At 38.0% G+C, this 144179-nt stretch overlaps 2 pseudogenes; one reads left to right on the top strand and one right to left on the bottom strand.

Annotated features, from left to right (window-relative positions):
- The first annotated feature begins 23087 nt into the window (after positions 1 to 23087).
- LOC100358000 (mitotic spindle assembly checkpoint protein MAD2A-like) lies at positions 23088 to 24563 on the top strand (annotated as a pseudogene).
- A 9056-nt stretch (positions 24564 to 33619) lies between these two features.
- Positions 33620 to 141750, bottom strand: LOC100358259 (serine/arginine repetitive matrix protein 1 pseudogene; annotated as a pseudogene).
- Between the last annotated feature and the right edge of the window lie 2429 nt (positions 141751 to 144179).

The following is a 144179-nucleotide window of genomic DNA, read 5'->3' as shown; positions in this document are numbered from 1 at the left end:
CTGCTTTTTCTAGGGTAGTACTCAGCTTTTCTGTGGCTACAGACTTTTTCCTGTGTCTCTCTATGCTTCTGCCATTGCAGCCATAGTCCATTCCCCACCATGATGGGGAGGTGGGGTGCCAGCTGATGCTCAACATTTCTGCAACACCAGGCTCCCATATCCATAACACTGTTGCATCCCCTGGTCGGCTTATTCAGCCCTGTGCCCAGCAACAGGCAGAGGCCAGCCCATTGCACCTGAATAGCTGAATAGTATTGTGACATAGGGTGGAGAACATACCATAAACCCGGGTGCTTGATTCCTGGGGCTTTAAGGGGGCTATGCCATGGATATCATTGCATGCAGGGGTCAGTTGGGACTGTGGAGGGTGAAACATCTGTCCCTGATGATGCCCACAAATGCCTCCAAAGGTCTGTAACCTACTAGAAAGAATTGTGGACCAGCCCGAGGTGGTTGCCCTAGTTCAGGGCCTTGCATCCCTCACAAGTAGTCAGAAACTTTTCTTGTAGCAGAGTTCTTTTTACCTTTATCTTGTTCTTTGGTCCCTTTCCTGCGTGTTGGAGCTCCTTTGCTTGTTTCTTCATTAGGGCCCTCTGAGTCAAGGTATCTGGTTGCAACTCCCACACTTTGTAGCTGCTGCTTCATTCCTCCCACCACTTCCTCAGAAGAGTGGGGTGGAGTTCATGGCCCTGGGTGAGAGCTCATTACAGCTACTGTCAGTGTTGCTGTCTTTTTCCATTTTATTTTCTTCTTGAGGTGCATTGGAAGCTCTGCTTTTCTCAAATTTCTGTCTGAAACTCAACATTATCCTCTGCCCCAAAGGCAGTGAGAAGGGCCTATCCCACAGCATCAGTTGTTGTCTGGGCAGCCTTCTAATTTTTTTTTTTGGGGGGGGGCTCCTCTAAGGCAATCATTTGACCAAAGTTGGCTCTCATCCTGCAACAATTTGGCATTGTTTCCTGCCCACAAGGCAGTTAGGAAGACCCAATGGCACCCCCTGCCACTATCTGGGCCTCTCCCTGCTCAGACGTCTTTCCAAGCCTAGGCGATGCTTTCTCCACACTGGTAGATGAGACCTTTACTCCAGCCCATTCTTGAGGAGGATGGGGAATCTCCAGCACACAAGGCTGGAGCTACCAAGTATCACATATTGTGGCTATCCAACCCCAAATTCCACCCTCTGACTCCAAATTGGCCTGAAAGGAATCCTATCAACAATGCCAAAATTGTATACCTTGGACTTAGGGTCCAAAACAAGCAGATGTATATTTTGACAGGTCAGAGAACAATTCAGAGCCATTTGTGGGTTTTTATCTCCTATACTCTCAGTGGCAGTGAGAAATTCACAAGGAAGAGCCATTTGCCACCCATGGTGTTGGGGCCATGGGAGATAGTCTCCTTTGTGTCCATGGCAGCAGTCGAACACACACACAGAGACAAATACATACAGCCATACATAGCCACATAACAGTCGTATCCACCAACACCCATATCCACGTGGCCACATCTATCCACAAACAGCCACATCTTATATGCTTATGTGGGGTTACAGACAACAGTGGCTTAGCATTGAACCATTACCTAACAGGGTTGTGGGCAGCTAGCCAACCAGGTAGGCCTGTCAGTTACCATGACACCAATCATCCTAAAAACACAGAGACAGTGAAAGAGCTGGCAGTGTGAAGTGTTGGACAGGTTAATGGGCACTTAAGTCAGTTGGAAGGCAGTTAAGTCAGTTAAACGCATTTAGTTTTCCCAAACCTAAGGACTGTAATCTCTGCCTTCTGGTTAGCTGTTATTCTGCTCCTCCTCTGATTCGTTAAATCAGATTTGATTTTCAGAAAGGCACCAGAGAGAGCTGCCTTGTATATAAAAAGGGCAAATACCCATAGGTTTCGCTCATTGTCCCTCTCCACATGAGAATTATTATTCAATGTGAGACAAAACCAAGATCATGCTTGTCCTCCTGAAATAATAGGAGAGCACAGATATAAGGAGGCAAGGGCAAGTGTGGGAACTTGAAACCTCAGCTTCCCGAGTTCATCTCCTTAACAGAACAGCAAATTCCAGTTGGAATCCCAGGATCTTCAGCTTTTTCTCTGTAATTCAGAGTCCAAGTTCCTCCTGGATTTTCCCTCCCTATGCTGTAGCCTGAAAATTTTCATAGAGAAATAAACTGGGGTAATCAACAGGCTCATATTGTTCCATTTTCTCAGTGGTCACTTTGCTTCATTATCTGCTATCCTGTGCTTTGAAAACCATTGCTTCATATTTTTTTTTAGATTTTTTTGTATTATCAGGCCCGAAAATAAATCTGTATGTTGTTACTCCATCTTGGCCATTAGATCAATTTCTTGTTTAGGAGCAGGGCAAGCTACGCACTGAAACTCTTGAAGTATATCACAGTATATGATCCACATGTAGAACATTCCACTCTGGTTCCAGATTTTGATCTTTCTTGTTGTTGTTGTTGAACATTTGGTAGCTTTTTATTTTTCCAAATCAAATTTAAGGTTTAAAATACAGCTTCTAACAGTTAGCCTTTCATTTTTGCCAATCCAACAAAGTATGGGTAAGAGATGGTTATATGGATCTTGAAGATTTTAACAAATTAGTGATTTAGATTAAAGCTTCACAAATCCAGCATTCCACTACAATTCCTTTCCAATTAGATCCCACCTTTATAATCTTACTTAATTACCTCCTAACAGCCCTATCTCCAAATAGAGCTACACTGAGGGTTAGGGATTTAACACAGATATTTATACAACAGCAGGTATGTCCTAAAGGAGTTCATAGAGTTATTGCTGGTTAAGCCTGGTTTGGGTGAAAGGAATAACAGTGTAGTGTGTCAGATGTGGAGACTTTTCCTTCTTCATATTAGTTTGGAATTGTCCGTGCATTTAACTTTTTCTTTTAGATTATATTGCATTACTGAAATTAGAAAATAATATTAGTAGGAGAAGGGAAAAGGAAATAATAAAGACATCTCTTTTGGAAGCAAACTGAATTATGAGTAAGCAGCAGTACTATTAAAAACCAAACAACTGAACTGAAGGCATTTGACTTGTCTATATAAAGTTCCTATAAACATATTATCTGTTGCTGAGTGACAATATCTTCTAATCCTATGTGAATATCAAAAATACTGTGACAGTATCAAAATATATGGTTGAGGGGATTTTGTAGTGGGTTCTAGGTACCCATCACCCATCCATAAAAATCGAGAATATAGTTAAATTTCCATTATGTGAGAAATGGTATCACAGTGTAATTAATCAACATATATGTGATTATGAGCCTGGCTAGATAATTTTCCATAAGATTAAGGATCATTTGCAATTATTTTTTTCTATGTGTTATCCTTTTGGCATCTGTATAGTAAATAAAATTCTAAAAATATTCTGATATTCAACCTGTTATTTCTGAAATACATTCATAAAATAATACAGAACAATTAGAACACACAACATACGAACTACTAGAAGTCAACAAATTTCATGAGTGTAATTTTTCCAATTGCAATCTCACTTGACTAGAACTTAACTTCCAGAAGAATCTACAGGTTCCAGTAATTTTTACTGAGTGATGTTGAGAAGAAAGGAAAACAGTAAATAGAAAATATTATACAATTTTAAATAATTAAAATATGTATTTCTCCTCATTCTAAAAATAAAGGGGTAAAGTTATCAAATTTATAAAAATAATTAATTAAAAGGCATCAAGCAAAATAGGTGATTACAAATGTGTAAACTGTAAGAACAAAGATATCAGTGACTAAGGCATCTTGAGCATGAAGCTAAATGTCAATGAAGCAGGAAGAATACATTATTCTAAGAAGCACGGACTCTGTCTGATGATCAATAGAGCCACACCACACACATTATACTGGGGTAGGACATGGTTTGAATTTTGTTGTATCAGTCACTGTTGATGACGGACAAAATCACAGCTGAGAAAATTGCTGTTGTGCATTGGCCATCGCTGTGTTCTGTTATGCTCTCTGCATCCAGTTCACCTCCATCCCTGAGGTTATCTTCTCTTTCACAGTAGGTAGTATCATAGAAGAGGATTTTATCAACAGCTGGGGGAAGGTGTACAGTAACCATACTTCCGTTAGGTTCTGACAAATCTAGTTTTCCTGTATTTATACTTGTATGCCGAGCTTCTACTATTTACAAGAAATTAACCTAATATTGAAAAATACTTTTAACAATTTTTATAGATATATAAATTAGATGTACTTTAAATATATAACACAATAATCAAGATTTCTCAGAAATATTGCAGACTAGAACAAAATTAAAATTTCCTGTCTCAACCCATATAAATTTAGTGGATAAATTGTTAAAAATCTTTGAATTCATATCGACCTCAAGAAAAGTGAGAGATTTTTTAAGAGATCAAATATGGAGAAGAAATTAAACACACAGGTTTACAGAGATAAGCTAGTACTGTTGCTGTTGACACCCTGGTTGATTAGGGGAATAAGGAAGAAGAGAGAAGAGACTGTAGCATTTAAAAATGGAGAGGCTTGCACTTGAAAGATATATTCAACTGAGAAGGAATTGATGTGGCCCATGTATAGAACTGGGAATACAAAGATAATGAATAAAATGCAAAACCTATGCTGAAAAAAATGGCAATAAAAGTTGTCTGTTTCCATTTAGGATCTAGATTAAGAATGGGAAAAATAAACAGCTCTTTTCCTAAGAATTCATAAATACAGGTTCATTGTCCTGTAGGTTTGAGGCCCAATTCCACTACCTAGATCTTTCCTTTCAAGCCAGTGAATATATGTAAATATTGCTACTGGGATGGTTTTATTGCAGGAACTTTTAAGGTTTACATCCTAAATTATAAAACATAGTGGAAAAAAAAACTACATCTTCAGTCTGTATTTGTAGACTAAATAAATATATAGCAACAAATAACTCAGGACCATTCCACATAGGGTAATTATCAGATATTTATAATGAATTGTGGTCTACAGCCATACCTCTCTGCACGTGCCCGATCTTGTCTGATAACGAATTGTGCTTAAAATTAACAAAGGAAATGAAATCACACACAAAAAAATGCAGATACTAATATCCACAACAAAAATCAGCTGAATTTCAATGAACACCAAAGAGAACTTCTTGAAATGATTGATGCACTTCCAGAAATTAAAAACTCAATTTGTGGGTTACACATAAATTGGCCATAGCTGAATGAAGCATTAGGGTTTTCAAGGCATACTAGAAAAAAGCACCTAAAAGCCACATGTAGATATTTGGAAAAGATGAGAGATTTAAATTCATCATAACAAAATTGTGGAACACCAAAGACACAGAGGAGATCTGAAAAACAACCAGTGATGAATGCCGTATTAATTCTACTTTCCAATAGCATTGGCAGCATCCAGAGGGCGCACTTGCCTACAATGTATACTCTAGGAACAGCTACAGGAAAGCATCAAAGAAAAAACGTAATGACAAGTAGGCAAACCCTAGGTTTGATCACAAATTACCTAGCCTTTCCAACACAGATTACTATAAGCAAAAGCAATCCCTTTATTCATCCCAGTTTACTATTATTGAGTCCTATCACTTTTCTCAATGTGATTGCCAGTTGTGGGCATGCATCAGATACAGTCTTGTGATATACACAGTGCAGAGGGAGTGTAATAGTTTAATAGAATTTAATTTAACTGTCGTGAATTAGTATGTACATATTATATGCACACATATATAAGTTCTTTTAACTTCAGAAATTACATTAATCATTTAGAAGTTCCATTTAATGTTCATTCAAATTCAGTTCTTCTGCTTTTGTTGCAAACATGCTGAGTACTGTTTTGCAGAGTCATGGAATGCCAGACTGACGTTTTTACTTGTTCATTTGTTGATAGGTAGTGTATGCTTCAGCAAAGAAGTTTTGGAACTTGATGTTTAAAAAATATAATGTTGTGGGACCTGTGCTGTGGTGTAGCTGGTAAAGCCGCCACCTGCAGTGCCAGCATCCCATATGCACGCTGTTTCAAGTCCTGGCTGCTCCGCTTCCAATCCAGCTCTCTGCTATGGCCTGGGAAAGCAATAGAAGATGGCCCACGTCCTTGGGCTCCTGAACCCACGTGGGAGACCTGGAAGGGGCTCCTTGCTCCTGGCTTTGGATCTGCATAGCTCAGGCCATTGCAGGCAAATGGGGAGTGAACCAGTGTATGGAAGACTCTCTCTCTCTCTCTCTCTCTCTGCCTCTGCCTCTCTGTAGCTCTGCTTTTCAAATAAATAAATAAATCTTTAAAAAAAATGTTGTATAGGTCATGGAAATGTCTTCTATTTCCTTTCATATTCTAGAATTTCCAGAAAAATTTGGAGATTTTTTTAACTTTTATTTAATGAATATAAATTTCCAAAGTACAGCTTATGGTTTAAAATGGCTTCCCCCCCCATAACTTCCCTCCCACCCGTAACCTTCCCCTTTCCCGCTCCCTCTCCCCTTCCATTCACATCAAGATTCATTTTCAATTACTTTATATACAGAAGATCAGTTTAGCATATATTAAGTAAAGATTTCAACAGTTTGCACCCACGTAGAAACACAAAGTGAAAAATACTGTTTGAGTACTAGTTATAGCACTAAATCACAATGTACAGCACATTAAGGACAGAGATCCTACATGAGGAATAAGTGCACAGTGACTCCTGTTGTTGACTTAACAAATTGACACTCTTGTTTATAAATATTTAGTGAATTCTACCATACATGCTATTCGTCTTCTTGGTAAAGAAATTACTGCATTTCTAGCTTTATATAGAATCATTTTAAACTGTGATTTTCCTTAGGCTTTTTTCAACACAATTACACAAGAAATAAATGTTCACTTTAAAGACATAAAAACTGAAGTTAGGCAAAATGAAACCATCCATAGTCCTGCTACAGAAGATTGCCACTATTAACATTTTATTATGTAAATTTCAAAACATTTTTGACTCATGATCATGCACATAAACACAGACATGGTATATATATATATATGCATAAATGAATTATACATTAACCATATACCTGCATATAATTTTAACCTTTTTACCAATATATCTATTAAATATTTACATATCAGTTACAAATATCATTCTTCATGTTTGCATGATACTTTATTTTATAGGCATGCAGTTTTTTTTGAAAGATTTATTTATTTTATTTGAAAGTCAGAGTTACACAGAAAGAGGAGAGGCAGAGAGAGAGAGAGAGAGAGAGAGTGAGAGGTCTTCTATCCAATGGTTCACTCCCCAGTTGGCTGCAATGGCTGGAGCTGCACCAATCTGAAGCCAGGAGGCAGGAGCTTCTTCCAGGTCTCCCATGAGGCGCAGAGGCCCAAAGACTTGAGCCATCTTCTACTGTTTTCTCAGGCCATACCAGAGACCTGGATCAGAAGTGGAGCAGCCGGTTCTTGAACCTGTGGCCATATGGGATGCCGGCACTTCAGGCCAGGGTGTTAACCCACTGCGCCACAGCGCCGGCCCCAGGTATGTAGTTTTTCTTCAAATGATTACTTTTCTCTATTGTAAGGTACAGTTTCCCTCAGTCTCATAAATGTTTTAAGAAATTTATCTTTTGTACATTATTTTTGAAGTAATCTTATTAATTCTTAAAATATTTCTAAATTGGAAGTTTTTCAGGTTAAATGACATGACCATATATAAATGAATAAAGTTTGAATCTATTTTTTTCAACCCTGTTTTCTTTAAAGTATAAAATTCCCATATTCGCAAGTTTATTTGTAGGATTCTGACACTGTCAAGTCTGTTTCTCAATGGAGTTCTTCCTAGAATATATTTAGTTTGGTACGGTGTACCTTCCAAAAAAAAAAAACCTCCAAATTTTTATGTGTCATTTTTCATTGATTAACAATTGATACTACCTGCTTTTCAAGATTGGCTTATGTTATTATCTAACTACTTCATTTTGTGATTAAAATATATGAGTTTAGCATGTTTTTACCATGTTTCTGTTAGTGAGCTTGTATATAATATAATTTTAAGACTTTTTTCCAAGGAAAATAAAACAAAAAATATGTGACATTTTTTGACTTAGCTGGACTTTACCATCTGTGGAAATTGATTGTTTGCCTGTCTTCTTTTAAACACTTATCATTGTATCAGTTAAACTGGGAGCCTGAAATTCCACTTCCATTTAGAGAGGCTAAAGAATACTGCATCCACTAAGATGAATTTATGTAAAATTTTTAAGAAAGGACAATTTTTGTATTCATTCAGTTAAGCACTTTCTGAAGTGTGCTGTGTTACTTGAATATCATGCCATCCCACCTCCTCTGTCTTTTGTCCTGCACAAGGCAATTATAACCCCAGATTGCTACATGGCCTGGGAGCACCAGGAAGACTGTTAACACCTCGCCTCTTTGGCACAAGATCACACTCAACAGCTTATTAAGATTCAGGCATCAGCACCAATGACTAACGTATAGCGCAGGGCTGGGATTTACTTCCAACTCATTTAATTACAGAAATCAATGAACTCCTGGAGCAGGGCCAGGTGAGAGAAAATGAACCTAGCCCAAGTGACATTTTGTGCTATCAAGATAATTCAGGCAACCCTGCCTAAAGAAGCTATTACAATTGATAAGACTCCAAACTAACAAAATTAGTTAAAAAATTTTTTCTAAAAGATTTCTTTTGGATAAAAAATAAAAAGTAAATGACCTCAGTTTGTAATTATAATAAATTAAATTGCAATAATGTAAAACTTTTTGACTATTACCTACCTAGGTAATACAACAACCCATAAGACACACACACACACACACACACACACAGAGCACAGAAACAACTACCAGTAAGTTTTTGAAGAAGATAGAAGAAAAAAATCCCATAATATAGTGTGGTGATTTAGTGCATTACCTCAATAAGTGTCAATATGTTTTTTTAATTTATTCTAGAATTCATCAATCCAGAAAGATATGAAATTTCACTATATTTCAGAATTTACTATGAAAAGTATTTTAAATATTTGAATGCAAGGTGTTTACAAACAAACTGAAAAAGTACAAAATAGTTCATGATCTCTAAAAAATGAATATGATAGAAGGTAAAGCTCACAGCTATTTAGAAACAACAATGGCATTGTGAATTAGAGTAGTATCACATAGGAAACAGCCTTCATACTAGGTGGAAAAACAGGAAGATAATAGAAAAGTGAAGAGCTTTGGGGACTGGAGATGAATCAGGAAGCAAAATGTAGCTTGCAGAGTTTTCTGATAGCAGCCTTCACTTTAGGAGAAAATAATATAAACAGAAACAGATTTTGCATTCTAACTGACAAGCAACAAGGTACATTACCTGGGGCAAATTAATTAACTGTCACAGGCTGTAGCTTTCTTGTTCATTAAATGGAATGATTATGATTCCCACTTTCTCGGGCTCATGACTCTTCTTAAAAAAAAAAAAATCACTGCTTTAATTTTAAGAAATATAAGCACTTTGAACAAAGTAAGCTGTTATTAAATGTTAAATATTATTACTATTAATATTAGTTATTATCTTCCCTATCTGTATATAAACACTATAGTTAAATTACAACAGATATTTTGTTTATTGCTCAATTACCAGACACTGATCAGTTAATCTCCCTCTCTTCATCCCAGCAATCACAGTGTTTTCTAAAGCAATAGCATTTCTGTAGGTTACTCCTATTATTCAACATGAACTAATTTCCTTGGAGATAAGTGGAAAATGCCCTCCAATAGATAGTGGATGTCTAATAATTACCCAATGGAGCAATATTAACTCATATATTAAAATCTTGATTTTAATTTTTCCCCACTTTGGCTTGCCCCACCTATAGGGCTACCATTTTGTCAGATCATTTTTTTATTAAGTAAAGTGCGTGAGAACATGAATGGAAAAGGAGTGATGTGTCTGTAAATGAACCAGATGTGATTATCTGAAACAAAGACAGCTGCGTTTACACCTATGAGCCTATCCAACATTACAATAACATAAAGTGTATTACTGTTTAATTTGCTTTATTAAACACTTGAAACATTCCTTTCATATTACATCATAAGGTTTTTTTAAACGTTTATTTAGTAAATATAAATTTCCAAAGTACAGTTTATGGATTACAATGGCTTTTTCCCCCCCGTAACTTCCCTCCCACCCGCACACCTCCCATCTCCCGCTCCCTCTCCCATTCCATTCACATCAAGATTCATTTTTAATGATCTTTATATACAGAAGATCAATTTAGTATATATTAAGTAAAGATTTCATCAGTTTGCACCAACACAGAAACGCAAAGTGTAAAACACTGTTTCAGTACTAGTTATAGCATTAATTCACATTGGACAACACATTAAGGACAGAGATCCCACATGAGGAGTAAGTACACAGTGACTCATGTTGTTGACTTAACAATTTGACACTCTTGTTTATGGCGTCAGTAATCACCCTATGCTCTAGTCATGAGTTTCCAAGGCTATGGAAGCCTTTTGAGTTCGCCAACTTTGATCTTATTTAGACAAAGTCATAGTCAAAGTGGAAGTTCTCTCCTCCCATCAGAGAAAGGTACCTCCTTGTTTGTACATCATAAGGTTTTTAACATGTATTTATTAAATGGTGATGCATTCAGAGACTACAATATTATAAATGCCAAATTTAAAGCTGTTGACACAATTTAAAAAATTGACAATATTGCCGGCACTGTGGCGCAGTGGGTTAATGCCCTGGTCTGAAGCACTGGCATCCCATATGGGCACCGGTTTGAGTCCCGGCTGCTCCACTTCCGATCCAGCTCTCTTCTATGACCTATGATAGCAGTAGAAGATGGCCTAAGTCCTTGAGCCCCTGCACCTGTGTGGGAGACCCAGAAGAAGCTCTTGGATCCTGGCTTCGAATCAGCACAGCTCCAGCAGTTGCGGCCAGTTGGGGAGTGAAACAATAGATGGAAGACCTATCTCTCTCTCTCTACCTCTCCTCTCTCTTTGTGTAACTCTGAATTTCAAATAAGTAAATAAATCTTCAAAAAATAGACAATATTGATTTAAATAATTCATTATCTACACCAAATAGAGAAAATGTTATGATTTTGTTAAGTAAATGATAGGCTGGGATCTAATGAGGCTAGGGGTGTAACAGGGATAAAAACACTGACCCAGGAAATCTAATGGTCAAGATGCCTGCATCCCCTCTCAGAATACCTCAGTTTAACTCCTGGGCCCAGCTTTTGACTCTAGCTTTATGCCAAGGTAGAACCTAGAAGGCAGTAGTGACAGCTCAAGTAATTGGCTCCTACAACTCCTGTGAGAGGCCATGGCTGTGATCCCATCTCCTGGATCTGGCCACAGCCTACCTCCAGCTGTTGCAGGCAGTTGGGAGTGAACTAGCAAATGGAAGTTCTCTCTGTTTCTCATTATCAAACAAATCAAATTAAAAACATATACATCAGGATGAAGATTGAAAGTTCATATAAGGAAGAGATGTCTTAGTTCAACCATGAAAGATGCACAGTTAGTCAAAGTAATTGTGTTCAAGGGCTATCATATAAGAACAATAGATTGGGTGGTTTAAACAACAGAAATTCTCAAAGTTCTGTGAATTGTAAATTACTAGAGGAAAACATTGGGGAAACTCCACAAGACATTAGCAGATGATTAGCAATGCTGAGTATTTTTCATATACTTGTTGGTGTTTGTATTTCTTGAGAAATATCTGTTTAAAGATATATGACTTTCACTGTGTTGGGTATGTTTCTTTTATACACTTCTTTTAGTTTTTGTCATGAAGAAACATTGGATTTTATCATAATCATTTTCTGCACCTATTCAGATAATCATGATTTTTGTTCCTCATTTTGTTGACTTTGCTGTATCACACTTATTATTTTGTGTATGTTGAATTATCCTTATATCTCAGGGATTAATCCCACTTGGCCATGGCAAGTCATCTTTAAAATGTGTTGTTTGTTTTGGTTTATCAGTATTTTGATAAGGATTTTTGCATCTATATTTATCAAGAATACTAACTTTTAGCTTTCTTTTCTTGCTGTGTCCTTGTGTGGTGTTGGTATCAAGATAATGCTGGTCTCTTAACATAGATTCAAAGGAGTCCCTTTTCTATTTTTGGAATAGCTTTAAAAGAATTGGCATTAATTTTTTAATGTTTGACAGAATTCAGCAGCGAAACCATTGAATCTCAGTTTGTTCTTTGATAGGAGGTGTTTTATTAATTTAATTTTGCAAACTGCTCTTGATTTTTAGGTATTCCTGTTATTTATGAGTCAGTGTTGTTAAGGTGTATGTATTCAGGAATTTGTCATTTTCTTCTAGGTTATCAACTTTGTTGCTGTATAATTATTCACAATAATCTAACAATCTTTTGTAACTCTGTGTTTTCAGTTGTAGTGTCTCTTTTATCTGTATTATTTATTTGAATCTTCTTTTTTTCCTAATCTAGCTATAGATTTATGAGTTTTATTTATCCTTGCAAAGAACCAGCTACTTTGTTCATTAATTTTTATTTTTTATCTCTATTTTTATTTATTTTTGCTCTGATCTTATTTTTCTTCCCTTCTAGGTAGGAGCTTGATTTATTCTTGCTTTCTTAATCACAAAGACACAGGGATGAGTTTTATATTTAAGGTGTTTCAGCTGTGATATAAGCATTGATTGCAATTAACTTTCTCCTTAGTTCTGTTTTTGCCATATCCCAAGGGTTTTTGGAGATTGTGTTTCCAATTTTATGTAAGAATTTTTAAGAATTCCATCTTAATTTCCTCAAATGGCTCTTCAAGACTAAGTTATTTAATGTTCATGCATTTATGTAGCTTACACTTTTTAATGATTTCTGGTTTATTGTATTGTGGCCAGGAAAATAACCTGATATAATTTCTATTTTATAATTTATTGAAATTTGTTTTATGACCTATCATTTGATCTTTTCTTAGAATGCTCCATGTGATATTGAGAATAATGTGTATTTTTCAGCTGCTGGATAGAACATTCTGTAAAATCTGTAGGTTGAATTGATCTGGGGTGCAATTTAACTCTGTTGTTTCTTTGTTGATGTTTGTACTACATGATCTGTCCATTTCTGAAGATGGACTGTTCAAACCTTCTATTATTCTTGTCTTGGCAATTACTTCTGTTTTTCACTGTATTACTATTTGCTTAATATATTTGGGTGCTCCAATGTATTAGGTGCTTTTATATTTACAACTGCTACTTCTTACTTATATATTAATGTTTGCCTCTTTTACTGATTTTATTTTAAAACCTATTTTATTAAATATAAGTAAGACTACCTTGCCTTTTTATGGAGTTCATTAGCAAGAAATAACTTATTAAATCTTTCTGTGTATATTGTTAGAAGTACAGTATGTTTGTTAGAAGCAACACATAGTTGGATCTTACGTTGTTTCATCAATTCAATTGCTCTTTTTATTTGGGGAATTTAATACAAATTTAATTTATTTTCTGTTAACTATTGATAGGTAAGATCTTAACCATTGTCATTTTAATACTTATATTCTTATTGAAATCCTTTCTTTTCTGCTATCTTACTATTGCTGTCTCTGATTTTTCTCTATTGGTGTGTTTTCATTCCTTGCATATTATTTCTGGTAATTCCGTTATAGATTTTTACTTTGAGGTTGTCACAAGGTTTGTAAAAGCATATTTCATTACAAAGTGCTGTTTTTGAAATAATGGCAACTGATGTTAATTATAAAGCTAGAAAAAGAGACAAAAATTGCCTAATAAAGAACTCCATGCTTATATTCCATTATTCCCCTTGTTTTGAATTTTTGATTTCTCATTTTTATAATGCCCTTCTCTTAGCATAATGAATGTAATCATTGTTGTTTTAATTGATCTTTTAGTATTCACACTAAGATATCATGTATACTATATTAGATATTTTCTTCTTACTCTTTAGCATCTCTTTCTTTCAGTTTGAAAAACTTCCCAGCATTTTGTAAGACAGGTCTGCTTCTGACAAATTATATTAAATTTTGTTCATCCAGTAGTGTCTTTATCTCTCAATTTGAGAATAATAGCTTTTTTGGGTACAGCATTCTAAGTTGGCAACTTTTTTCTTCATTTCTGTAAAAGATTAATCTTATTTCCTTCTGGAATGCTCTGCCAAGAAGTCTACAGTTATGTGAACTGGAACCCTTATGTATATAGTATTTGCTTCTTTTCTCTTGCAGCTATTAGAATGCTCTCTTTGTTTTTACATTTGGAGAGCTTTATCATAGTATGTTTCCAGGTAGATTTGACTGTGTTGAATCTGACTGGTGAACTCTAATCTTCCTATACCTAGATAGCTGTGTCATTCTTTAGGAAAAAGTTTGTGAAGATTAGGAAAACGCTGGGAAATTTTCTATTGCTATTTCTTTGCATATACTTTCTACCTCTCTGGCACTCTCAAGTCCCTTTAGAATATCAATTATTTAGACATTTGCTCTTTTAATGTTCTCTCAAATTTCCTCATTTTCTCCTTTTCTCTTTATTTTTTAATCCTTCAACTGTACATTTTCAGTCTTCCTTCGAGCTTACTGATTCTTTTTTCTATTGGTCTATTATGCTATTCATACCTTCTACTGTGTTTCCTTAAAGCAGTCATTTTAAATTCTTCATCCAAACATTTGATAATTCTAGGTGGTTGCCAAATTCTAGGTGGTTGGTCTCCAGCATCTTATTTTCTTCAATACATGAAGTCACTTTTCCCTAAGATTTCCTTATGCTCCTTATGCTTTTTGGCATGTGATGTTGTTTAATAATTACAAGCTGAATTTGTTTGTTTGTTTGTTTGTTTTTCCAGTTTTTGTAATCTAGCTCTGTGGCCATTCTTCAAAAATTCTAAACCATCTGGTTGTATTGCGACTGTGGGCTCTTCCACCACTGCAGCACTAGGTGGCACTCAAAGTTAAGATTTTCCCCATGTCCACAGCACACTAGCAGTCCCTCAGCAATGACCTGAGTTCAGATTTGCCCTGATATAAACAGCTGGTGTTTCATTCAGACTGAATCGGGTAGGTGTTGAAAAAGAGGTGGTTTGTCCCCACAAGCCCACCAGATCTGGGGCAGACCAAGACACCAAGTCCTGTGTCCACCAGTGCTGCAATACTGGCTCACACATGGAACAAATAGTCCACCCATACCAGATCAGTGTGGGAACAGGAACAAAGCCAGCATGGCTATGATCTGTCTGATACTGAGGTGGGTTCATAGTCCATGGTACTGCAACCAGCCACAGGTGATGTCATCAAAATATAAATTAAATCAACCAGAGGGGCCGGCACCGTGCCGTAGAGGGTAAAGTCACGGCCTGCAGTGCTAACATCCCATGTAGGCACTGGTTCGAGTCCCAGCTGTTCCACTTCCGATTCAGCTCTCTGCTATGGCCTGGGAGAGCAGTAGAGGATGGCCCAAGTCTTTGGGCCCCTGCACCCTGTTGGAGACCTGGAAGAAGCTCCTGGCTCCTGGCTTCGGATGGGTACAACTCCAGCCATTGCAGCCAATTGAGGAGTGAACCAGCGGGTGGAAGACCTCTCTCTCTCTCTCTCTCTGCCTCTCCTCTTTCTGTGTAACTCTGACTTTTAAATATAAATCTTTTTAAAAATATCAACTGGAATTAGGCAATAGGGTAAGTCCAGAGGCTACGTCCATCAGTACCTACCTGAGGACAGGAATCATTAGGATCTTCGGAGTTTTTTTCTTCTTGCCTGACATTGAGTCCCAGGACAAAGACCTATGATTCCTGCTGTCTGTCAAAGGATGAAGGAGGGTGTTAAAGGGTGCCACTTGGCCACTCAGAGTAGCAGTAAGCTAGAACAGAGCAGAATTTCACAGTCATCAGATCCTGAACAGTCTCAGGGGTTCTCACTGGATACCCTTGAGAATGGCAGAGATAAAGCTAGCTGAGTCTGTCCCAAGAGGATGCCAGTTTCTTCTCCAAATTTTGAATCTCTATGAGTATTGGCCAGGGGTTAGAGGCTCTTGAATTTTATCACAGTGGCAGCCCAACTTGGAACTCTTACACAAAGCTTTAAATTCCCTTTCTTACCTTACTCCTGGGTTCTTGCTCTGCTGTCAGTCAGAACTTGGGAGTAATGGCAGTGGAATTTGCCTGGCTGTGGAGGGTCCAAAACCTCAATTTTCAGATATAAGCATGGAGTCAAGGATCATGGTGTCATGTCAGCAATATTTGTTATCATAGTTGGACTGGTATTGGATTTCAGATCTAAGGTCTGGGCTTCTTATCCTAAGCTGGAAGCAAGGTTTCTCTCCATACTGTATTATTTGTTACAGAGGGAGTGGCGACTTGGGCGATGTCTCCTTCCTACTTTCTCTTTTTTCCTATTCTAATACTAACACCAGGCACTATGATTTCCCAATTGGTTTTTGACATTCTAGGGAAGGCAACTTGGAGTACCTGTGTTGCACATTGACCTCTGACTCATGATTCCAGCTCCCTGCTAGTACAGACCCTGGGAGACAGCAGATGGCTCATGTAGTTGAATTCCTGCCATCCATGTGGTAGACCTGCATTGAGTTCCTGGCTCAATATCCAGAATATTTCAGCAACTCATAAAACTAAATTACCAAAAAAAAAAAAAAAATCACCAATCCAGTTAAGAAATTGGGCAAGGAACTTAAGAGACACTCTTCAAAGGAAGAAATACAGATGGCCAATAAATATAGAAAAAAAATTCAATATTGCTATCACAAAAATGCAAATAAAAATCACAGTAAGATATCCCTTCACCTCTGTCAGAACGGCTATTATCCAAAAGACAGAAATGAAGAGATGTTACAAGGATGTGGAGAAAAGGGAGCTCTTACATCCTGTTGATAGGAAAGTAAATTAGTATTGTTACTGGGGAAAAATACTGGGGACATTTCTTAAAAAGTTAGAAATGGAACCATTATACAAATCCATCAATTATACCATTGATACATAACCCCAAAACATGAACTCATTGTGTCAAGGAGATACTGCAGGCGTACACCTTCCGGATAGGTTAACGCCGGCGAGACCTCGGAGACACCAGACGCGTTTATCGGCTTTTCAGCTTCCACTTTATTTTTCAGCAGACTCGGTTTACATGTCGCGAACGCCTGCCGTCTTCGCCTCCTCCAACCCTCTTATATATCCCACCCACCGTCCACCTGTTTATATATGATTCACGGAAAACATGTTACCAACTCAGCAAGAGTAAGTGTGGGAAACATGCAATAACAGGATGCTTAAAGTCAAAACAGGATCTTGCAATTAGCAACGGGCAGGGTGGAAAAAGCCCAGCACTAAACTTCTTGTCGGGAGGGGCACAGCTGGCCAGGCTGTCCCGTTCCCCGACAAGATACCTGTTTTACCATGTTTATATCATCAGTGTTCATAATAGCAAAGATATGGAATCAATTTGCATGCCCATCAACAGTTAAAGAACATGTGAGATACACACACACACACACACACATATACAGCATGCATTTTTATGATGGAATATTATTCAGCTACAAAAAATAAGAATTAAACTCTGTCATTGCAGGAGAATGGATGGAATTGGAAGACAACATATGAAAGAAAAAAAATCAGAAATAAAAAGACAAATAGCTCATGTACTCCCTTATATAAGGAGCTAAAATTCAATCTGGGGCCTGCGCCATGGCTCAATTGGTTAATCCTCTGCCTGTGGCGCCAACATCCCATATGGGCACTGGGTTCTAGTCCCAGTTGCTCCTTTTCCAGTCCAGCTCTCTGCTGTGGCCCGAGAAGGCAGTGGAGGATGGCCCAAGTGCTTGGGTGCCTGTACCAGCATGGGAGACCAGGAAGAAGCACCTGGCTCCTGGCTTCGGATTGGCACAATGCCAGTCATAACGGCCATTTGGGGCGTGAACCAACAGAAGGAAGACCTTTCTCTCTGTCTCTCTCTCTCTCACTAACTAGCTGTCAAATAAAAAAATTCAATCTGGACAGAGAATGTTGATTAGTAAATGCTGGGAGTCATGGAAGGGGTAAAAAGATTTTCAGATGAAAAATAGAGGATGAATATTGTGGTTCATTAACTGTGACAAAGAGACCAATATGAGATGTGCGTAGGGGAATTGGAGCGAGGGGTATATGGGAATTCTTTGTAATACCATCTCATAATTTTTGCTTGTATTTTTAAACCTTTTCTGAAATACAATGCTAAAAAAAAAAAATGTCCAAAGATGTGTGCCTCAACTTGACTGAGCCACAGAGAATACAGATATTTTGTTACATATTATTCCAGGCGTATCTATAAGTATGTCACTGGAAGAAATGAGCATTGACTTTGTAGAACGAATAATGAAGATTTCCCTTCCCAGTCTGCAGAAGCCTCATCCAATCTGCTGAAGACCTGAGTAGAACAAGCATCTGAGTAAAGTCTTTCAGCTTGTTTTTATAAAACTCAAAATTAAAAAAGAAGACTTGCAGCCACAATATGGATATACATTTAGTATTCTAAAGAAACACTTTAACACAAAAGCTGTTAATAGAGACAAAGATATGTACTATGTAATGATTGAGGGATCAATTCAACAGGAAGATGTGGCTATAATAAATATATATGCACTAAATGCCCAGGTGCCTGGCTATTTAAAACAAATGTTAATGGATATAAAGGGAGACATAGAATCCAAAAAATAGTAATGGTGGACTTCAACACATCACTTTCATTAGTGGACATACAAATTAGACAGAAAGTCAACAATGGACATATAAATTAGACAGAAAATCAACAAAAAAACTAACTTACACTATTGACCGAATGGGCCTAACATATCTACAGATATCAAGGATATTGGTCTACAGTTCTCTTTCTCTGTTGTATCTTTTTCTGGTTTAGGAATCAAGGTGATGCTGGCTTCATAGAAAGAATTTGAATCTGTATATGAGAAGCATTAAATTTATACACCTTAAATAATGTAAAGAAAGAAATAAAAGAAACAGTGGAGTCTAGGAAAAACCGGAATGACAGATTTAAAATTCTGAGAGAGAAAAAAAAAAAGCAGATGAGTTCTCTCAACTCAGAATTCTATGTCCAGCAAAAATACCCCTAAAAATGAGTATCAGATATAGATATTTTAGTAAACAGAAGCTGAAAGAACTTATTGTTTGTAGAATTACATTGTAATAAATGCTACAGGAAGTTCTTCAAGCTCAGAGAGTGAGAGAAAGAGAAGCAGACAGAGAATATTGGGACAGCAAAAGAGAGATAATAAGACAAAAGGGGCAATATTTAAACAATGGTAAATCTGGATAAAGAATATGTGGACTTTTTTGACTATTTTAACTAAGTTAAAATTACACAAGAGTAAAACTATTTCTTAGCTCCAAAACAATGTTTATTTAAAAAAAGATTATTAAAATAAGCTAGTCACCTTCTCATCAGATAAAATCGCTAAAAATATCATTGTGTACATCTCTCTATGAACATAATATACATATGTCTGCATTGCATGTGTATTTCATGTTTATAAATGTATTAAAATGGCATTTTTAAAATTGAATTTTAGTAATGTGCTGAATAGTTTTGTGAAATCATGAATATCCTGATTAACTTTATTAAAATGAATTTCAGTAACCAGAAAGCAGTAGTATTTTATATTCTCCCAAAGATAAAAAAAGTGATAATATATTTGGAAACATTTTGAAATTCTTACAATCTCCATGAAAACAAAATTGTGAAGGTTTCCCTTTCTAACTACTGCAAGGAGCTTAATTTTTATTCATTAAAACTAAGATAGAATATTGTTAGCACAGGTTCAACTTTCAGTTTATACAGTCCACTTGGAAATATAGTATTCTATAATTTGATCACTTTTAAAAGTTAGTTCAAATTTTGAACCCTAATAAATATGAGGGTACTTCTAACAGTTTATAGAAAATGGAAGAAAAAAATTAAGAGATTTATTTGGTGCAAACTTTTTTGAAATCCAGGCAGATTTTTAATAATATATTTTTTCATGAATTTTTGATGATCTTTTATTTTTAGATTATCCCCATATTAGTATTAATATATTTATATCAATGCCAACTTGATCTATTCACATCCAGAGAACTTCATTTTTAAAAATTTATTATTATTGTTATTGTTATTTATTTGAATAACAGAGCCACAGAGAGAGACAGATAGAGACACTCCCCAAATGGCTTCAATGACCGGGGCTAGTCCAGGTCAAAGCCAGGAGACAGGAACCTCTTCCAGGTCTCCCACATAGGTGCAGGGACCTAAACAACTGGGTAACCCTCTGCTGCTTTCCCTGACCATCAGTAGAGAGCAGGATAGAAAGTGGAAGAGCCAAGACTTGAATTGGTGCCCATATGGGATACCAGTGCTGCAGGCCAGGGCTTTAACCTGCTGTGTCGCTACATCAGCCGTACTCAAGAAAGTTTTTAAACATGTAGATTCCCAAATAATAATTCTACAGATTGTATGTCACTATGCCTGCATTTTCATAGTTTCTCTATTGATTTATTTTTGTTCCTGTGTATAACCATGTTTTTCTTCCTTTGTGAGTTGACATTTTTTCTTAAAAATTGGACATTTCTCATACTCTTACAAGCTTGGATACCAGATTTTCTCTCTTTTTATATTTGTCAATATTTGCTGTTCATTCTGATAATTTATTATATATTTACTGATTATTCAGTTCTGTGACTGTGTTGTGGCACATTTTCAATATACAGAAAGATACTCAATGACTCTGCCCTAGCCTTCACTTCCTCCTTCCCTTGAACATTGAGGTCAGCAAGAAGTGAGGTCTTCAGATTTTCACATATGTTTCCTGAGTTCCCATCTAACCTTGAACAAATATGTGACCTTTGAGATTCCAATACTATGTTGGAATTTTACCAGTACTTAAAGGTGTTCCATTGCCAAGCAACTCTTCCCATGATTTTTGGTTAGTTTGTTGATTGTTATGTATACCTTCGGGAGCAGTAGCCTAAGACATTAATATACAAATGTTTTTGTTATACTCATGGGAAAGCAGCTTTAGCACCAACACAGTTTCAAGTTAGGTGAAATAATACTAGGCTTTTAAGCTGGTCTTCCAGTAACTATGAGAGGTCAGGTCAAAAATTAGAGTTTTTTTTTTAAATTTTTTTTACAAATGATTCTTTTTTATATTATTTCTGGCAATACAGTCTGGTATTTTTATGGCTATCTTTGAGCTAAGTTCTAGAGGATGGGTTTAAGTTAATTAAAATGCCTCAAAGTTTGCTGTTGCTACCAAAACTATTCCTTTTCTTCTTCTTAAACAAGAATTTCTGCTTTTTTTAAAAATGATAAAATATTTATTTATTTTAGATGGAAAAAAGAGACAAAGAGACAGGAAGTGTGGAGGGGAAAGAGAGAGAGGGAGAGAGATAGAGAGAGAAAAAGAGCTCCTATCAGCTGGTTCACTGTAATCTATTCCCACAATAAATTATGGCAGGGATGGTCCTGGAGTTGTAAATTCAATCCAGGTGCACCAAATGGATGATAAGAACCCAATTATTTCAGCCAACACCACTCTCTCCCAGGGTCTACCTCAGCAGGAAGCTGAAGTCAGCAGCCAGAGTTTAGTACCCAACTCAGGTACTCCAACATGGCATATGTGTACCTTAACCAGCATCTCAACTGCCAGGTCCACAAAGAATCCTCCATAGTTTTTCTTGAGTAAGAGAATCAAGGAAAACATTGTCATAAGTGTTTTCTTAGTTTCCAGAAAAGAATTTATAGTAACAGTTTTTTTTCTACATTTTTTTTTTACTTTTAGGGAAGAAAAATATTTGGAATTCTTTAATTTTTTGTTTCATATCACTATTTTTGCCTAACTGGGAAAAATAAAGGGAAATTACTTCTATGTCTTTTTAAATTTTATTTTATTTATTTGAAAGGCAAAGTTACAGAGCAAGGGGGAGAAGCAGAGAGAGAGAGAAAGAGAGAGAGATTCCATCGGCTGGTTCACTCCTCTCTCAAAAAGCCACTGAGAGCCCAGCTGGCCCAGACTGAGGTTAGGATATCCTGGATATCCATTGGGTATCCCATATGGGTGACAGGGACCCAAGCACTCAGGCCATTTTCTGCTGCCTTCCCAGGCACATTAGCAATGAGCCCGCTCAGAATTGGAGCATCTGGGACTCAAACCAGTGCTCATATGGAATGCATGTATTGCAGGTGGTGACTTCACTTGATGGGCCACAACTCTGGTTCCCTATGTCTTTAATTTTTTTTTATTTTACAGGTAGAGTTATATATGTATATATATATATATATATAGAGAGAGAGAGAGAGAGAGAGAGAGACAGAAAGAAATGTCTTGCTTCCGTTGGTTCACTCCCCAAATGACCGCCATGACAGGCACTGCGCCGATTGGAAGCCAGGAGCCAGGTGCTTCTTCCTGATCTCCCATGTGGGTGCAGGGTCCCAAGCACTTGGGCCATCCTCCATTGCCCTCCCGGGCCACAGCAGAGAGCTGGACTGGAAGAAGAGCAGCTGGGACTAGAACCCAGCACCCATATTGGATGCCAACACCACAGGCAGATTATTAACCAAGTGAGCCACGGTGCTGGCCCCCTATGTCTTATTTCTATAAATAAATTATAATGTATGTGAATTACATGCATGTAATATACACAGTCACTATATATATATATATATATATATATATATATATATGCATGAATATACATAACCATATGCTTGTATCATGCTGTGCCAGGTCAAAACCAGGAGCAAGGAACTCCCTTTAAGTCTTCTATAACTAATCAGGAGCCCAAATACTGAGCCATCTGCTGCTCCTACTCAGGCACATTAGTAGAAAGCTAGATCATAATTTGAGCAGCTAAGACTTGAACTGGCACTCAGATATGGGATACTAGTGTTGCAAATGGAGGCTTCACCTGCTTCACAGTTGCATCAAAGTGCTAGCAGCAACATATGTGTACTTTTTTTAAAAATTGCCCTTCATGGTCATTACATTTGAAATGGGTGGTGGGGTATGGCTGTGGAAGTCACAGCCATCTTGTTCTGTACAACAGAAATGCATGTTTGCAGCAGTGGTCCTGGCCATGGCACAATAGCTGGACAGGGAGCAGGGAATCCCCCTGCACCAGAGTGCTGACACTGTGGCTGAGCTCTTCTCATTTGGCATCAACAGCATTTTCTTTTTTTTTTTTTTTTTTTAAATTAAATATTTATTTTAAAAGGATATTTCAAACCACAATAAAATATAAGATGTATTTCAATAATGTTGGAAATAAACCATTCCTAGCCACTTAGTTCCCTCTTTTTTTTTTTTTATCTTTTATTTAATGAATATAAATTTCCAAAGTACGTCTCATGGGTTACAATGGCTTTCCCCCCCATACCGTCCCTCCCACCCACCACCCTCCCCTTTCCCACTCCCTCTCCCCTTCCATTCACATCAAGATTCATTTTCGATTATCTTAGTATACAGAAGATCAGCTTAGTATACCTTAAGTAAGGATTTCAACAGTTTGTTCCCACACAGAAACATAAAGTGAAAAATAATAGATGATTTTTTTTTTAAATGATGATGAAATCAGATCAGACCTATTGTCATGTTTAATCCCAGTGAGAGTCAAGTTGGGAATTGATAGTTTCTTTTCTTTTTTTTTTTTTTAACAGAAGATCAGTTTAGTGTACATTAAGTAAAGATTTCAACAGTTTGCACCCCCATAGAAACACAAAGTGAAATATACTGTTTGAGTACTCGTTATAGCATTAAGCCTCAGTGTACAGCACATTAAGGACAGAGATCCTACATGAGGAGTAAGTGCACAGTGACTCCTGTTGTTGACTTTACAAATTGACACTCCTGTTTATGGCATCAGTAATCTCCCTATGCACCAGTCATGAGTTTCCAAGGCTATGGAAGCCCCTTGAGTTCTCCGACTCTTATCTTGTTTAGACAAGGTCATAGTCAAAGTGGAGGTTCTCTCCTCCCTTCAGAGAAAGGCACCTCCCTCTTTGAAGACCTATCAACAGCATTTTCTATCAGTGTGGCAAATATCCAGCTGAAACCCTTACGCGAGTGTGGAAATATGGACTCACCTTGCTTGTAACTACTGATCCTAAGCTCATAAAATACTTGAAGAATGTGATGGAACAACTAAGTAATTGGTTAAACAATTGTTCAGTTCAGAAATTGGTGATAGTCATCTCAAATATTGAAAGTGGTGAGATCCTTGAAAGATGGCAATTTGATATCAAATGTGACAAAATTGTGAATGATGACAGTGTTCCCAGAGAAAAGGGTGAGAAAGTTATCCAGGATGAAATCCATTCGGTGATCAGACAGATCATAGCTATTGTGACATTTCTGCCAGTGTTGGAAGTTTCATGCTTATTCGATCTGCTGATTTATTCAAAGATTTTGTTGTTCCTAAAAAATGGAAAGAATCTGGACCACAGTTGATTACCAGCTTGGAATTGGCAATAAAGATGTCCACCTCTGTTCATTTCTTACAACTATCTACAAAGTAAAGAGCATGAGGACCTACAAAATTCTTGTCAATGGCTGATGAAGAAAGGAAGAAAATAATGTAATTTTCAAATGTGGTTTTTCCTGAATCAACTGTAGCTGATAAGTTTTATTTCACTGCTTAAATTTTAGATGGGGAAAACCAATGTTATACTTTAATGAACTCTGCATAATTTGTTCTACTTTGTGGGTATCTGTTTGACTAACCATAATCATTTGACTAACATATTAATTGCACATCATGCAAAAGGAATCAGCAGATTTCATCAGCATTGTAATGCCTGATCTTTCAAGGTAGTAATTGTAGTTAGAAAACCTTTGTCATGAAGCTAAATATTTAAGTAAATCAGACAAATACCTTGACTCAGACAAGTACCTTGACTCAGAGTATAGATAGGGAGATACACATAAAAATAAAATACAGAAAAAGAACTCTGAATATTCAAATTCTTTGTTTAGATCCTGAAAGTAACTAATAATCCCTAAGTAATGAAAACATTGCTTTATTGGATCTTCTTGTTATTTATTTCATTGTATAGTTCTGTATTGAAAAAATTTTTTTTAAGATTTATTTTATTTATTTGAAAGACAGAGTTACAGAAAGAAGCAGAGCCAGAGAGAGAGAGAGACAGGGGTCTTCCATCTGCTGGTTCACTCCTCATATAGCTGATCTGAAGCCCGGAGCCAAGAGTTTCTTCTGGGTCTCCCACAAGGATGCAGGGGCCAAAGGTCTTGAGCCAACTACTACTGTTTTCTCAGGCCATAACAGAGAGCTGGATCAGAAGTGGAGTAGCCAAGACTCGAACCAGCGCCCATATGGGATGCCGGCGCTGCAGACTGGGGATTTAACCCACTGAGCCACTGTGCTGGCCCTGAAAAAGATTTCTAACTATTTTAATCTATGTAGGTTGAGCTCATGAAGCGATGAATATTTCTACTATTTAATTTCCTGTGATACAAAACTTTAAAAAAAATTTTTGTGCTTTATAAAATTGAACCTTATGGGGCCAGCAATTGCCTGCAGGGCTGGCATCCCATATGGGCATCCCAGTTGCTCCACTTCTGATCCAGCTCTTTGCTATGGCTTGGGAAAACAGTAGAAGATGGCCCAAGTGCCTGGACCTCTGCAGCTGCATGGAAGACCTGGAAGAAACTTTTGGCTCCTGGCTTTGGATGCTCTCTGCTGCAGCTGTCACAGCCATTTTGGGAGTGAACCAGTGGATGAAAGACCTCTCTCTCTCTGCCACTGCCTCTGCCTCTCTCTAACTATGCCTCTCAAATAGCCTCAAAAATAAATAAATAAATCTTTTTTAAAAATCAAGTCTTAAGTGAAATGATAAAATAAAGTTATATGTGTATGTTTTTTTTTTTTATTGCCCTTCTTATTTCATAATAGCTTGTGTTGATCTTTTCTTTTATATACGTTGCTCACCTGTCCTTTGGGCAATTGATCCAGTGTTTGAATTACTTTGTACCTATTTTTTTTTATTTTAAGATTTATTTTATTTATTTGAAAGAGTTACAGAAAGAGGTAGAGATAGAGAAGGAGGTCTTCCATCCACTGGTTCACTCCCCAGATGGCTGCAACAGCCAGAGCTGCGCTGATTCAAAGTCAGGAACCAGGAGTCTCTTCTGCATCTCTCACATGGGTGCAGGGGCCCAAGGACTTTAGCCATCTTCTGCCACTTTCCCAGGCCATAGAAGAGAGCTGGATCAGAAGAGGAGCAGCTGGGACTCTAACTGGAGCCCACATGGGATGCCGGCACTTCAGGCCAGAGCTTTAACCCACTGTGCCACAGTGCTGGCCCCTGTACATATTTTCAAAAAGATAAATAAATAAAGTAAAATAAAAATGCTGATGGTTAGAGATTTCTATTTTTTTTTTTTTTGACAGGCAGAGTTAGACAGTGTGAGAGAGAGAGAGAGACAGAGAGAAAGGTCTTCCTTTTTCCATTGGTTCACCCCCCGAATGCCTGCTACTGCCGGCGAGTTGCAGCTGGCACACTGCGCTGATCTGAAGCCAGGATCCAGGTGCTTATCCTGGTCTCCCATGTGGGTGCAGGGCCCAAGCACTTGGGCCATCCTCCACTGCCTTCCCGGGCCACAGCAGAGAACTGGACTGGAAGAGGAACAACCAAGACAGAGCCTGGTGCCCCAACCGGGACTAGAACCTGGGGTACTGGCGCTGCAGGCAGAGGATTATCATAGTGAGCTGTGGCACCGGCCCAGAGATTTCTTATTTCGATGACACGCTGTGTTATTTGATGTTACAGTGTCTTGAGGACAATCATGATTTTGACTTATAAATTTAGTGAACATAGGTTCACTAAATATACCTGGTTTAGTTCAGAGTTCAGGTTTATACCTGTTATCTAGTTGTAGTTGTTAAAGGGATATTTTATCATTCTCAAGATACTGTTAGTTTGGCCCATACATTATATGATAATCCTACATAACATCTCCAAATTCCTAAGTACTATATGGCAGTGAATTTCTAGTGGTGATAGCTTTATTAGTAGTTATAATAGCCAGTGTTTGTGATTGAATGGCTAAGAAAAGCATTTTCTGAAATGTAATGGCATGCTTCTTTTCTTCTTTTTTTAAAGACATATATTTATCTGAAAGTCAAAGTTACACAGAGAGAAAAGGAGAAAAGGAGAGGCAGAGAGAGACAGAGAGAAGTCTTCCATCTGCTGATTCACTCCACAGTTGGCTGTAATGGCCAGAGCTGCACCGATCTGAAGCCAGGAGTCAGGAGATTCTTCCAAGGACTTGGGCCATCTTCTACTGCTTTCTCAGGCCATAGCAGAAAGGTGGGTTGGAAGTGGAACAGCCAGGACTTGAACCAGTGCCCATATAGGATGCCAGCACTGCAGGTGGCAGCTTTACCTGCTATACCACAGTGCTGGCCCCACTGTTTATTTTTCTCAATTATCTATAATGATCGTGTTTCAATTTTCTAATTGGAAATATCGGTGTATGCTTTTTTTAATTACATTAATCTTGAAAGATTTAGACTAAACAAGGTCTCTATGACCATCTGTGAAAAGTGCTATCCTGGTTTCTCTAACAAAATAACATAAAATATCTGGGGTCAACACTGTGGCGCAGCGGGTTAACACCCTGGTCTGAAGTGCCAGCATCCCATATGGGCGCCATATGGGTTGGAGACCTGGCTGCTCCACTTTCAATCCAGCTCTCTGCTATGGCCTGGGAAAGCAGTGGAAGGTGGCCCAAGTCCTTGTGTCCCTGCACCCATGTGGGAGACCTAGAAGAAGCTCCTGATTCCTGGCTCTGGATCGGTGCAGCTCCGGCTGCTGTGGCCATCTGGGGAGTGAACCAACAGAAGGAAGACCTTTCTCTCTGTCTCTCTGTCTGTAACTCTACCTCTCAAATAAATAAATAAAATCATTTAAAAAATGACAATAGACATTTATTTCTCATGATAAGTTGTGAAGGCTTGGAAGTTCAAAACCAAGGCACCAGCAAATTCAGGATCTGGTGAGGGCTTATTTCCTGGATCATAGACAGTCATTCTAGTGATGTCTGTTCATACAGAGACAGGAAGTAACTGTCTTGGGATGCTCAGAGGGACAGTAATACCATTTCAACCTCAGAGCATCACCCATTTCTAAGTACCTTCTCCAAGACCCCTCTCCTAACACTGTTACATCTGGAGGTGTGATTTCAACGCACAATTTTTAAGGGATCTTAAATATTCACTCCATAATTTTTTTTGCATTAAAACATGTCAGTCGATAACTAGATATACATCTGAACTCAAATAAAGTTAGATTTATTTAACTCATAGAAGTAAAAGAGAGCCGGCGCCGCGGCTCACTAGGCTAATCGTCCGCCTTGCGGCGTTGGCACACCGGGTTCTAGTCCCGGTCGGGGCGCCAGATTCTGTCCCGGTTGCCCCTCTTCCAGGCCAGCTCTCTGCTGTGGCCAGGGAGTGCAGTGGAGGATGGCCCAAGTGCTTGGGCCCTGCACCCCATGGGAGACCAGGAGAAGTACCTGGCTCCTGCCATCAGATCAGTGTGGTACGCTGGCCGCAGCACGCCAGCCGCTGCGGCCATTGGAGGGTGAACCAACGGCAAAAAGGAAGACCTTTCTCTCTGTCTCTCTCTCTCACTATCCACTCTGCCTGTCAAAAAAAAAAATTAAAAAAAAAATTAAAAAAAATAAGTAAAAGAGAGTACACATAAGAGGAAGCAAAGAACATACTGATAAATGAGGCTTGAAAGAGACTTATTATGGGAGTTGTACATGTGCAAGGTGATTCTAAACATAGTTTATGGAAAACAGGGTTTGGTTCTGGATTATGTGTGGTCAGAAGGCAGGGGAATTTCTGTGGCTGATTACCTGGGTCGTTTTCTGTTAGAGGTGGGAGGATTAATGTGGACCTAGAGCTATTACTAGTGTAGGAACAATAGTCACATATGTTAGTAAGAAGAGAAAGATATTTAGCTATTTTAGTGGTGAATGGTGTCCTTTCCAGCTAGTTCCATCACAGATTCTCTGTGTCACTGTCATGCTTCTCCAAGGTCTCACAATGGCTTTTTCTGGATGTTGTTTATATTCTGTGAAAGTTTTTGCTCTTGTACACTTTTGTCCATTTTAAATTTGGAACACCCTGGGCTGGCTCTGTTTCTCTCTCTCAACTGCAAGAGATTTCTTCCTTTCTTTTCTTCCTTTTTGTTATGTCTTTACTTTGTTATAGTTTGGAGACTGTTGACTTGGATGTCCAAGGAGGAGCGATGGCATCACATTCTTTATCCCCTAATTACCCTTTGCAGCCAGTGATGTACACTAAGGAGGCCACCCTGTTTTTTGAAGATACTGCTGAAAAATTAGTGCTCAAACATAGTTTTTAAATAAATAATTAAGACTACCTGAGTATGATATTGGCTTTTTTTTTTTTTTTAAATAAGGTGGTCCCTCTAAAATTGCATTAGATTCTTCTGAAGGAATTAACCTGCTCATTTGGAGCCTGAAACACTATTCCTCCCAAAGAAGATTCACAAGTTCTTGTGTGTTATTTCTTGAACCACATAGAGGAGAGGACTGTATATGTTGGCAAGCCTGAATTCTAGCCAGGGAATTGCTTTCAAATACAATGCAATAAGATGATTTGTTTGCCCAGGAGAGGTTCTGGGAGATTGGTAAACTGTTCATTACTCCCCAATTGCCCTAACACTGCCTATATTAGGAGAAATGTGGAAGAGAAGGCTAAGGAAATGTCCTAACCTTGTCTCATTACTCTTGAACAGAAGACTTGACTGCCTTACTGAGATTTTCTGGTGCTTGTGCGTTGGGGTACAGGTAGAAAATGAGAGACAGAAGGACATGGGAAGAAGGGTGCTTTAAGCAACTGTCTCACAGCAAATGACAAAAATGTTCCCATTATTTTTTTATCATGATGGTGGACTGAAATCCAACAAACTTTCAAAAATTTGAGGACCCTCACAGGGTCTTACAGAAAGAAGGCAGGTAATGAACAGAGGCAATTTTTAAAAGTCACAATCAGAGGGGAGCCATGTAGAGCTTACAATTATGTGCTACAGAAAGTTGAACTGTACAAGGTCTGAAATTGCAGGAGGCAAGTATCCAGCTAAGGACTCCAATAATGAATTTCAAAAGACTGTTCTTGCTTCAAAAATGTCAGAGAACAAGAACTGGTTAAATCAAAAAAAAAAAAAAAAAAAAAAAAAAAAAACACACAAAGACCGCAGCAGCTAAAGATGGTAAGGACTATTTGAGTCATTTAAAGATACTGATTTAGGGGACTTTTTTGTTGTATAAAGGAATGAAAATTCCATAAATGTTGGGTTTAGGATTCCAATGAAGATTTACTAAATCAGATAAATGCAAAAACATTTGTCTAGACTGAGATATACCTCAGTGAAGGGCAGCCAGTGAGTGAAGAATCAAAAAAAAAAAATCAAACAGAAAGAACAAAGGATGTTAGTTATCTGTAGAGAGCAACAAAGAACTAAGACAATGACAATGTGTACCTTTTGGAAAGGGTTGATGGCTTGAAATACCTTGAAATAGGCTATCTCAGGAAGAGTACCAAGGGCAAAACTCCAGATTTCCTAATTTTTCAAGAGAAATTTGTGGAGAATTGTTTTCATTATTATACTGAATTCCTCCTTTTGTAATTTTAGCAAAATTTTATTGTAAAGTAAAGACTCAGTAACTCCTGGGTCTGATACACCTGATAGATCAGGCAAGCATCTCAGTAAAGGAATGAGAGCACCATCTGCACTTTCTGAAGTTTTCATGGAAGTGAGTATGTGTTCCCCATTGCTTCTCCTCTCCTCTCTCTTCTGGGAAGTGTGCAAGGGGGATTTCTGGTTGTGAAATTCATCCCAGAACTTCTTAGGAGTCCCCTTGGTGAAAAGCAAATGCTGCTGGCAGGGAGATGGCTGAAATCCATCTAACAGGTTATAAAACAGGAGCAATTACTTTAGGGGTGAAATTATTAGACATGAGCCGGCGCCGTGGCTCACTAGGCTAATCCTCCGCCTTGCCGCGCCGGCACACAGGGTTCTAGTCCCGGTCGGGGCTCCGGATTCTGTCCCGGTTGCCCCTCTTCCAGGTCAGCTCTCTGCTGTGGCCCGGGAGGGCAGTGGATAATGGCTCAAGTGCTTGGGCCCTGCACCCCATGGGAGACCAGGAGAAACACCTGGCTCCTGGCTTCGGATCAGCGTGGTGTGCAGGCCGCAGCGCGCCGGCCAAGGCGGCCATTGTGGCGTGAACCAATGGAAAAAGGAAGACCTTTCTCTCTGTCTCTCTCTCTCACTGTCCACTCTGCCTGTCAAAAAAAAAATAAAAAGAAAGAAATTATTAGACATGATTCCTTAAACAATTTTATTATTACAGATGATTTCTGTTAGTCACCCACATTGCCATTGTTCCCATGGAGTACCAAGTTAGGGAAACTAAACAGGAAGATACACAACAATTCTTCCTGAAAGCCTTGAATTTTATTTTCCGACTCCCCAGCTATTCCTTTCTGCTCTATTTCTCTCATCTCCAGGGAATCTTTCCCAAATGCCTCAAGTACACAGCTACCTGTGAGAAATGGTCCCTCTCTACTTTTAAAATGTGCTTTGGGAAATGCTGTGGAAAAGACATTCACATTGAGGTGTAACTGATCGAAATTTGTGGAAATAGTGTTTCAACAGGTAGAAAAGCTATGTAAGGCTGAAGAGGACAACATTAATGGTGAGTTTCAGATGAACCATTAGGTAGGATCAGTTTGTGGTACCTCTCTGTGAAATCCCACTCGCATTTACATGTCCTCCTGTCTCCTATCACGATTAGTCTGCTCCCTTCCCTGTTCCTCAGAGGCCCATTTTGAATTTGACTGGGCTAAGTGAGCTCAAATAAGGGAGCCCTACAGGCACGTTCACACACTTATATCTTCTCTAGCTGAAAATAAAGTCCCATGAACTGAACAGTGAATGGATACAAAGCATGCCTAGGCACAATTAGGGAAGAGAAAATTAGAAAATTAAGCAAACTGGTAACAGAACTCAGCAAGTCATTACTGATTACTGATATGGTGAAAAGAAACAGGAGGGGAAGAATTGAAAAAGGAAAATGCTAGGAGTGCCATGACTGCTGGGTCTGACAAACATGAATCAATCCAACAAGCCAACTCTTCCACTGATCTGAAACATTCAACTCCAGCATAGAGTGATTTAGCAAAGGGAAAGTTATCCAACTGCACTTGCAGGGTGAGTGGAGCAGAGAGAAGTGTATATTGATAAGGAGAGTCAGATGTTCTAGAAATCACATGAAAGTCCAAAGGCAATCAATGGGCACGTTCTAAATCTAAGGTGGTGGACAAAGACCAGCGCCAGTTCACAATATAGTAACTTGCAGTAACATAGTCCTCTTTGCTTTCTGCTCATTCTTCTGGTTTGAGGAGAAGACTACTTATTCTTGAGCCAAATGGAAGTTCAAGATTCTTTTTGGCAAGAACCATGTTGTGATGAAGCAGACTAAGCCACACCTGATGAAGCCTGCACCCCATATCAGAGTGCTTGCTTGAGTCCCAGCTACTCTGATTCTAAAATGGGTGCCCGAGATGGCAGCCGATGCTGGCCCTCCATGTCCCTAAAGGACCATTTTACCCAGTTCAGTCCCCTACCCTGTATTGTTCCCCACCTTATAACCTACATATTTTTCCAAGTTGGAAAGCCTGAAAAAAACGTGTTAAGAAATAGCTCACTCTGCCTACTGCCCTCCCCTCCCAACCCATAGCCCATGCTAAGCTGTATAAAACTCAGCCTGTTGGAGGGCTGGGCTCTGCCATCTGTTTGGTCTGTGCACATGCCAGCAGTTGGTCACCTCTGCAGATTTATTTTTCTTCTTGAATAGATTTGTTTTGGCTGTGAGTTCTTTTCCTGTCTCCTTCCTCTTTTGCCCCCCTTTTCCTTAAAAATAGATCTGTAAAAAATAAACAAATAAAATTTATTTGGCTTTATTGTACTTGTTGGCCCTGTGATCCTTCAGTGGGGCTATAGACAAATACGCAAGTGACTACATCTCCCCGGTGATGGAGGACAAGGAAAGTCCTTGAACCTCACTGGCAGTAACAATGCATCAGAACACTCAATTCTATGCTATAAATATATCTGAATGTCTATGTACAATCTGCCACCACCATAGAGTTATAATGATGTGTAAGTATAAAATAAGAAACACTGACACACGGGTAATTTACTGTACTTCAGTCTAATAGTTGCTTTCAGAGGCAGTTTAAATAAAACATTTAAGAAGACACTAGAATAGGCTACTTTAAGGAATGGAAGTGGAGAAAAGAGAGTTTTAGGAGAGTTATTACAAAGAAGATGACATCTAGTGTAAACCTCATCATGTTCTCATTTCCTTAGTATGGTAACATTTTTGCTTAAGTTTTTACCATATTTCCCACCTTCTTTTGTTAAAAAGAAAAATATTGGACAAAATCTTTTGAGAAATAATAGACTAAGCAATATTGTAATTGCTATCAAGCTCTTTCATTTTTTTACCAAACAGAAGGAGAATCCATAAGAAATTTAATATGTGTCCCTTTAATTTTCAATCTTTGGCAGGAATTTGTATCAAAAGTGAAGACTTCAATTCTACAAAGACAGAGCCTTTGGGTAAAGTAACTGTGCCTTTGAGAAGGACTGAATGATTACCACAAGTCTGGACATTAGAGACTATGTTTTCTGAAAACAAAGAAAAACACACAAAGTAAATAACTAAAAAGGAAACCTCACAGAGTGTCTCTGAGCTGCTGCTCAGCACGTGTGGTCTGCTTACCTAGTCAAGCATTCCTTGGAACAAGGCCCCTGTTGGTTTTATTTAACAACAGAAGTACTTCTATCCACATGGCACACCTTTAGTGATTGTTGGTTTAAGGCAAATTGAACAAAATCAGCAGGATGAACCGCTCCTAGCTTTGATTCAATTTTAATAAATAAAGGGTTAATATTGAAGATACAAAGCCTTTGAACATCTATAGAGTCTGTATCAAAACTGACATCTGTACATTTTCTTCATTTCTTAAAATACTTCAAAGGGAAAATGCTAATTAACATTAAGAACCTTCTTCATATATTAAGTTTACAAGATAATCATATGATTTATAGAAATGATTTTTCTTTTCAACTGGCTAGTTTTAAAAATATTTTATTTATTTATCTATTTGGAAAGTTAGAGTCGGAGTTACAGAAAGAGACGGAGAAACAGAGAGAGATCTTCCATCCCCTGGTTCAATCCCCCAGATGGCCATAAGCACAATGGCTACGACTGGGCCAAGTGAAAACCAGGAACCAGGAGCTTCATAATGGTCTCCCAAGTGGGTGGCAGGTGTCCAAGTATTCTAGTCATATTCTGCTGCTTTTCCCAGGCCATTAGCAGGGGGATCAATTGGAAGTGGAGCAATCAGGATTCAAAAGGATACCCATATGGGATGACAGTGTTACAGTTGGCAACTTCAGCCACTATGCCACAATGCTGGCCCTTCAACTGGGCTACTTTTTTTCTTTGAAAATATTTTTGCAAAGTTAATTATACCATAATCAAAAGGACCAAGCATATTGAGTACTATCATAATTCAGATCTCTCTGGTTTCTTTGACTGGCTGGAGAAAAAATTTTGTAATGGACTTCTGTGTTTAGGTTAGGTCAACACCAATGATTTCCCTTTCTCAAGGACATTGATTAGTAGCCTTAAATGTGTCCGCAAAATCTTGCCATTAGCATAGAAATGAAAGTGACTGAAGTGTGTAGAGTTTGTTTGTGTTTCCCTCAAAATTCATACATTGGTACTTAACCCCAATGTGATGGTATCAGGAAGTGGAGCTTTTAGCAAGAGATTAAAACACAATGGTGGAGCCCTTTAGAATGGGATTAGCTACCATATAAAAAGGCTGTTTGTCTTTTTATCCTTTAGCCCATTTGAGAACACTGCAACAGGGATCATCTTGGAATCAGGAACCAAACACCAGAACTGCCACTGCTTTGACCCTTGAACTTCACAGTTCCCAGACCTGGAGGTTAAATTTCTGTTCAGTATGCAATCCAAGATATTTTGCTATGGCAGCAAGGACAGATTCAGCCAACTACACTCTGCTCTTAGAACCTTAGAGTTTCTGGGAAATGTGACTCATGCCAATAAATTGTACTTAAATGAAAACTCAAATTTTAAAGAAAGAAAACACAATGAGATGGTTTTATTATAGTCAAGTAGCTCATGTCACACTGATGCTTTTATTAAGATCATCTTATTTCAGAAAAATGTAAGATCTATTACAGCATTCTACTCTAACTATAATTAAGGCATTTTCCTTCCTTTCTTTTTGTATTTTGTCTAACAAAAACCAACTAATGATGTTGTGAATTACCTGTGAGCAGTCTAGTGAATAATTGTGTCTGTATAAGAATTTCAAGAGCCTACAGAAAGGAAATGACTTGAAATGGCAGACCTCAGACCCAACAAAGAAGCTTCCACCCAACTGATACCAAGCTCCATTATCAAGAAACTTCCACCTATCTCAAGTCCTCAATTTCCCAGACATTAATCAGAACAAAGCATGAAAATCTGCTCAATTATCAGTTGACTGAACTCACTGATTTTTTTTTCTAACCAACCCCTGCAGCTACTTTAAAAATTATTTTTGCTGGCTTGATGAGTGACAGAGCACATTTTGGATCAAGAGATCACTCTTTCCACAAGACTACCAGCTTTATGAAATAAACTCCTTCGTCTTCTAAGCTCTTATCTCTAGTGAATTGACTGTCCAGTGTCGAGTAGCAAGGGGCTGATTAATTGTCTAATAATGCTACCTGAAGGTACTGAAGATCATGACCTAATAGTATGAACTCAGAACTCTTCACTGACAGATGCCTTAAACATTCATTAGAACATGCTATGTGTGTAAAGAACGCTAATGGAATCACTGCTGTGTTAATCAACAAACTTGAGTAATTTTCTCCAGGACCCACTACTAAAATTTAATTATTTGTTCTGGACAAGGTTGTAGTATCTGAGTTCATCTGTAGCTGCCACTTTATGTCAAGTCCTCTAATTGAATATTGAATATTGCCCCAAAATTGCTCCCAATTTGCAGGTACATTTTCTATCTTCCAGACGCCATCATTGAAGCTTTGATTTAGTCAGGATCTGGATTATGTGCTGTTGCATATTTCATGGAACATTCCACAATAGTAGACAATCTCACTGGCGGCTCTTGGAAATGACAGCTGTGGGGTTTCTGGGCCAAATGTTGCTTTGCTTGTGAGCCAAGATCTAGAGACTTGGAGCTGGAGGAAGAAGCTGGTTTGTATCAGACTGAGGCTGAGAACACGCTGTAACTCCTGTCATCATGAAAACTTTTCTGTGTCCAAAGTGAACCACCCTGATTTCAATGTATTCACCATTGGTGATGGTCAATGCTGGATAATTAGCAAGTTTCTCTGATGACTTCTCATTTTTAATTTTTCACATTTGCCTGTTTTGTACAACTGCTTTTCTCTAAGATATTCACAATCATTATGATGTTCTCATTTACATCACCAATATTCAGGACCTATCTTTTTACTTTCTATTTTTCTCTTAGATTCCAGTTCAACCAGGTTTATTACAATTATTTGCACTTAAGACAGAAACACGATGCTTAGAATCCAAAGGTAGAAATATGACCAAGAAATGATTATTCACCATATAATGTGTCAGTGGGGAAAATCAACACATTCCTTCATCAACATTATTCTGAATCAAACTAAGAAGCAAAAGAGACTGGCAGCACTAATTCTGGGTAGCATTATGTGCATGAAGGTGGTTTCTTTTGCAAATGTACACAGGACTTCTATGAGCCAGCCTGAACCAAGAGTATTTATTTCAGAACCATACTGTGGAAAGGAGCAGGAGGTGCTCCAGGAATAAGAGGCCTGTTTTTCCTAAGGATAAAGAAGTAACTTCGTAAATGATACAGATACTAGTTTTCCCATAGAGAATCACCTTGTGTTGACCCCAGGGGAAATCAATGTTTTCTGCTACATAGGGAGCTAAGTTTATATGTAAGAGTTCTCACCAGGAAATTGTATACCGAAATTTCTAAACTTGGATAGAAAGACCCACATCCAATTTATTAAAATGGTCTAGAACAATCTACCTCAAAATCCTATGGTCAATTCATCCAGGTTAATTTAAGGTACATTTTGTCTTCTTAAAAGCCAGAAATGTGCTAAAGAACCAAATAACATTTTTTGTAAGGCTGAGTTTTGATAAATACAGGTGAATGTCAAAATAGGGGAAAAATAAAAAAAAAAAATATACTTTCCACACATTGTCACTGTAGCATCATCAAAGGCACCCACCCTTCCTATAAAACTACCATCCTCTTTGAAGGGTTTGGTTTATCCCAAAGTACAAATTTTCTTTCCTGCTTCAGAACATAAAAAGTATAGTTGTTACAGGTGGATTCCGTTAGGGAATTATCAGAGGCCTGGTATCCTATCTGTTAAAGGCACCCTGGAGAAGAAATTATTTTGTTTTTTATTGACATTTTATTGATATAAGTAGAACAGACTTAATAGTTCATAGGTACGATTCTAAGAACATAATGATTCTTACCTCCATTCTTTCTTTCTTTCTTTCTCCCTTTCTTGAGCAGACTCTATTTACGAAGTAGCAGAAGCACATTTCTGTAGAGTTCCACAAAGATTTTCCTTACTTCTCTTGGTCCATAAAAGATTATAAAATGTTATTTAGAAAGGTCGGAGTTTGTGAACTCAAGAGGCTTCCATAGTCTTGGCAGCTCATGACAAGAGCCTTGGGTAATTACTAATGTTATAAATAAGAGTGTCAATTGTTAAATCAACAATGGGAGTCACTGTGTACTTACTCCCCATGTAGGATCTCTGTCCTTAATGTGTTGTACTATGCGAATTGACAGTAAAACTAGTACTCAAACAGTACTTTATACTTTGTGTATCTGTGTGAGTGTAAACTGTTGAAACCTTTACTTAGTATATATTAAGTTGATCTTCTGTATATAAAGATAATTGAAAATGAATCTTGATGAAGAATGTGATGGGAGATGGAGTGAGAGATGAGATGGTTGCAAGTGGGAGGGAGGTTATAGGGAGAAAAGCTGCTATAATCCAAAAGTTGTACTTTCGTGATTTATATTTATTAAATAAAAGTTAAAAATGTTATTTAGAGTATAATTATAAATGTATATATATATTGTTATATATGCATACGAAAACACATTAGATGGTTCATGAACATGCCAGTTATCTGAAACCTGTAATACCCAGAGGCCAGCAATGTGGGGCAGTGGGTTAAGTTGTGGATTATAACACTGGCGTCTCACACTGCAGTGTCAATTTGAGACCGGGGTTCTCCTCTTTCAGTCCAGGTCCAAGCTAACGTACCTGGAAAGGCAGAAGAGGCCCAAGTTCCTTGGCTCCTGCTACCCATGTGGGAGTCCAGGATATAGTTCTTAGCTCCTGGCTTCAGTATGGTTCATACCTGACTATTGCAGCTATTTTGATAAGCAAACCGGTGACTGGAAAATCTGTGTCTCCTGTGTGTCTCTCTCGGATATTCTGCCTTTGAAATAAATAAATAAATCCTAAAAGAAGTCCAAGTTTCCATTCCCAAAATTCTTCTCCATGTATATACACACATACATAAACATAGCTGTAGATTTACACATATTATTTAAATTATAAAACAGTATTAAATAATCATAACATATCTTACTCACATTTATCTCATACATAAGTATGTGTATACTCAAACTAAATTTTTTAATATTCTTTCCTGATATCTCTGATGCTTCTGCTAATATTTTAAAATGAGTTTCTAAACAAATTTGAGCAGTCATTCCCCATTATCTGACTGCTCTATTTTAGAAGTTTTTTAAGCCAGTTTTTTTTTTCATTCCACTCCTTTTCTCAATCTATCCTATAATAAATGCTTTGTACTATCATAGGCTTGCAGTGCTATACACAAGCTAGAATTACGGATGAAATTGGGTGATGCAGAATGATGTGGTGTGATCTGTGCACTCCATCGTGTTGCGCTTTAAAAGAGAGCATCCAGGGATTCCTCCTAGTCTATTCAGACAGGAATACTTGAATAGAAATGTCAAATATACTGATGCTACTGGGGAATATTCTATGAGTGAACCCAGAAGCCAGAAAAGAGAACGCTGGGAGGGAACAGTGGGTGAGGAAGTGGTCCAGCAATTGGATGTGCTCTATTCTTAATATCCTAGACATAATAATAAAAGGAGATCATAACAGAGTTGTGATAGACATTACCAGGATCCCCTTTTCTCTCCTAGTCACTTGGAAATTACCCATGTATCATTTTCCAAAAAAAAAAAAAAATTAGCAAGTTTTGTACATTTCATCATGTCCCTATTTTCAGCCTCTTCGATCATGGAAGCTTAGGTGTCTGGGGTCTCCATCAGAGTGAGTAACAATAATGAGTATTAGGCCCTTCTCCTATCCTCACATGAAGACTTGGCACTGGACATGTAGCACAGATAAAGAATAATTTTCTGTGATTTCTTCCCCCTTGATCCCAGGATTTCCTGTTATCTCAACATAAACTGTCCTAACTGTATGACAAAGATATCTACATAATTTGGATGCCAGCAGTAAGCTCATATTTTTCCCCTTATGTCAAGACTAATGCAGTGTTCTCTATGTTCACCTGGAAGCAAGTTTCCTTATGTACCAGAATTGCATATCCAAACCTGTTCACCAAGACCTGGCAGACCAGAATGTGAAGTGAAGTCGGGGCACAGTGAATCAGCTCAAACAGGTCATGATGAAAACAAGACACAGTCACACTAGAGGAGTCAGTAAGGCTTGAGATTATCATTGGAAGGGCTGCTACTGTCTCCATGAATAGCTCTAGATTATCCTTCAATAAGAATGTCTGTAAAGGACATCTCTTAGAAGAATTGATCTTCTCTAAGGTACATGCCAGTCAAAGTATTTGAAATATCTTTCCATGTGGAATATACTTTGACTTCTTGAAGCCCTCTTTGTCCTTTTCCACTCTCTGAGGTTTTACTTATTTTAGTAAATTTGGCTTCAAGTGCAAACAGAATAGAATTTTGAGAAAACAAATAAATAAAATTTTTCAAAGATTCATTTGAAAGTGTGTGTGTGTGTGTGTGTGTGTGATATGAGAGAGAGAGAGAGAGAGAGATTGTATATCTGTTGATTTACTCCTCAAATGACTGTAACAGCCAAGGCTGGGCCAGGCTGAAATCAGTAGCCCAGAACTCCATCCTGGTGTTCCACTTGGGTGGCAAGGGCCTAATACTTGGGCCACTCAGCTGGTTTCTCAGGCACATTAGCAGCAAACTGGATTATAAGTGTAGCAACAAGGAATTTGAATTTGTAGCAACAAGGAACTTCAACGTGGGACACTGGTGTTATAGGCAGCAGCTTAACTGCCACAAAGATGGTCCCAACAAGAAAGAAAAATACAATTTTCCAACAAGTTTCAGAGAAGGGGGAGACTAATCTTCAGTCAAAATACAGGGGGTCAAATCTCCAAACTGGCAATTTATCTTATATAATTCTGCCTTTAATTAACTAGTATTCCGGGTCAGCCAGGACATTCGTTGACTTAATCCACTTTGTTGCTCATTACTCAGGTAACAAAGTCAGTGGTATTATCAATTTGCAAAGAATCCAGGGAACACTTTTTAGTCAAATTTTGAAAAATTTAAAAGAAGTGCTACAACTTGTCAAAAGTGTTTACGTTCTGAAAATATACCAAATGAACAACTCAATCAAGCATAAAAGCCACCGTAGGACTTTAAATTTTCCCTGTTCTTCTGAGCCTTCTTACATAGTGGTTTTGATTGCCCCCTAAGGATCTATAATTGACAAAAAAAAGCAAACTATGTTTAGAATAATGACTAGAGTAACTAATATGTGATATTATGATTCCATCAAGCTCTCTCTTTAGCTATTAATTGGAAAGGCACCAAAGGATTCAAGTACAAGCAGCTTTGCCTTAACATACTAAAATTTTTAAAGATAAATGATATAGGCTAAACCATCTCCTTGAATGAATTTTCTAATTACCAGCTTTGTGGGACCATTATCTCTGCATCTGAATTTGAGATTCATTATATTGTACATGGAAACACAATGAAGAAATTCTTTAGCATTTTACTCTGGGAATTCTTTTTTTAGCCAACAATTCCTTTCAATAAGGTATCTTTTGTGTTTTACAAAATCCAAGAGATTGGAACTTCCTAGCTTCCACAGACTTGATGATTGCTAGACTAAGCAATCAAACATTCATTCATTCATGGTAATTCTGGGGTGAAATGAATTCTCCATTCTGAATGGCTTAGCCTCAACTCCCCTCAAAAATAACTGAGACAAAAGTTTCTATGCAGAAAGCAAAAATTATGAATGGTGGAATCAAGCAGGAAAACAGAAGTCATTGCAAGAGTACATTGCTGAGTTAGCCACCACTATGAATGGCTGATGCTTTATCCCACAGGATCCAAGAAATCTAAGAAGTATGTCTGAAATTGTTTGAGCCAAAAAGAAAGGAGGAAGCATTTATTCATCATCTCTTCTCCTCTATAATTCTAAAATTACCTTAAGGGATTAACGATGTTGCGCTTTGATGATTTTCGTGCACAAATCCAGAGTGGATTCCTATGGGTGTCTTACCATACAGATTATGAAAACCTCTGGGCAAAGAAACAATAGAATTGAAGAGTTTTTTGAGTTGCAACAGCATGGAGTTTGTTGAAGACCATATGGATTTTATTATTAAAAGAATGAATGAAATACAAGTTAAAGCCAAAAGGATCTGATCCCAAGTACTTGGGACTCTGTACTCACATGGGAGACCTGGGGCACCTGGCTTCATTCTGGCCCAGCCCTGGCCAATGCAATCATTTCGGAAGTTAACCAGCTAATGGAAGATTCTCTCACTCTGTCTCTCCTTCTCTCCTATAACTCTGACATATAAATAAATAAATTTATTTAAAAAAAAAGAATAGTACTAGTGTCACTTTAAGGCCTCTAGCCTCAATGAGAGGAGGGAGATATGTGCAAAGAGAGTCTGCATGTAGGCGGCCTTGCTTTATAACAACCTGCTCTTTTAATATCCAATCCAATCCTGTGAGACTTAACCTTCTCCCATGAGATGAGCATGAATCACTTCTGAATGTATTGTTCCCATGACCTAATTAATTCGCACTAGGCCCCACCTCTTAAGGATTCTTCCACTTTTAAAAAATATTGCAAAGGAACAACTCTGTAGCATATGAGCCTTTGAGGGGCAAACTATATCCAAAACATAAAATCCTGCTCTGAGGAACATTGATTCCTACAACATTCTGTGAATTACTCATTGAAAATGGAGGCAACATGAGATGTCATTGTGAATCTTCTTTCACACTGTTATAAAACTAGAATACTAGCCACTCAGAGTAATTGGAATAAATTAGCAATTTTTGGCTTGGTTTCTACCAGCATGATAAATCCAAAATGTCTAAGTGCTAGTTCTAGCTTAATGTTTAGACTCTTACTGTACCCTCTTATAAAAGAAGAGTTGCCTACTATGAGTATGTATTTCTAATCTAGGAGCACCTCAGTGGCAGAAATCAGAAGTAAGTAACTGAAATGATGATGATAGGGACCAATCATATTCTCAGATGACTGTGTTTATCAAGGGCATAACACTAAATAGAGGATTCCAGGTCCGTAGCATCATCGTTCACTGTCCATTCTGGCCCTAGATCACAACCATCAGCGAGATTTTCAAAGATGCTAGTTTTGCCCACACCAGCACAAAGCTCCCTGTTCGGAGGAAACCTGGGCCTACCCAGACAGCTAAAGCACTGAGAAGTTCTTTCCTTTCAGAAAACTGACTTTTGATAAAATGCTTTTGATAAAATTCCCTCGGCTTATTACTTCCTCAGTAATAGGCCTTGTACTTTCCACATCATCTCCCTTCATTGATCATTTAAAAAGTTATGTCCCAGAATTCTGCTTTACCAGCAGCATTAGCAAGGAGATAGATCAGAAGTGGAGCAGCTGGAATCAAGCTGGTACCAGTATGTGATGCAGGTATTGCAGGCAGTGGTTTAACATGCTATGCCGTATAACTCCAAGACAATAGTCTTAATGACCATAACATTACAAGTAACGCATTAACTTCTGTATTAGTGAGCTTTTTATTAGTCTAATTAAAATACCTGAGAGGAGATTCTTGAGAGGGGAAAGGTACATTTTGGGTTATAATCTGGAGGTTCGCAGATCCGGACGTGGTGGCCTAGTAGTGTGGCATCTGATGGAGGCTGGCAGTGGCAGAGCAATGCAGAGGAATGATCCCATAGTGAGTTAGGAGGCAGAGAGGGAGCTAGGCTGGACTTGACTTACAAAATAAACCCTTTTATGAAATATGCTCTGTAATAAGCTCAAAATGATTTTGCCAGGCCCACAAATATATCAAGTCTCTACATACATTAGCCTTCAGAGTTTAAATATCTGCATGAGTTTGGGGAGCAGGTTCCTATTTAATCTATAACAACCTCTAACCTCACTCCTGGTTCTAATGTTTTTAGCCTGAATTGTAGATGTGAAACAAATATCTAAGAATGGTTATATTACTGAGGAATGTGATTCCAAGAAGAAATAGTAAGAGAAGGAATAAAATTATAAATAAATCAAAATTGTGTAATCATATTGGTCAGTACTAAATTAACCGACTGCTTAGTACAGGGAAATATTCTGAGAAGCTTTCTAAACTATTTCTTAAAGAAGAGAAGGGTAAACTTTGACCTACTACTACCATTCCTCATCGTTGGCACAGATCAACATTTACTTCAAGAGAGAATGGCATTTTTTTTTTGACAGGCAGAGTGGACAGTGAGAGAGAGAGAGACAGAGAGAAAGGTCTTCCTTTGCCATTGGTTCACCCTCCAATGGCCGCCGCAGCCAGCGCGCTGCGGCCGGCGCACCGCGCTGATCTGAAGCCAGGAGCCAGGTACTTATCCTGGTCTCCCATGGGGTGCAGGGCCCAAGCACTTGGGCCATTCTCCACTGCACTCCCTGGCCACAGCAGAGAGCTGGCCTGGAAGAGGGGCAACCGGGACAGAATCCGGCACTCCGACCTGGACTAGAACCCGGTGTGTCAGCGCCGCAAGGCAGAGGATTAGCCTAGTGAGCTGAGGCGCTGGCCTGAGAGAATGGCATTTTTTGTCATTCATGGAAACTGTCTGGCCACACCCCCACTATGAGGGTGGTACCCAGGGTTCTGTATATTACCAAGCCTTCAGGTGATTCTGATGCATGCAAACATTAAAGAGTCACTGATTTTGGTGGGGTTCAGCAAACTAAACTAGATGGCTTCCTACTTTTGTAAATACAATTTTATCATTCATTTGCTGATTGTCTGTGGTTGTTGTCATTACAACAAGATATTGAGTAGATGTTACAGAGAGTTTACAGCTTTCAAAGAGTAATGTATAATATTGTCATTTAGAGAAAAGCTTTGTTGATCCCTGAATAACAAACTCCAGAAAGAGAGAAATAAGGTAGCCAGATGACTATCTACATATCTATCTATCCATAAATCTATCTATCTATCCATTATCTATCTATGAATCACTCAGTGTATCTGTATGTGCCATAGAATTTTAGAGAAAAAGAGAGAAAAGGCAAACTACATGGGGATAAGTCCAACTGAGGCTGGAAGTGTAAGAAGCTGAATAACTGGAAAAGAAGAAAAGAGGACACTTTTGAAAATAGTTTAAGAAAAGGTGGAATCTATGAGGAATAGTAACTAGCTTTGATTCACAGAAATAGCTAATTGATGGTAGAAAGCGGTAAGATGCAGACTGATTCTAGAACTTCCTTATTTTGTATTCCTGTGTAAAGCATCCATGTTTTCCTCATATTTTGTTTTAGGGAAACTCAAAAAATACATACCTGGATTGAACGTCTGGTCATCTACTGAGTAGCTGAGTGATCTTTTGTAAATTACTTCTATGAACTTCATTGATAATAGGAAATATAATTCATCATATGTCTGTCACATATTTGTATACTGAGTTAGGCAAGGATCTTAACTGAAAATAACATGCAATTTTAACTAGTTTTATCAGAAAAGAGATTTAAGGGACATTAACTAGAACATAAAGGTGGTAACATCCATGGAGGTAGAGTTTGTTATGGATTGACATCAGCAAACAGCAAAAGTGCTACAGCTACAGCTGGTGGGCATGGACCCACAGCTGACAGTGATGAAGGTGCTGGCAAGGAATCATATTGCTGCTCTCTCTGGAAACCATGGGTCTCCATAATTGCATTGACAACAACTGGCTCTGTCTGTGGCAGATTTCCTTCAAGGATTCAGTCCCCATGATCTCATGAAACTCATTCAATCAGGAGGGTATAGTTTAAATGATGCTTATCCCATATAAAGGAATCTGGTAAGAGTAAATTTTTTTGGTTTTCATGAAATTTTATTTAAGGTATATAAATCTCATGCATTTCATATATACATATATATGAAATTAGAAATTACATATATGAAATAGAAACAAATATATGAAATTAGAAACATAGTGATACCTGCTCCCTCCTGCCCACACTCCCATCCTAATTCCTCCTCCCTCTCCTATTCCCACTCTCATTTTTACAAAGATCTATTTTCAGTTCACAGGATTAACCCTATGCTGAGTAAAGAGTTCAACAAATAGTATGAAGAAAAAAACACTGTTCCTGAACAGAAGAGACAAGGGCTGTAAATAGTCATCGAATCTTAAAATGTCAATTTCACTTCTTATAAATTACATTTTAAATGTTCATCAGATGTGCATCAAAAACTGATGACTGGATAAAGAAATGATAGTATATATACACATTATGGAACACTACTTAGCAGTAAAAAAAAAATGAAATCCTGTCTTTTGCAATAAAATGGATGCAACTGGAAACCATTATACTTGGAGAAATAAGCCAGTCCCCAAAAGATAAATATGTTTTCCCTGATCTGTGGTAAAGAAAGGTGAATTTTAAATATTATTCTTTGGGCAGGTGTGACTAATGCAGAAAAGTTCCCTAGTTCCAGAGACTGTTTTTGAAGTGATAATCTGAAAATACGGCAAAATCCAGACAAGCCTCATTATCATTCACTTCCTTCCCCCTTCTCATGCCCTTTTAAAAGTTAATAGTGATCACAGAGACTCTTGCCATGAGCTGCCAAAGCTATGGAAGCATTTGTGACCACAAACTCTATCAGTGTTTGGACAAGGCCATAAGCAAAGTGTAAGTTCTCTCTTCTCTTCAGAGAAAAGTACATCCTTCTTTGATGGCCCCTTCTTTCTACTGCAGTCTCATTCACAGAGAGCCTTCATGTAGGATATTAAATTAACAACAGAACTCAATGTGCACTTACTCCTCATTTAGGACCTCTGTCCTTTATGGGAATTAACTACAAAACTTGTTTCAAACAGTGCTTTATACGTTGTGTGTGGGGAGGGGTGAAAACTGTTGAAATATTTACTTAGTATAGAGTTGGTCTTCTGTATATATTGCCGTTGGTTCACCCTCCAATGGCCGCCGCGGCCGGCGCGCTGCGGCCGGCGCACCGCGCTGATCCGATGGCAGGAGCCAGGTACTTATCCTGGTCTCCCATGGGGTGCAGGGCCCAAGCACTTGGGTCATCCTCCACTGCACTCCCTGGCCACAGCAGAGAGCTGGCCTGGAAGGGGGCAACCGGGACAGAATCCGGCGCTCCGACCGGGACTAGAACCCGGTGTGCTGGCACCAAAAGGCGGAGGATTAGCCTAATGAACCACGGCGCCGGCCAGTCTTCTGTATATTAAGTTAAACTAAAAATGAACCTTAACGAAGAATGGGATGGAAGAGGGAGTAGGAGGTGGATGGGAGTGGGGGTGGGAGGGCGGGTATAGGAGGAAGAACCACTATATTCCTAAAGTTGTACCTACGAAATTTTCATTCATTAAACAAAAGCTTTTAAAAAAATATTAATTGATAATACAATTGAATCTCTCATAGGAGTTTCATTGATCCAGGATTATATACTGGTAACACATCATATTTGTCAGCTTCCTTCGCTGCAACTATAGGACATTATGAGAAATAAACACCAATGATATATAGAAGATCAAATTGCACTATAAGTGTTAAGTTTTAAATGTAGTAAGGGATTTTCTCATTCATATCTCCTGCCAAAATATCGCTTAGGAAGGATTTGAGTTCAAAGTTATTGTTGACTTCCTCACTTACCACCTCCTAATGAAGTTTCCTCCCCACTTAAACCCCTCTAAACTTTGGTTGATTTGTTGCAGAGGCATGAATTAATGTGAATTAAGTAACAACTCTGTTAATAAAGACAAACAGGCAGGTATACTGCCCAATAAATCATGTGTACATAGCCCAATATTAATTAAAATCATTTAAGACTTAAACATCCATTTACTCATTGACAAATTGCTCTCAAGAAAATCTGCTAGAAGATTGGGTGACCTGTGTTTTCTTGTGACTTAGATCATGGTCAGCTGACTATGAGATTCTGAACAAATTATCTAACAACCCTGGTACCTATTCTTCCCATCTTTAAAACCAAATAAAATGGTTTTTCTTAGCTTCCAAAGTTTAATCCTATATCATTTAAGAAGATCACATGTATGATCAGCATAGTTTATTTTTATTAAATATAAATTGTATTTTGTTACAAGTAAATAACTTGGGAAATATGAAATACCAAATATGTGGCCTGCTGATGACTGAACAAAAAGCCTAGAAATAATTAAGTAGGTAATTAGGTTAAACTGGTTAGCTGGATGAAAACAGACATCTAAATGTCGTAACTCAGAATAGGATTAACGATGAGCTATTTTGAGAACTGAGTATGGACAGTGTCCTTTTATCATCTGGATTTCACTCTCTATTTCTCAAATAGCTAATAATTTGGCTATATTTTGTATCAGCAGAAGCACGAGTTTAAGATGGGACCTGGCAACTGTTCTATGGATAAGCCTGTAGAAAATGAGAATAATTGGTTCTCCTTTTGCATAGTTTTTCGGCTGGATGAGGTCTTGGTAATTTGGGAAAGTAAGGCTATTGGGTAATTTCAGACTGGAGTTAATCTTTACCCTGTGTTTCTTTAATATGCACTCTCCCTTGCCAAGAACATAGAATCAGCCAGAGGAAAAACAGTCTTTTGGCTTTTTTTATTGTTGTTGTTATTGTACTCTGGGAAGGGCAATATAAATTCTAAGCTTCTGAAAAGCTACTATATGTTTTCTATAATTTTATACATTACTAAGTCATCAGATTGGCTGAAAATATACCCATCTGAGTCAGGCTGAAATATTTTATGCATGAAAGGAAAACACTGGTCCTACTTTTAAATGAAAACACATGCTAACTGATATACTGTTTGAAACATCTGTATTATGGTATTTTAATACAAAATCACAGATTTGGTGGTGTGGTGGCAATTCAGATGATATGACATTATAAGCTGTCTAAAGACTTGTTATCATCAAATTGCAATGTAAGAAGTTATAAGCCCATAAAGTTGTACTTATATTCTACTTGAGTTAACATGTACATGAGTTATCTTCATATAAAATCTATAGTACATAAGGTATGTGTCTTCCATTCTCTCATCAATAAAAGATGCTGGATGGGCACCTTCATCCAAACTAGCACCCTGATACACACGGATATAATTCATCTTTTCTTCTCTTTTCTGGAAGTCATCATTCTCTCTCCTTTTAATAGAGGCACAGAGGCCACCCATGACATCCTTCCATGCTGTCCTTTGTTATTTCCATCACATAAGGAAGAAGTAAAGGCAAGGAAGGGATTTTCAATTAATTTAAAGACTAATGTATGGCTTGGACTATGGTTCGACTTATTTTCCATCCAAGAACTATAACTCGGTGATTGGTCTACTCAGTGTAGAATCCCAGTAAGATAAGCTCTGCAGCTTTCTTCCCTGACTCTCACTTCCAAAAGAAAGCATAAGCCAGGGTGATTTCTCTCTTCAACAGAAAATGTAAGCAGAGATGAAACCAAGCCTGCTCTGCATGGCTTTTATGTGCATGTGGTTTCCAGGGAAACCTTGCTCTGATATTGCTAACTGTTAAGATAGTAACTGATGCCCCCAGCTTCTGGCTTGGAGCACATTAAGAATGTTCATGGCATCAAAGAAACAGGAAGAGAAACTATATATTATAATTTTTATTTTAAACTGAGTTGCATTTTTTAGAAGAGATACATTCAAAATAACTTGTGCAGGGGCCACCGAGAGTGGGAAAGCATGTCTAAAATGTGAGTAGAAGAATAAAAAATGATCCTTTGAGTGAACAAAAAATACATCTCTATGTTAGGGTTGCTTTTCAGACTTCATAAAGGGAAGACAATAAGACAATATGAGGGATCTTCAAAAAGTTCAGGAAAATGTGCATTATAAGAAAACTATTCATAGGCTTCAATAAGTTTTGCCCAAAAAGAAAATTATCTTTTAATTACATTTTTCCATAAAGTTTTTGAAGTTTCATTGCAAACTGTGAGATTAATGTTTCAGTTGCTTACATTTCCCTACATTTCACAGGAGAGGTGAACTGCTGTACATGACCCTGTTAAAGAACCATAGTGTGTGAGACAGCAAAAATATGAACTAATGGAAATGCTTTGCTTCTATCTTTCATTGGCATAAATGTGGATATATGTTAATGATGCTGATTGTGAAATCATAATGATAAAAAAGTTATCCCAAAGAAGGATAGCTCTTTACCTCAATAAAGAATATAATATATTCCTCCCTGAGTTTATGACTGTTTTCTTATCCTTGTTCTGAATTTATTTCCTTTCTATCTCTTCAAAATCCACCCTCAATTTCAGGCCCTCTTCCTATCTCATTACACTAAGTAATGCTTGCTTTGTTTCTCTTCTCAAATTCACCTACAGTTGATACTTAGAAAGGACAACTCTCTAAACTGATTACTACTAAACTACTTGCTAAAATACAACAGCTTCATTGGAGGCAAAAATACTCTAACAGGATAATATTCCTTCGATATAACTAAGCCACAATGTTTTCTGATGTTAACCTTCAACTGTCAGAGTGTTAATTTAAAAATAAGATAATCATGCGGTTATTTTAAAATTTACCATATTTCAGTGAAATTGACATCTTTTCATTTGTTTACTGTTTAAAGCGCTTTTCTTAATTCCTGCTGAACTATGATCTTTTTACTTGCTCAACTCTTTGTTTAGTGGAAAATTAAGACTTTGACTATAATATAAATCAAAAATGTTATCTCAAAAATTTTAAAAAATGAAAAGCTAATCAACTCTTTAAAAAGGCAGGAATGGAATTGTGCCTTCATGTCAGGAAGGCCAAGCCTGAGCTCTACGTGATACCTCCAATGAATGTGGTCAAGAATCACAGCACCACAGGCTCCTACATGGATTAGTGATTTCTCCTCACGTGCAGAAAGTAAACGATAGACAAGAGAACAGCAGTTCCTCCTCTAGCTCAGTTATGCCAGGAGGAAAGTAAGGTTAAATCCCCCCATTATGTGGACTTAGGGATTCAGAGGGAAAGAAAATGCTCATTTTACAACAGTTTTGACATGGACTTATTGCTTCATCCAAGTCTCCTACATAGGTAGCAGGGTCCTAAACACTCGGGCAATCTTCCATTGTTTTTCCAAGGCCATTAGAAGGGACCTGTATCTGAAATGGAACAACCAGGACACAAACCCATGAACTGGCACTTATGTGCGATGTTGGCAACACGGGCAGCATCTTAACCCATTATATCATAATGCAAGCCCCTACTTGAGTGTTTTTAAAGTTGATCATTTCTTATTCTGGAGCTCATTTCAATAATTTATGATTTGAAGTAAAATATTAGATCTGAATTTTCTGGTTTAGACATGTTCTTCATAAACTGAGTAATTGCGATCTTTTATCTCATGCTGTGGAAATGCCAGCCTTTCAATTCCTCCAAGCATCCCAGTACAGATGGTCTCTTATTGCAAGAGCCAACAACTGTCACTTTATTTTACCAATATCTAAGAGACAGGATGATTACATTTACATCAATCATTGTGAATAATAGAGACAGAAATCACTGCAGTTTTGCAAAATAAACGTCTCTCACTTTCCAGAGAAGTGTCGGTGATTTGCAACATTGACTTGTGATAATGCAGGAGTGAGTCATGTGACAACATTCTATTCTGTTGAGTCAGAGGTTGGAAAGAAACAATTTTTAAAGGACAGGCCTAAAGGTGACTCATGACTCCAGAAAACTTCAGTCTTCCTTTGAAGACAAGTCAGTGTGCAAATAAGGATCTGGCAGTTTTACTCAATCATTTAACACTATGATAGTGTCTCCATTTACCAAATGGCTTAAATGAATTGATTGATGGGGGAAAACAGGCAAAATACTTAGTTTCTGGGTGTTTTGACAAACTTCAGTTCCTATATAGTTTGTGGTTTCAACTGAGATGATAGCTACAGGCTGATGTGACATAACTTTTCTATCTTTACAAGTATGTACCTAATCAACAACCTGATATTGGTTATTCCTTCACAAATTTGGGAAACAGACTGATAGAAAAGAGAAAAAAATTATTTACTAACTTGTTTTCCACTCAACAGACATATAGGTTATGCATCCTCACAAATGTTGGTTCCACTTTCTAAGGCCACTTAGTGAGTAACACAAATCTGTATTGTGGATATCTTACTTGCTTCTAATTTCCTGGCATATGGAGATAATTGTTATATGTAAAACAATGTTTTAAAAATAATACACCTAGGGCCAGTGCCGTGGCTCACTTGGCTAATCCTCCGCCTGTGGCACTGGTATTCCATATGGGCGCCAGGTTCTGGTCCCAGCTGCTCCTCTTCCAGTCCAGCTCTCTGCTGTGGCCTGGGCCCTGCATCGCATGGGAGACCAGGAGGAAGCACCTGGCTCCTAGCTTAGGATAGGCACAGCGGGCCAGCTGTAGCAGCCTTTAGGGGGGTGAAAAAACGGAAGGAAGACCTTTCTCTCTATCTCTCTCTCTCTCACTGCCTGTAACTCTACCCGTCAAATAAATAAAATCTTAAAAAAAATACACCTATTTGAATCTTTTATTTTTTGATTTAAAACATATTTCTCAACAATGTATTTATATAAATTAGCATACTGATCATCTCCAAATAGCATCAGACACTGGATAGATGAATTATCTATCCAGTTGTATAAATCATTTGGGCTGATTGAGGGACAGTGATCTTTGTCCCAGCACTCATACATCATTTTTCCAAATGCATATATTCCTTATCAAATTAATTAACAATAGTAATATTGTGCTTTATTTTTGCTTTCTTTGTTTCTTTACCTTGTCATGTAGCGCACCATTTATTTGTTTTGAAGTTATAAGCCAATGGAAAAATACCATTTTCCATCCTATTAAAATTAAGACCTCTGTCAGCAATAAGTTAAAAACAGCTGAACAAAAACACTTCAAACTTGGCAGGTGGCTGGGACTCCTGAGGAATCATGTCACAGCTAAGTTTCAAAGAAATATTTGAAATTAAAGTTTAGAGATTTTTAAAGGTCCCTTCTGAGTCCAAATTTTGGCAGATGTCAAGATTTGAGGAAATCATTTTGGAAGAGAAAAAACTATTTCAACCTTCTTTTCCACCCCTGCCCAGACAGATTAAAGCAAGGTCTGAATCAGCAATGGGGTTGAAAGGCAGAAATCCTACCACAGTAACTTAAGAAGATCTTCATCCCTGCAGTCTAATTATTTAGGTGTTAATGTGGTGTGGTGCAATCAGAATCATCTAGGTAAAGCTTCTAGACACATTTGAATCATTAGTGTACACATTTGGAAAACCCCCTTGTCATCTCTAGAATTCAATTTTTGCATGTTTCCAATGAGGATCATAATAACGGGAACTGGCTTTTAATTGCAATATTTAAAAAGACACTTTGAAAAGGTAAAGGAAATTAAGCCCTTCATACTCTCCCCCTACTCCTAGTCTACCATACAAAATTATTGGAGTATCTCAAGTTTCCTATTTGATTTTGTTAGTATAGACTTGATTTAACTGTTAAGAACATCTAAGATTACATCATTCTCATATGCAGAAGTTGTGACAATGTTTATTCAATGTCATGGAAGTCAGCACTCTAAGATGAATCATTTTTAAAGTTGATAGTGCCAAGATGATGAAATCAGCCATTTTCCAATCTGATTTGGTAATCAGATAATCAACATATGTGACCCAAACAGACTAAATTCTAATCATTTCCATTTTCAACTTTGTCAGTAATTGGAATTTTCAGTAAGATTATGCAATGCAAGCCACATTTTTTTTTTTTTTTTTTTTTTGCAGAGAAGTGTGAGAAAGAAATGAAGTAACAATTAAGGAGTATAAATATTAGGGTAGTATGTATTGACAAAGATAGAATTTAAGTAATTTTTAAGAGAAGTATAATGTTCATTATCAACATATTTTTTATACATAAACTGAACAAGGTATCGCAAAGTATCATGCTACAGAATGAGTTAAGAAACATACTATTTGCATTTTAAAAACTTATATTTCATGGCCTCGCATTGTGGTGCAGCAGATTACACTGCTGTTGCATTACCAGTATCCTATATTGGATCTTAGTTTTCAGTTCCTAATGTTTGCCTGAGATCCAGGTCCCTGGTAATGGACTTGGGAAAGTAATGTAAGATGGCTCAAGTACCCTATCCCCTGTCATCTACTTAGGAGACCTGGATGAGTTCCAGGCTTCTTCCAGTGAACCAGCTGATAGAAGATCAATTCCTTCCTTCCTTCCTTCCTTCCTTCCTTCCTTCCTTCCTTCCTTCCTTCTTTCCTTCCTTTCTTCTTTCCTTCCTTCCTCTCTCTCTCTCTCTCTCATTCAAATAAATAGATAAATAAATAAATCCTGGGGCCCGCACTGTGGCACAGCAGGTTAAAGCCCTGGCCTGAAGCTCTGGCATCCCATATGGGCACCGGTTCTAGTGCCAGCTGCTCCCCTTCCAATCCAGCTCTCTGCTATGGCCTGGAATATCAGTAGAAGATGGGCTAAATTCTTGGGCCCCTGCACCCACGTGGGAGACCTGGAAAAGTTCCTGGCTCCTGGCTTCGGATTAGCGCAGCTCCAGCTGTTGTGGTCATCTGGGGAGTGACCAGCAGATGGAAGACCTCTCTCTATCTCTTCCTTTCTCTGTAACTCTTTCAAATAAATAAAATAAATCTTTAAAAATAAATAGATAAATAAATAAATCTTATAAAAAACTAGAATGCATATATCATAGAACTTATACCACAGAAGATGAGAAAGTATAAGTGGGGTAATTGTTATGTAGCAAGTGAATTGTATACATAACAAAAATAAAGAAGTTCAGAGGACGAAAATAATCATTAGGAGCTGGGCAGTCAGAGACCTCAGGGAAGAGTCTGGCTATGAGTGAGTGAGCCAGCACATTAATGTGTATGTGTATTTTATATCAAAATATTTTATGTATATTTTATATCAAAAACTGCTAGAAAAAAAGTGAGTTTCCTAGGAATTGGGTGGAAGTAGAAAAGTTGGCTAAAGTTTAAAGTAATTCCCATGGCAATTGTGCTGAAATCATCAAAAAGAGAAACAAGTAGACTTTTTTGCAATGTTGAAAGGCAAAGGATCCAAATTAGCACTGGCACCAAAATTAACTAAGTTTAAACTCAAGGCATACAAGTTATTTTACTAAGAAACATACAGAGGGTTTATGATGAATTATTGAGGTAGCAAAATTCTGGCCAGCAGCTTGGAGGGAATGCACAAAAGCAGAGGGAGACTGAGCCAACAATCTGGTAAGATTACAATCCAGTGGGATTATAGAGAAGGAGTTGCACAGACTCCACTCACATAGACTAGAGTCTCATGGATGCCACTGGAATGTGCAGGATCTCATTCTCATCTCATTATATTGGCAATCTACTAATTTCAGCCAATAGTATTTAGAACCTGTAATAAATTGCCAATTATGCTTCCACTTCTACAAGATCTTTGTCTCTCCTCAAACTCAAGATCTGTGTTGGTATTTTGTACATCTAGGAAAATAAAGTTCAGGGCAGAAAAGTGGCTGGCTTTATAAAAATGACTCTCCTGCGTCTATTACTCATTGGTTCTGTATTATCTCTGAAATCCTCAACTGGCATTAGGCAGCAATATGGTAGGGTGGGAGGTGGCTATTTGAAAGATTGCTCCTTAACTGCTGAAGTGCAGTTTAAGTTCATGACCCACTAGAACCTAGAACCATAGCTGGTCCAAAGCAGTGGTTACTGTAAAGTTTTGGATGTTTTGGATCTTACTCCCAAAATTTCATTGTTTCTGCAGGACAGATGTTAATTCTTGGGGTTAATCTCATCAGAAGGACTCAGTTTTATTACTACATTAAAAGACTGTGCTAATTAAACACACATGTAACATACATCCATATTTACAATGAAATGAATGATGGAATTGCTTATAATGAGCAATTAGGACATCCCTAAAATGTCCTCAAAACGATTAACCTTGTCTTTTCCAAACCCTTCCCCACTCAGCTTATTTATACATATCTGTGCTGTCAACATTTTTTTTTTTGTTAGATGCCTGCCAGACAACTGGTAGGATACAATGGAACAGCAATTCTTAGCCCACAGAGCTCAAGAGCCACTTAATCAGTGAAAAGAGTATCCGCAGTGCTATGGTCTGAGATTCCTTTAAAATAGCTACTCCACAATCCAGACCAGCTGCTGAGTGACAAGACTGCATGCATAACCCAGGAGGAAAACAGAAGCTGGCCATTCCTGCTTTCAGATAATGTGCGATTTTAAGCATATTATCCCATTATGTAAGCACAAATTTTAATTCCTTTCATTTTACATTCCATTTATTCTTCACCACCCATCAGATATGTCAGGCAGTATAATATCTGAATTGTACAGGTACAAAAATTGAGGTCAGGGTAATAAGAAATATGCTCTACATTTTATGTTGCCTGTGAGAAAACAGAAAGTTCTACCCAAACCATTTACCTGAGACTTACTCTTTCTTTGTTGAAAGATACTACTTGTTAAGTTGTGCCAATGACATTGGGGATCTAAAATCATTGCTTAGATGCTATGTTAATTTTCAATTATTTCTTTTCACCCAAATCAATAGCACACAGGAATAATTTATATTCCTTACATGGTAAATTTTTTTTTCTTAAAAAAATTTATTTGTTTATTTGAAATTCAGAGTTATACAGAGAGAGAAGGAGAGGCAGAGAGAGAGAAAGGTCTTCCATCCACTGGCTGCTTCACTCCCCAGTTGGCCACAATGGCCAGAGTTGTGCTGATCTGAAGCCAGGAACCAGGAACTTCCTCCGGGTCTTCCCATGCGGGTACAGGGGCCCAAGCACTTGAGCCATCTTCTACTGCTTTCCCAGGCCATAGTAGAGAGCTGGATTGGAAGAGGAGCAGTCGGGACTCGAACTCGCACCCATATGGGATGCCAATACTTCAGGCACGGCTTTACCTGCTACGCCACAGTGCTGGCCCTGGTAAACCATTTTTAGACAAGACATTTTTTCATGTGGATCATTAGGAGGAATATGGCATAGCATTTATAGTTTTGTGGACCTTTCTTTCACCCATAAGAGGTTTTCAATCATCAGGATTTAAATGTTAGTCAAGCCCCAGTGGAAAGAAGGGACCATCAAAAAAGGATGTACTTTTCTCTGAGGGGAGGAGAGAACTTACACTTTGCATACGGCCCTGTCTAAACGGAATTTGTGGACTCAAAAGGCTTCCATTGCCTTAGCAGCTCATATCAAGAGCCTCTGGTGGTCACTGATGCCAAAAATAAGAGTGTTAATTGTTAAGTCAACAACAGGAGTCACTGTGCGCTTACTCCCCATCTTGGACCTCTGTCCTTAATGAGGTGTGCAATGAGAATTATTGGTAATAATTGGTCTTCAAACTGTACTTTATACTTTGTGTGTCTGTGTGGGTGAAAACAGTTGAAATATCTACTTAGTATAGAGTTGGTCTTCTGTATCTAAAGTCAGTTAAAAATGATTCTTAATGGAAAATGGAATGGGAGAGGGAGTAGGAGGTGGGATAGGAGTGGGGGTGGGAGGGCAAGAATGGAGGAAAGAAACACTACATCCTTAAAGGCTGTACATATGAAATCTGTATTCATTAAATAAAACCCTTCAATAAATAAATAAATATTAGTCAAGGCAAGAATCTCTCCAACAGCAATTCCTTAAACCAGTAGATAGAATTGAATAGTGGATAGCAATTTCAGTGAGACTGATTCCTTTTCTCAAGATCTTGCCATTGAGTTATGTTGGTGTCTGTAAGCTGACTAAGGAAAAATATTCAATATGTAGAAAAATATAATTGATCATCTGAACATTGGCTAAATATGAAAAATGGAAATAATTAGCATGATATTACTAAAAATAATTTGTAGAAAAGTTTATTTGAGCCATATTTCAAAGAGTATTCAAGATGTATGTGTATAAGTATCTCACATAATTTGGAGAAAATGATAGGAGTCTTCCATTTGCGAATCTCATGCCTAAATCAATATTTTATCTTTAATGGTTGTCACTCTGACTTATGGAAAACCAAGCAATTCACTTTATACTTAATCACTTTAGTGATCCTTTGTATTATTACATAGAGTATTGAAAGAACATGGAGTAGAATCAGCATGGCCTGGATTTAAATCGTGGTTATCTTAAAGTATTTTAATGTGTACTTGAGCAAGTAGTTAAAACTGACTGACCTTTCTATAGTCTCTGAATATTTTTATCTACTTATCACAGGACATTGGAGTACAGTTTGTGTATAAACTTTGAATAGAACCTGCCATCGTGGACTATGCTTTTGTCTAAGCAGATGTCATGCTATTACTGGTTAGACATTGAGGAAAAAACATTCTTACTTTTATAAAAACTTCTTCAAATGGAAAACTAAAATTCAACTGAAATTTGAAAACTTAAAACATTTTGAATACATGAAAACAGTAGATAAGACTGGCTATTCAGTCTGTTAATTAATATCTCAATTTGCCTTATGCCATTACCTTCTCTGTGATTCAAATATTTTCATTTAAAAATGTGTTATGTAACACATATACCATGGTTTCTCTCATTTTTCCACTTATTTATTTCCCACTAGTTTTCTTCTTAATAAAGATAAATTTAAAATGTCTATGTCAATTATCTAAATGTTGTGTGAATGCAAGCAACTTGTTTGTGTATGTCCTGTCTACAGACATCTCAAAGGCTTTTGGAAAGTGACATATTAAATAAGAATGAATGGATATATGATTATAATAACATAAGGGAGAATATTTAGTTTTGATTCAGATGGAGGTCTTGTGCCAATTCCCATCACCCTCTTAGGAGTTGGAATAACTTGACAAAAAATGGTGGCATTTGTAGGTTTTGAACAACTAAAGAGTGGTGGAATGTACTAGTTCAATTATACGAGGTTGCTCATATCTACGGTTGTTGACAGCTATCACCTTCGATAGCCAATGGATGTTATTTTGCTTTTTATCATTACTCAAATAGTTTTTATGCTTTAAGATATACATTAATTGACATTTATAACAATAGGAATTCATCTCAGATATGAGATTCAGATTCAGCACTGGAGAGGATCAGAAGCAAGAAGGATGAATTCAGATTCAGTTCCTAGAAATTTGGTCTAGGCTTGGGAGAAGGAACAGAATTCCAAGATACACTTATGTATAAAGTTAGGGATATGGAATTTAGTAAAGAAAATGACATTTGAAAAATTCAGTTAAATACGATAACATAACATTTGTGTTTATCTTTCAATGTTACTTGGTGTATAAGCTTTATTTGGTGACTAGAGTATAATATGTATGGATGGAAAGGTGCTGTGCTAGAAGAATACTTTGTTTCATTTTGAATTACAGGCTGAGTTTTTATTATTTAAAGTATAGCTATTCAGTATGTGAGTTCTGAATGTTTACTTTGAGCCAGGCAATCTACTCAGCATATTGTGGAAGATGATATGAGTTCATCTGTATACATCGATTACTTGCTTACAAACAATGAAGAAATACTTTTTGTGTCTTTGTTCAATTATTTTTAAATTATTACAAGTTTAGCTGAGAAATTAGGAAGCAGAAGTCTGCTTCATGCTGCACAATGGAGCAATTTGGGAAACTTATGAAACTTGGGGGTGACCACTTGTGCCTGTTTGTTGCTTGCTCCAACATCTGAATTAACAGCAAAGTCTTGGTCTATGTGTCTTTCCTGCCAATAATATTACATATTTCTCTTTTGCTATAAATGTTAAAAGGGTTTTATCAATGCAAGATTCCCTGAAAAATTATTTGGACATTATTGTTAATTTGTCACAGAATTTAAAAATAATCATTTCAGAGGGACAGTTTCTGGGAGACTCTGATACCACCACATTCACACTGAAAACACCTATGGAAACTGCGTCTACAGCTCCACGCTTGGTGGCAGTGTTCTGCTGCAAATCTGGGAAAAAGGCTTGGCACAGCTTAGCTGGGATTCAGATTTATTGGAAAGCCAGGCTCCATTTGAATGTGCACATTATTCTTATTGAGAGTCATCAATGCTTTGTCAAACTCTACAAATGTCTTTTGAATGACCATGAAAGTAAAAAGACAGTGAAATGTGGGAGCCAAGCCTTAATGCAGTCATAATAATTTTCACCCCCTATATCTGAGTTCCCAAATCATCCAACCACAGAAAGAACATAATTAGCATGCAAAATGCAAAGGAATGATAGCAACCACGGTGTCCTCCTTTGGACTGTGGGTCAGTCTTGTTTATTCTCCTTAGCTAAACTGGCAGGCAGAAGACAGACAATGAGAGATTAGAGACTGCTTCAGATTTTCTTTTAGTCTTTAAAACATGTCACTTGTAGAAGCCTAATCTTTTAGGAGAGTAAGGTTTTCAAGAGGAAAAAAAATAATCTGATAGAAAGAAATCGTCTAAGGCATTTGTAAATTTTTATGTGTTAAGAAGTGTGAGCTTGCTGTCTACAGACTTAACAATGTGTATATCTGCTACATAAATGTACACAAAGACATTTATTTAAGTCATCCAGATATTTATTTCTGGATATGGTTGCTAAAACTGCAACACACAAGCATCCAAATTTCTATCCCAAATGCTGCTCAAGACTGTAGATAATTAAATATTTGTAGTTGCATGGGGGAAACAAAGCAGAATCAATAACAGGCTTTCTAATTAAAAATCTGTACCTATTCATAGTTCTGGCATTTGTTAGTTTCAGATGGAATTGTTGCTGATCAAATTTATTTACTGTTTTACTCAGATGCTGAAGTGCTTAAATTTGGCTGTCATTATTAAGTGAACCACAGCAAGGCACTTTTTCTCAGGTAGGACAAAGGCTACAGAGGAGTCTACAAGATGAGATAACATATTATTATATAGGATCAGGTTAACTTGATTCATATAATCCCTCTTTGATTCACCAAATACAGTGAGTAGAATAATAGGAGTGGCCCCAGGATAGGAGATGTCTTCTTCTTTTTTTTTTTTTTTTTCATGCTATTCTCCACAGTCTCTTTCAACCTCAACCAATCATTTGATTCTTGTGAGTGAATGCTCCCACAAAATGTTATATGAAAGCATACAGAGCAAAATGATAAACACTTCTTTTTTAAGATGTATTTATTTGAAAGTCAGAGTTACACAGAGAGAGAAGGAGAGGCAAAGAGAGAGAGAGAAAGAGAGGTATTCCATCTGCTGTTTCCCTCTCCAGATGGCCACAATGGCTGGAGGCACGCCAATCCAAAGCCAGGAGCCAGGAGCTTCTTCCGGGTCTCCCACATGGGTGCAGTGGCCCAAGGACTTGGGCCATCTTCTACTGCTTTCCCAGGCCATAGCAGAGAGCTGGCTTGGAAGAGGAGCAACTGGGGCTTGAACCGGCGCCCATATGGGATGCTGGCACTGCAGTCGGCAGCTTTACCTGCCCTCTATGCCACAGAGCTGGCCAATAACTACTTCTGAATGTAGAAGTCACAAAATGATTATACTGATGGCTGACATATGTCCCAGGACATATTTACATGTCTCTGTCTCATTCTTTATCTCTTTTTTCTCCTTTTCTTACAATAGCTCTATGGAAAAAAAGAAAGACATTATAATAATTCTTATTTTGCTAATGGAGAAGTGCAAACACCGGGAAGTAACTAATTTATCTTTAAAGACACTGAGGAGGTAAGCACTTACTCTAGTAGTAAGATGCCTGTGTCCCCTAGCAGAGCTCCAGATCCTGACTCTAAAGCAGATCCTGGGAGGCAGCAGATGATGGCTCTAGTACTGGAGTCCCTGTCAGCCACAAGAGGGTTCCTAGCTCCCGGCTTTGATCCTGGCACAGTCCCAGCCATTATGGGCACTGAGAGTGAACCAGGGCCGGCGCCGCGGCTCACTAGGCTAATCCTCCGCTTTGCGGCGCTGGCACACCGGGTTCTAGTCCCGGTCGGGGCGCCGGATTCTGTCCCGGTTGCCCCTCTTCCAGGCCAGCTCTCTGCTGTGGCCAGGGAGTGCAGTGGAGGATGGCCCAAGTGCTTGGGCCCTGCACCCCATGGGAGACCAGGGTAAGTACCTGGCTCCTGCCATCGGATCAGCGCGGTGCGCCGGCTGCAGCACTCCAGCGCGGCCATTGGAGGGTGAACCAACAGCAAAGGAAGACCTTTCTCTCTCTCTCACTGTCCACTCTGCCTGTGGAAAAAAAAAAAAAAAAAAGAGAGAGAGAGAGTGAACAAGGATTTGGGAGCCTATCTATCTGCCTTTCTCAAAAAAGACAGGCAGAAAGAGAGCAAATATTGAAAAACTGGTAAAAGATATGTTCAAGATTTGAATGAAGCCTTACAATATTTTGAACAATATTGTTTGAACACCACAACCATGTGATCTGGTCAGTTGGTTAGAAATTCAACACATCTACTCAACAAAGAAGGACATATCATACAATGTATGTAGGCACGTCTATAAAAAAAAAATAATAGTGTCAGTCTATCATGCCAGCATCTTTAGGATGAGATGATTGAACCTTATTTATACCTACCTTGGTTTCTTAGTTTAGTCGTCACTCAAAAATTGATCCGTAAGTTAGAAAACTTGTAAGCATTGTTCACCATATCTGTATGGTCCTATTTGAAATAATTCAATTCAAGCCAAATTCAAGGGATTTTATAGTTCTTATTTGTGTCTATGAGATAAACATATCATTTCAGGATTTACTTTCATCCAGAATTTACATTGAGACTGAATATACTTACAATTAATATGCAGCATTTTATATTATAGTAGTGTTTCAATGTATTGTTTTCCAATGATTTAATCTAAGTAGAAAAATCAGTTACCATAACTTATTTTGTGACCAAAGAAAATAAAGTCTAATGACTTAACAATGTTTCTAACATAGTTTGTGGGAGGTCCGGGCTAGGATTCAAGTATGTAAAAAAGTTCTCTCACTCTAGTTACCACACAAAGGGGTTTTCCTGTTACCTTCCCAGTCACATCCATACTATGACCAAATACTCAAACAGGGACCTCCCCGACAACAGGTTCTCAAAGCTCACTTTTGGTTAGAAGTCATATATGGAGGGTAAAAAGGTAAAAAGAAAGCCAAGATATTTTGTTGCAGGAACTCTTTTGTTATAAATATATTCATTCAACAAAATCTAAGCAGCGTTCATTGGCCACAGCGGTGTGCTGGGTCCTGCGCTTGGCATTTACAGTTCAAGGTAAATAAGACAAGCTATTTGTTTTTAGTCTGCTTGTATTGCTGCAATCTTTGCCGTTTCCCTCCCTAGTTTCAGAATCCTATGGTTCTTTCCCCTATAGCATTTTTTCATACTTATATATAACTAATTTGTGATAGGAAATTTCATTAATAAAAGAGTAAACTTTTAGGACAAAGGATACTCCCAGGAACTAAACAAGGAGGGCAGTGCACATTCCAGCTATTTCAAAAGCAATCCTTCGTATATCAAACAAGAACAAAGCAATCAAAACCACCAAAAATTCCCACAGATCTAGGCCTGTCTCTAACATTTGTGATGTCCCAGGCCAGAGTACAAGTAGAAGATGGTAACCCAGTCCCTTTCTCTCAGTCCTAGCATTCCTTTATCTCTGGGGAGACTCCACAAACTGGACATACAAAGGATTTTCCTGCCATGGTCTTTCCAATTTCTAAACAATTTAGTATTGGCAGTTTCGCACAGGCAACCTGGATTTCCATGGAGGGACATTCTGAGACCAGTGCCCACGGATAGTCTAGAGGTGGATACAGGGAATTTTGGAAAAGAAGAATGTGCATTGTCTGGAGCAGGGTAGCATGGCCTCAAGAAGCACCTCTTTTTGGCTACAAGGTCTTTTCACACCAAAGAACAAATGATGGTCAGAAAAGGATCCGACGGCAGCCCTCTAGACTTTCATGGTGCAGAAGTCCCATTCTTCAGGTGAAGTTAGTTCAGGAGCTGTTTCTGGTAAAAATTAAAATGAGGCACATTTTTCCCTAGCTTCCTCAAGCATTTCTGGTTTCCACTGTTTTTCTGTTGTTTTTAAATCTGTCCTTCAGGCTTTGAAGAATGCAGAATTGATCCCCTATGACACCTATCTAAGATCGCTCTCTTGAGGAGTTTCTTCATAATCGGTGCTTGCCTTTTTGTCAGTCCTGGGTCGCAATAGGCTACAAATGTTCCATATGTCCATAAACCTTGAGGAAATAGTTTACCTAATAAAAGCAGAACCTTAGATCCCACCCCCGCATCCACTGAATCAAAATCTGCATTTTGGCATGATTATCAGATGATCTGCATGCACACTAAAGTATGAGAGGCATTGATCTAATACACTTGTTCAGTAAAGATATACAAATACTTTTAGTAAATGGATGAAATCCTTTTTCGGACATAAATACCAGGCAATATTTTGTAATTTAAAAAAATATAGCTATTATGACATTTGAAGTTTATTCTTCACCTTACCTTGCACATAATATATATTCCAAAAGTACTTAGTGAACAATTAGACATCTCATTTCAGTAAACTACAGTGAATCACACAATATTGGCCATTTGCTAGCTTGGCTCTTCAGCGAGGCGTGACGGCCCCTGCATTTGTTGGGTTGGTATCACTCTTCATTGCCATGTATCTTTTACCAGAAGGTCTGGAAAGTTACTTGTATTTCTTCCAGGACTCTGTAATAAGTAATAAATGGAGCCTTACAAAAACTGTAGCAGCATAACAGTTGGGTCAGTTTTGTAAAGAAAAATGCACAAGACCAATCTCAATAAATTCTACTTAGTGTAAATATTTATGTATTTTTTTCAAATACAACAATTATTTCACCAGCAAAACATTCCAGATAGAACAGACAAGCACCTTTCTTAAACTTTGGTTTCTTTCCTTTATAAAATCCTGTCCAGATAGTTTTCACACTTTTTAAATATTTTTCAGTTTCTACTTTGCTGTGGATAAGAGTACAGAAGACAAAGCCTCACTAGCATGTTTGTAGTTTATCTCTTTGAACACTAAAACAGTTACATAGCCCTCATTTTGTCCAGCTGTTTTCTACTGGTCAAGTTCATTGGTTCTGAGACTAGCTACTTGTTATGTTTCTTCTTTACCATGGTGGTGCTTGAAGTTGTGTGGCTGAGTGTTAACTAAACATACCTTTATTGTATCTATAGCTGTTTCCATATTTTGCTGTCAGGATAATTTTTATGTTCATCTCTTCTAGATTCTTCTTAAAAGCCAGATTATAGCATTATCTGTCACTTTCCCCTCTTTTTATTTAAGTGGTTTACCTAAAACAGATAATAACTGAAGACAGTCTAATAGTTTTCTAAAATTTATGGTTGTTGAAACAAAGTCAAGATGAAAGAAAAAGGAAAAATATTCATATTGACTGAATTTTTAAAAATCTAGATAATATCCATAGATCAGGGAATGGGGGTCAAAAGGACTTCAAGGGATGTTAATAGTCCAATGTTTCTGAACAATTATTAGAAAATATATGTATCAGACGTTAAAGATAAGGATGAATTGTAAAAATAAACAAGCACATGTATCTGAAATAATAAATAACAATGATAGAAAAAGTTCAGAGAAATAAAAAATGGCAATGAGTATATATGGAGTAAATTTACCAATTAGGAGTCAGAGTTGTGGTATAGCAGGTAAAGCCACTGCCTGCAATGATGGCGTCCCATATGGGAGCTAGCTCATGTATTGACTGTTCCACTTCTGACCCAGCTCTCGGCTAATGGCTTGGGAAAGCAGCAGAGGATGGCCCAAGTGCTTGGGCCCCTGCAGCCATGTAGGAGACCCAGAGGATGCGCCTGGCTCCTGGCTTCAGTCTGGTCCAACCCAGTCTGTTGAAGCCATTTGGGGAGTGACCCAGTGGATGGAAACCCTCTCTCTCTCTCTCTCTCTCTCTGACTTTAAAATAAATAAATTAACTTTAAAAAGAGAGACAATCAACAAGAGTTCCAACTTTAAAAAATAAATACATAACTAAATAAATTTACCAATGAAAAAAGAATAGTGAATTATATTGAATTTTTTTTATATTTTCTTTTTAAAATATGAAAAGGCTTATATTAGAAGGATTAAGTAATAATAATAATATCAAGCAAATACTTTCCAAAATAAAGCTGTCAATATAAAATACGTCACTTTTGGCCGGCACCGCGGCTCACTAGGCTAATCCTCCGCCTGGCGGCGCCAGCACACCGGGTTCTGGTCCCGGTTGGGGCGCCGGATTCTGTCCTGGTTGCCCCTCTTCCAGGCCAGCCCTCTGCTGTGGCCAGGGAGTGCAGTGGAGGATGGCCCAGGTGCTTGGGCCCTGCACTCCATGGGAGACCAGGAGAAGCACCTGGCTCCTGGCTCCTGGCTCCTGCCATCGGATCAGCGCGGTGCGCCGGCCGCAGCGCGCCGGCAGCGGCGGCCATTGGAGGGTGAACCAACGGCAAAAGCAAGACCTTTCTCTCTGTCTCTCTCTCTCACTGTCCACTCTGCCTGTCAAAAAAAAAAAAAAAAAAAAAAACACGTCACTTTTAGGCAGAGGGGATAATTGCTTAATAATGAAAGTTACAATATGGGCTGGTGCTGTGGGGTAGTAAACTAAACCTCCGCCTCTGGCACTGGCATCCCATATGGGTGTCGGTTCATGTCCAGGCTGCTCCTCTTCCAATCTCAGCTCTCTGCTTATTGCCAAGGTATGCAATGGAAGATGGACCAAGTTCTTGTGCCCCTGCACCCTTGAGGGAGAATCAGAAGAAGCTCCTGACTCCTAGCTTTGGATGGCCATTTGGGGAGTAAAGCAGTGGATGGAAGACCTTTTTCTCTGTCTCCCTCCCTCTGTCTGTAACTCTGTCTCTCAAATAAATAAAACAAAATAAAATTTTAAAAATTTACAATGAATTTAGTTATAAACATTTAAACATATGTTCACCTAATACAGTAACCTCAATTATATGAAGCCAATGTGCTGACATTAAAGAGAGAAAGCACAATCCTAAAGAGAGATACCAAATGAATTGGAAAGTTATTTAATATTCAATAGTATGGAAGACTGAAAAAAATGAAATGAACAGACCTTTCTTAAAAACATATATAAATTTTTTCTTCCAACATTAGAGGGTAAAGATTTTCCTCAACACAATGAATTTAACAAAACTTTAAAGTAAATAAAAGCAACAAATTTCTAAAAACAAGGTAATGTAAACAATGATCTCCCCATCATGATGTATATAAATTAGAAATTAATAATTAAAAAATAAATCCAAAATTTCCACATTTCTAAATTAAAATGTATACTGCTAAATAGCTGTGTTACAGAAAAAATAAAATTTTAATTATTCTTAGATATCAAAAGTCAATATAAATGCTCCATATAAAAATTGAAGTTAAAAAAAGAAAAAAATGCAAAAATAAGTGGAAGAAATAAACAATGAAATAAAAGCAGGGGCCAGAGCTGTGGCATAGCAGGTAAAACCACCACCTGTGTTGCTGGCATCACATATGGGTACAGGTTCAAGTTCTGGCTACTCCTCTTCCAATCCAGCTCTTTGTGATTCCCTGGGAAAGCAGTAGAAGATGGTTCAAGTGTGTGGGTCCCTGCACCCACATGGGAGACCCAGAGGAAGCCCCTGGCTGCAGATTGGCACAACTCCAGCTGTTGCAGCCATTTGGGGTGTGAACCAGCAAATGGAAGACGTTTCTTTCTGTTTCTCCCTTTCTCTGCATGTTAGTCTATCTCTCAAGTAAATAAATAATAAAAAATTGAATCTTTAAAACAAAATGAAAGCAGAAGTTAGTCTCGATCAAAAACCAAAAGCAAAGATATAATAGAGAAGGCCCAGAAACCCAAAATTTACTTTTTTAATGAAATTAATTCCATTGACTGGTTAAGAAAAGATTCAAAGAGCAAAGTCACAGCTAAATCATCATATAGCTGAAAGTGAGACATATTACAGATCAACCAGACATTAAAAGGGTATAATAACTACATGCCAATAATTTTGAAAACATTAATTAATAGAATTTCTGGAAAAAATTTATTTTCTTATTTGAAAGATAGATTTACTGAGACAGAGATAGAGGGAAAGAGAGATCTTTCATCCATTGATCCACTCCCCCAGTTGACTACAATGGCAGGTACTGGGCCTCTGAAGCGAGGATGCTAGAACTCCATCTGGATCTTTCCCACATGGTTGGCAGGTATCTGAGAACCCGGGCCATCTTCTGCTGCTTTCCTAGGAGCTGGATTGAAAGTGAAGTAGCCAAGACTAGAACTGGTGCCCACATGAAGGCAGATGTCTCGGGTGGCAGCTTAATCCTCTGTGTGACAACACCAGCCCCAGTGCAACGAAACTTTTAAGAAAGATAGCATTCCAATTTTTGACATACTTTTTTGCAAATAAAAAATTATTCTTTATAACTCATTACAGAAGCTATTAAAACTCTGACATTAAAAAAGACAAATATATTACAAGAAATTTAGAAAAAGTCCAGTCATTCATGAATGCAGACAGAAGAGTCCTAAACACAATTTAATTCGCCAAACCTAAGAATGTACAAAAGATATAATATAGAATGACAAATTCAGATTTAACAAAGACATGTAACTATAATTTAATATTAGCCAATTAGTAAGCAAAATTTGTCACATTAATAGAAAAATAAAGAAGGAAATAGTATGATTATCTCAACTTATGTAATCTTGAAAATTTTCAATATATATTTTTCATGAAAGTTCTTAGTAAATTAGAAACAGAAAATATATTCCATAATCTGCATTACTTTAGAGTGAAGATTATTGTAAACAGTGAAGCATTAGAAATGTTATCTTTGATGTTTTAAAAGAAAACATTGCATACCTCTATTATTACATATTATAATAAAGTTGTTATGCTATGCAACACAACAAGATATAGAAATTAAAGTTAGTAGAATTGCCAAGAAGGAGTTTAAAAAGTGTCATTCTCTGCTAAAGACATGATCATTTCCATAGGAAGAACAAAGAAATTTTTAGCTGTATTGGTAAAATATTTGAGAAATAGACCAATTTTCAAATATACTGCCATTTTTGATGGACTTAAACAGAGTCTACCAAACAGAATCAAACAGTCTCTCTAAAACATGAAACAAACAAAAAATACAAGGCAAAAATAGGGCAAAATTATTAATAAACTTGATGTCTGGCTGCTAAATAAATAAGATTGCACACAACTTTGGTAAAATTGGTCTTCTTAAACATACATGGGCAACTATCAATTTGACAAAAGAAGTCTCCTCATTCAAGGGATTTAAATCATTCCAACCATCCTCTATCATGACAATGCAAGTAAGCCAAGAATTGGAAAAAAGTACATAACTATAAATCCCCCAAGAGTTTGCAACTTTAAGCAACATATTTCTTACAATACATTAAGAAAAGTCATAATGTAAATTAGAGAATAAATTATGATAATGAAAATCTGGCATATAAAAATTCATAGGATGAAGTTTATGAAACTCACTGATTTGCCTTTCAGTTCCAAATTGCCCCCCTTTCCTTGCTTGACCTTGCATACATTTCTCCTTTGTGAACTGGCACTAGGTCAGACTTCATCATAGGAGGATCTGGAAAAACTGTAGGAAATAAAAACTGTTTCCTGGTTCCTGTATGTTTCTGCTCCTCAGATGGATGCAAATTAGCTCTGCACAGTTTCCCAGTGTTTCTCCCCGACCCACCCACGTCTCCCCAGTGAGCATCACAGTGTGCCACCTCTTCACAGTAGCTTCCCCAAGTATCCTGGGGAGTTTGTAACCAGGATGGCAACAATCCAAGAGGCCTCTTCCCCTAGATAACCAGACAGAAAGGGACACTTCCTCAAAGATTTTCAGGCCCAGATAGGGGAAAGTACCTGAAGAACCAGCCAGAAGGATTGAGCAGGAGTGACTGTGAATTAACCTTTCCCTAATTTGAATACTAAGGTCTTGCCATAGGAGGAACTTGTCTTATTGCCATAATATGTGATACATACAAAAGCACGCTTCTGAACTGTGGCTTTTATGAGCTTGCCTACCCGTTCAGATGATAAGAACTTCCCCTCTTGCATATTCATTTCCTCTTTAAATAGAAGATATGTGAGGCCAGCTTCATGGTGTAGTGTGTTAAGCGGCTGCCTGGGACACTGACACCAGTTCGAATCCTGGTTTCTCCACTTCCAATCTAGCTCCATGCTAATGGTCCGGAAAAGCAGTGAAAGACGGCCCAAGTGTTTAGGCTCCTCCTCTTCCTTCCACATGGAAGACCTGGAAGAAGCTCCTGGCTCCTGGCTTCTGGCATTGGCTTGGCCCAACCATGGTCATTGTGGCCATCTGGGTAGAGAAGTAGATGTAGATTCTCTTTCTCTCTCTGTTTCTTTCTATTACTCTCCTTTCTGTATAACTCTGACTTTCAAATAAATATATCAATTTTAAAAAAGAAAAGAAATACTCAAACCTCTTGCTCAGGGAGCCACAGCTTTGGAAGTGAATTCCATTGGTCTTCTTTCTAATTTGCAGCTAATAAAGGTAGTTTTGAATGACAACTCCGGATGTGTTCATTGATCACAGTCACCAAGAAACAGACTCACAATTTGACTGGGTAATAATTTCCTCCACAACCATCACTCTTGCAGGTAGCTTTAGCGAATAAGACCTCTGAACATTTTCCCTAACCTTGAGGCAGGCAATTCTCCAACAAACTCCACAAACCCAATATTTCATCCTCCTACCGTCCAATGGGCCATTGCCACACCCTCTCCAGTGAAATCTGGGTCACAGTTGTAGAGAAAGGAAACTTTCTATCCCTGAAAGTTCTACCTGAGAAAGCAGTTCCTCTCTGTTTGTCTTAATAGTCTCCAAAGTTGTCCTTTTATCTCACTCATTATTTGTTATAATTAATGTTTTCTGTAGTAAAATTCTTTGCAAATTCCTATGCAGATTTTGTTCTCTGAGGTAATCCTTGATTGACACAAATAAAACAGTACTTGAGGGAAATTTATAAACCTCAACTTACACATTAGAATAGAAGAAAAGTTTGAAATCAAGGATCTAAGTATACATCTCAAAGAAGATTCAGTAAAATATAAGAGTAATGTGTTGACACTCATGAACATTAAAATATGTTTTGTCTAAAAATCAATTAATGTAATTCACATATTATCAGAAATATTTACAAAATAATTCAGCCATGTTAATAAAAGCATAGAAAGAATTTTGAAATATTCATTTTCATTTTTCATATCTATCAAATAAACTTATTTTTAAGACTTAATTTCTTTTGATTATTAATTTTAAATTTACAGAAACAAAAATTATGAGGTAATACTATAATGAGATCCTATATAGCTCTCACTCCATTTCCCCTGTTAACATCTCATTTTAGTACCTTTGTCACAATCAGTATCTTTGTCTCACTCAACCTCCCATCTTTTTTAAATCTAAACTACTTTTACCCCTCTCATGTCTTCTAACCTCTAATAATGAACATTTTATATTAGCTCCTACATATAAGAGAGAGCATGCACTATTTGTATTTTTATGTATGAATATTTCAGTCAACATGTTACCCTCCAGTTTCAACCATTTTAACTGCAGATGAGAGAATTTCATTCTTTTTTAATAGCTGAATAATATTCCATTATATATATATATATTTATATCACAATTTCTCTATGCATTCTTTGTTGGTGGACACATTGGTTTATTGCATTAATTGGGTATTAAGAACAATGTTGTTAGAAACATGGCAAAACAACTCTCATTTTGATACAGTAAATTTACTTCTTTTTGATATGTATCCAGTAGTGGAAATGATGGATCATATGGCAATTCTATTTCTAGTTTTATAAATAATCTCCATACTCTTTTCCACAGTGACTGTAGCCTGCAGTAATTTACTTTCCTACCAACAGCATATAGTAGTTACCCTTTTCCATAGCCCTATTGGCATTTATTACTCTCTGTCTTTTGGATAAGTCATTCTCTACCCCCAACCTTCTTGGATAATTGCAATTCTGATGGGATATATCTTTTCATTATATAGCTTTTCATAATTTTCTTTACATATGTCTGTATATGTTGTGATGGATTTATACCTCAGTATTTCTAGAAATAGACATGCCATATTATCCAGCAGTCCCAGTATATTTATTTGCTTTTTTTTTTTTAAAAAAAAAAGAAGAAGATTGTATTTGTTTGCTAGAAAGTCAGAGTTACAGAGAGGTAGAGACAGAGAGAAAAAGAGGTCTTTCATCCCTCTCCAGGTGGCAGCAATGGCCAGTGCTGTGCTGATCCAAAGCCAGGAGCCAGGAGTTTCTTCTGGGTCTCCCACATGGGTACAGGGGCCCAAGGACTTGGTGTGGGGAGCAACTGGGAGCAACTCGGACTAGACTAAGTTACTGGAATTAAGACTTATTCTATGCATCTGCTCTCCCACAATATGGCGCTGGGAGAGGAGTAAAAACAGCTTCTACACAGCTGCCTCCAGTTCAACCAATAGACTGTGGGACCTGCTCCTGATTGGAGGAGAGCAGCGTACTCGGCGTGTGGGTAGCAGAGTTGGGATTGGTGGAAGAGGACTATAAAGGAGGAGAGAGACAACATGCACGAGGAACATCTAAGGGGAACATCTATCTGAAGGAACACCTGTGCAGCCCCCGAGAGAGCCGGCCGGCGGCGTGCCGCTCCCCTGCGGAAGTGGGGAAAGTGGCCAGGGGGAACCGCCCTTCCACGGAGGTGGGAGGGACGGTAGCCAACCCGGGAAGAACCAGCAGCAAACCCGGGGAGGGCCGAGCAGACGAAAGAACAGCGCAGGGTCCTGTGTCATTCCTCCACGAAGAGGGGGAGCGACACTTGGGCCATCTTCTACTGCTTTCACAGGCCATAGTAGAGAGCTTGATTGGAAGTGGAGCAGCCAGGAGTCAAACCGGTGCCCATATGGGATGCCAGCACTGCAGGCGGCGCCTTTACCTGCTATGCCACAGTGCCACACCACCCTCAGTAAATTTCTAAAGACAAGGGACACATGCTCCACCATTTTTTTTTTTTGGCAGCACTGTTCACAATAGCCAAAATATGGAATCAACCAAGATATTTATCACCAGATTAATGTATAAACAATGTTATATAAATATATACATATATATAATATACAGAAGATGAAATATTATTCAGCTATAAATGCGAATGAAATTCTTTCTTTTGCATCTGAAGTAGTTGCAACTAGAGGATATCAAATTGCGCAAAATAAGCTAACCACACAAAGGCAAGTACTACATATTCACCTTGACAGGCAGAGTGGACAGTGAGAGAGAGAGACAGAGAGACAGGTCTTCCTTTGCCATTGGTTCACCCTCCAATGGCCGCTGGGGCCAGTGCGCTGAGGCCTGCGCACCGCGCTGATCCGATGGCAGGAGTCAGGTGCTTCTCCTGGTCTCCCACGGGGCGCAAGGTCCAAGGATTTGGGCCATCCTCCACTGCACTCCCTGGCCACAGCAGAGAGCTGGCCTGGAAGAGGGGCAACCAGGACAGAATCCGGCGCCCCGACCGGGACTAGAACCCGGTGTGCTGGCGCCTCAAGGCGGAGGATTAGCCTAGTGAGCCGCAGCGCCGGCCACATATTCACCTTTATAAGTAGGAGCTAAATGTTAAGAGATTAAAAAAAATAAAGAAATGCCTGTATCAGTTTGGCTGCAAATACAGTGTTTTGCCAAATTTGGTTTAAGTCTTTGTCAAGCAAATTGTTAAGAATTATATACTATGATAGTTTTAATGTTCTTTGACAATTTTAAAATGTATTAATGTAATTGACATCTGTTCATTTGACTGTTGTTTATGACTGTTGCATATATCCCTGCTGAGCTATGATCTTTTTACTTTTTATTAGTTGAATTCTACATTTAGTGGAACATCAAGCTTTTCACTATAATGTAAATAGAAACTATTTTATCTCAAAAATTTGAATGTATAAGTCATTTCAACATAGCTTTAATAAAATAAGCTTCGGGGCCAGTACCGTAGCTCACTTGGTTAATCCTCCACCTGCGGCACCGGCATCCCATGTGGGCAACGGGGTCTAGTCCTGGTTGCTCCTCTTCCAGTCCAGCTCTCTGCTGTGGCCTGGGAAGGCAGTGGAGGATGGCCCAAGGGCTTGGGCGCCTGCACCCATGTGGGAGACCAGGGGAAACAACTGGCTCCTGGCTTCGGGTCGGTGTAGCTCTGGCCATAGCGGCCATTTGGAGGGTGAACCAATGGAAGGAAGACTTTTCTCTCTGTCTCTCTCTCTCTCACTGTCTAACTCTGTCAAAAATAAATAAATAAATAAAATAAGCTTTGATAAAGAAAAAAAAAATTAATTCATTTCCATGAACTTTCTGAATTCTCATCTCTAGTATATACATGTACCCATGTTGAAAGATTTATGTGAGTGCCGACACCGTGGCTCACTAGGCTAATGCTCTGCCTGCGGCACTGGCACCCCTGGTTCTAGTCCTGGTCGGGGCGCTGGATTCTGTCCCAGTTGCTCCTCTTCCAGTCTAGCTCTCTGCTGTGACCCAGGAGTGCAGTGGAGGATGGTCCAGGTCCTTGGGCCCTACACCCGCATGGGAGACCAGGAGGAAGCACCTGGCTCCTGGCTTCGGATCATCGCAGTGCACAGGCTGCAACGTGCCAGCTGTAACAGCCACTTGAGGGGTGAACCAACGGAAAAAGAAAAACCTTTCTTTCTGTCCTCTCTCGCTGTCTAACTCTGCCTGTCCAAAAAAAAAAAAAAAAAAAAAAAGAAAGAAAGAAAAGAAAAATGAAAGATATGTGTGAGAATGTCCATGGCAACATGACTCTTGGTAGTCCAAAATTGAAAACACCAATGTTCAGCAGTAAAATGGAAAAATCATGTAGCATTAGCATAATGCTATAAAACACACTAGGTTCAATGAATTTCACCATGGTAATATTGAGTAAAAGAAGTCAAACACAACAATAAAAAACACACTAAGTGATGAAATTTTTATAAAGGAAAAATCTAACCTGTAAGATTAGAGGTAAATTTAGTTGGTGTTCATAGGGTGGTAGCTAAGTATTGCCTAGACTGGTGCATGAGAGGAGCTGCTACATGATGGTCACGTTATATAATGTCAAATATGTGGTGGTTATGTAAAAGTTCATCAAGCCACAACAAGTTCACTGAAAAAAAAGTTATAAAATTTTTATATGGAGATCTTAAAGAGCATAGCATAATATAATGGAAATAAATTTCATAAAGGATATCAATATTGAATCCTCAGAAAAATAAGAGTAAAAAAATGAGGAGTTAGAGAATTTAAGAGATGAGTACAATTTGAGGATAAACAGTCAACAATGCCACATGCATTAGTAAGAAATTGGCTAATTAGACAATTAGGAAGATATTGGCAGCTTTGGTAAATGTACATGCTCTAAAGCAGTGGGGACTGAAATCAAATTACAAGGTTAAGGAGGTTAGGAGGGAACAGTAGCTAAGGAATTAGAGATAAGAAGTGATAGTTAATCTTTCAGGCAGTAAAGCTGAAAGAGAAATCAGGAAGATGGGAAGGTCCCTAGAGGGAAGCTCTGGTCTTAGGGAATAATTTTCAGGATGGCAGAGTCTAAACTATATACATGATTACATGCACTAATAAATGAGACTGGGAATTATCATTGGAGTAAGGCACCAAAAATATGTGTGTGTGGAGGAAATGATTTAAAAACGAGTGTGGAAATATATGCCATGAATAAAAGCTGTACGTGGAACTTCTTACATGGAGGAAATGATCCATGCATGTATGTGTGTTTGTGTGTGTGTGCATGCAAAGTGTGTGCAAAAGAGCAGGAGGGGGAGAATATTGATTTTTTTTGTACAGTGAGGCATATCACACTTGGACACTTTGGTTTTCTGAAATAAGTTAAAAAATACTGCTTTCTTATTAAAGAGATGAAAAGGAATTGGTCTGGTGCTTATTGAGTTATCGAAGATGCTATACTATCCTTCTGAATGCAGCTTTCTTGATTACATGCACTAGAATTTATTGTTTCTGCACCTAACCTGGTGCCCCTTGGAATCAAATTCTCATTTGGACTGTACCTACTCTTAATTCCACATATGTATTTCTGCTAAGAAGCACCTCTGGGTAGCATCTCAACAAAAAAAACCTTTGTTGACTTGTGTTCTTCATCATTTCAATTTGCTCCTGAGAATATCCTTCCTACATACATCAATACATTCTCTTTGGTGAATTGTTTGTTCATCGCCTTGCTGAAGATCATTTCCAAAAGGGTGCTAGAATATTTTCAACAATTTTATATCCTCTATCAATAGAGTAGTTGATTGATTTAGTTTTTTTTTTTAAATACCTGAATAATAGAAGCAGTATGTAGGTGAGGTGGTCTTATGTAACACTTTCAAATTTGAAAAAAGCTGATAGAAAATATATGAAGATAATTCTTTTTTTAATGGAATAAAGACAACCAAAAGCATTTTATTTTAACCAAAGAATGAAAATTGAACTGTTATATACTTCATTGTATAGGAACAAGACATCCAGCACTGTGAACTCTTCTTTGGTCTCTCACCATAAGAGCATGTAATTGCAAGAAATTTAGCACAATCAGAAAAAGTGTGTTTAACCTTAAGTTAAAAAAAAAATAGAAGCATGGGGCCGGCTTCCCATATGGGTGCTGGTTCGAGTCCCTGCTGTTCCTTTTCCGATCCAGCTCTGCTATGGCCTGGGAAAGCAGTAGAAGATGGCCCAAGTCCTTGGTTCCCTGCACACAGAAGAAGCTCCTGGCTCCTGCTTCGGATCGGCGCAGCTCCAGCCATTGTGGCCAACTGAGGAGTGAACCAGCAGATGGAAGACCTCTCTCTCTCTCTCTCTCTCTCTCTGCCTCTCCTTCTCTCTGTGTAATTCTTTCAAAAAAATAAATCTTAAAAAAATAGAAGCAGGAGTGCAGGTGTCACAAATGGTTATTCTAGGCAAGTTTTCAAAATTTTTATTCATTGTATTTCTTTGAACAGCAGGGAATCTGGAGAGAAATAAAGGGGAAAGGGGCCAGCGCTATGGATTCCTGCGGTACTGGAATCCCATATGGGTGCCCATTGGAGTCCCAGCTGCTCTGCTTCTGATCCAGTTCTCTGCTATGTCCTGGGAAAGAGGAGAAGATGCTCCAATCCCCTGGACCCCTGCACCCGCATGGAAGATCCAGAAGAAATTCCTGGCTTCTTGCTTCGGATCAGCGCAGCTCTGGCCATCATAGCCCTTTGGGGAGTGAGCCAGTGGATGGAAGACCTCTCTCTCTCTGTCTATGACTCTCTCTGTAATTCTGCCTTTCAAATGAATAAATAAATCTTTAAAAGAAGGGAAGGGAAGAAAGGAAGGAAGGAGGGTGGGGGGAGAAGGGAAGAAAAGAAAGAAGCGGGGGGGGGGGAGAGAGAGAGAGAGAGAGAGAGAGAGAGAGAGAGAGAGACTGGTTCATTGCCAAATACCCACAACTACAAAAGCCAGGGAAGGGATAGGTCAGGGAACCTGGAACTCAGCATGTGTCTTGTATGTGAGTGAAAGAAATCTTACTACTTCTTAAGCCATCATGGTTGCTTCCCACAGCGCACATTAGCAGGAATATGGATAAGATGCAGAGATTCGCTTCGAAAATAAGTACCTGTACATGAGATGTAGGCGTCCCAAGGGGCATCTTATCGGCTGCACCTAACATCCACCACTCTAGTCGAGTTTAATGAGTATGATTTGAATTTGAAGGTAGTCAAAATTTACTAATAAAGTTAATAAATTGCCATTGGATTAAAATTCATAAAGAGAAACCCATGTTCATGGTAACGATTTACCATACTAAATAGATTCTGGCCCAGATTTAAAGCTTATTATGCTTCCTGCTTGGTTTGGATAATTCTCACTGTAAACAAAATACTCACCTAATATCTAACAAACCTTTTTAGAAATCTGCCAATTCTAATTATTATTCCATATGTCAATTTAATTATTTTCTGGGGATTTTGCTGTGCATGAAAAATTTGGCTTCGGTTTTCTAGTTGATACACATGCAGATCAGATCATGTTTCTCTCCTATGCTATATCCATTTCTATCTCTGTGTATCTGGTTTTGTTTTCACCACTTTCGGGAATACTTACCTCAGAACTATGCTGCTCTAAGACTTCCCATCCTGATTGTGTAAGTTGAAAATTCATATCCTTGTTGACAGTTTCCTAAATTATCTGAAATGTCAACCTGTAAGTTCTACAAATTTAGCTACATATGAAGTCTAAAAGTAACAAATTTGTGCTTAATGGATTATTCTTCTGGGAAAACCAAAAAATATACTAGATAAAATCTGCTTTCAATTAATTTGATGCTCTTCAACATTTCACTGTTTTCTATCTATATTAATTTTGTTTTCCAAAATTAATTGCAATTTCTTCAAATATGAGTACTAATATGGGGCTCAGACTTTTAGAATACACAGGATAGTGCTGCACTTTAAGTTAATGCTCCGTAGATGCTTCTTGGTTGATTGATTGATTGCTTAATTAAGTTCAGTGTTATTTGATTGAAAGGGCCACTTTTGTTCACATCTTTAGCAACAATAGGCAAGAATATGAATATCTGGATCAGTTTTTCATGGTGAGAAAATTAATGTTCACCAGCAACATAAATACTTTCAGTGTTCACAATGTTATTCCACTTTATTGAATGCACTATGATGAAATTAAATCAATTAAGAGTACTATTACATGAGTAACTCTTCTGAGTTGTAGAATTTTGCTAGAAATATTTTCTAAGTATTTTATTCATCTGCATTCTCATAGACATAAGAATAATCTCAAGAGCAAGTTATCTATTTTAATTTCATGACTATACTATCAGTTTCTGAAAAGTCCTTCACAAAGTATTAGGCTTTAAAAGCATTATGTTGAAGTAAGATTGACTCATTTACGAGTCCAAATAGAGGATGGAAGAAGCACAAAGTGAACAAAGCAGGAAGTATAAGCCAGCAAAATCCAATTTCCTCCAGTAAATTGCTGTGTGCAGATAACAGTAAACAGGTCATTTAAACAGACTAGATGAGTCATTTATCCATTGTTCAGAGTTAACAAAATTCATTGCAATGGAGGAACATCCAAGTTATTGACACAATTTAGTGTGTGTGTCATTTATCATGAACTCACTAGTCTAAAGGTACTAGTTTAGGGACTTCTTCCAAAATCAAAATGAGAACACAGCTTACAGAAGGAGAAGCAAAGAAATTACCCCAAAATGCATTGAGATGGCCTCAATTGGTCAGACAACACATTTCTATGAGGTGCTTTCTAGTAATAGTGGAAAATATGTAGTGTCATATATACCTTGCAAGAGTTTTAAAAATATGCATCACCTATTCTAAGCACTCTATTTTATGTAGCTATCCAAATCACTTCATTTGTGGGGTTATTTTGTTTGCCTCAATCTATCATAAATTTCTTATAAATAAATAATCTTTGTGTTGCTAATAACTTTTTTTATAGCTAAGACTGCTGAAAGGGAAATAGGACTGCTATGAACCGACTAATTTTTTTCAACTGGTGTTGTAAGAATTATCCAACTGTCCTTCAAGCATAGGGAATCAGCCTTTCGGAAGGGGCCACATAATCAACATATTGGGCTTTGTGGGCCAGTCTGTTCGGAAAAAACTAATTCCATCATTGCAGTATGAAAGCAGTCACAGATAAAATTTAAACTAATAGGCATAGGTATGTTCCAATAACACTTCCTCGAGAAAATCAGAACACTATGTGTTATTGTTACCAATTTCTTCTCTCCACTACCTTTGAATGTTATTTAATTCTTCCTCTATATAGGGACGACACTTATAAGAATGAGATAATGTACAATTCATTGTTTCAAAAGGTGTACCTAATGAGTGCTTATCTTATAGTTAATCAGACTAGATAAATGCTCAGTGAATTCTGTGATATGACTGAGAAAATGAGAAGTACCCAGAATACCTACTGGACCAAATTGATGTATAATTGGTGTCATCTTTGGCTCACTCATTAAATTCACAGAACTAGCTATATAAATATATATATTTCTTAACTAAATTGGTTATTTAGTTATCCTATCAGTACCCATTATTATAGACAGGAAGAAACAAAACTATGAAAGGAATGAGAATTAGAATAGATTGCAATAAGGTAAGAAAACAGTAAGTTGAAAAATGTTCAAGATCACTATCAATCAGGGAAATGCAAATCAAAACCACAATGAGGTTTCACCTCACCCGGGTTAGAATGGCTCACATTCAGAAATCTACCAACAACAGATGCTGGAGAGGATGTGGGGAAAAGGGACAATAACCCACTGTTGGTGGGAATGCAAATTGGTTAAGCCACTATGGAAGTCAGTCTGGAGGTTTCTCAGAAACCTGAATATAACCCTACCATTCAACCCAGACATCCCACTCCTTGGAATTTTTTTTTATTATTTTTTTAACTTTTATTTAATGAATATAAATTTCCAAAGTACGGCTTATGGATTACAATGGCTTCCCCCCCCCCATAACGTCCCTCCCACCCGCAACCCTCCCCTTTCCCACTACCTCTCCCCTTCCATTCACATGAGGATTCATTTTTGATTCTCTTTATATACAGAAGATCAGTTTAGCATACATTAAGTAAAGATTTCAACATTTTGCTACCACACAGAAACAAAGTGAAAAATAATAGATGATTTTTTAAATGATGATGAAATCAGATCAGACCTATTGTCATGTTTAATCCCAGTGAGAATCAAGTTGGGAATTGATAATTTCTTCTTCTTCTTCTTCTTTTTTTTTTTTTTTTTTTTTTTTTTTTACAGAAGATCAATTTAGTATACATTAAGTAAAGCTTTCAACAGTTTGCACCCCCATAGAAACACAAAGTGAAATATACTGTTTGAGTACTCATTATAGCATTAAGTCTCAATGTACAGCACATTAAGGACAGAGATCCTACATGAGGAGTAAGTGCACAGTGACTCCTGTTGTTGATTTTACCAATTGACACTCCTGTCTATGGCATCAGTAATCTCCCTATGCACCAGTCATGAGTTTCCAAGGCTATGGAAGCCCCTTGAGTTCTCCGACTCTTATCTTGTTCAGACAAGGTCATAGTCAAAGTGGAGGTTCTCTCTTCCCTTCAGAGAAAGGTACCTCCTTTGAAGACCTGTTCTTTCCACTGGGATCTCACTCACAGAGATCTTTCATTTAGGTTATTTTTTTTTCCAGAGTGTCTTGGCTTTCCATGCCTGAAATACTCTCATGGGCTTTTCAGCCAGATCCGAATGCCTTTAGGGCTGATTCTGAGGCCAGAGTGCTATTTAGGACATCCGCCATTCTATGAGTCTGCTGAGTATCTCCCTTCCCATGTTGGATCACTCTCCCCTTTATTTATTCTATCGGTTAGTGTTAGCAGGTACTAGACTTGTTTATGTGCTCCCTTTGACTCTTAGAACTTTCATTATGATTAATTGTGAACTGAAATTGATCACTGGTACTAGTGAGATGGCATTGGTACATGCCACCTTGATAGGATTAAATTGGAGTCCCCTGGTATGTTTCTAACTCTACCATTTGGGGCAAGTCAGCTTGAGCATGTCCCAAATTGTACATCTCTTCCCTCTATTTCCACTCTTATGTTTAACAGGGATCACATTTCAGTTAAATTTCAACACTTAAGAATAACTGTGTATTAATTACAGAATTAAACCAGTCATATTAAGTAGAACAGACAAAAAAAAACTACGAAGAGGGATAATGTATTAAGTTGTTCATTAAGAGTCAGGGCTATGCTGATCAAGTCACCATTTATCATAGTGTCCATTTCACTTCAACAGGTTTCCTTTTTTTGTGTTCAGTCAGTTGTCACCGATCAGGGAGAACATATGGTATATGTCCCTTTGGAACTGGCTTACTTCACTCAGCATAATGTGTTCCAGATTCCTCCATTTTGTTGCAAATGACTGGATTTCATTGTTTCTTACTGCGGTATAGTATTCTAAAGAGTACATATACCATAATTTCTTTACCCAGTCTACCGTTGATGGGCATTTAGGTTGGTTCCAGATCTTGGCTATTGTGAATTTTGCTGCAATAAACATTAGGGTGCAGACCGCTTTTTTGTTTGCCAATTTAAATTCCTTTGGGTAAATTCCAAGGAGTGGGATGGCTGGGTCGAACGGTAGTGCTATATTCAGGTTTCTGAGGAATCTCCAGACTGACTTCCATACTGGCTTTACCAGTTTGCATTCCCACCAACAGTGGGTTAGTGTCCCTTTTTCCCCACATCCTCGCCAGCATCTGTTGTTGGTAGATTTCTGTATGTGAGCCATTCTAACCCCGGTGAGGTGAAACCTCATTGTGGTTTTGATTTGCATTTCCCTGATTGATAGTGACCTTGAACATTTTTTCATGTGCCTGTTGGCCTTTTGGATTTCCTCTTTTGAAAAATGTCTATTGAGGTCCTTGGCCCATCTCTTAAGTGCGTTGTTGGTTTTGTTTTTTGTGGAGTTTCTTGATCTCTTTGTAGATTCTGTTTATTAACCCTTTATTTGTTGCATAGTTTGCAAATATTTTTTCCCATTCTGTTGGTTGTCTCTTCGCTCTCCTGACTGTTTCTTTTGCAGTACAGAAACTTCTCAATTTGATGCAATCCCAATAGTTGATTTTGGCTTTGACTGCCTGTGCCTCCCGGGTCTTTTCCAGAAATTCTTTGCCTGTGCCAATATCTTGAAGGGTTTCTCCAATGTTCTCTAGTAACTTGATGGTGTCAGGTCGTAGATTTAGGTCTTTAATCCATGGTGAGTGGATTTTTGTGTAAGGTGTAAGGTAGGGGTCTTGCTTCATGCTTCTGCACGTGGAAATTCAATTTTCCCAGCACCATTTATTGAATAGACTGTCCTTGCTCCAGGAATTGGTTTTAGATCCTTGATCAAATATAAGTTGGGTGTAGATGTTTGTGTTGATTTCTGGTGTTTCAATTCTGTTCCATTGGTCTATCCATCTGTTTCTGTACCAGTACCATGCTGTTTTGATTACAACTGCCCTGTAGTATGTCCTGAAATCTGGTATTGTGATGCCTCCGGCTTTGTTTTTGTTGTACAAGATTGCTTTAGCTATTCGAGGTCTCTTGTGCCTCCATATGAATTTCAGCATCATTTTTTCCAGATCTGAGAAGAAGGTCTTTGGTATCTTGATTGGTATTGCACTGAATGTAAAATTGCTTTTGGGAGAATGGACATTTTGATGATATTGATTCTTCCAATCCATGAGCATGGAAGATTTTTCCATTTCTTGGTATCCTCTTCTATTTCTTTCTTTAAGGTTTCGTAATTCTCATCCTAGAGATCTTTAACGTCTTTGGTTAAGTTTATTCCAAGGTATTTGATTGTTTTTGTAGCTATTGTGAATGGGATTGATCTTAGAAGTTCTTCCTCAGCCATGGCATTGTCTGTGTATACAAAGGCTGTTGATTTTTGTGCATTGATTTTATACCCTGCTACTTTGCCAAACTCTTCTATGAGTTCCAATAGTCTCTTAGTAGAGTTCTTTGGGTCCCCTAAATAAAGAATCATATCATCTGCAAAGAGGGATAGTTTGAGTTCTTCCTTCCCAATTTGTATCCCTTTAATTTCTTTTTCTTGCCTAATAGCTCTGGCTAGAACTTCCAGAACTATATTGAATAGCAGTGGTGAGAGTGTGCATCCCTGTCTGGTACCAGATCTCAGTGGAAATGCTTCCAACTTTTCCCCATTCAATAGGATGTTGGCTGTGGGTTTTTCATAGATTGCTTTGATTGTATTGAGGAATGTTCCTTCCATACCTAGTTTGCTTAGAGTTTTCATCATGAACGGGTGTTGTATTTTATCAAATGCTTTCTGGGCGTCTATTGAGATAATCATATGGTTTTTCTTCTGCAGTCTGTTAATGTGGTGTATCACATTGATTGTTTTGCGCACATTAAACCATCCCTGCATACCAGGGATAAATCCCACTTGGTCTGGGTGGATGATCTTTCTGTTGTGTTGTTGCATTCTATTGGCGAGAATTTTATTGAGGATTTTTGTGTCTATGTTCATCAGGGATATTGGTCTGTAATTCTCTTTCAATGCTGCATCTTTTTCCAGCTTAGGAATTAAGGTGATGCTGGCTTCATAGAAAGAATTTGGGAGGACTCCCTCTTTTTCGATTGCTCTGAATAGTTTGAGAAGAATTGGAGTCAGTTCTTCTTTAAATGTCTGGTAGAATTCAGCAGTGAATCCATCTGGTCCTGGGCTTTTCTTTCTTGGGAGGGCCTTTATTACTGTTTCAATTTCTGTCTCGGTTATGGGTCTGTTTAGGTTTTCTATGTCTTCCTGGTTCAATTTAGGTAGGTTGCATGTGTCCAGGAATCTATCCATTTCTAATAGGTTTCCCTGTTTGCTGGCATACAAGTCCTTGTAGTAATTTCTGATGATTTTTTTTTATTTCTGTGGTGTCTGTTGTTACGTTTCCTTTTTTATCTCTGATTTTATTGATTTGGGTCTTTTCTCTTCTTTTTTTAGTTAGTTGGGCCAATGGGGTGTCAATTTTGTTTATTTTTTCAAAAAACCAGCTCCTCGTTTGGCTGATTTTTTGTAATTTTTTTTGGATTCAATCCTGTTGATTTCTTTTCTGATTTTAATTATTTCTCTTCTCCTACTAGATTTGGGTCTGGTTTGCTGTAGGTTTTCTAGATCCTTGAGGTGAATTGAAAGCTCATCTATTTGGTGCCTTTCCAATGTCTTGATGTAGGCACCTATTGCTATAAACTTTCCTCTTAACACTGCTTTTTCTGCATCCCATAAGTTTTGGTATGTTGTGCTGTTATCCTCATTTACTTCCAGAAAATTTTTGATTTCTCTTTTAATTTCTTCTATGACCCATTGTTCATTCAGGAGCATGTTGTTCAATCTCCATGTGTTTGTGTATGCTCTAGGGATTCCTGAGTTGCTAATTTCCAACTTCATTCCTTTATGGTCTGAGAAGCTGCATGGTATGATTCTAATTCTTTTGAATTTACTGAAACTTGCTTTATGGCCTAGTATGTGGTCAATCCTAGAGAAGGTTCCATGTACTGCTGAGAAGAATGTAAAATCTTTAGCTGTAGGATTAAAAGTTCTGTATATAATTGTGAGATCCATTTGGGCTATAGTGTCGTTTAAATCTACTGTCTCCTTGTTGATCTTCTGTCCTGTTGATCTGTCTATTTCTGAGAGTGGAGTATTGAAGTCCCCCAGTACTATTGTATTGGGGTCTAAGTCTCCCTTTAAGTCACTTAATAAATCTTTTAGATAAACCGGTGCCCTGTAGTTAGGTGCATATACATTGATAATTGTTATATCTTCTTGTTGTATTGATCCCTTAATCATGATATAGTGTCCCTCTTTGTCTCTCTTAACAGTTTTTGTGGTAAAGTTTATGTTGTCCGATATTAAGATGGCTACGCCCGCTCTTTTTTCATTTCTGTTGGCATGGTATATCTTTTTCCAGCCTTTCACTTTCAGTCTGTATGGATCTTTGTTGGAAAGGTGTGTTTCTTGTAAACAGCAAATAGATGGGTTTTGTTCCTTAACCCAATCAGCCAATCGGTGTCTTTTAACTGGACAGTTCAGGCCATTAACGTTCAATGTGACTAATGATAAGTGGTAACTTTGCCCTGCCATTTGCCAAAGATAAATTCTAATATATGCTTAGAATTCCCTGTGATCTTTTGCTGTGAGGTTTCCTTCCTTTACCTTCTTTCATATTGATGACCGTGTTTCTGTGTTTCTGTGTGTAACACATCTTTAAGCATCTTTTGTAGGGCTGGACGAGTGGCGACAAATTCTTTCAATTTCTGTTTGCTATGAAAAGTCTTTATTTCACCTTCATTCGCAAATGATAGCTTTGCAAGATATAATATTCTGGGCTGGCAGTTTTTCTCTCTTAGTACCTGGGCTATCTCTCGCCATTCCCTCCTAGCTTGCAGGGTTTCTGATGAGAAGTCAGCTGTGAGTCTGATTGGAGATCCTCTGAGAGTAATCTGACGTTTCTCTCTTGCACATTTTAGGATCTTTTCTTTATGTTTCACTGTGGAGAGTTTAATTACAATGTGTCGTGGTGAGGATCTCTTTTGGTCGTGTTTATTAGGGGTTCTGTGAGCTTCCTGTACTAGGATTTCTCTGTCCTTCTCCAAACCTGGGAAATTTTCTGCTAATATCTCACTAAAAAGGCCTTCTAATCCTTTCTCCCTCGCCATGCCTTCAGGAACTCCTAGAACCCGGATGTTGGGTTTTTAATAGTATCCTGAAGATTCCTGACAATATGTTTTAGATTTCTAATTTCCTCTTCTTTTCTTTGGTCTGACTGTATCCTTTCCTGTTCTCTATTTTCTAAGTCCGATATTCTCTCTTCTGCTTCACCCATTCTGTTTGTAAGGCTCTCTATTGTGTTTTTCATTTGATCTATTGAATTCTTCACTTCATTATGATTTCTCGTCACTATCACAGTTTCCTGTTGTACTAGTTGTTTCGTTTCATTTTGATTCTTCCTTAAAATTTCATTTTCACGAGAGAGATGTTCTATCTTGTCCATTAAGGATTTCTGTAGTTCAAGAATTTGTTTTTGAGAACTTCTTAATGTTCTTATCAATTTTTTGAGATCTGCTTCTTGCATTTCTTCTATCTCATCATCTTCATAATCTTGAATTGGGGTGTCTTTTTCATTTGGGGGCGTCATGGTGACTTCCTTGTTTTTATTACCTCGGTTTTTGCGTTTGTTATTTGGCATATTGGAGATATTTGGTTTCTTCACTGTGGTGCTTTTTCTTGTTATACTATGACTCTAGATTAAGTGGACTGTCTGTTTTTGATGTAGCCTTAGAGGCTTGAGATGGGTGTGGCCTGAGACATCTGTTTGGTGTGCCAAAGGTGACACTCCCAAGTTAGGAGTGGTAGATCTCTCTCTCTCTCTTCCTTTTTTTGATTCAAAAGGGAAGTAGTTCCGCACAGCTGAACGAAGTTGGAGGTAGTTAGCAGGCAAATGATATACCCACCGGAGCCAGAGATCGGAAGCTCTTTCCCAAGGACCACACAGGGAATCTGTTCTGCCCTCAGGGTGGGCTCAGATTCTCCTTCACTCTCCCACTGGCTTGCCAAAGTTATGGAGTTGTAGCGTCTCTGGAGAGTGCTCACGTGAATTCCGTGAGTTCTCTCCCCCACCATCTCTTTTTTCACAGTCTCAGTTCAGTAGCACCACAAATTCACTAAGTCCTAATCTCCTGTTAATTCGCCCCGCCCAGAGTCAGGTTTTTCTGCTAGGCTCAGGGCCGGTGCAGACCTGAGGTCGCTCTGCTTATGACGTATGTCCAAGATGGCGCCTGCTCTTTGTCTTGCTCGCCCTTGAGAGGTGAGCGGAGAGAGAGAAACCATGTCTGTACCAGTCACCTTTTTTTTTTCTCTCTCTCTCTCCTCCAGTTAACCTGGTGAACTTTCCCCCCCTGGGAGTCGTTCCCTCTAGTCTCCTCTCTCCGCTTCCCTGCAGGTGTCTCGGGCTATTGAGGTTCGGCTCACCTCGCATTCCAGCGCTGGTGTGTTGAGTCTGCCGCTGGTGTCCTGAACTGTGGGCTCCCACGCTCTCCACATAGGTCCACTGTGAATCACGCGTTCCGGAAGAGTTTCTTCTGCTGTTTCCTCCCCTACTCTTCCTTGAACCTGCAGTATCTCCACTTTTATTAAACTGTCTCTCCCCGGACTATCAGTGTGCTCCCTTCCTATTCCGCCATCTTGCCTCCGATCAAACACTCCTTGGAATTTACTCAAAGGAAATTAAATTGGCAAACAAACAAGCTGTCTGCACATTAATGTTTATTGCAGCTCAATTCACAATAGCTAAGACCTGGAACCAACCCAAATGCCCATCAACAGTAGACTGGATAAAGAAATTATGGGACATGTACTCTATAGAATACTATACAGCAGTCATAAACAATGAAACCCGGTCATTTGCAACAAGATGGGGGAATCTGGAAAACATTATGCTGAGTGAATTAGCCAGTCCCAAAGGGACAAGTATCATATGTTCTCCCTGATTGGCGACAAGTAACTGAGCACCAAAGGGGAAACTTGTTGAAGTGAAATGGACACTATGAGAAACAGTGACTTAATCAGCTTTTGTCCTGATTGTTGATGTACAATGTAATACTTTATCCATTTTAGTATTTTCTCTTTGTTTTGTTCTAGTACTATTGGTTGAACTCTGTGATTAACACACAATTATTCTTAGGTGTTTAAATTTTAACTGAAAAATGATCCCTGTTAAATATAAGAGTGGGAATAAGAGAGGGAGAAGATGTACAATTTGGGACATGCTCAAGCTGACTTGCCCCAAATGGTGGAGTTAGAATTATGCCAGGGAATCCCAATACAATCTCATCAAGGTGGCATGTACCAATGCCATCTCACTAGTACCAGTGATCAATTTCAGTTCACAATTGATCACACTGATAGGTCTAAGAGTCAAAGGGATCACACAAACAAGTCTAGTGTCTGCTAATACTAGCTGATAGAATCAAAAAGGAGAGAACGATCCATCATGGGAAGTGGGATACACAGTAAACTCATAGAATGGCAGATGTCCTAAATAGCACTCTGGCCTCAGAATCAGCTCTTAAGGCATTTGGATATGGCTGAAGAGCCCATGAGAGTATTTTACGCATGGAAAGCCAAGACACCCTGGGGGGAAAAAAAAAGGGAAGACCTAAATGGAAGATCTCTGAGACTGAGATCCCAGTGGAAAGAATGGGGTCATCAAAGAAGGAGGTACCTTTCTCTGAAGGGAGGAGAGAACTTCCACTTTGACTGACCCTGTTGGAATAAGATCGAAGTCGGCGAACTCAAAAGGCTTCCATAGCCTTGGCAACTCATGACTAGAGCATAGGGTGATTACTGACACCATAAACAAGAATGTCAAATTGTTAAGTCAACAACAGGAGTCACTGTGTACTTACTCCTCACGTGGGATCTGTCCTTAGTGTGTTGTCCAATGTGAAGTAATGCTATACCTAGTACTGAAACAGTATTTTACACTTTGTGTTTCTTTGTGGGTGCAACCTGATGAAATCTTTACTTAATATATACTGAATCGATCTTTGGTATATAAAGATAATTTAAAATGAATCTTGATGTGAATGGAATGGGAGAGGGAGCGGGAGATGGGAGGGGTGTGAGTGGGAGGGAAATTATGAGTGGGGAGCCATTGTAATCCATTAACTGTACTTTGAAAATTTATGTTTACTAAATAAAAAATCGAAATAAAGAAAAAAACTATGAAAGTAATGAGAAATAGAATAGATTGCAATAAGGTAAGACAACTACAGTAAGTTCTTTTTTTCAGTGACTTCTGCATCTGTGTATTCAGATTCAAAATATCATAAATTGTGTTAGGACTGAACATGGACAGGCATTTTTTCTTCTCACTATTCCACAAACAATATCGTATTACAACTTTTTACATAGCACTTACATTTTATTAGGTATTTCAAGTAATAAAAATATGATAGTATGTAGGAGGATATTTGTTGGTTAATTACAAATACTGTGCTATTTTAGATGAGGGACTTGAGAATCCACAGATTTCATATTCATAGGTTAGTTTCACAGAATCGAGAGGAAGATCATATATTTTTATTTTCTTAAATTCAAAATCTGGATAAAAGTGAATTTATGAAACACAATAAAATCTATTATTTAAACACTTTATGATAATTCATACATTGAGAAAATAAGTAAATGGGGCAAAATGTCTGAGTCATATCTTTGGTGATATTACGAAACACTAAGTTGAAAAGATATGCTATGAAAAGCATTAAAATATCCAATACTTTAATATCATACATCATTTACTTTTAAAAATTTTATAATATGAGGGTTTATTTAATTATCCAAATTTAATAATAGCTAAATCTGAATTGTGGCTTCATGATGATTTCTTTTCCCTTTTTATTGTTTGCTTTTTTTATTTCTTACTTTAGAAAGTACATTATTAAAAAAAACTAAAGGGCTGGTGCTTTGTTGTAGTAGGCTAAGCCTCTGCTTGAGGCACTGGCATCCCATATGGGTGTCGGTTCATGTCCGGGCTGTTCCTCTTTTGATACAGCTTTCTGCTAGTGGCCTGAGTTAATAGTGGAAGATTGCCCAAGTGTTTAGGCCCCTGCACACATGTGGGAGATCTGGAAGAAACTCCTGGCTCCTGGCCTCATATTGGCTCAGCTCTGACCATTGTGGCCATTGCCATGTGGAGAGTGATCCAGGACATGTAGGATATTTCTCTTTGTCTCTTCATTTCTCTGTCTAACTTTACTTCTCAAATAAATAAATAAAATGTAAAATTAAAAAAAAAGATGTTGCCTTTAACTATCATAATTTAGGAGGCTGAAAAGGAACAAATCTTATTGGAACCATGGAAGAGACTTAGTAGACTGTCTTCCCAGAACCTTCCACTGACAAAGCTTAACTTTGTGCCAGTTGGCTAGGAAAATCCAGTGTAATGAAAATAGGAGAAAATTGCTAATAATGTAGTATTTTGATAGACTTTGGTAACTAAGGTGTAGATAAAGGAAGACATGGGATCAGAAGGATTTTTTTGTAATGGAAAAAGATCCAGTGGAGAAGGAAGAACTGGCAATGCTGGGGAAAGAGTAAATGTGTGAGCAGTTCTTAAGCAAGAGAAGTTATAGGATCAATTGGCCTAATGGGATGAAATTAGGAATGGAGACATCATAGTAACCAGAGAGAAGGTAATGTGCCTGAGTTCAGATGAAGGTTGATTGCGAATTTGGTGGATGAGAGAAGGTGAAAAATTAGGAGTTTTCCTTTCAGTGACATAAAAGATTCCTTTAAAAGCCCTTAAAATTTCTCCTTAGGCACATCTCAAAGAAAGCCAGAGAAATCTCCAAATAGAATTTATAAAGGATCACACAGAGTGGTCAGTAGAACACAGAATATCCAGTTAAATTTGAATATCAGATAAATGTTGAATGAAATTTTACTAAAGTCTTAAATATTGCATGGTCATAATTGTTTAGTATTACATATATTTAGTATAATCCATTATTTTATCTGAAATTTGAATTTGACCAGGTGTTCTGCATTTTAATTTGTTGAATCTCACAATCTATCCAGAGTTCAAGGAGAAATCATATAAACAAATCCTCATAAGTATAAATATGAGCTTTTTAGATAGATGACTGTTTTTTTTTTCAAAGATTTATTTGTTTTTATTTGAAAGTCAGAGTTACAGAGAGAGAGGAGAGGCAGAGAGAGAGAGAGAGAGAGAGAGAGGTCTTCCATCTGCTGGTTCACTCCCCAATTGGCCACAACAGCTGGAGCTGTGCCAATCCAAAGCCAGGAGCCAGGAGCCAGGAGCCAGGAGCCAGAGCTTTTGTCAGATCTCCTACATGGGTGCAGGGACGCAGGGACTTGGGTCATCTTCCACTGCTTTCCCAGGCCATAGCAGAGAGCTAGGTCAGAAGTGGAGCAGCCGGGTCTCATACCAGTGCCCATATGGGATGCTGGCACTTCAGGCCAGGGCGTTAACCCACTGTGCCACAACACAGGCCCCTAGATGATTCTTGTCATGCTGTACACAATCTTTTTTTTTTTGCAAATGGAAACACCTCAGAGTCCTTTTCACATGTAGGAAAGGTGATGAACAAAGTCAGAATTAGAGGTTACCTATGAACTGTGATTTTTTTTTTATTTGACAGATAGAGTTAGACAGTGAGAGAGAGAGAGAGAGAAAGGTCTTCCTTCCGTTGGTTCACTCCCCAAATGGCCGCTATGGCCAGAGCTATGCCGATCCGAAGCCAGGAGCCAGGTGCTTCTTCCTGGTCTCCCATGTGGGTGCAGGGGCCCAAGCACTTGGGCCATCCTCCACTGCCTTCCTGGGCCGCAGCAGAGAGCTGGATTGGAAGAGGAGCAATGGGGACTAGACCCTGGTGCCCATATGGGATGCTGGTGCCACAGATGGAGGATTAACCAAGTGAGCCGCGGCGCCGGCCCTGTGAATTGTGATTTTATGCTTTAATATCTCCATGGTGTCATATTCTGGTGCAAGCAAGTGTCTAATACTAACTTAGGAAGGCTAATATAAGCATTAGGTATTTTACTGTGAAAATGTTGTGCTAGAGTTTTAAGAGAAACTTGAAAGAACTTAAATTAATCCAATGTGTTTTAGAAGTTCTTTATATTTTCCATATGAGGAAACTCTAGTTGGTAGGTAACTTACTCAGCGAGTTAAAGTAGTCTGATTAATGCCAAAGCCATTTCTCCATCATGGTTTGATGCCCCTCAGTAGTCAATAATGTTGGTAATAAGACAGTGCAACTATTTGGAGCATGGACCACTAAGGGGTCCATGTAAAAAAGGGACTAAGTTCCTTGGGTGCAAAATCTATTATGAAATTCATGCAGTTTTTAAAAAAGCACATATTTTCTATGAAAAAGTTTTCACCTTTTTTTGTATCAAATAAACTCATACTCTTTGTTCCATTTTCAATGAACATTTTGAAGTATGTACCTAGTTAACATTATGATATGGAAGATTCAGTATAAAGATATTTCTCTTATATCTATATATCTATGTAGATATATAGATAGATAGATATGTATAGATATAGAGAAAATGTGTACTTATAGTTATTGCAACTATATACATTGCAATTATATATATATTGCAATTCCAATAAAAACTCAGGTATTTTCAAATTGTTAAGCTTATCCCTCCCAAATTACATGGAAATGTAAATGACAAAGATTAATCTACCATTTTTAAGAAGGAAAAAATATTGGCGAATTTGTGGTATCAGGGATTATGTAGAGTTGATAGAAAGATAGTCAGAGAACAAAATCAAGCAGAATAAAGAGCCCAGGAACCCATATGTTTAATGACCTGATGCATGATAAGTTCATGATTATAAAGAAAATTGAAAGTATGTCATTGTAAAAATTAAAAGAGAAACAAGAAGAGGGAAGGTAGAAGTGAGGGAAGGGGAAGTGGAAAGTATCATTATGCGTTTAAAACTATATATTAAATACATGAAATTTTTCCATTTTATAGATTTTTTTTTAAAAAAAGGAAAACACTTGGATGTAGGGTTAGAAAGATAACATTTTCAATAAATGGTACCTCAAGTACCTCTAAATTTCCCCAAAGTTTTGTTCTGAAATTGTAAGTTTAATGTCTTGAAACTAATGTCTGTGTTTGTTGAAGTGGAGACCATCAGAATTTACAGAAATCAGAAATAAAACTTTTGTAACTTTAATAAATGTTTGATAGAGAAATAATCACAGTTTTACAGTGCTTTTCAGTGGCCTATTATTTCAAAATGAGAATTGCACTGAGTTGATGCTTTCACAAGGTACCTAGTTCAAATTCACCTGCAGATTTCTCCATGCTTCTTCTAAACAGGGTTCTTGTCAGGATGCTTCTTGGACTCATCCTCTCCAGTTGCTCCAGTTGAATGCTGAGATTGTTTAGGAATCCAACTGATGCTCTGAAAGTTTTCTAACTTTTACATCTTTTTCATATAGTGGATCCCTGTAATAGACTGTGATTCCTGTCTTAATGTGTATTTTTAATATCCTATTTTAGTAACAAAACCCCCAATTTTAACTGAGCCAAGCTTCCCAAGAATAAAATATTACATTTCTCAGCTTCCCTTTCCGCTAGGCTTGTCATGTTACTAAGTCCTGTCATTTTTTTATAAACAGAATCATTGTACCCAAATTCTAGGGAAAATCATTAAAATAAGATGTCATATTTTAATTTCCTCCTTAACAGGAAACCACATGCTCAATACTGCAAAGAAGTAAATTTTTTTTTTCATTTTACTTAATATTTATTTATTTTTTTTTAAACTTTTATTTAATGCATATAAATTTCCAAAGTACGACTTATGGATTACAATGGCTTTCCCCCCGTACCGTCCCTCCCACCCACAACCCTCCCCTTTCCCACTCCCTCTCCCCTTCCATTCACATCAAGATTCATTTTCGATTATCTTAATATACAGAAGATCAGCTTAGTATACATTAAGTATGGATTTCAACAGTTTGCTCCCACACAGAAACATAAAGTGAAAAATAATAGATGATTTTTTTAAATGAGGATGAAATCAGAGCAGACCTATTGTCATGTTTAATCCCAGTGAGAGTCAATTTGGGAATTGATAATTTCTTTTTTTTTTTTTTTTTTTTTTTACAGAGGATCAGTTTAGTATGCATTAAGTAAAGCTTTCAACAGTTTGCACCCCCATAGAAACACAAAGTGAAATATATTGTTTGAGTACTCGTTATAGCATTAAATCTCAATGTACAGCACATTAAGGATAGAGATCCTATATGAGGAGTAAGTGCACAGTGACTCCTGTTGTTGACTTTACCAATTGACACTCCTGTCTATGGCATCAGTAATCTCCCTATGCTCCAGTCATGAGTTTCCAAGGCTATGGAAGCCCTCTGAGTTCTCTGATTCTTATCTTGTTTAGACAAGCTCATAGTCAAAGTGGAGGTTCTCTCCTCCCTTCAGAGAAAGGTACCTCCTTCTTTGATGGCCTGTTCTTTCCACTGGGATCTCACTCGCAGAGATCTTTTGCCAGAGTGTCTTGGCTTTCCATGCCTGAAATACTCTCATGAGCTTTTCAGCCAGCTCCGAATGCCTTTAGGGCTGATTCTGAGGCCAGAGTGCTATTTAGGACATCTGCCATTCTATGAGTCTGCTGAGTATCTCACTTCCCATGTTGGATCACTCTCCCCTTTATTTACTCCATCAGTTAGCGTTAGCAGGTACTAGACTTGTCTATGTGCTCCCTTTGACTCCCAGTCCCTTCACCATGACCAACTGTGAACTGAAACTGATCACCTGGAATAGTGAGATGGCATTGGTACATGCCACCTCGATGGAATTGAATTGGAATCCCCTGGTATGCTTCCAACTCCACCACTTGGGGCAAGTCAGCCTGAGCATGTCCCAAATTATACATCTCTTCCCTCTCCCATTCCCACCACCATGTTCAACAGGGATCACATTTCAGTTAATTTTCAACACTTAAGAATAACTGTGCATCAATTACAGATCTAAACCAGTAAATTAAAAAGAACTTTGGTCATTCTAGGCTTATATGAGACAAAAAGGAACTGAATTTTCTTTAGCTCACCATTTTGTTGAATGATTTATCACTTGTAGGAATCTAATAGTAATTGAATCATTCATTTTCCAAATCTGTAGAAAAGTGACCTTTGGCAAATAACTTAGACTTCTAAAGATACTTCCTTTATGTATGAAATGGTGACTATATTGTACCTGCCTCAAGGATATTTTGTGTAATATGTGGGAATATACAGTCAAAGAGATTAGTTTATACCCTAGCATACAGTGAGCTCTAAGTAAATTTTAGTTTTGCTATTATTATCTCAAATATTTATGGATTAAAGTCACTTAAGTTTAATAGTATTAATTCTCATTGATATTTACAACTGTCTACTCTGACAATCTGTAAGTACCTCAAGTTACTCTTGTTGAAGGTCAACTCATTGTACCATTTTCTACTTGCCTTTTTCTTGAATTTCCTTTCTATCAATGTTTTTACTGCACAGCCAGTTAAGTGAACAAAACTACTATGCCAGTTGTGTTTAGGCTATTTGTTATCCAAACTGTTATCCTGAAAGTTCTAGAATACTTTTTAATCTTTTCCAGCCATTCAAATTTCTTCTTCATGCCCCCTTTCTCTAGTTCAAATACTGCTCTCATTTTTATTCCTAAAGGACTCTCATAATTGTTCTTCCTACCTATAATTTTGCCATTGAAAACTCTTTGCTCTATGGCATGCTTTCGTATATAAATAAAATCAAATCTTTATACTATAGTCTGCAAAGTTTAGGCTCTATTCTTTCCCAACTTTCAATTTTATTCCCCATCTCTTTTCCAATCAGATCCTTAACTTCAACCATAACAATACCCAGCATGTACAAAATCATGCACTTTTCTAAGCACTTACTATGAACTATTTTTATTAATCTGCTGAACAACTTTATGAGAAAGATCTCATTATTATTGCCAGGTGAGGAAAGTGAGGTTTCAAGAGGTAATACCTTTAGTTCTCCTAGCAGACAAATTGCAGAACCTGGTTTATAGCCCACATGAAGCCCATACTCTTCACAGAAGGAATTTTTCCCTTGTCATACCAGAACCTAAATGGACTGTGTAGTCTAGTTTTTTTATTTCATTTTTTCATTTTTCATTTCTTTGTTCACATTATATGACTTTTTTTGAATACATCTCCTAACTTCAGAATTTCCTTAGAGTTCATTATGCAATGGCTTCCTAACCCTTCCAGGAAGATTAGGTGCCACCTCCCATGAACTCCAATGTCACATGGCTCATAGTTCTCCCATAACCCTTACCCTCTATCAACACTATGTTTTATTTTTGCCTCTAACATTTTTATCTCTAATAAGCACAGATAAGGCTTCTAATATTCAATTTTATAACTCATTGTATTTTGTAAATAATATAGGGGCATAGTAGATACTCTATAGACATTTTCTGAACATGTGAGTAAAAATAATGAATATATGCATGAAACAAAGACATCAAGATAATGAACTGAGTATATATATCCACAGTAATCTGCATGCCCCTACATAAAAACACATGCATACACACATATACACACATATATAATAAAATAAGCTTTGGAAAAGGTAGTTTACTTGTAATCCTGCAATCTAATTTCTAGATTTATCCTTGGGCCTAGTGACCTGGTGGGTTATTGATTCCCATTTTCTGAATATTGTTTGGGTTTCGAAGCTGCTTATTTGTGAAGAGAAACAGGTCCCATGAAGTCTTGAAAAATCAGGGCTTACAAGTTTTGCCTAAGCAGAAACCCCCATCTGCCATCTTATCTGCATTAAATACATGCATTTTGTGTCAGTCAAAAACATTTAAATACGCCTGCATATGAGAAAACTTGGTAAATTTCTTCAAGAAACAGGAAACTCCACAAGGAGATAAGTATATGATCACTCTTCAGCAAAGCAGCAAGCTATGCATTTAATTTGCTCTGAAATTCTACCTACTCCATCTACTCCAGAAATTCTCTTTGAACCATCTCTGTCTGTCAGAAAAGGATCCAGTCAGGATCTGCCTGGTCTCCTAAACAGAGCCAGCCCTCTCAGTCTTCGATTTTCTCTACCTACATTGTAACCATGCCTAAAAATCTCTTATTTGGGAATTTCTTACCCACTGGTTTACTCCACAGTGGGCTTTTCAATCAGAATATTCTCAAATAGATAATGTCTAAAGTTCTTACTTATCTAAATGATAGGAATTTTCTTCTTTGATACTTTGGGTTGGGATTCTAAGGAAAATTGTGAATCCTATTGGTAGATGAGTTCCAGCAAGGATCCATCATTGATCCTTACATCACATTTTGGCCTTTATTTTAACAATAAAGATAATGTTAGAATTATGATTTGATATACAAAATAATATCTAGAAATGAAATTTTAAGAAGAAAAAAACAGTACATATGCTTTTGACCTCTGCTTACTGGTAGCACTAATGTGTTGTGTTACTAACTGAATTGCTGCTGACATTTAATCAAAGAAGGAAAAGATCAAATACATATAAATTGAACTAAATGAGTGAAATTATCAGACATGCTTAGAAAGCAGCTGGAAAATTGTAATACAGACAGCAAGTTGTGGGTAGCATCATCAAAACCAGAGGATAATGGAAGGGGGGAAAGAAGTTAAACTTCATGGATAAATACAAGAGATCCAAGAGCAATAACAACATACCACTGTATGTGACAGATTCCTGGGCTGGAGTTTTTATTGCACATCTGCAGAAAGGTTGAAATTAGGAAGAAAAGATGTAAATAAAGAAACTTACTCTACCAATCACTTGTTCAGGAAGTACTGTTTTGGTCAAAGATGTGATAATTTTTATCTTCATGACCATGATCATTAATCTGAAAAATTGAAGAGAAAGAATTATTGGCCTTTTGGTTGAGTTGCAAAAGCTCTCCTGTTGGGGAGGGTGTTCAGAGCCCTGTAACATTCCACTTAGGAAGTTTACATCCTGTGTTGGAAATCCTGGGTTTGGATCCTGCCCTGATTCTAACTGCTAATAAACACCCTGGGGAGCAGGAGATAATGACTCCAGTGTATGTGTCCTTTCCACCAGTGTCCAAGACCCAGATTGAGTTCTGGGTTCCTGGATTCAGCCTGGTCCAGTATTAGCTATTGTGGGCATTTGAGGAATGAACCAGCAAATGGGGAGGATATCTGTATGTCTGCCTCTTTCTCTTTCAATCAAAATGCAAGTAAATAAACATTTTTTAAAAGCTCACTTTTCTGTTTTTCCCCAACTCCTGGTAGATGTACATGACCAGATAGGTGGATTTAGCGGAAGAAGTTCCAACAGGAGCTCCAGTGAGGTACAGACTTTGAAGATCTCCAGACTGAATCTGCTGTGCATTGAATCAGAATAATCAAGCCAATAGTTTCAGAAAGAATGTTTTGTTTTAAAGAATGAAGGCACAGGGCTCCATAAATGGAAAGACATGATTAGAACAGTCTTCATAAATGCTATATACTGATGGATCAATACCTTGCAACTAATTCTGCTTAGTGGAGAATTATTCAGAACTATTTGGGAGGAGAAACCAGATTTTTGTACATAGAGAAGCCACAGTCACATCAGCCACAGAAAAATACCACAGGAACAAAGGAATGACCAGTTTTCCAGGGGACTTACTGGGGAACGTTTTCAGTAAAGGGAACAGCAAATAGTGCAAAGATACCAAAAGCAGCAGAGAGAGAACAAAGCACACCACAGTTACTTCAGCTTCTACACTGTCTTGCCAGGGAAGATAAAGCGAAAAACAATCCAAGCCCTGCCACCACTACAGACTGGTAACCCTAACTATGGAAAAATTCCAGAATCCTCACTGACTCTAAACCCAGCCTACAGAGCTGACTGGGGTTCCAAGTACTACTTTTCTCTGAAAAATGAACCCATATTTTCACCTTCTATTCCCAAAATACCAGTCTCTCAGCTGTTGTGGTAGAATTTCTGATATACTCTGTTCTGACTTATGGCAGAGAAAACAGTCCTACTGTTAACCAGAAAGCACTACCAGAAATGTACAGGTACTTTCTAGGGGAGAGAGTGATTTCCACACCCTTCAGCTGTAGGAATTCTGGGCACAAACGCTAGAGACATGTTGCTGTTAGTGCTATAATCCATGGAATAACTCACATTCGTCTGTGTTAGCTGGAGAGCCATATTTACATTCCTTTGCTTCAGACTTCAACATGACTATGTGACTATGTGACCTGGGTAATGCCCAGGAATCTGACTATAAACACAAATTCCTCAGAGCCACAAAAAACTACCCTGTGAGACCTAGGATATAAATTTTCTGCATTCTACCACTCCAGACCTTCTACTACAAAATCCCCAATGTATCGAGTAGTCACTCTGTATGACTGGGGCAAAGTCTACTTCACATGTCCTACATCTGAGACTAGAGAATTTACTGCTGTAAGCCGTAACACTAGTCACATTCTGCCAGTAGGAATTTGGGACATTCCCATCCGTACAACAGCCCTGAGCCAGAGCTATTGGTTCCACATGCCCAAGCATCACTCAGACTTGCCGTGCGAGACAAGAGGACAGAACTCTCTGTATTCCTCAGCAACAAGAACGTTTCAGCCATCACATACACTAGTGTGATTGACAACCAACTGAGTATTGAGGATACACACCCTGGGAAGTTCACACCCATTCTAAAGTCATAATCACACACTGCTGTAGTTCAGACAACTGTGGTGATCACAGATACTGGAAACATAGATTAAAACTAAGGAGTTCACTCATTTACTCATTTACATTTCTATTATCATTTGGAGTCAAAGCCAAAAGAAAAACCCAAGTGATACTCTGAATCTCATATTAACAAAAACAACAAAATCTTTGCCAACAAAATCCACTGCATAAGAAAAAAAAACTATTACGACAGATAAGCAGATGTCAATGTAGGGCCACAAGAAATATGAAGAAGCAAGATGTGACACATCCAAAGAACACAGTAATTCTTCAAAAATACATCCTAATAAGAAGGAAACCTACGAAATGCCTGAAAAAGAATTTTAAAAAAGGTTTCTAGAGAAAATCAATGAGATGCGAGAGAATGAGGAAATTAAAGAAATAGGGAAAACAATAGATATTATGATATGAGAAATTAAATAAAAAGAAATCATTAAAAAGAACCAAGCAAAAATTTTGAGCTGAAACTTCAATCAGTGAAATAAAAAATACAATTGAGAGCTTCAATAATTTGAAGGACAAAGTTAAGGAAAGAATTTCTGATCTGGAAGACAAGACTTTTTAAATAATCCAGCCAGAGAAAATAGAGAAAAGAATTAAAAAGAATGAAGAAAGTGTATGTAACATATGTAATATTGTTGAGAAAAATATATTCATACTATAAAGGAAAAAAGAAGGAGAAAAACATTGAGAAGCTATTGAATGAAATATTAATTGAAAATGTCCTAAGCATTTAAACAGATATGATCATCCAGATACAGGAAGCTCACAGGACCCCAACCAAAATAAATCAAGAAATATTTTCTAAAAGACATATTATAGTCAACTTGTCAAAAGTTAAGGACAAGGACAAAATTCTAAGGAGAGATAAAAATACCAAATATACATAAAGAAAAACCTATTAATCTAACAGCAGACTTAGAAGAAGAAACCCTTCAAGCCAGAAGAGAGGAGAATGATATAGTCAATGTCTGGAACAGGAATAATATAACCATTGAAGCTATCCTTTGGAGGTGAAGAAGAAATGCAGCATTTTTATGGCAAGCAGAAACTGAGAGAATTCATCACAACCAGCTCAGCCTTACAAGAAATCCTGAACAAAACATTATAGTAGAAGTAACCATGATGAAAACACATGCCAGTACAAGACTGATTAACAGATCAGATATAATCAGTAACTAATCAATAAAATGCCAAGATTAGTTCTCATCTCTCAATATTAATCTTGAATATATGTGAATTAAATACCCCAGTAAAGGATAAATAGTGGTTAAACTATTTAAAAATGGACCCAATGGAGAATCTCACCTCACAGGTAAAGGTACACATAGCCTCAAAGTGAAGTGTTGAAAAAACCATATACCACACAAACAGAAATTCAAGAGGAGTGGCTTTACCCATATCAACTATAATAGACTTTAAGTCAAAAAATTATTAAATTCTTACCAGAAACAATAAAGGACATTATATATTGATAAATGAATCAATTCAGTAAGAAGATAAGAAAGAGGGGCCAGCACTGCAGTGCAGCAGGTAAAAGCACTGTTAGTGATGGTGGCATCCCATATGGGCATGGGTTTGCATTCCTGCCACCTCACTTACAATCCAGCTCCCTGCTAATGGCCTGGGAAAAGCAGCAGAAGATGGCATAAGTGCTTGAGCCCCTGCTACCTATGTGGGAGACCTGGATGAAGCTCCTGGCTTTGGCCTGGCTCAGCCCCAGCTGTTACAGCCATCTGGGGAGTGAAGCAGAAGATGGAAGATTTCTATATAACTCTTTCAAATAAATAAAATAAATCATTAAAAGAAAAGAAGGTAAAAAGAATATAATAATAACCAGATATAAAAGCAAATATTGTTAGACTTAAAGGAAGAGATAGACCGCACTATAATAGTGCAATAATAAAGGGAGATTTCAACACCCCACTACTATTAGTGAACAGATAATCCAGACAAAAAAAGCAACAAATTTTATCAGAATTGAACCATATTTTAGAGCAAATGGATCTAACAGATATTTATAAAATATTTCACCCAATAGCTACAGAATATGCATTCTTCTCATAAATACATAGAACACTTTCTAGGATGGACCACATATTTGGCCACAAATCAAGTATCAGTAAATTAAAAAAAAACAAAACCTACCATGTATCTTTCAGGCCACAAATGATTAAAATTAGAAATCAACAACAAGAAAACAAATAGAAAATTTACAAAGACTTGGAAATTCAACAATATTCTCCTGAATGACCAAAAGACCAAAGAAGAAATAAAAAAATGAAACCATTTTGTGAAACAAATGGAAATTAAAACACAACATATGAGAACCTGATTATTTACAGCCTTTGTCTCTTCTGTTGAGGAACCATGTTGTTTTTTTCTTCATAGTATTTGTTAAAATGTTTTACTGTGTAGGTTAATGTTAACATTCATTAAGTAAACTGAAAGCAGGTATTTGTAAAAATTAAGAGTAAGAATGGAAGAGGGAGGAGGAAGAAGGGTTGGAATGTGGCTGGGAGTTAGGGAAGGGTGGAAAGTATCACTATATTCCTAAATCTGTATATATGAAATACATGAAACTTGTATGCCTTAAATAAAATTCAAAACATAATATAAAACCTGTGGGATACAGCAATGGTAGTATTAAGAAGGAAGTATATTTAAATAAGTTACTTCCATTAGAAAACAGATCTCAAACAATCAAAGGATGTATTCAAGAACTTAGAAAAAGAAGAACAAACTAAACTCCAAATTACCAGGAAGTAGGAAATAATAAAGCATATGAGCAGAAATAAATGAAATGTAAACAATTAAAAAAACAAAAAATCGACAAGAAAAGGTGGTTTCTGAAAAGATAAACAAAATGGAAAACTTTTAGTCAGACTAACAAAAAAAAAAAAAACAAAGGGAAAATTCAAATAAAATTTTAGGAGTAAAATATGACATTACCACCAATACCAGAGAAATACAAAAGATCATAAGAAATTACTACAAATAGCTATATGCTAACTTATTGAAAAGCCTCAAAGAATTGGATACAGTGCTGGATACATTTAAACTATCAAGATTAAAACAAAATACAGAAAGTCTAAACAGATCCATAGCAAGTAATCAAGTAATGACACTGAAGAACAAATTAAAATTTTCCCATAAAAGAAAAGTCCATGAACTGATGACTTTATATCTGAATTCTCCAAAACATTTAAAGAGGGAATGACTCCAGTATTCCTCAACCTAGTCCAAACAATGAAAAGGTTGGAACTCTGTCAAACTCTTTTTAAAAGGCAAGTAGTTACACCTTTAATACCAAAACCAAACAAATACATACCACAAAAAGAGGACTAAATACCAATATACTTGATAAACATGGATGTACAAATTCTCAACAAAATATTAGCAAATCAAATCCAACACTGCATCCAAAAGATCATACATCACAATTGGGGTTTATCCATGGAATACAAAAATAGTTCAATATTTGCAGATCAGTAAACATCATAAATAATATCAGCAGAATGATGGACAAAGACCATATATGGTCATCTTAATAGATGCAGGGAAAGGGTTTAAGAAAACTCAACAACTTTCATTGTATAAACTCTCCACAAATTAGGTAAAGAAAAATACCTGCATTATAAAGGGTGTATATCACAGTCCAACAAATAGTATCATACTGCATATAAAAGAATCATCTACATACCCATGCTTATTACAGCTCAATTCATAATAGTTTATGCAATCAACTCATATGTCCATTAACTAAGGGCTGCATAAAGAAAATGTGGTATGTTTACACTGTGGAATACTACTCAGCCATAAAAAAGAATGAAATTGTGTCTTTTGCAACAAAATGGATGTAAATGGAAATCATTACTTAGTGATATAATCCAGTCTCAAAAGGGAAATATCACATTTTTCTTGATTTGTGGTAACTGATATGCAGAGTGCAAAAAATGTAATGTATATGAGTGAAGTTGACATCATGGGATTTGATTATTGTTTATAGCCCTTGTCTGTAGACATAAGGAACAGTGGGTTTTTTCTACTTCCTATTCATTGAGTTTTTTACTTGGTGGAGGGTTAAGCTCAAGATTATAAAATAAACTGAAAACATGCCATTGTTAAAATCAAAAGAAAAATAAGAAGGGAAAGAGGAGGGAGGGTGGGGGTATGGGCATGAGGGAAGATAGAGTAGGAAGTATCATTATGCTACTAAATCTATCTATCTATCTATCTATATATGAAATATATGAAATTTGTTCACCATATATATATATATAATTGCTTAAATAAATCAACTCGAAATGGATAAAAAGCTCAAACATAAGACCTGAAGCTATGAAAATGCTAAAGAAATCATAGGGGGAATATTTCAAAACATTGGTGTAAGCAACAATTTTTTGGATAAAAACCCCAACACATGGACAACAAAAGCAAAACTAGTCATTTCAATTACATCACTCAGAAGCTTATAGAGCAAACACACATTCAACACAATGGGAGAAAATATTTGAAAGTTATACATCTGACAAAGAATTAATATCTGGAATATATCAGTAACTCAAAAAACTCAATGACTCAGTGCTGGCATTGTGGCATAGCAGGGAAAGCTGCCACCTGTGCCATATGGGCACTGATTTGTGTTCTGGCTGCTCCATTTCTGATCCAGCTGCCTGCTAATGGACTGGGAAAAGCAACAGAAGATGGTCCAAGTACATACACCACTCCTGTAAGGCCACCACAAAACACACCAAACACTGGAGTTAAGGGAAAGATTTATTGTCAGGTGGGGGAAGCCTGAAAGGGTGGGAAGAGAGGGCGAGAGAGAAAGAGAGAAGAATCAGGAGAGAGAGAGGTCAAAAGAGAGCACGTTTACAGGAAGCAGGTCCTGTTAAACCTTTGCTGGGGGCGAGTAGAGAAGTAGGAGCAGGAAATCCTATTAGGGTGGGGTGGAGCTGACACCTGTTTTGGGATCATCTGGTCACCTAGCTTCCAGCAATGGTGGTGAGTGCTAGAGCCTAAGATGGCATCCGGGGCATAGATGGTACCACAGATAAGATGGCACAGCTTTGCTAACAACTTCCACCCAGATGTGAGACCTGGATGAAACTTCTGGCTCCTCTGGCTTTGGCCTAGTCTAGCCCCCATGTTGTGGCCATCAATGGATGAAAGATCTCTCTATCTCTCTGTCTCTTTCGTTCTCCCCCTCTATAACTCTTGACTTTCAAATAAATACGCAATTTAAAAAAAAAATAGACTCAGTGGCTAAAAAATTACCAATCCAGTTAATAAATGGGCAAAGGTCCTGAATATGCAGTGCTCAAAAAAAAAAAAAATACAAATGACCAACAGATATATGAAAAAATGCTCCATATCACTAGACATCAGGAAATGTAAATCAAAATCATAGTGTGATACCACCTCACCTATTTTAGAATAGCTATTATCAAAAAGACAGAAAACCAGAAATTCTAGTGAGGATATGGAGAAACGGAAACTCTTTTACCCTGTTGGTGGAAATGTAAATTAAAAACAAAAAAACTAGAAATAGAATTACCATACAATCTAGCAATCTTACCACTGGGTATATATTCAAAAGACATCAAATTATTGCATCAAAGAAATATCGTTTCAACCATGTTATATTACTGTTCACAAGGTAGGGGATAGAATCAACAAAAGCATCCATGAAGAGCTGAATGAATACAGACAATGTGACACACACACACACACACACACACACCATAAACAATGGAGGGGATACTCTTCAGCCACATAAAGCAATGAAGTCCTGTAATTTTTAGCAAAATGTTTGGAACTGGATTACATTATGTTAGGTGAAATGTCAGACACAGGAACACAGATTCCACATGTTCTCCCTCATATGTAGGAGAGAAACAAAAACAAAAACCTCAATAGAAGTGCACAATGTTGATTACCAGAGGATGGAGGGATGGGAGGTATACAAAGAGTTTGAATTGAAAGTGAGGGAAATTGGGTATGGTTTATGAATTGTGATAAATATACTAAAATAAGATGTTAACAATAAGGATGCTGGGTGGGTGGTATATGGGAACTTCTCGTAAGACTATATAAACTTTTCTTAAAAAATTTAAAATTATTCTGAAATAAAAAGCTTAAAACAAACATGTTTGGGTAGCATTGTGATCTATCTCCTATTGTATCATTATCAGTTTGGCTGTCTATTTCTGTTTAACAAGATAGCTCCACATTCAGCAAGTTAAAATAACAATTTATTAGTATCTCTATTGTTCTGAGATTAAATGAGCTCAGCTGGACAGTTTTTGCATAGGATTTCTCACATGGTTGTGGTGAGAACAATGGCTGGAGCTAGAATAATCAGAAAGATGAACCAGTCTTCATAGTCAAAATAGCCCACTTAAATGGCTATAAGTTGAAGCTGGGTATCATCTTGGTGCTTGGACTTTCCATAAAATAGCTATACCCGATTACTACCTGCATATTGGGCTTCTCATCATGGCTTTTGGATTCTCAGTGTAACTTTTACCATATTTTATTTGGCAACACAATCGCTGACCCCATCTCCCCCAGATTTCAGGGGCTGGATAAATGGTACTGCATTCCTTGATGGAGAAGCAACCAATTCATACCGCATGGAAGTGTGAACTAGGAGATATTGCTTTATTCATCTTTGGGAAATAAAAACTTCCACAATTATTGACATAAAAATCTATGGTTTGCTAAGTATTTAGATAACATTGTCCAAAACTGGTTAATCTTCCATATTTTAGAGTCACTCTACTTATCTGTTAGAAATCCTTTCTGCTAAACAGCACTCTGGCCTCAGAATCAGCCCTTAAGGCATGCAGATCGGGCTGAAAAGCCCATGAGAGTATTTCAGGCATGGAAAGCCAAGACACTCTGACAAAAAAAAAAAAAAAAAAAAAAAAAAAAAAACACAAACCTAAATGAAAGATCTCCACGAGTGAGATCCCAGTGGAAAGAATGGGTCATCAAAGAAGGAGGTACCTTTCTCTGAAGGGAGGAGAGAACTTCCACTTTGACCATGGCCTTGTCTAAAAATTATCAGAATCAGTGAACTCAGGGGGCTTCCATAGCCTTGGCAGCTCATGACAAGAGCCTAGGTTGATTACTGATGCCATAAACAAGAGTGTCAATTTGTTAAGTCAACAACAGGAGTCACTGTGCACTTACTCCTCATGTAGGATCTTTGGCCTTAGTGTGCTGTACATTGAGATTTAATGCTATAACTAGTACTCAAACAGTATTTTTCACTTTACGTTTCTGTGTGGGAGAAAACCGTTGAAATCTTTACTTAATGTATGCTAAACTGATCTTCTGTAAGTAAAGAGAAACGAAAATGAATCTTGATATGAATGGAAGGGGAGAGGGAGTGGGAAAGGGGAGGGTTGAGGGTGGGAGGGACGTATGGGGGGGGAAGCCATTGTAATCCATAAGCTGTACTTTGGAAATTTATATTCATTAAATAAAAGTTTAAAAAAAAAGAAAAAAGAAATCCTTTCTGCTCTATTTTCTCCCCTTTCACGGGCAATTCTGAAAGGGAACACACACACATACATGCATAAGCAATACCTTATATTGTAGATAAAAGTAAAAAATAATTGCATGTACTTTTACCTCCTTCCTGTCTTCCATCACTTGTCTTGGAGAAGGCAGTAACCATTGCATAGATCAAGATGATTTAGCAGAGCAGCTGAGAACAAAACTTGGAGAACCAGGACCAGAGTTCAAAATTCAAGCCTGTAACTTCTCATTCTGCTTAAATTTCTTCAATTGTAAAATGAAGGCAGTAATAGTATTCACTTCCAAATACTATCATGGTATTTTATATACCTATAATGTAGAATGTAGTATAAACACCTGATATTTTCCTTATTTTGTGCCTGGTCCATTTTGAAGCAGCTCTGTGATATTAATGGAGAGTGATCAATATGAGGTGAGATGATAAACACCCTTTGGTGTGTTCACTGGTTAGTTAATGTGCTGCGCCTCCCAGGAAATAATGCTGTGGATTATATATATATATATATATATATACACACACACACACACACACACACACATATACTTTCCCCACCTCTCTTCCCACTTGCCCAAAGCAGACAATGCTTTCATACAAATATATATACTGACTCGATGGGTATATATATAATCAATAAGTTTAAGAAATCACCCAAGGAAGGTCAAGCCAAGTAATTTGAAATTTTCATATGCTTCTGCCAGAGATGTAGGAATTTGACTCTCTTCCATGCACTGAAACCTAGGCTACATTTCTTCCTTCTAGGTTTCAATTTCAATTTTCCTAGAAAAAAAAACTCAGTTGAACAATTACATGGGTTTATTCCAATCATTTGAATTCTGTGTCTTGAGACCAGGTCAATCTCAAAGAACTGAAAAGGGAAACTTTGTGACTGGCAACCCCTCCCATTTTCTGCAATTCATACTCATTTCCCTACCTCTCTTCCCACTTGCCCAAAGCAGACAATGCTTTCATTAAAAAAATCCACATCTGCACACCAGAGTTTTCAATTATCTTAGTGGACATAACAGGCAAGTGTGATACAGAAATCAACCCTATCTACAGATGTTAAAGTTGACTTTTACAGGGGTTCAGAAACTTGCCTATTAGATTAAAATGTATTGAAGTAGGTGGTTGAACCCCAAATCCGTTTTCTTTCTCTGGGCCAAGTTCTCTTTCAGGGTCTAACCCTGTGATTTGTGCTCTGATCTGGTTAGCTATGATTGGGCCTGTGGGTTTTGTCCCTCCCACAGTTTTGCTGCCATGTTTTTCACTATGAAAGAACTCTACTCTGAAATCCCTCATTGAAGAATCACTATGTTCCTAAAGTTGTATTTATGAAATGCATGAAGTTTGTATACCTTAAATTAACAGGTTTCTGGGAAAAAAAAAAAAAAACAAAAAGGGATACCTGCCCTCCCCAAATCTCTGAACAACACAATTGCAAAGTTATCTCAGTAAATATCCAATAGGATAATATCATATATCCCACTGAATCTAAGTATAAAATGGTAAAAAATTTGGATTTCAGGGCCTGCTTAAGGGTGAGGATAGTTAGGTAAGGCGTCCAAATTTTTATTTCTTTCTAATCTCCAAGATTTACTGCTTTATGTTCAGTCAACATACAGTAGCAAGGATCCGGGATGGACAGTAGAGATTCAAAAGAGAGATGAAACAAGTCTTATCCTTAGAATTACTTAGATGTACAGCTGCATATAAAATGTAGGGAATGAATTAGGTTTCAATTTGGTAAGGTAAGGTTGTAAATCGAAGGCACAATTTACAATTCAAATACACCTGGTGAAATTCTGCTCTTTGAGTTGCTGGTCTGCTCTGGAAGGAGTTGAGGGTACCTATGAAGATCACTAAAACTATAGAGTTTTTGGAAGCAGACTGGAGGTGAGCTCTGAAGGATATCCAGGTTATGGACTTGGAGAGAGGGGCTGGTTGTACAGGGATTGATAGTTAAGGTCCTAGAAGACAGGTCATACAAGATTTCTTTCAAAGACTACACTGCAATTACCTAATCTTTTTCCTATAAACAGATAGGGAAGAATAAATCTAGACATTGAGAAAGGAAGGGGCCAGTATAATGCTGATATCCTGAAGGCCTCATCAGAAAGCAGTGAGGAAGAAAGAAATCTTAGTAGACAGGAAAAGATTGCATGTCACATGTGCTAAGCTACAATTTCTCAAGGAATACTGCTTTTCAATTTGAGCTTTATCTCTTCCCTTGAGTCACACCAGAGTGCCAGGCCCTGAGATGCCCTAGTCTTGAAACACTTCAGAACAACACTTTACTACACCCCAGGGAGACAACTAAATTCTAGCACATCTGTGCTTTTTATGGAAACTGAAGCATAGGCAAATTGGTGTGTGTTTGTGTGTGTGTCTGTGTGTCTGTGCTGGGGTGAAGGATGTACAATTTTTCCACCTTCCTAGGACTCTTTGAAGACAATTCATTTCATGGCCCAGATGGTGGATATATAAGTTCACAAGATAATACACAAAATTTCAGAAATAGTCAGAGGCATGATAATGGAGACTTGGAAGAATTCAGTATCTTCATCTTCAACCACTTAAATTCTTCAATTTCCATTTCCCTTTGCAGAAAATTCGAGCATACACATTTCTTTCTCTCCTTCTTTAAAATAAGTAATTAAAATGTTTATTTGAGAGACTGACAAATAGAGTTGCCATCCACTGGCTCACTCTCCAAATCCCTGCAAGTGCCTGGAGACGTCAGGAACAAGGAACTCAATTCAGATCTTCCAAATGGGTGGCAGGGACTCAATTAGCTGAGCAATCACCTGCTGCTCCAAGATACACATTAGCAAGAAACTAGGATGTGGGCTGAACTCTGACTCAAAGTCAGGAACTCTATTATGGGATGCGAGTATACCAAGGGCATCGTAATCACCCTAGCAAATACCCATCCTTCTCCCTTTTTAAACGAATTAATAGATTTTTCTTTAGAGCAGCCTTAGTTTTATGGAAAAATTGAATATAAAATACAATTTCACATGCCCCCAACATCTCTTCCATTTTTCCTGTGATTAACATACCCGAGTATATGGCATATGTATTATATGTGATGAGAAAATATTGATAAATTTGTCATTCACTGAAGTTTATTGTTTACATTACGGTTCATTTTTTGTGTTACACATTTCTTTGAGTTTTGATAATTTCATCATGTCTTGCATATGCTACTATAGTATGTACAAGAAAGTGTCAGTGCCTAAAACTTTCCCATGTACCATATATTCCTCCCTGAATCTTCTGATGCTTCTCTCTTGAAATGTGAAAGCGCATAGGACTTTACAGTGAAAAAAAGTTTACTGTCAGCCACACTTGCCCTGCAAAGACTGATCTTCACAGAAAAGGCGGAAAGTGAAATGCTATTTGACAGAATCATTGAGTATTTGCTGATGCGCAATGCTGGCCCTATATTTTTCTTGCCTGCCTTGTCATGAAACTGTTTTTCTCAGGATAGGTTTGAAACTAACATCTAAATGCTTGCAACTCAAATGAAGACCTAGCACTGATCTTAAAATGATTTAAAAATATAGAAACGTGATTGCCCAGGCACACAAAATATCCCAACTGCCTTCCTTTCTGGTTGGATGGAGAGGTTCCTCTGGAAGTGCATGTAGTGGAGGGAAGACACAACTAAGACTCCTCTCACAGTGTTAGAGGCACACGGTGGGGGCAAGAAAGGAAATCGGGGGACTGACTGCTTACTGCTTATGGCTAGTTTTGGGCTAGACTCTAAAAAGACTCTAAAAGAAGGGACTTAATGAATTTTTGACATTTTCTTCTAGGATTATCAGGTGGCTCAGCAGGATAAACAGGGAAACAGGTTCTCTGGGTAGAACTTTACTCGAGAACAAAGTGTTTTTGTGAAAAGGTTCTGAATGTCATGTTTAACAGCAAGAGCTACATAGTGAGAAAGACATGAATTCCAGTTGTGGCTGCTGGATCTGTGTGACCCCTCCACATCCAAGCTCCTCCACTGGAAAACTAAGCAACAGTATCTATAATTTAACTGGTAATACAGAAGAAAAGTTATGACAATTGGCAGTTGCCAAGATTCTCCTTCAGGTACTCACTAATTTGATGGTGATTTCCCAAAAATGATTCATAATAAGGAGTCTTAATGATGTGCTGCTGAATGGAAATCGAGAACTAGAAAACAGGGAACAACTCTAGACAGGGCCATTGTGTGTGTGTGTGTGTGTGTGAATAAATCACATTGAGACAATAAAGAGGAATAAGAAGACTCAGGATTGATAGTCAAGATGGCAAGTGTGATGAGTGATGTTTCCAGAAGCAGAACTAGGAAACCAGTGGACACAAATATCTGCTATAACTGCCCCCAAAAGAAGCCTGAGGGGCACCATTGTGGAACAGTGGAGTAAGCTGTAACAGCAATGAGAGAGGCCACAACAGAGCACCAGTTCAAGTCATTGCTGTTCTGCTTCTGATACAGCTCCCTGCTGATGTGCCTGGGAAAGAAGCAAAAGCCTAAGTGCTTGGGTCCTGCCACCCACATGGGGACCTAATTGTAGTTCCAGGCTCCTGGCTTCAGCCTGGACCAGTCTCAGCTGTTGTGGCCGTTTGGGGAATGAACCAGAGGATAGAAGATGTCTTTCTTTCTCTGTCTCTCCCTCTCTGTCTCAACTTTCAAATTAATAAAATACATTCTTTTATTTGTTTGTAAATAAGCCAAGTCTGAGATTGGTGGCAGTACCAAGAATGCCAGTTGAATCATCTTTCTTATTCAACTGTATGCCTGTAAGAATTTTTAATTGTATTAAAGTCAGAATTAGGCTTTTAACTATAAAACTATGTCATTTTATTAATTATTATTAGTAGTAATACTGTTAAATTTCAGCATTTTTAGTAAGAAGACATCTTTTATTTTTGATACCTTACAAAAGTAAATAATAACAAATGTCCCATTCCAATCACATATATCTTAATGTACTTAGTAGAGATATCACTTTAACATTAGCTTGAAGGGGCTGGTGCTGTGGCATAGTGGGTAAAGCCTCTACCTGCACTACTGGCATCCCTTATGGGTGCCAGTTTGAATCCTGGCTGCTCCACTTCTGATCCAGCTCTCTGCTGTGGCCTGGGAAAGCAGTAGAAGATGGCCCAAGTCCTTGGGCCCCTGCAACCATGTGGGAGACCGGAAGTAGCTCCTAGCTCTTGGCTCCTGGCTCCTGGCTTTGGATCAGTGCAGCTCCGGCCATTGCAGCCAATTGGGGAGTGAACCAACGAATGGAAGACTTCTCTTTCTCTGTCTATCTCTCCTTCTCTCTCTAAGTCTGACTTTCAAATAAATAATTAAATCTTTTAAAAAAGCACATTAGCTTGAATTGATCATTCTACTGTCTCCAGACCCCTCACTGGAGGACATGAATTAATGAGCTACATCAAACCCTGTGGCTCTGTATCCTCATTATGGCCTTATGAGACAAAAGCTGAATAAAAGGTTAAAACACAAGAAAACATGTAACAGCAAGTTCAATTGTATTTGAGGGATTGAAAATTGTCTTCCCACATTATTGCAGTAACACTCCTCCTTTCTGTTGAGCTAAAAGCTTGAGAACCCTGAAATCTCAGAGTAGATCACCAAAACACTCTCACAGGTGGTGAAGATAATAAACAAAATCATCAGGTTTCTGCTAGTTCTGAGGAATCATTCAAGAATCCAAGAGTAGTTCTTGGTATTCCAGAATGGTAGCTCTTATCTTCTCTACAGAATGACATTCTACATGCAGTGAGATCATGCACTTTCTTCCTCCCTAATTTTGTAACAGTAAAATGATCTCTGATTTGTACAAATCATTGGGCACAAATAGCTGACAAGGTTTTAAAGTTTTTCAAATTTTCATTTTTATGTGAGTTATTAAAGTCGTACGTTGAAGTTGAGTTTTAGAGGATTGAGTCTTATTCTTTTAATGATGGACATTAGATGAGTTAGGAGGCACATACAGGAAAAAGAAGCAGGGAGTGTCTTGGGTCACTAAAACCAGATCTGTCAGAAATATGTTCATCATGGAAAACTGAATCTGACCCTAGATTTCATGCCTACATGACAGAGGTGCTCCTTCAATTGGCAGTTCACTGTCATGAATCCAAAAATTTAAGAAATGAGATTGAAGATATTTGAGTTCATTGTTTACAAAAACGTATTCTATAAGGAGTTTTCTCGCCAACATATGGAAGTCCAGGCTTCCCAAGCAGGGAGTTATAGTATGGAAAAAAAAAGAGAGAAGCAATTTTTGTCATTATGTTAATGTGTCACCCCAGGTTCATTGTTTATGCCAACCATTTTTGTGTGCCAGCCTTTCTCCCCACCTCAGGTTTTTGATGGTGTCACAAAAAGAACCTCAGTCCAACAGAGGAGACCGGGTCTTGTATGCTAAGACAAATATATTGGGCCATTTCCACAAAAATAAGAAAATATAATCTCAGAACTGCTTTATATTTTTCTATCTCAAATCCAGGCTGTTTTTCAGTTGGGGTTTGTCAGTTGGGGTTCTTTGATTTTATGCAGGCATCACGATGTAAGGGTAGCTGGGAAATGGCTCCACCAGGCTTCAAGCATATGCCTGAATTTGTTTACCACAAACAAAAATCTTCTCAGCTACTGTTACTGTCACCATGGCAACAAGATTGAGGTTACATCTATCAACAAAGCACTACACAAGGCAAAGGCGAGCCATTAATGAAGAAGAGCAATGATAATTATATAGCAGCCAGTTGCCAGCTCACAGAATCCTTTTTTCTAAATTGTGGTTCCATTTTCTATGTAGAAATGGAAAGTATAACTCAACAGGATTGGAAAACCATTTCTATGACTGTTTGGGAGAAGGAAAAAAAAAACAGCTAGAAATTTGCTACAGATTTTAATTCAATTCTATGACATAACTTTATTAGTAGACTTATTTGCCTCAATGGTATTAATCTGCCTCATTAGTGAGTCAGAATAAAAATCAGGGATGACTATGGAAAATCAATTACTGATTTTAAATACAAATACTAAGGACTCGGAAAGCATAGAAGAAAGTAAAATTAAATGGACATAATTCCTTGTCCTCTTCATTGAAACAAGTGACTTTAGGTGGACTGAATTTGAAGTTGATAAGTTTTATCTATTATTGATGAAACATCTAATGTTTTATTCAGTTCATAATTGCATAATTTAATTAAATTAATGAGTAGAACCATATCAGAGCTGCAATGAAGAATACACAATTCACTATTAAAATTTAGTTGGCTACTAATAATGAGTACAATGAATAAGGCATTGTATTATTCCCCAAATAAGTTAAAATGAATAAAATATACCACCTATTTTCAAAATCACTTGTGGGGAGCAACTCGGACTGGACTGTTACTGGAATTAAGACTTATTCTATGCATCTGCTCTCCCACAATATGGCGCTGAGAAGGGAGTAACAGCTTCTACACAGCTGCCTCCAGTTCAACCAATAAACTGTAGGACCTGCTCCTGATTGGAGGAGAGCAGCGTACTCGGCGTGTGGGTAGCAGAGTTGGGATTGGTGGAAGAGGACTATAAAGGAGGAGAGAGACGGCATGCACGAGGAACATCTAAGAGGAACACCTGAGCAGCCCCCGAGAGAGCCGGCTGGCGGTGTGCCGCTCCCACGCGGAAGTGGGGAAAGTGGCAGGGGGAACCGCCCTTCCACGGAGGTGGAAGGGACAGTAGCCAACCTGGGAAGAACCAGCAGCAAACCTGGGGAGGGTCGAGCAGACAAAAGAACAGCGCAGGGTCTTGTGTCGTTCCTCCACGAAGAGGGGGAGCGACAATCACTGATTATTTTCATAGTGCTATAAATACCAAAAATTCAGGAAGAATGACACATATAAACCAAAATACTTGGTTGATATTGAGAGAATAAAGAAATGGAAGTATTAAACTTTTAGGCAATTTTTTACTCAACCAGAGAGTTTGGAACACTCTCTACAGGTATAGAATGTTATCTTGAAGTAAAACAGACAAAATATTCCCAAAAATAACAGTCCAAACATCTACATCTTCATCTTTTCCTTTGCTATCTGCTTGGTCTTTCCACTTAGATTGAGATATTAATCTAGGCACAGCAAATTTGTGAGCGAAGGACCATGTATCTGTTTTCTAGGGCTGCTAAAGCAAATCACCACAAATTTGGGTGATGTAAAACAGAAATTTATACTTTCATCATTCTAGAAGAGATAAGTCAAAATCAAGGTGTCCTCAGGGACATGTTCCATAAAGCATGCTTTATTTATACACCTGTAGTTTTCTTTTGACCTTACTGAAGGTGCAAGTATCAACATTTTCAGTACAGAGCTAGTTTAGTGTCTGGAATCCCACAAGAACTGCCATCCCAGGAACACATGTGGTGTCTCTGGAAAAAGAGTGATATTATAAATTTTTGGAGATAAATTGTTGGGAACTAAGCCATTTTGTATGTGTTTGGGGTAGGGGAGGGGTAGATGACAAAATCTTCAAAATGGCTTTTCAGTCAGGTGGTAGGCTTAAGGTTTCTCTTCAGTTAACGTTTACATAGTCTAGTTCCAGGTTTTCAGAAGCCTTCCTGAGTGCAGTAATCTCAGCCTGTCCTGTTCATGCTACCAGCTAAGTGACATTTATTTTGCCACATGGAATGGCCAAAATGAAATAGGAAGACATCCCAAGTGTTGGAAAGTGACTTTCCTGGAAGGTTCAGGAACTAATATCATCTTCAGATACTTTTGATAGACAATTCAGTATGAAAAGGGGAATAATGATCAAATCATACTGAGACTTGTTTAAGGAGTGACAGTGGATTCAACACTAACTTGCAACAGTTTAAGAGAAGTGCATAGTGTGTTTTCCTATGAAGGATGCCACAGGGGCATCAATTTTTATCCTCCAATCCTACCAGGATACAAGATCTCTCTCTGTCTCTCTCTGTCTCTCTCTCTCTCTTTGTGTCTCTTTCTCTCTTTCTCTCTCTTGCTCTCTGTCTGTAACTCCGCCTCTCAAATAAATAAATAAATCTTAAAAAAAGATTCATTTTATCTCCCACTTCAGTCCATGTGGAATGTTGTAGAGAGACTTGATTAGCATTCACTAATTGTCCTTGTGGCTTGGAGTCACTCAATCCAGCAAGAGACTTCAGGTGGTTGAAACAGAAATGTTTCAGTTCTCTTGGCCCTCACTTGGCTAGATTGCCACCTAGGATGCTGACTAAACAGGCCAGCCTAGCTGTTAGGAGAGAAAAAAGTATCATGCCTAGCAATATTTAGTTTGAAATACTGAATTATCAAAATTTTTCCTTTATTCTGAGATGCAAAGGAGAAAATTCCTTTCTAAGTCCAGCCACATTCAATGAGTAAATTGGTACAATAATGTGTGAGGATCAGGAGGAAATAAGGAAGACAAAATCACTAATAATTTGTTTCAATATTTTAGGGGAGTTCTTGTCCTGTGGGGCAGTTGGTTAAGCCATTGCTTGTGAGGCCAGCATTGCATATCCAAATGCTGATTCCAGATCTGACTACTCTGCTTCCAGTCCAGCTTCCTGCTAATGTGACTGGGTAGGCAGCAGCAGATGGTACATGTACTTCAGGCCCCTCTGCATGAGAGATCAAGGTGAAGACCTGGCTTCTGGCTTTGGTCTGGCCCAGATCTGGCTGATGCGGCCATTTGGTGCAAGAACCAATAATGGAAAATCTTTCTCTCTTTGTCTCTCCCCACTTCTCTGCCACAGAGCTAAAACAAATGAAAATAAGCTTTTGAAAATATTTTTGGAGTTAGGTTCGGTGCTCAATAACACCAAATGTCTCCAAGTGTAAGGGTCTATGAAGTTTCCACCAAATACTGTGACTATCAGCCAATTGCCAGACTGTAAGTGTCTGGAAAACTCAAAATATGATATATTAGTTTCAGAGGTCACAATGGCTTGGGCTGTCTTAGCTGATCAAACTAGAACAACAGAACAGTAAACCGAAAGAGTATGCTAAATGGTGAAGTACTCCTGAGAAGTCCAGGAAGGAGTCAAATGTCTCATTTTAAGAGCTCATTATGTCTTGGACCTTGTACTACTGACCTGTACTTCATTTATTTCAGCTAACTTTTAAAATGATTCAGAGCACCAGAAACATAAAACAGTAATTTTGGTGCTGATACTTCTTTCCTATTAATTTGATTTTAACCTCAGCTGATCTTGCCCAAATTTCAGAGTCCAAGATATTAGAGCATATCATTAAGCCTATGTAGGTTGACCCCAGAGCCTGAACTTTCAAACAGAATAGAATATTACTGAGCCTTAGTAGACTAGAAGAAGGAATTAAATTGGCAATGGGATTTATGACAGGGAAGAAGAGTTCTATTTAAGATACAGACAAAGAGAAAAGAATTTACATTGTGGTAGAAAGGAGAATGATATGTTGGAGTAGTAGAAACAGCCCAACAAAGGTAAAGCACAAGTAAAAATGTTGGTGTGTGTTAATGCACACAAGCCAGGAAATATTGGCAAGATCCAAGCTTTCAGGTTTCAGGTTTCAACTGTAACTATTTCGAAGATCTTGAAGCTCTACACACCTAAGGTTGCCAAAGGTCCCCAACTTTTAGACTTCCTAGCTTCCTTTAAAGGCTGTGAGTGGCTGCCATTTCCTTCTTTTCTCCAACATGGAGACTTACTCAAATGCAGCTTTATTCAGCACCCTGAACCATAGGTTCTGAGTACATAATTAATCCAATGAATCATAGGAAAGTGATTAAACATCTTTATTTATAAGGCAGTAATGAGTGTATTATCTTCATGGAAATATTTGCATTTTGAAAGAATAAATCTAAAAACAAAATCAATGAAGTGTTAGTAGCAGATTTTTCACTGACCTAACATATTTGTGGAGGTGATAGTTGAGAATATTTTCTAGGGCAGTCATTTAACCTGGGTGATGATCCATTCATCCTAGAAATCAACAGTGATGCCACAAAATGTGATGATTGACCACCATTTTCAACTCTGTTGAGTCATAAAGAGGTTCTCATCCAATTCTGACAGCTAATTTCTTAAACTCAATGAACCGGATGTTCCACAAGTAGCCTGGAGCAGTTCATCTCAAACTTTTCTGAACACTGAAAAATCTTGGGGAGCTGAAAAAAAATCCCAATGCCTGTTTAAATCAGGACCTCTAGTGGTGGCACTTAGATATCTGCATTTCAAAACTTCTCAAAATGTAATAGGCACATGAATCACCTAGGGATCTTTTTAAACTGAAGAATCAGGTGCGATAGTTTTGAGATAGAGCCTGAGAGTTTGCCTTGAGTACCTAGAGAAGACTAATTCTTGAATTTGGCTTTACATTGCAATCACTCTGGGAGATAAAAATTGAATACATACCACGAGAAAAAGAAATATAGATTCCATCCCTAGAGATTAACAGAAAATCACACTAACACCACTCATATCCATCTCCCCACTGTAGTTGATTGCCCAACCCAGAGAAAAGAGAACTCTGGAGGATCACAGCAGCGAACTTCATCAGAAATCAGGGTTTGTACTCCCGTTGCCTCTTCCTCAGGTTAAAGGAATTTCACAATCTCTCAAGCAGCTGTGGGCACAGCAACATCAGCCAATGTATAAACAAAACCTCTCCCTTCATGTGACTTCACTGTCAACTATCTGGGTGGGAACAAGGAGTTAAAACAATCTCAGCTGATATGAACAAGGTAATTTTCCACAACTAGAATTGAAGAAATGGAGGGATGGGAGATGTATTTTGTCAAGATAAGTCCTGTGCCTTTTTTTTCATATGAATGTTGAATCTTTGGAGGTTAGAGTTCATTTACTTACTGGGAGAACAGCACTTCCTGTTTCTAAGAAAAAGGGCCCAGGAATGCTTTTTTAACGTCAAAGGCTGTTACAAAACAGCATTTGATGAATTGAATATGAGTGAATGAGAAACACATGGATTAAAATTCCATTAATTTCCTTTTGGGCTTAATAATTAAGGGAAAATCCTTGACAAAAAAGAAAGTTTTGAGTTTTACCAAATTGAAATTTTGTTTTTTAAAAGTGCTTAAATCTGTTTACTTCTGAGTAAGTCCTTGAGATAGATTACTTTGTCCCTACCAAAACAATACAATTTGGGCTCAGAATTTGAGACCCAAGCTAAAAGTTTTATTCTCTCCCAAACTTTCAATACCAGGTTTGGTGAATGGTAAATAAATGGACCATCTTCTGATCACTGGACTGTATTAAGGAATTTGTTATTGTGTTAATAGAGGTAACCAGAGTTTTGGACTTAATTATGGATTTGAGTTCTTTTCATTATGTAGATTTTAATAGTAGTTTTGCACAAATGAAGTCAAAGTAAAAATCGCCCCACAATTATCGATTTGTAGAATCACTGTTACCTTAGAAGTCAGTTGAGCCTAGTTCAGATGCTGTTCCCTGGTATGTGCATGACAATTTATAAAAAAAACATTGCTTAATTTCTCTCATAATTACAAAGAAGGAAGGAAGATTAGATTAGTGTCTCCCAATCTTAAACACTTTTGGACTGATCAACTAGTAAAATTTTTGTGTATTTTCTTGGTAGAGGAAAGGAAAGTATCAAGTTGTAAAATGGTTCCACAATCACTGTCAGTAGAAGGCAGCAGAAGATGCTGATTTGACAAAGTATCGTTTGATCTCATTTCTACATGTGACAGTATCTGAGAAACATTAAAGTTAATGGCCAATGAGAAGTGGTCTTGCTTCAATTTTTTATTATCCTTTCCACATATTGCTTAGAAAGCCCCACCTTTAGACATCGAAAGTACATCAAATTAAAGGAATCCAAGACTGTCTCATAATTCATTTTCCAAAACTATCCTTGTGTGAAAAAAAGAAATATCAATGGGTCTATCAGTTGACAGACTCAAATGTGAAACTCAAGCATTTTCTTAGTACCTCTCCTTTCCCTAAAGTAGGCAGACATACAGGTTAAACTTGATTAGGTTTGTGAGCTGGAAGACTACGCCTTTGCCACGCACCTGTGTGACCTCATGCCCCTACCTGGCCACACCTGAGTGCCCACCAGCCAATCAGGTTAATTAACCACTACCCTTTGGAAGTGGGTTAAAAGCCTGGGACATGGTGTGTCCCGCCCTTCTCTTTGGCCCTGGCCTCTTGCCAGGAGGGGGCTTGCTGTAGCCCTGTGCACAGATGCTCCTCCATGTGGCTGGTTCCTGGTGCTTGGTATGAACCCAGATTTACCTCTCTCTTTTAAATAAAGTGCTCACTCTCCTATGCATCTTTCTCACTAAATAAAGGCTTAAAATGTACTATGCTGCCTCGTTTATCTGTGCTGGTATTTAGAATTCTTCTTTAAATATTAGGCAAGAACCCTCTTGGGCTTTTTAATACTGGGGACTTATTAATAAGCATATAGTGATATTGTATGGCACCCCAAAATCCAGTAGCATATGTGGCATCCCAGATGGCGATTCTGGGGAACTTTAAGGGCCCACATTTTTGTATAGATCTTAGGGGGTCATCTCTGATATCATCCCACCAGCATTCAACTATCATTTTCTGTGATTTTGATTGTAACTATCCTTGAAATTTTCCCTATTCTCATCCTTGTGCCTTGATTTAGACCTTCACAAATGTTTTGACTGGCTTATTTCAATAGACTATTGATGAGCCTTATTTGTCATTCTCTTCTCTAATTTATTCTTATATTATAATCTAGGATTCCTGTTTATATATGAAAAGATTTTGCAGTACATCTAATTGAATAAATAAAAGAATGTAGAATATAAAAGAAAAAATCCACACTCCAAGCCATTAGACACTTTCCTCGGCTCGGTCAAGGTCAATAGTTCTTATCCATATTTTCAGATATTGTTCTCAAAGTACAAGTGTGTACACATGTGTTCTTACTTGTGTAAGTATATGTTTCTGATATTTTGGCATTGTCATTTTGTTCAGCTTCATTATTTAAAGTTATCTACATCTATAAATGATTATCTCACTATTCCTTCATAATTATTTCATTTTTAATATATCACAATACATGAACACTTTCCTTTGTTCAAAGAAGATGCTAAGCACTTGCCCATCTTCATTGCTTTCCCAGGTGCATTAGCAGGGAGCTGGATTGGAAGTAGAGCAGCCAGGACTTGAACTGGCACCCATATGGAATGCTGACCCTTCAGATGATGGCTTTGCCCTCTAGGCCACAGTGCTAGGCCCTTCACTTTAGATTTTATATAATATCATCTTAATACTTGGCTAGATGAACTTTTAAAGTTTCTTTGGTAGGAAAGTCTTAATTAAGAGGGAGAAACACCTTAAATAGAAATGATGGTATGTGTATGCATGCAGAAAAGATTGTTAGGAATACTAAGAATATCTAGAATGAGAGGAGACTACCAAGTGCATATAAAGATCTCTGCTTTTACTGTTTTCTGGACCATTTTCTGAAGAATCATAGTCCTGAAATGTAGACAAAGCAACTATTGTTAGCTTTCCTTTCTTGAGATGAACATTTCATCTATTGGTTAAGACAATGGTCAGGCTGCCAATACACCATATTGGCTTGCCTGGGTTTGAGTTCTAGCGCCACTCTTAATTCCAGTTTCTTGCTATTATGCCTTCAGGGAGGTGGTGGGTGATGGCTCATGTAGATGGGTCCCTGCCACCCGTAACTTAAGACCTTACCTCAGTTCCCAGCTCCAGGTTTTGCTCAGACCCAGCTCTGCCTCTTGTAGCCATTAGGGGAGTAGAAGAACTCTCTCTCTCCCTCTTTCTCAAATAATTAAAAATAATGAACACATTTTAAAAAAAATAACAAAAAACTGTTGTGAGCTTTCCTTTCTTATATTTGAAACACTCACATCATCACATATAACATCATCATTATCTCTTAAATTTTTGGCCCACTGTAATTTTCACAGCAATCAGAATCTTTGAATGATCTTGGAAAGAAAAGAAAAGAACCTTCCATCAGTCCAATGAAACTGAATGGAATGGAACTACCTACTTCTTATTTCATAGTCTCTGGACCATGCCTTTAGCTTGAGTTTTCTGATTCTTTATTTATTCCTCAAAGAAAATTTCTCTTTGAGTGAATTTTAATAATGTTGATTATATGCTTCATTTATAAATATCATTCGTAAATACTGCATTTTCTCCAGTCTGTTCCCTTCTTCACACTCTCAGGCACATTATATTCAGAGCAGCTCCCTCACAATACTAGTTTGTTACAGTCACCTGCTGGTATGATGCAGTCCACCCTATTGTGCTTCGAGGTTTCACTCAAATGATAATTTCCCCATAAAATCTTTCATGGAGATAATGTCACCTCTTTAAACATATTTTGCCCCACATTTTATTCTCTATACTTCTATCTTCCAATTTATCTCCTTAGTGCTTTATATATTTGAGAGCAGGAACCACATCTGTTTCATCAAAATTCCAGTAAGTGTATTGTGTGTGTATTGAGGGTAGAGGGCATGGAGATGTGTATATATGTGTGGGCATAAACAGAAAAATACTGCAAATGTTTTTGAATGAACAAATTCATAAATGTATTTACTTTACAATATCTTTATTAATTTAGTGAGACAGTTACTCATATTTTAGAAAATGAGTCAGAAAAATGAAGTAAGAGGTTCAGGGTAATTTAGTTAGTCAGACAGTTGGACTGAAAACATCAATTTCTTTATCCCTTTGTTTCTTCTTTGTTTTCCTATAGGCTGCTTATCTATGAGTCATAGGATTACAAAGTGGATTTCACTCCAAAAGAGCGAACAACTGTATGGGCATTTAAACTATGGGCATGTTTTTATGAGAGCCTCTGCTTTTTGGCAACAAGAACCTTTAAGAACAAGGTTAAAGGAAAAGCAAATTGTAAATAGATTTAACAGGTGACAATATAAAGAAAGACAGCACTATGAAAGGCACAAAGGAAGATATTTCTAGGATTAATAAACTAGTATTTTACTCATCTTTTTAAGAAAAAAATCTTAATCAGAAACTTTTGCTACATATAATAATGACATAAAGGGCAAATACATTTTGTTCAATTGAAAGAATTCCTGCTGTTCTTTATTTTGTCCATGAGGTAACTTGCAAAGCTAGCAAATTTGTTCCCAAGTAAATCCTTATTACTGTCATGCATGAAGTCAAGCCACATTTACTCTCACATGTGTATAAAATGTGCAATGCACACAGAGAGGTGGAGATTCTAAATTGTAGATTGATACAGAACAGGAGAATATCTCACAAGGGTATAACCTTTCATAGTGTAGGCAAGAAGAACAAAGCAAGAGAATGAAGACATAGGCTGCCAAATTAAACTTAGGCCATGAATCATGGTTTATTGATTGAAAAAGGTTATTCATAAGACAGAAAGAAATGAGAGCAATTTTTAAAAGAGCACACTGCTATCAATAGGGATTAGAAAAAGGAACTCAGGGCATTGCTATTTGCACAGCAGTAGAATAAAGCAAGATTAGCTCATGGGTAACTACGTTTATTCTCTACCCATTCCTCATCCTCAGTCATGTTTTCATTGAACCTCTTGGAGCAGCAGGGTTTTTTTTTTTTTTTTTTTTGATAATTCAAAGATGTGCAACGTATATGCCTGATTTGTCTTTCAGAGTGCTTGAAATGTTCTTCTGCAGAAAGAAGATGTGGCTGTACGTATAATAAATACAAGTCTCTCATGTAAAAAAACCCTGTGTGTATGTGTGTGTGTATGTGTCTTGCTCTTTCTCTCTCTTTTGCTTTTTCATCTGCAGGCGTCCTCAGCATCTGGGCAGAGTGTTAGTGAGAAGTGAAGGTGCAAGCTCATTAACAAACATCTAATAATAAAATCATAAAAACATACAATTAGCAGGGTTATCACTGGAGCAGCAGCCCACTAGAAATAAGCACAGACATACATTTGTTTTCTACCTAGAATTATACTTTTTTATTTCTTATTTTAAAAAAAATGTATAATCTTTCTTCCAAATCATGTCCTTATCTACATCATTATTCCTATCTTGGCCAGACACTAGTCTTCTCAGAACTTGATGGGAACAACCAGAGACATTTCCATTGATAGGAAGTATTTGATCTCAAGGCTGATCCTGTGAAAACATCCTCCTAAGAGTCTTTGTGCTAGGATCACACACAGAGGCCACCTCCAAGGCTGCCAAGTGGTTGTTTGGCATAGGGTGTTATATCCCAGTAGTTGAGAAAGGCAGTGAAAGCTGAGGTACAGGAACCCCAAACCCACCATCCCATGGGAGATAGAGAGTAGCAAATGTAATGACATAGATTGGAATTCAGCCAGCACATTCAGGTGACATGGCCCAACAGTACCTGCACCCCATTGCTTGCATGGATTTAGGGAGTTTACGCATCACTTATAAAATACATGAAAAGTTTCCACAGGCAGCTGAGATTGGCCAAGACCCCATACTAAACAAGACTGCTTATTTACCAAGGGAAGACTGCAGCAAACATGGAAGCTTTCCATTCTAATCCCTCATTTAGCAAATGAGAAACAAAACCCCTGTGCACTGGAGTTGCTTAAACAATGTCATGCAACCCAGATACAAAAGACTTGGTGTTATATTTCAGGACTTGCAATTTTAAGTCTTAGAGTGTTACTGCTCTTTATACTAACTGCAATGCATTAGGAAATCAGACAAGCCTGCCTGCCATTAATGCTGTGTTCTCATACTTTTATCTCAACCTATCTTTTTCCATAATCCTGGAATGGGGATAGTAATGCCTATCACAACAAATGCTGATTAAATAACTATACTTCTGGGGCCTGTGCTGTGGCGCAGCAGGTTAACTCCTCGGCCTGAAGCGCCGGCATCCCATATGGGCACTGTTTCAAGTCCTGGCTGCTTTTCTTCTGATCCAGCTCTCTTCTGTGGCCTGGGAAAGCAGTAGAAGATGGCCCAAGTCCTTCGGCCCTTGCATCCACGTGGGAGACTGAGAAGAAGCTCCTGGCTCCTGGATCGGCGCAGCTCTAGCCGTTGCAGCCATTTGGGGAGTGAACTAGTGGATGAAAGACCTCTCTCTCTCTTTGCTTCTCCTCTCTCTTTTTTATGTAACTCTGATTTTCAAATAAATAAATAAATCTTTAAAAAACTATACTTCTAAGAGAAAATATAGAATTTTTATAATTTTGAGATAAGTAAAAATTTCTTCTGTCACAGAAATTATATACCATAAATAAATAAATAATATAATGTACTTCATCAAAATTAAAACTAACCACTCTTTCAATGACAATAGCAGTCAGTGTTCAGGAGACAATATTGTGATGTATATATCCAACAAAGGATTTGTATTCAGAATTTATATATAACTCTCATAACTCAGTTATAAGTAAACAAAGAGCCTTTTAAAAATAAATGAACAAAGGACTTTGTTAACATACACTTCAGAAAAGAAGATGTCCTTCTGCACAATAAACACATGGAAAGACAATTGATCATTGGGAAATAAAAAGTAAACCCAAAAGGAGATATCTATCTTATACCAATCAGAATGCCTGAAATTAAAGTGTTACAATATCCAATGTGGGGGAGGATATGGGCTCAACAGAACTCACAGATATTTAAGATGAGAGTGAAAAGGTAAAAAAAAAAAAAATCAAAGCCAAAAATACAAAGCAAAAAACTGTGGGAAACTATTTAGCAGTTTCTTACACGTTTAAATGTGTTTCTATCAGGCTAATCCTTCGCCTTTGGCATTGAAATCCCATATGGGCACCGGGTTCTAGTCCCAGTTGCTCTTCTTCCAATCCAGCTCTCTGCTGTGGCCCGGGAAGGCAGTGGAGGATGGCCCAGGTGCTTGGGCCCTGCACCCGCATGGGAGACCAGGAAGAAGCACCTGGCTCCTGGCTTTGGATCAGCATAGCTCCAGCTGTAGCGGCCATTTGGGGGGTGAACCAACGGAAGGAAGGCTTTTCTCTCTCTGTCTCTCCCTCTCACTATCTGTAGCTCTGTCAAATAAATAAACAAAAAAAAATCTTTATAAAAAATGTGTATCTATCCTTTACCAAGAACTCTCCCTGTTAAATATTTATCTGAATTGAAAACATACCCACAAAACATCTTGCACATGAATGTTCATGACATATTTATCTATAATAATCAAAACTAGAAGTAGTCCAGATGTCATGTGTTTTGGTTTATTCTAGATGGCATAGTCTACTCAGCAATTAAAAAAATGAACAAACCATTGATACATGTAATATGGATGAATGTCAACATCAGGTTGAGTGAAAGAAGCCAGGTAAATAAATGTTCTCTTTTGGATAAAGTCCTACAATGAGCAAAATGAATGTACAGAAATAAGTTAAACCGTGGTTTGTCTGGGAAAAGCAGGTGCTCCGATTGATGGCAAAGAGTCACAAAGGATCTTCTGTAAAAAAAAAAAAAAAAAAGTGATCAATTCTCAACTTGACTCTCACTGGGATTAAACATGACAATAGGTCTAATCTGATTTCATCATCATTTTAAAAATCTTCTGTTATTTTTATTTTTTTAAATTTTATTTTATTTATTTATTTATATTTTTTTTTGACAGGCAGAGTGGACAGTGAGAGAGAGAGACAGAGAGAAAGGTCTTCCTTTGCCGTTGGTTCACCCTCCAATGGCCGCCGCAGCCGGCGCACCACGCTGATCCGATGGCAGGAGCCAGGAGCCAGGTGCTTTTCCTGGTCTCCCATGGGGTGCAGGGCCCAAGCACCTGGGCCATCCTCCACTGCACTCCCTGGCCACAGCAGAGGGCTGGCCTGGAAGAGGGGCAACTGGGACAGAATCCGGCGCCCCGACCGGGACTAGAACCTGGTGTGCCGGTGCCGCTAGGCGGAGGATTAGCCTAGTGAGCCGCGGCGTCGGCCCTGTTATTTTTCACTTTATGTTTCTGTGTGGGAGCAAACTGTTGAAATCTTTACTTAATGTATGCTAAACTGATCTTCTGTATATAAAGAGAATCGGAAATGAATCTTGATGTGAATGGAAGGGGAGAGGGAGTGGGAAAGGGGAGGGTTGCGGGTGGGAGGGACGTTAATGGGGGGAAGCCATTGTAATCCATAAGCTGTATTTTGGAAATTTATATTCATTAAATAAAAGTTAAAAAAAATAAAGTTCAAAAAAAAAGAGTCACAAAGGAGCTTCTTGGGATGAAAGAATTATTTCATATATTTGTTAGGGTAATGGTTTTACACTTGACATGTTTGGTATTGGTCAAACACTCATGGAACTACACACTTGAGATGGCTGCATTTCATTATATGTAAATTGTGATGGTAATTTATTAAAAAGTCATCTAAATGATTATCTCTTTCCCTGTGCAAGGCTTTTCAAAGGGCTTCAGTGACATTGGTTCTATTTTGTTTTTGAAGATGATTTATCAGTTCACAAGTACTTCATTTATTATTGTGCTTATAAAACATTTGGAACACATATAAAGTGTCATATATCAAATACCAACCAACAAAGTTTTAAAGGAAATAAAGCAAAATTAGTCGAGGTACCATATGTAAACTGTTGATCAAAGTTACCAGCTTTTTGGAAGTGATTATCGCAAGCTAGTCCTATATAATCTTCATTTTATTCAATTTATGTACAATTTATTTTTGTACAATTTATGAGGAAGTTTTAGTGTAATTGTAGATAAAGTACAATGGTAAATAGAAATGTTAAACCAACCCACCAACATTACGTAGTTGTTAAATAGTGGAGGCAAATCTAACATGATGCTGTTCTCCCACTGGACTGTAAGTGCTTCTCCTAGTACCTGACTTCACGTGTTAATTACTTCAGTCTGCTCTGTGATTCATCACCTGCTTTCTCAGGGCCAGGGTAGAGACTTTCTCTCATTCCTTAAGAAGTGTTCATTGTAGTGTGATCCTGCTCATTACATTCATGTATTCTCTTTCTCACTGCCATTCATTCACACACTGTTGCGTCATGCCCAGAGCATTCCCATTGCCAATTTTTCCAGTTTTCAGCTCTTCTTCCTCAAATTTATTTTGCATACGAAAATTTGGGACATTTTCTTTATATATAATTCTCATGGGTACAAAAATATTTAAGCCAGACTTGAAATTCCTAAGAGGTCAAGCACTCTCCTTCCCAATCTCTTAGTGGACATTGCAATCAAGGCCCTATTTCCTCCTAGGACTTGCACACCATGCTCTAACTCAAATATCTGCAAGGATGCTCCAAACCGATCTCATGCTTTTGCTCCTGTGTGCCTTTTGTCTTGTTGTCTCATTGCCCTTTGGGAAGACTCTGCTTTTCCTTTGTTTCCTCTGAATGTATCCATTTTTCAATGCCCAAATTGAGTCACATTCTCAATGAGGCTTCTCTGAGCAACCTAAAATAAGCTCAAATCAATCTATCCTCTTCAGATGTTTGTGTTTTATACATTTAAATTACCCTTTCATGAACTCTTCTATGAACTACATCTATTGAGTTTCTATGATGGGCCATTCTCAATGTGTAAAGTCAGAAATAGGGTAGTGATAAAGGAACATAGTTCTTTCTAAAGGAAAATATAATTTACTTGACAACATGAGACTTGTCACTGGCCTTGTTCAGTCTTCTCATTGTGAAGTCATGGGGCTATCATGATACTTTATTTGTCCTATATCATGAAGCTATAATTAGTGATTGATAAAGTGCCATATCTTATTGCATTTGAAATAACATTGATCATGGGTCATGACCATAAAGAATATCTGATAAGTCTTACTGTCATTCATGAGAAAATTAATTATAGTATAATGTCATATAATGTATAAAATGACAAACTGATCATATAAAACATTTTTCTATATTGCTCAATTTTTAAATAAAGAATAAAATGATGCGCTCTGGCTTTATTCCATATGTAATATGACAAATTGGTGTGGCTTTTTGACAAAGAATCATCGTCATTGTTATCAGGAATAATGTCTATGCTGAAATCATGTTGCAGAGGTGATAATGCTTTGCTAAATGGGATGATACCATGTTCATGTGAAGCATAAACCAATTATGAATAAAATTGCTATTCATTGTAAGCAATATTAATTAATAATTTATTATTGATGAACAAAATGGCATGCAGAAAACCCAACAGACTCATTGTTAACATCAGCAAGCTTTAAAACCTTGGCCTTAAGTTAAAGTTTCATCTTTCATTTACTACCTACATGAGGGAAATGTTTGCTGATGGGAGCAGGCAGTGGTAGTGGAGAAGAGAAAATTTCCCTAGGAAGCCACGATTCTGCCATGAGGATTTAGGGACCAGATCAATATTCATAGCCGTTTATTCAAAAGTCTTTTCTGGACAACCTACTTTTCAGCTTTCCTTTGGATAAACTTCCTGACACTCTCTTGTAAAATATTTCAACTTGTTTAGGAGCTTTCCTTATGCCTGGAATTTCTGCTACCTGCCAGGTCACATCAATACAGCTATATTAAGGAAAAGATATAACCTCTGCCCAGAAGCCATCTCAGAATAATTGGATTAAGTAATTCTTACACTTGATACCACCCATGGAGTGCTTAAACAGTCAGAGGCCAAATGTATACATACAATAGGATAGCTGGTAGTGAGATATAGGATGTATGGTCAAGTTCCTTGACTTCCAGGCAATTACAGAAACTGAGCTTTTCTCATTGATCTTAACCTCTAAAGTACATTTACTAAGCCAAATAGTTAGGGGCTGGAATAGATTATTAAAAACCAGAAATGAAAAAAAAAGCAGGAATATGGAATTGGGAGAGGGTAGATTGGAAAGTCAAAGATAAAAAAAAAAAAAGACAAATAAGAACAACTACCATTCCATAGAGGACAGTCACAAGTGGTTCAGTGTTGCCACAGTAGTGGTAGCAGCAGAACCTCAGGTCTTCCAAAACTCTGGCTTACAACCAGCGCTCTGCTAAGTGGTCCCATCTGCCTGTGGCAATAGCAGCATCACAGATAAGAAAGATCAAGTATTATATCTACCAATTTTGTTGCTCTCTTTTTTCTTCCTCCCTGACATCCCTGACTTCTTTTATCATTTCCTTTTGGTTTAGCAAAAATTTTTCAGCTATTTATCTTTGAAATACTGTTAATGACAATTTCTCTTTGCCTTCACTAGAAATAGCTTGATTTCTGCTGTATTCCCAAAGATATTTTCACTGGATTTGGATTTCAGGGTTGGATGGTTTTGAGTTTTTATTTCAGCACTGCAAAATATTGTGCCACTTCTTTCGGACCTCTATTGCTTCTGATGAGAAATCTGTTGTCATTCAGTTTCCCCCCTCTAGCTCTTATTTATAGGTTTTTCAGTATCTTTAGTTTTAGAAATTTGTCTATTATGTGTCCTGACATGCATTACTTTGAGTTCTTCTAGTTTGAAGTCACTCAGTTTCCTGATTCTGTAAGTTTATAGACTTTGGAAAATTTAGCAAGATTTCTATTTCAATTTCTTCAAGTTATTTTTTAGCTCTGCTCTCTTCCCTGTGTCTTTTAAACTTCTGAGCCTCTGATAAAAGGAATGGTTGATTTTTTAAAATAGGCAATCAAGCCTTGTTCATTTTTTTTTCTTTTCTTTTTTTTAGTTCACTCTCTCTATTGCTCAGAGTGAGAAATTTCTATTGTCCTGTTTCAAGCTCATCTGCTATTTCTTCTATCATCTTCAATCTATTACTGCATCTCACTCTTGATTTCATTAATGTAAGTTAAAGTAGGTTATATAAAAAAAAGATAAAATATTAAGTTGGAGAAAAAGGAAAAAAAAACTATGCATGGGTTTCAATGCTTTTGCACCAAAATAAATATTTCTTAGAGGAATTATCTTTTAATTTTCCATAAACTTTTTGATGTACCTTCTTGTAAAACAATAACAAAACCCAGAGAACTCACCACCATATCAATCATTGTGTTCTTAGGTCTCTAGATGGTGTTCCTTCTTCTCTACCTTTCAAAATCTTCATTTGTTTGTTTTATATTTAGTAATATTGAAGGTTTTTTTGCTATATTTGAAGGAATAAGAAATAGCACATCTATCCAGTGTCCCTTGAAACCTCTGTTCATTGACATGTATAATTTTAAATATATCATTTATCTAAAGCAATTAAAACAAAAATTATCTGGAAACAGACTTTAAATAGTTATATACTTTAAGAATACATGTTCATTGTAATGCACAAAAGACATGGAATTGTTGCTGTTCAAGTGTTTAACTGTAAAAATGGCAATTTCATTGATAAATTATTTGCTACATAATATTAAAAATATGATTTAGGTCACTGGTTACCCAAATTTTAAAAAGGAGTGAGAAAGATAGTCTCTGTGGACTTTAATGTTAACAGAATAATCTTGATAGAAATACATAAGTAAGATAACCTCATCTATTTTTGTATCTAACTGAATTAAAAGTTTCTTAGTAGCTTTGCATTGCAAATGTCAGTTGTAGCTCACTAGAATAGTCTTGTAGACTGTTCTACACACAGGTATCTGGCATTCTGACAACATAAACATCATAGCATTGCTTATTATTAAGCAAATTTTCTTGAAAATGACAGTAAGATATACTGTCCTAACAAAATTATTATCATAGCTTTCCAAAACATGAAATAAAGTGTTTTTTTAAAGGAAGTACCATTTTTTTAATATGAATGTATATATCTTTGGAGGTAGTAATAACAGATTTTTCTATATATTATCTTAAATAACTTGGACTTTTATAACTCTAAAATAACTAAATACTGAATACATTTTTTTAACTTTTATTTAATGGATATAAATTTCCAAAGTAGAGAATATTGATTACAATGGCTTCCCCCCCCATAACGTCCCTCCAACCAGCAACCCTCCCCTTATCCACTCCCTCTCCCCTTCCATTCACATCAAGATTCATTTTCAATTCTCTTTATATACAGAAGATCAGTTTAGCATACATTAAGTAAAGATTTCAACAGTTTGCTCCCACACAGAAACATAAAGTGAAAAATACTGTTTGAGTACTAGTTATAGCATTAAATCTCAATACAGCACACTAAGGACAAAGATCCTACATGAGGAGTAAGTGCACAGTGACTCCTATTGTTGACTTAACAAATTGACACTCTTGGTTATGGCATCAGTAATCACCCTAGGCTCTTGTCATGAGCTGCCAAGGCTATGGAAGCCCCCTGAGTTCACTGACTCTGATCATATTTAGACAAGGCCATGGTCAAAGTGGAAGTTCTCTCTCCCTTCAGAGAAAGGTACCTCCTTCTTTGTTGACCCATTCTTTCCACTGGGATCTCACTCGTGGAGATCTTTCATTTAGGTTTTTTTTCCCCCAGAGTGTCTTGGCTTTCCATGCCTGAAATACTCTCATGGGCATTTCAGCCCGATCTGCATGCCTTAAGGGCTGATTATGAGGCCAGAGTGCTGTTAGGACATTTGCCATTCTATGGGTCTGCTGTGTATCTCACTTCCCATGTTGGATCATTCTCTCCCTTTTTGATTCTATCAGCTAGTATTTGCAGACACTATTCTTGTTTATGTGATCCCTTTGGTTCTTAGTCCTATCATTATGATCAATTGTGAACAGAAATTGATCACTGTGACTAGTGAGTGGTACCTATGAACTGTGAGGTTCTTGGTAATATTTAAAAGCAAAATCTTTTCAGAAACAGAGGAAGTGGAGCCAGCACTGTAGCATAGCAGGGAAAGCCATCATCTGCAGTGCTGGTATCCCATACGGGCATCAGTTAGAGACCCAGCTGCTCCACTTCCAATCCATCTCTCTGCTATGGCCTGGGAAAGCAGAAGATGGTCCAAGTCCTTGGGCCCCTGCACCTTCATGGGAGACCCAGAAGAAGCTCCTGGCTCCTGGCTCCTGGCTTCGGATTGGCACAGCTCTGGCTGTTGTGGCCAACTGGGGAGTGAACCAGTGGATGGAAGATCTCTGTCTCTCTCTTTGCCTCTCCTTTTCTCTCTGTGTAAATCTGACTTTCAAATAAATAAATAAATATTTTTTAAAAAATAAAGAAACAGAGGAAGGAGCACTCATTATGTTTTCTGGTCTGCACAGAGTCCCTAAACTAGGGAATAGTCCAAGAGCCATGAATGAACCAGACTGCAACATTTTCCTCCTTGAAGACTTACAATCTTTTCATGAGAAGAATTAGTTATTATTAATAATCCTTTTCCATGAACAAATAATAAAAGCTAGTTTTTTATTTTAAAGCAAATATTCAGTGTTTAGGCTAAAATTCTACTCATTAAAAATAATCTTTCTATATCTTCATAGATTCTTCAAGTGAAATGGGATTGAATCAGCAGTCAGATGTCATTTTAAACAAATAATTGCAGTGACACATTTTAATTTTAAAAACACATAAATGAACTCTCCAGTCAATATCTCTAAGATCAATTAGTGATATCTGAATGCTTGACTCAGACAAAGCTCATTTAAAAAAACTTCCAGGGTCAATAGCTAAATGTTACTGAAGTCAGGGAGGAGATTAGTAGATTCAGGACACATACGCACTTTAGATTGGCATTCTTCCTAGAGTGGGACAAATTGTTCCTATCTCTTGCCTGGTGGTTACTGTTAGCAATACAAAGCCATTAAATTCAATAGTGACCTCAGCATCAAACCTCACCCAAATAGCTTCCAGTTTCACAGCTTGAATCTGCAATTGCATTGATTCATCTCTATCCCCTGTCTAGAAAGTCTTCACGATGAGAGCTGTCCCCCCATGGGCTGAACTAGATTTTGACAACCCCACTCTTGATAATCATAGTGCTTTGAACTCATTCCCAGGCATGAATTTCCACTGACTATTGTCAGTCAAACAGTTCACTTCCAGCTGTTAAAGTTCAGAATCACTGGACACAATTAAGAACTAGAGAAGGAATCTTCTTCCATCATATAAATGATGATGATGCAATTGGAAAGAATCAGTCATTTGATTACATACAACTCCCCAGTCTCATTTGTAGAAGTTTTTCCAACTACTTTAGAAAAGCTACCAGAGGCATAAGTATGTGTTTTTCTTCTATATCACTCAGAACCTATACATAGGTCTCAGAGCAGTGTTAAAATTAATTAATATTTATTGACTTGACTTAGTGAGACATCTTTTCAATTATGGTTTTGACATTAACAACTAAAGAAGAATTTATGATTAGCCACAGATAAACTTTTCTCACTATATATTAACTATGAGGAAAAACTATGATAGGCACAAGGCATATCAAAGAAGAGCAAGAAGTAACATTGTCATAAAATTTCTTGCAGATTGGCAGAAACAAGTAGATACAAGACATAAAAGGATGCATTATGAGAGAGAGAGAAAGTTCAGAAAAAAATTGCCACTGCATATTCTTTGAAATATTCCTGGGAAAGACAACTTTTGAACTGGGTTTTAAAAAGTGAGTAGGGGGTCGGCACCGCGGCTCACTTGGCTAATTCTCCATCTGGGGCGCTGGCACCCTGAATTCTAGTCCCTTTTGGGGTGCCAGATTCTGTCCCAGTTGCTCCTCTTCCAGTCTCTGCTGTGGCCCAGGAAGACAGTGGAGGATGGCCCAAGTGCTTGGGCCCTGTACCGGGAGCTAGCATCTGACTCCTGGCTTTGGATCAGCGCAGTGCACAGGCTGTAGCGGCCATTTGGGGGATGAACAAATGGGAAAGGATGACCTTTCTCTCTGTCTCTCTCTCTCACTGTCTAACTCTGCCTGTCAAAAAAAAAAAAAAAAAATTAGTAGGAATTGAATGGGCAGAAAAAGAAGATAAGTGTTTTAAGAAAAAAGTATTGATTTAATAATTGATTCACATCATGAACTTATTCAATGTCTACATAATTATTTAGATACTGTTTGCACTTATGTTCATTAAAATGACTTCTGACATATCAGAAATTATGTGGGATGAATTTCAGACATCATAACAATAAGTCTTGGAGGTCTCAATTAGCTATTGATGGAATTTACAAGGATCATATGGCAACTCTAAAATTTTTACTTTTAATAATTTTAAATTAATTTATTTTATTCATTTGAAGGGCAAAGATATTGAGAGGGAGAAATAGAGCTATCTTCCATTCTTTAGCTTACTCCCCAAATGCCTACAACAGTAGAACCTGGGTCAGGCTGAAGCCAGGAGCCTGGAACTCACCCTGGGTCTCTCACATAGGTCGCAGGGATCCAACCCCAGAAGCCATCACCTGCTGTTTCCCAGAATGCACATTTACAGGAAGTTGGAATGGAAAGTAGATAGAAGATTTGAACTCAAGCATTCCAATATGAAATGCGGGAGTCTGGAGCAGTATCCTAACTACTGCATCAAATACCCACCCCTAAAGTCATCAGTTTTAAAGAAATATGCATTCATTTTGCTTATTTAAGAAATGATTACTGGTGGGTGTAAAGATAAAAATAGATAAAAATAAATGATTACTAGGGATAGCAATGTGGTGTACCAGTAAAGCTGCTGCCTGTGATTCTGCCATGCCATATGGGCACCGGTTCATGTCCTCGCTGCTCCACTTTCATTTCTTCTCCCTGTTAATGGCCTGGGAAAAACAGAGGAAGATGGCCCAGGTTTGGACCCCTGCCACCCATATAGGACACCCAGATGAGCTCCTGGCTACTGGCTTCCCTCTGACTCACCCTTAGCCATTGCAACCATCTTGGGAGTGAAGCAGCAGATTGAAGATACCTCTTTGTATCTCCCTTTCTCTGAAATCTGACTTGCAAATAAATAAATAAAAATTAAGAAAAAAAAGGAATGATTACTGAGGTCATACAATGTGCAAGGAATATTGATTTCTACTACATGTAGAACAACAATCAAAATATTTTACCATTTATCTGTTAAACAAGATACTACATGGTAAGCAAATTACAATAGTGCATGTCATCTACTATGATACAGTTATGTTCAGTAAATTTGTTGTTTCATACAATGTGGAAGAAATTAATTTTTCATGTGAAATTCAGGAAAGTTAGAAACAAAACATATTTAAGCTAGAACTTAAAAAAATGAGCGATCATTTAGGAAGCAGGACTCAGTCCCAGGCACTCTGATACGAGATGTGGGTATATTTACTGGCAGCTTAACTCATTGTGCCACAATGCCCAACCTCCATGAAACATTTTTGAATAGGGTGGAGAATCAGCATACTCAGGTACTGGTATCAGCTCTGCTACTTAGGAGCTCTGTGGGCAAATTACATACCTCCAAAAGTTTCAGGGTTCATTTTCATAGGTGAACATGAGAGAAGTACTCACTTTCTTGATTTATTGCACTGTCTTTTTGTAATACCCCCCATTCATAAACCATAGAACAAGCACTGGCATGTAATACTTCTCAAATATTTCAGTTATCATTGACAAAGTTGGAGCAGTGCTGTGGACAGAGGGTTAGGCTGCTACCTGTGATGCTTGCATCCTATATGGGCATTAGTTCAAGTGCCAGCTCCCTGCTAATGTGGCTGGTAAAGCAGCAGAAGATAACCCAAGTATTTGGGCCCCTCCTGCTCACCTAGGAAACCTAGATGGAATTCTAGCTCCTGGCTTCAACATGGCCCAGCCCTGACCTTTGCAGTCATTTGGGGAGTGAACCAGTGGATTTGAGATCTCTCTCTCTCTCTCTCTCTGCATGTGCATCTGTCTGTCTTTCCCCTCCCTGTGTAACTCTTCCTTTCAAATAAATAAATCTTAAAAAAAAGAAAAGAGCTAAATATAGAATCTTAGTAAAAATAGACAATAATACAATCATCCTTAATAGAGCAAAAGAAAGTAATCAAAGATGCAGAAAGAACAAATGGATGGGTGACTTCATTAAGCTTCATGGAATTAAGAGTTATTAAATGTGGAAGGAAAGAGGAACAAATTCTCAATCAAAGAAAACAGAAAGCAGGTGCTTGGAAAGAAAGTCATGAAATGTGACAGATGGGAGATCTTTGGTGACTTTGTTATAACAGTTTCTGCTGGACTTTGCAGACATAAATTGACATATATATCTTGATGTAAATAAGATAAAACTCCAGCACTTTTTATTAAAGAGTCAAATACTGTAGGTTAAGTGGAGAGTAGTTTCAATAGGATAGCAGTGTATTAAACACATTGTTAGAGAAAATGAATGACCATCAATGGAGGAGGGAAAATTAATCAAAGATGAAATACATGATGTAAAATGTTCAAAAGATTTAACAAAATATGTTCAAAGGCACAAGTAGAGAGATTCCCAGTGAAAAAAAGTTTGAAAATATATTTTACCCAGACAGGATAAATGGATCAAAATACAGATTGTAGACGATGGAGGAGATGTGAAAGTCTTACTCATGACGCATTCTATATCCTGAGCAGGTGAATCCAAAGTGATAGAAAGTAAGACAGTTATTGACTAGGAACTTGGAGGAGAATTGAAAGGTTCGGAACTACTTAGAAAGGAAAGACTGTGAATTAGGAATAAGTAAATATTTTGCATAGCACTTATGAAAAATATATGATATTACAATATAGTAATAAAAATCCCACTGAGGTGTTTAAGTGGTATTCTCTGGGATGATAGGAGATCATCTTATATGAATTAAGAAACATGGATGATTTCTTGGTCTTGAGTAGGGAAATAAGTAACATTCCTCCCCCCTCCGAGTGTTTTTATTTGAGTGTATTTATATTGAATCTTCCCTAGGGAAAGAAGACACATAGGTTGACTGAATGAGTGAATGAGTACAAAATATAGGTATGTCCTAAAAAAGCTTTCACTCCAGGAGAATTTGGGTAAAGACAACACAAAAAATACAGCAAGTACTGTTTTTTTTTTTTTTAATTTAGAAATTTATTCTGTTTAATCCACAAGCTTTATACTGCTTTAATTTAAAATTAAAAAATAAATAAAAAACAAAATAGTGTAACCAAGACCCTATTTCATAGTCTGAGTCCTTCCAGCCTTTCAAATACAGGAACTTTGAAAGCTATATATACCAATTGGAAGGACAAGATAAACATATTATGGACCCATGACATTTCATAAAGTAAAATTTTATGGCTGGTGCCGTGGCTCACTTGGCTAATCCTCCACCTGCGGCGCTGGCACCCCGGGTTCTAGTCTAGTCCCTTTTGGGGCACCAGATTCTGTCCCAGTTTTTCCTCTTCCAGTCCAGCTCTCTGCTGTGGCCCTGGAAGGCAGTGGAGGATGGCCCAAGTGCTTGGGCCCTGCACCCACATAGGAGACCAGAAGGAAGCACCTGGCTCCTGGCTTCAGATCGGCAAAGTGCGCCAGCTGTAGTGGCCATTTGGGGGGTGAACCAACGGAAAAGGAAAACCTTTCTCTCTGTCTCTATCTCTCTCTCTAACTCTGCCTCTCAAAAAAAAATAAATAAAATAAAATTTTATATAACTGAAGGAACCTTTCTGGGACTAGTTAATTGCTTTATTCAAGAAAGAAAACAAACAAAGACCAACCCAGAACAGAATAGAATGAAATTACAGTGTTCCAAATCAACTTGTTCCACATGGCTAGAGACCCACAGTGTCCTGGCAAATGATATGGCTTTCCTTTCTCTTTGGAGAGCTCCAATCCTGATTCATTTCAGCAGAGCCTCCACAGGCAACAGGAAAGACTGTGACATTACAATACTCATTTATACTTTTGTGTAGTTCAACAGTGGTTTTATTTCTGGGCAAGCCTACAAACGATGAGGTTGGAAGCATAGCTTAAATGGGTGCTAATAGACTCAAACGAGAAAAAAGTTTAGAAAGAATTGAAAAAAAATGAAAGAAAAAAAGAGAGAGAGAGAGAGAGAGAGAGAGAGAAACCCCTTTGGAAATAGCCAGGGGTATTTAAAGGAACCATAAGAATGTCAACAATATTTAAACCTCCTATTTGAAAAAATAGATTTTTTTTGGCTTAAAATATTTCACTCTAAATGAATTTATGTCAGCTGTCAATGAAAAGAATGTCACTAATACACTGTGGACATCTTTTACAGTATAAATCCATGCCCCCTTTTTTTCATTGTGAACTTCAACCTAGCAATTATTAAACAAATGTTATAGTCTAAGCTCAAACACATTTTAGCAATTTTGAAATTGAATTGCGTACAAACCAAATAAAATTTATATCATAACAAACACTTTCACCTTGAAGCTTCCCCATGGATCTCAGGGCCTTTTCCCACAGATGTTTTTCTAGGTCCTCAAGGTTATCTTCAGCTTTCAATCTCCTTCTTGGGCTCCAGCGCTGCCTCTGCTTCTTCCTCTGCTGATGCGGTCACAGCATCAGCGATGGTTGCAGCCACTGCCTTCTTTCCCTTCTTGTGTTTTGTTTGTTTGTTTGTTTGTTTGTTTGTTTTGCTTCTTGTGCTTCTTAACCTATTTGTGTTTCTTTTTCTTCCCACCTCCTTCTTGATCTGCAGTTCTTGCCAGTGATGGGCTTGGTGTTGGTCTTTTTGACAGGTACTGCTGGTGTCCGGTTTGTAGAGGGCCACTGAGACCGGACAGGGCATGGAGGTGCTGGGGGATTTTTAGCTGCTGGCTCAGGAGATCCAGACCCCGATCGCGAGGATGAGACTCTCCTTACAGGCTGTGGGCTTGGAGAGGCGGTCTTTTTTTGTCTCTAGGCTCCGGAGTCCGGAAGACTCTTCCTAATAGGCTTAGTACTTGGAGATGGAGAACGCCTTCTTTGGGGTGAGGACGACAGTGCTCTCTCAGCACGGGCTCTCAGCAGGGTTGGAGGAGGTCTGAGGAACTCGAGGCCAAGGGGAAGGAGATGCCCTTCGTTTGCCTTCCTGGGAGGAGCGACTTGGGGAAGAGCGTTTCCTATCCTTGGATGACAAGGAAGGAGATGGTTTCTTGGCGACTGGGGAGCTTCCTAGTTTGGGAGGTGGAGAATGGGAGACTTGCCACTTTGGAGGGGGAGATGGCGATGCCCTTCGTTTTAGAGAAGGTGGGGGGAGCCGTCCTTTCCTTGGGAGGTGGAGAAGGGAAGTATCTCCTCTGTAGTGGAGGGCAGTACCTCCGGGGGGGAGGCGAGGTGAAGAAGTCCTTCTTGGGGCTGTGGTGTAGGAGACCTGCGCCATCGTGGGGAGGAGCGGGAGAAGCAGAACATGGCCCTCTGCCGGGTGGTGGGGAGGGACTTCGTCTACCACGAGGGGAAGTCTCTGTCTGGCACTTTGGCGTCAAGGGAGAGGCATTCCTGTGTGGGGAGCAACCCGGACTGGACTGAGTTACTGGAATTAAGACTTATTCTATGCATCTGCTCTCCCACAATATGGCGCTGAGAAGGGAGAGACGGCTTCTGCACAGCTGCCTCCAGTTCAACCAATAGGCAGCAGGACCTGCTCCTGATTGGAGGAGAGCAGCGTACTCGGCGTGTGGGCAGCCGAGTTAGGATTGGCGGAGGAGGACTATAAAGGAGGACAGAGACGGCATGCACCAGGAACATCTAAGGGGAACATCTATCTGAAGGAACACCTGTGCAGCCCCCGAGAGAGCCGGCCGGTGGTGTGCCGCTCCCCCGCGGAAGTGGGGAATGTGGCAGGGGGAACCGCCCTTCCACGGAGGTGGAAGGGACAGTAGCCAACCCGGGAAGAACCAGCAGCAAACCCGGGAAGGGCCGAGCAGACGAAAGAACAGCGCAGGGTCCTGTGTCGTTCCTCCACGAAGAGGGGGAGCGACATAATGGTGCCGTGACTCGGATATGAAGCCTAGGCAGGGTTTAGTGTTGCTCCTCCACGAAGAGGGGGAGCGGCATTCCTGGAAGGGAAATGTCTCTGCCGCCTGCCTACCTCAGCATTTTTCACATGGGATAGCGGGCCGCTCGTCTTCTGAGGAGGAAGAGGAGCCAGAGTTAGGTGAAGGCTACTGGTTCTGTAGTCTGCGCAGAACCTGCTGCAGCCATCTTGCCACCTTTGTCTTCTGGTTCAGATAATTCCACTTTTCTAGGTTTCAGGGCTGGTGAAGGAACTTTATGCTTTGTCACTGGAGTGCTCCCTGCAGACACAGAAACACGGCTTTTTCTCGTACGGTTTGACTGCTGGGTGTCAGGGAATGGCAAGTCTTTGGTGGTGGAGTTGCTGGAGGGGATGGCCTGTGCCCTCACTGTGGAGGACTCGCCGAAAGAGACAACCTGTGAGTTTTTTGAGGGGCACTGGATGTCCTTTTTGGAGGTTTCTTTGATGGCGACCGGGGATGCGATGAAGAGGATGATAAGCTACTTCCAGACAAGGGTGCTGACGATCGCCGTCGTCTTACTGGAGATCTATCTGCTCCTTCGGTGCCTTGGAGAAGGCATTCGTCTTGGAGAAGTTCTCCGAGGAGATGGTCGTCTTCTTGGGCTTCACCGCCTTCCAGGAGAGTATGGTCTGGATAGGGATCTATGGCGCCGTCTAGGTCAAGTGTGAGAAGGAGAGAGACCGGTCCGTGACCTTGATTTGGAAGGTGACCTTGGTGTGGTCTTCTCCTTTTCCTTTTTGGAACTTCTTTCCGGAGAAGGTTCGTTAGGTTCTGATACAGGTTTGGGCTTGGGAACTTTCAGGTCATCACTGTTAGAAGTGACCATTCTCTTTTATCTCTGTCGCTTTCTTTTTATTCCTATCCCTCTTATCTTTGTCTTCATCTTGCTTTTTCATAGATGCCAATTTTTATTCCTCGGTTTGTCTCTGTTTTATTTCTTCTTTCTTCAGTTCCAGGAAAGCAGAGGGGGATTCCAGCAATGTTTTCTTGTGCACTTAACAGCAGGGGCCACAATTCTCCCATAAATTCTCTAGGGTTTTTTCTATTCAAAAACCCAGTCAGGTTGATTTGTGTCAGTTTAGAGTCTGCATTCTTCACTTACAGCTGGTTGAATATAAACTCAAACACAACATCATCTTCAAACACAAGGATTTCCATTGCTCGTTTTGTCATCCAAGGCTTTTTACCTGCAAACTTACTGTGCTCATGGCCACCTTTTTTCCCTAGGCATTCTGCAAACTTCAGCTGCTTCAGTAGTTTCTTCTATTTGTTGCTAAACTGATTATCCTGTTCCACACTTGTTCTCCCTTAGAGTTATAAAAGGCTTTCCTTCCTCCAATTTCTCCTTTAAAAACATAGAAACTGTGAAGAACAAGCTCTGGGTAATGGAAAGAGCCAACGCGGAAGAATCCAGCACTCCATCTTTCCAGTATCCATTTTGCCAGTGTCCATCTTGCTGCCTCGCTTGGAGCTCACGCCCCAGCAAATACTGTTAAGAGTGATAATATAAGTGTTATAGAGCTCAAAAGGAAAATAATTAACTATAATGATCAGGAAATTTGATTTGATGGAGTAACATTGATAGACTTTTAGAAAGGCTAACAGAAGAGATATTTGTGGCTAAAAATGGTTTTTTTTTAATTTACATTATTTTTCTGTTTTTCACCTGTAATGTTAGAATTTTGAAAACTAAGTTTCCATAAAATGAGGTAAAAATATGTCTTCTTAGAGAACCTGAGTATTAAACAGCATGGTAAGTCCTGTAGGGAATGTTCATTCACAGGTGCATGCAAGCTGGAAATCTTTGTTGTGATTACAGTTGAAACCTAGGATCAGCCTTAAGACTGGGCACTTACATTGAGTGTCAACGATACTGTATGATCTTGGCTCTGAAATACAAAGGGGCAATCTGGACTTAAATATGAGAAAGGAGTAGCTGAAAGTGAGTTGGGTACCTGGAAGATGCATCCTGCTCTGAAAGTTATGTAGCCTTCAACAAGACTAAGTGGAGATTTTTGAAGCTAACTTTTCACCAGTATAATCTGTGATTCAGGTAAAAGCTAAGCCAAGTAAGAAAGAAGGAGCAAGAGTAAAAACATAATTTTCAGGGGTCAAAAACATAGAGGAAAGTAACTGTAGGTCACTGCAGCATTAAGAAGCCCTGGCAGGGGGAGGTGGAGGAAGAAATATGCCTTTTTAAAAATTCATGGATTAAGGGAATGGAGGAGGACTGGCAAACATTGTGGTAACTATAGAAAATAAGAAAGAAAAAAAAAAAACCACCCAGGGACAGAGAAACGATTTGGCATGTTCAAAATCCAATTAAGTCATGAAAACACCCTAGAAGGAAACAAGAATCCTGTCAGTCTTCCTGTTGTTGCCAAGAGAAAACTAACTTGGGTTACAACCTAGGTGCCTTAGCCTACTATACTAAGTAGATAAGTTGAATAAGCACTGAACTTAAGAATTAATGTGAGGATATTCAAGAATTGGAATAGGGGGCTGGTGCTGTGGTGTAGTGGGTAAAGCTGCTGCATGCAGTGCCAGCATCACTTATGGGCACCAGCTTGAATCCCGGCTGCTCCACTTCCCATCCACCTCTCTTCTATGGCCTGAGAAAGCAATGGAAAATGGCCCAAATCCTTGGGCCCCTGCACCTGGATGGGAGACCTGGAAAAGGTTCCTGCCTCCTTGCTTCAGATCGGCTCAGCTCTGGCCAACTGGGGAATGAACCAGTGGATGGAAGGTATGGAAATATTTTATCCTGATAGAATTATGTCTATGAAATGCGTGAACTCTGTTCTGGTTATATTAATAAAGATAAAAAAGTTAACAATTCCAAACCATTTCAACTAAAAGACATATAAAAATAAACCATTCCTTATTCTTTTTGGTATCTTTGTAAAGATTTTAAATGTTGGGATCAACATTGTGGTGCAACAGGTTAAGCTAACAACTGCAACACTGGCATCCCATATCAGAGTACCCTTTCAAGTCCTGTATACTCAGCTTCAGATCCAGCTTCCTGCTAATGCTCCTGGGAAAACAACAGAAGATGGCCCAAATACTTGGGCCCTTGCCACCCATTTGAGTGGCCTAGATAGAATTCCTGGCTCTTGGTTTTGGCCTGCTAAGCCCTAACTATTGAAGTCATTTGGGGAATGAATCAGCAGGTGAAAGATTCTGTGTGTGTGTGTGTGTCTGTCTTTCTATAAATCTGCCTTCCAAATAAACACATCTCCTTTCATTTTTAAA

This window comes from Oryctolagus cuniculus, chromosome 10, assembly GCF_051225735.1.
Source record: "Oryctolagus cuniculus isolate XC-2025 breed Fujian yellow rabbit chromosome 10, ASM5122573v1, whole genome shotgun sequence".
Classification (NCBI taxonomy): Eukaryota; Metazoa; Chordata; class Mammalia; order Lagomorpha; family Leporidae; genus Oryctolagus; species Oryctolagus cuniculus.
This window is presented reverse-complemented; position numbering and strand designations above follow the sequence as displayed.